Source organism: Pieris brassicae, chromosome 2 (genome assembly GCF_905147105.1).
Source record: "Pieris brassicae chromosome 2, ilPieBrab1.1, whole genome shotgun sequence".
NCBI lineage: Eukaryota > Metazoa > Arthropoda > Insecta > Lepidoptera > Pieridae > Pieris > Pieris brassicae.
This window is the reverse complement of record NC_059666.1, coordinates 18,318,267-18,420,505: the sequence shown is the minus strand read 5'-3', so window position 1 is coordinate 18,420,505 and position 102,239 is coordinate 18,318,267. Positions and strand designations below refer to the sequence as shown.

General features: G+C 33.1%; 8 protein-coding genes across 14 annotated transcripts; 4 read left to right on the top strand and 4 right to left on the bottom strand.

Annotated features, from left to right (window-relative positions):
- The first annotated feature begins 1,182 nt into the window (after nucleotides 1-1,182).
- On the top strand, nucleotides 1,183-26,011 carry LOC123720689 (pyrokinin-1 receptor-like). Its single transcript, XM_045677400.1, has 5 exons — nucleotides 1,183-1,282; nucleotides 17,492-18,340; nucleotides 23,012-23,232; nucleotides 24,614-24,728; nucleotides 24,937-26,011. The coding sequence occupies exons 2-5, from the start codon at nucleotides 17,554-17,556 to the stop codon at nucleotides 25,128-25,130; spliced, it is 1,317 nt and encodes a 438-aa protein (XP_045533356.1). The 5' UTR covers nucleotides 1,183-1,282; nucleotides 17,492-17,553; the 3' UTR covers nucleotides 25,131-26,011.
- Nucleotides 26,012-30,753: 4,742 nt separating this feature from the next.
- Nucleotides 30,754-40,344, top strand: LOC123720702 (acyl-CoA Delta-9 desaturase). Of its 3 annotated transcripts, XM_045677412.1 has the most exons (8): nucleotides 30,754-30,859; nucleotides 31,061-31,093; nucleotides 35,930-36,100; nucleotides 37,106-37,236; nucleotides 38,318-38,523; nucleotides 39,096-39,281; nucleotides 39,567-39,673; nucleotides 40,058-40,344. In XM_045677412.1, exons 3-8 carry the CDS (start codon nucleotides 35,932-35,934, stop codon nucleotides 40,249-40,251), a joined length of 993 nt encoding a protein of 330 aa, XP_045533368.1. In that variant the 5' UTR covers nucleotides 30,754-30,859; nucleotides 31,061-31,093; nucleotides 35,930-35,931; the 3' UTR covers nucleotides 40,252-40,344. The 3 variants fall into 3 exon arrangements, with proteins under 3 accessions (XP_045533368.1, XP_045533369.1, XP_045533370.1); XM_045677413.1 differs by lacking the exon at nucleotides 31,061-31,093; XM_045677414.1 differs by lacking the exons at nucleotides 30,754-30,859; nucleotides 31,061-31,093 and adding an exon at nucleotides 35,213-35,231.
- A 287-nt stretch (nucleotides 40,345-40,631) lies between these two features.
- On the bottom strand, nucleotides 40,632-51,263 carry LOC123720425 (probable glutamate receptor). The gene is made up of 10 exons (XM_045677022.1): nucleotides 51,111-51,263; nucleotides 49,949-50,465; nucleotides 49,421-49,619; nucleotides 48,807-48,977; nucleotides 48,166-48,389; nucleotides 47,559-47,770; nucleotides 47,203-47,354; nucleotides 44,874-44,993; nucleotides 42,802-42,968; nucleotides 40,632-40,816 (listed from the first exon to the last, which is right to left on the bottom strand). Exons 1-10 carry the CDS (start codon nucleotides 51,249-51,251, stop codon nucleotides 40,731-40,733), a joined length of 1,989 nt encoding a protein of 662 aa, XP_045532978.1. The 5' UTR covers nucleotides 51,252-51,263; the 3' UTR covers nucleotides 40,632-40,730.
- Nucleotides 51,264-53,676: 2,413 nt separating this feature from the next.
- On the bottom strand, nucleotides 53,677-55,001 carry LOC123720110. The gene is made up of 3 exons (XM_045676605.1): nucleotides 54,746-55,001; nucleotides 54,549-54,652; nucleotides 53,677-54,461 (listed from the first exon to the last, which is right to left on the bottom strand). Exons 1-3 carry the CDS (start codon nucleotides 54,813-54,815, stop codon nucleotides 53,925-53,927), a joined length of 711 nt encoding a protein of 236 aa, XP_045532561.1. The 5' UTR covers nucleotides 54,816-55,001; the 3' UTR covers nucleotides 53,677-53,924.
- A 374-nt stretch (nucleotides 55,002-55,375) lies between these two features.
- LOC123720460 (E3 ubiquitin-protein ligase TRIM9) lies at nucleotides 55,376-63,100 on the top strand. 2 transcript variants are annotated; one of them, XM_045677069.1, is made up of 10 exons: nucleotides 55,376-56,239; nucleotides 56,354-56,449; nucleotides 56,717-56,950; nucleotides 57,759-57,906; nucleotides 57,986-58,012; nucleotides 58,933-59,075; nucleotides 59,349-59,487; nucleotides 59,693-59,920; nucleotides 60,358-60,530; nucleotides 60,721-63,100. In XM_045677069.1, exons 1-10 carry the CDS (start codon nucleotides 55,556-55,558, stop codon nucleotides 60,853-60,855), a joined length of 2,007 nt encoding a protein of 668 aa, XP_045533025.1. In that variant the 5' UTR covers nucleotides 55,376-55,555; the 3' UTR covers nucleotides 60,856-63,100. The 2 variants fall into 2 exon arrangements, with proteins under 2 accessions (XP_045533025.1, XP_045533026.1); XM_045677070.1 differs by lacking the exon at nucleotides 57,986-58,012.
- Nucleotides 63,101-65,099: 1,999 nt separating this feature from the next.
- On the bottom strand, nucleotides 65,100-69,167 carry LOC123720018 (ATP-dependent RNA helicase me31b). Of its 2 annotated transcripts, none has more exons than XM_045676427.1 (8): nucleotides 69,072-69,167; nucleotides 68,450-68,663; nucleotides 68,287-68,368; nucleotides 67,531-67,737; nucleotides 67,190-67,361; nucleotides 66,520-66,670; nucleotides 66,117-66,318; nucleotides 65,100-66,043 (listed from the first exon to the last, which is right to left on the bottom strand). In XM_045676427.1, exons 2-8 carry the CDS (start codon nucleotides 68,512-68,514, stop codon nucleotides 65,588-65,590), a joined length of 1,335 nt encoding a protein of 444 aa, XP_045532383.1. In that variant the 5' UTR covers nucleotides 68,515-68,663; nucleotides 69,072-69,167; the 3' UTR covers nucleotides 65,100-65,587. The 2 variants fall into 2 exon arrangements, with proteins under 2 accessions (XP_045532383.1, XP_045532384.1); XM_045676428.1 differs by having other exon boundaries at nucleotides 66,123-66,318.
- A 1,217-nt stretch (nucleotides 69,168-70,384) lies between these two features.
- On the top strand, nucleotides 70,385-76,167 carry LOC123720062 (WW domain-binding protein 4). Of its 2 annotated transcripts, none has more exons than XM_045676513.1 (7): nucleotides 70,385-70,425; nucleotides 70,834-70,906; nucleotides 70,983-71,174; nucleotides 71,320-71,458; nucleotides 72,265-72,355; nucleotides 74,119-74,286; nucleotides 75,972-76,167. In XM_045676513.1, the coding sequence occupies exons 1-7, from the start codon at nucleotides 70,406-70,408 to the stop codon at nucleotides 76,159-76,161; spliced, it is 873 nt and encodes a 290-aa protein (XP_045532469.1). In that variant the 5' UTR covers nucleotides 70,385-70,405; the 3' UTR covers nucleotides 76,162-76,167. The 2 variants fall into 2 exon arrangements, with proteins under 2 accessions (XP_045532469.1, XP_045532470.1); XM_045676514.1 differs by lacking the exon at nucleotides 70,385-70,425 and adding an exon at nucleotides 70,449-70,602.
- Nucleotides 76,168-81,374: 5,207 nt separating this feature from the next.
- On the bottom strand, nucleotides 81,375-97,925 carry LOC123720469 (homeobox protein goosecoid-like). 2 transcript variants are annotated; one of them, XM_045677082.1, is made up of 3 exons: nucleotides 97,703-97,925; nucleotides 92,043-92,281; nucleotides 81,375-81,761 (listed from the first exon to the last, which is right to left on the bottom strand). In XM_045677082.1, exons 1-3 carry the CDS (start codon nucleotides 97,923-97,925, stop codon nucleotides 81,552-81,554), a joined length of 672 nt encoding a protein of 223 aa, XP_045533038.1. In that variant the 3' UTR covers nucleotides 81,375-81,551. The 2 variants fall into 2 exon arrangements, with proteins under 2 accessions (XP_045533038.1, XP_045533039.1); XM_045677083.1 differs by having other exon boundaries at nucleotides 97,709-97,925.
- Between the last annotated feature and the right edge of the window lie 4,314 nt (nucleotides 97,926-102,239).

The following is a 102,239-nucleotide window of genomic DNA, read 5'->3' as shown; positions in this document are numbered from 1 at the left end:
TTCTTTTTTTTTTACTGTCCGACTTTCGAAAGATCTATCTGGAGCTCGAGCTCGTGTCTGATAGGCAGTCTCAAATGTAAAAAGAATATATTTCAATTGGCGTTTTGATTTCAAAATTATGTTGTATTGTGTTTAGAAAACTGTAAGGTTTTCTGAGTAAAGGAAAATCAAGCATTGTTAGCCTCGTAATCCGAGCGTGCGTTTCTGAGGTAGCGGATCACGGATCACGGCTGTGTACAAATGAAATTTTCTTTCTTTTTGCACAAACAACAGTTCATAAAAGGAGTAAAACGTGTGTGTTTCAGGTAAAGAAATCCTTGAAGTTGTAGCGCCACTGGGTTTCGTTAGGATGACTTATGCTAGTTTTAAGCCAGGAAAATATTAAACTTGTAAACGGTGTTGACTCATCCCTGTGGTCGTAGCTCCAATCCATGGCGTTGCGGTAATGGACTTTATGTCTATGTGCTCATCTAAGACTTGTTTGTATGCTTAAGAAAACATCGTGAAGAAACGGGCACGTCTTAAACAAATTGACGACATATTTCAGACAGAAGGCTCACTCATAGAGATCAAAGAAACGGATGAAACCACAGGCAAATTGAAAGATGGGCAAATGTGTAAAAAATGTAAACGAACCAATTATAATCTCGTATCAATCAGCAAGCCTCTCTCAAGAGTCTCTGAAAGGTGAAAAAATTCTGTAGTAAAGAGCAAGAAGGCGTACGTAAAGTATCCAAGAGTTCTCTTGTCAAAATCTAAGATATTCATTATACGAGTACTATGTGTGACATAAACTTCCCTAAAATTGTCTACATAAAACTCGTTATGTCGACTTTACCCAATTATTAGTTGCTTATTTAGAGCTCCTATGATATTGATTCAAACTGTAATTGGTTTATTTATCAAAAACAAACCTCGATCAGAGATGCGCATCAAACGCATTGTTTAGTATGAGATTGCGCCTTTTTTAAATCATTATCAGATTCAAAGCATATGTACATTATACGATTTTTGTTATTCTCTACTTCTGTGGGTGAAGCGTAATTCAACTCTTCGTCTAATAACGGTCGATTAATGTGATTTATTCATAAATTGCACGTTTATTTTGATTCGTTTGTTTATTAGTTGATGGCAAAAACAAGGTGCGCAGGTTTAGTCAGTTAACGAATGGTTTCGAGTTGAGTTGCACGTAGTGAGCGCGAATGTAACTTTTCCAAGTGTCACGTAATATTTTATTTGGATTTTCGTGTTAAAGGATTGTATGGAATAATATTTTTTCACTGTAAGTCCCATTTTTTATATGAGATTAAACTAACTTCTGGAACATTATTAATAAATATTAATGTTCATTTAAAGGTATAGTGTAAATATTAAATAAACAGACAATTAGACGATATAAGATTATGTGAAGACTAAAACGATACAATCAATAATTTTATTACAGCGTACCTACTTAGTACATATTAAACGTACGAAGATTTTGTAAATCGTTTTAGTCGGCCAGTTACGAATCCATCTAATACTAGGCGTTAGAAACAGCGACTTAAACTGATAATAAACGTATACAAAATGTTAGAATTTATTTAAACACAACAGACATCACCATTTACAACAATCACTCGACTTTTTCCTATTCGTAATTACAAAAGTAAGCTGGATAATTTATCATTCAAATTAAAATCAATCAAATATTCATGTTTTTTTAATAATTATGATATCCAACCTACCTTCGGTAACCAATCATTACGAACAACAACATATACCAGTAAATAAAAAGTATTTGACGAATTTATTTACTTAACTCGACGTTTCAAGTACTTTTCATCAATCGTGGTTAGCGCGGTCTGCCGAGCTCTTCGTTTAAGTTCTATTTAAAAGTGTTGTAGTCACCATAGACAAATAAATATAACCTTTTTAGTAGCATAACTATTTATTATTATTAAAACAATTCTCATCGCGTGGCAGATACTTTCGCAAATCGTGGCGTAATTAAATAATCATTTAATACATATACATTTAGACATTCTTAAATAACGCAATTTGGTGAAACTAATTATTATTTAATCCTTCTATTTTCTTCACAACTTTCTTGTTTCTATCCCAGGGTTTGAGAAGGTAATTTTTGCCCCCTTGACAATGGTGATTGGAAACGAAATATGCAATAATTTTATCTTTATTAACATTCTCCTGGTTCTGACTACTCCTTGTTGATATAGTGGCTGATAAACTTCCACAAAAAAATGGATAGATTTTAATTAAACTGTCACTTTTCCATAAGCTTCAGAAAAAAAACTTTTGCTTGAAGGCGTTAACGTTAGGATTAATTTTAAGTTGGATAGTCCATCTATCGAGAAACTACCATCGCCCTTGGACTGAGTTCAGATCGGTGGATATCCAGTATAAATATTCCAAAATTAAACAGCCAATATATTAATTTTTTTTACGTAATTTAACAACTTTATTATATATAATAACCACCTAATAACTGCTCTTTGATCATAACATTGCATTAATTGTTTGAAAAAACTGTTTTCAAATACCTTTTTCTTCCATTTACAACTTTGTTTGCTCCCTTATAAGAAACTTAAAAGTATATAAGATGAACTTCAAAACAACCCTAAAGTGAAACTAGTCGGAAACATTTATTCCAAAATTCCTTAATCAAAAGGTTAAGAGCGTTAATTATTTATACTAAAATAGTAAAGCAGTATTAGCATTATGGCTTTGCATATTTTATTTTAAGTAAGATACAAGACTACACAATAATTATTTAAGACTATACCAGTCTTAAATAATCACTGTCAATGCCTGTAATACACAACAAGCCGACGTATTCTACCTATGTTTATGAGTGCTATGGGATTTAATTCCTTTATGGTTTTTATTCAGATATAAAATTGTAACTGTTAGATGTCTGATGGAGAGCAATAACAAAAAACTTTCAGAAAAACACTTTTTGAACGGATTAAAGCTATGTTTTATTATTAAAACTTATAATAAATTACATAATTCTAAATTTTAAATTAATTAAATTTAGATATTAATAAATAATTTTAAGTCACCGTGACCATGCACGCTGAAAAGCACGCGAAACGTCGGTAAAAAATGTAAAATTTAGAATTATGTAAATAATTATAAGTTTTAATAATGATAAATAGCTTTAATCCGTTCTAAAAGTGTTTTTCTTAATGTGCAAAAGCTATTTTAACAAAAGACAATACTAAAAAACTTTCATTTCTTCATAAAAATACTCGAAGATAAAACAATCAGAATGGCACATTTTCGTACGTTTTTAGTTTTAAAGAGAAATTATGTTTCACATAAAATGGTATCAATATAAATAAAAATGTTCTTTTACTTTTTGTATAATACAAATGAAAACCAATAATATAAATAGCTATGCTTAGTCATAAAAACAGTTAAATTTGCATAACAGCTTTATTGGAAATAAAATAGCAAGCTGATTGAAAAATTACACTTCTTTTTCTATTAACAAGTTAATTTGATTGAAATGTGACACTAGCAATTAGGTTATTCTAATACCGCAGCAGGTAAAAATAATAATTTACTAAAAATTTAGAGATTTAAAAAAAAATAAACAATTATATTTTCCTTGATTTAGCCAGCTCTATGAACTATTGACGGCTTAATTTTTTTATGAAATGTTGACAATTGTTAAGCTGCTATGCTCATTCAACTAGTTTTACCTTTAAAGTATAGATAATAAAACTCGGCATGTTGCAGTACAAATGCCTAATGTTAATTTTTTTCTGGAGTAAAATTTAAAACCATATTGTATAATAGTATATACTATTTACCTACTATATACACATATATACTATTAAGTTCTACGAGACATTTCCATTCTCTAGTTAAATAGTACGTAATTGTCGAATCGATAACCTGCGTTTTCGGTATGGCTAAAGCTGAGGAGTCCTGAAACACGAGTCTTTGTTTTATACCGAGCCGTTATTAAAAAGTAATATTTTAAGGCCTTCAGGGCTTTAATATTGAAGGCCTTCTTTTAAAATATTACGTTTTCCTATCACATGATGTACAATTTTATCTCATTATTTGTAAATTATTTAATGCCAAAAAGGATTTTTTATTTTTCCCATATTATATATATCCCATTATTATATGAAATGAATCGCGCGAAAACTAAGAGCATTACGGCGGCAGAGAGATGAGGATGCGACGCGCTGAAAAGCAAGCATTCAAAAGAAAGCATAAATATGTATTTTATTAGAACCTGCTTAGTGCTTGATGACATTAAAAAAAATCCTTAGATTAAGTAAATCCATACATTAGAAGTACTTAATCTATACTTTTTGTATATTATGGACAGGTTTTGAAAATTGTTAATTAAATTCTTTTAGAATAGATTGAAACTATAGATTTATAAAATATTTAATTTTACGTGAAAAAAAGTTCGTAGGCTAACACATAGATGGCGTTTTAAAATTAATTTTTAGTTAGCCCTACCTAGCTTACGTTCAAAAGACACGTGTATAAATTTTACAAGTGTCGTTAATGAGATATAGTATTTTGAGTGAAGGAACTTTTGTTAGTTAAAAAAAATAGATAAAAACAATTTTCCTGTGTTACAAAGCATTGCTTTTAGTCGAAAAAACGACTATGGAAGCCAAGGCTTGGCTTGTTAAACATTTTTCGGACTCAGCACCAGGAAAATTCAACATTGAGAAGTAGTTTGCTAAGTTTAAAGAAGGCAAAATGAGCACCGAGGACAATATAGTAAGCGCGGAATGGCTGTTACCGACGAAAACATCAAAAGGTAGAAGTGAAGTTAAGATAGCTCAAACCCTAAGGAAGGAACGTGTTAGACATATTCTAAATGAATATTGGGTATGCGAAAAAGATATGAACAGATTCAAATCACCGCGTACCTCAATGCCGCGCGAGCTCATAATCGATCGATAATAATAACGAAGTGATGATACTGAGCAGTGTTTATAGCTATTCAATAGTAATAAAGAGTTGGCCCCTAGCAGCTGGTTCCTGTTCACAGACCTCAAGACAGAAATTTTATAATGAAAAGGTAATCACCGAAATTAGAAATTATTTTATTGTACATCTTTAAAAGTAAAAAACATAAAATTAACACATTGGATATATCTACAAAAAGTTACACTGATAAAAAAACAAAACAAAACATGACAGCAGAATGTTATTTAAGTAGACAATATAATACAAAATTTATAAATCAGGTGAACGACAAACATACTAGTAGCGATAATAAAGAAGAAAGATACAAGGTTTAGGGCTTCAATAGTTGTTTTAACCTATTCTTAAATGAAGCAGTAGAGGAGTGCAAAAAAAGATCTATATTAGTAGCAGAGTCCAAAGTAGAACACATCCTGTGAAGAGGAGGAACCGGAACCCAATGTTGGTTCTGAGAGTCGGAAGGTTAAAGGTTCTATGCGAGCGTAGAGTTCTGGCAGGAACATTGAATGTTATGAGTTCGAGAAATTTTTTTTCTTTTGTACAGCCTCTAGTTGTGTGACATATATAGTAGTATGGATTCCAGATTGGACAAGCGTATTCCAACTGAGACTGCACAAGCGTCTTATAGAGGTGAATGTATGTTTTACTTTTATTTAAGAACTCGAGCCCAGTACTTTACTTAGAAGACTTAGAATATACCAATCTTTTAAATCGATAGCTTAGACAATAATTACGGAATTCTTACAGGTATTCATGTAGGATTAAATAACTGTGCCCGAATAAGCGTTCCATAAAAGCGAAAAATATTGGAATTAAATCTTAAATATCAAACGTTTAAAAAATTGTAGAGAACGTAATAATTCGTTTAATGATTTATAGTTTTGTTTTATAGTTTTTTTTTATCGCATTAAACTATATTCTCTTAGGATATTCTATATTTCTATAGGTTTGGAAATCACAAAAAAAATTCGCCTATAAGTAAAAATTAAAAAAAAAAACAAATAGAGGCAGCTGTGTGACGTTTAAACTATGGAACGTTTATAGTGTACAACTTTAAATGAGCATGAATGAATTAACGACTATGTTTTTAATATTACAATGCCTAGATAGTCTTAAAGCAAAGCGAAATATTATTTTAAATTATACAATTCATTTAAGGCCTCATTACTCCACCTTCGAAAACTCGTTATCATCTTGTTTGCTAGAATACTAAATGTTTACCTTAAAAACAATTTAAATCTTATATTTACAGTCCGAAATTGAGCAATAGAATGTAAAGTATTAATGGAATTGTATATTATTATCTTTGTTCGGTGGATTGTGTACTTATTATGTTATGTTGAATCAAAACACACAGGACGCAGAAGGTCGTGGAAGGACACGTGAGGTTATATTACAGATTATAAATATAGACCTATGTGATACAGATAACAACACTGTGTTTTTTTGTAAATACACAGAAATAACATATTTTCGTTATTAATTTTACTGCATTTTTGAAATTGAAATTCCATATTATATGTAATTGAAAAATATTATTGATCGTCTCATTAACATTATTAGTATATGGCTCACTTTTACGACCATTAGACTCATATAACATTCGTTTTTTTATAGCATTGAAAGAAAAAGCATAGACTACAGAACAGGATTTTTATTTAAATAGAGAAAATAGAATGTTAACAACAGAACTAAAAAATCATAAAGCTAGGTTTTTTCCCAAATCTACACAGCAATAAGGCCGATAGGAGGAAAATAATTATAATACTCATTGCGTATAATAATTATAATAATACTTTGCTATTTCAATAACACAGGTATTTTAATAATTCCTGACTTGTTAGCTTTAGATTATAAATTCAAATTTTGTTTTTTTATGTAGTTTTTGATGATATTGAATGTTTTTGAATATCAATTATGTTCTCCGGTTTAATTTGAGCAGCTTAAATACGAGGACGCCTTAATTATTACCTACATTTGTTCCACCACTACCATAGTAGTACTACTACTATATAGTAGTATTTTCTCTGCGTTAAATTTCTGTATGATATTTTTTTTTTAATTTCGGTAATTTTTGGGTAATTCTAACACCATCAAGGGGGTTAGCAATTAACGAAGTTTGTTTCCGTACAATCCATGCATTTTGCCTAAAATATAAAAAAGTCTTTACGACGACGATTATAGTATTGTTATAAGGAACGTCACCCGTGAATAGTATAAAAGTTTATAAAAGGTATTTACACAGCCGCATTACCAAGAAAATTTCTCTACTAGTTGACTCTCTTACTAATATGTATATTTTATACTCTAGATATCCATCGTCCAAATAATCATCCAATTTTAGGCACGGAAACATAATTAATGTGAATATTCATATATAAATAATAATATCTAAGAATATATAAATGTATCATTAGCTTTATTTATTTACCTTTGAAATAGGACCGAGTCAACTGCCAACTCCATAAAGTTTTCCAGCTAATGATTGTGATCTTATTAATATACCTTTAAATTTGTTTTGACATTTAATTCGTTTAAACTCTCGTCAAACACAAGTATTTAAAAAGTTTGAATAAATCATTAAAATAAAGGAAATGGTGTGACAAGAATATGTGTACCTAGGGAATGTTGTAGCAGTAATAAACACGATATAAATGGTGGTATATAGGAGAATTAATAACAGATGGAAAAGGTTTTCTTCTCTTGGTGAGGTAATGAGAGACATATCATTAGAGCCCATGAAACTTAGAATAATGGTTTACATATCGTGTATCCATCGTGTCTACCATGCCTAACCTGCCAACCAAACTAAATACAGTGAAACTCCATGCAACTCGATTTAACGAGGGCCTCCCTAAAGCGTCGAAATCAATTGGCTTTGGTTGGTTTAGGTTGTCTTCCATACAATGAAACTATCTACGTACCATTATACCCACCCTCAATAACGACAACAATATACTAGTACTATATGTAGTACTTTTTGAGTTGCTAAAATTAGTAAAGACTGCGCAGCTATGTACGTTCTTTTGCCGTTTTTTTATCGTAGCCCGCAATAAACTCGACTGTCAGCATCATGCATACGAAATTTCTAAGAAATTCGTATGTATGATATTTTGTTTACAAATTGCTTGCAGGTGTAGACTGTTGGTAACCATGATTAATAAGACTTGGATTATCTACACGTATTTCTTCTCGCCATTTAACGACAACTCTGTAACGCTATTAAATCCACAGTCTCTTCAGTGTCGTTATATAGAGTTTACACTGTACTTACAAAATAAAATAAATGTATGCAATGTATAGCTTAAAAAGAAGCATTGTAGAAATAAAAAAATATACGGTTAAGTTAAATACCATAAAAAGTAAAACTTTGTAATGTAAAAGTTGAAAATACAAGTTTGCGATAGCAATTATATAATATACGTATACGTTACTATATAATATAATCTCTTCTACATGAGCTTATGAACATAAAATTCTTTATTATTAACACGATATTTGTTCATCATTTTGCGTCAAGTATTTATAAGTCACTGTTGTCAATTTAAGTGTAATTAGGAGTTAAAGATCAAATTTGATTGCAAATTATGGTGTAAATTACAATTCCGCTTATTGCCATTATTTGTTTTTACATCATCTTAATCTTAAAACATTCGTTGATTCTTCAGGGAAATCTTCTATCTTTTTTTTTTTTTGAAGAAGGAATCTCGCTGTTGGCCTTAAGGGCCTTTACAGCTCAGCTCGGGCTGTTTTGGCGAGCGTAGCTCGGCCAGAATGGCGTTTTATCCCGCGGCTAGCGCAAGGGCGTCTCCTGTGAGACTCGAACCTCGGCTTGGGCCGTCGCGGGGCGGTCAATCGCCTGAAGGGCAGGACGGAAGCTCACTGTAGTGAGCGAAGTGCGAAGTAAAGGTCCTCGCCTTCCCCGGTGAAGGCGGTTTTTTACCCTAATCTTTGATTGGCTATTTTTATTATTGGCCGCGCGGGCGGCATTTAATTTATTGTTTGCTACAGTAATTGGATCGTCCGGATCCGTTAGTATGTGTCGGGGCCTCCTACGAGCCTTTTTTGTCGGGAAGGGGTAATAGTTGATGCTATTACGCACCAGCGGATTGGGATGGTGTTTAGCCTTGTCAAAGTGGCGTGTGGACGCCAACTTCATCCATTGGGCTATGGTAGGGAGCTCCAGGTCGTGGTGGAGATCGACGTTTCTCACATAGAAGGGCGCACCGGTCGCGATTCTCATGAATCGCGACTGAAGCACCTGTAGCCGGTGTATATAGGAGGGGGCACAATGCGCAAAGACTACGCTAGCGTATGTCATGCACGGTCGGATGCAGGCCTTGTACAGGGTGACCTTGTGTCTGAGAGACATTTGACTCCTTTTATTTAGGAGGAAATGAAGGCGAGAGAGGACAAAATGGGCCTTCTTGCGAACGGCGGCTATGTGCTTTCGGAAAGACATGCCGCTATCGAGCGTGACTCCTAGATATTTAACGGACTTTTGCCATGGAATGGCTTGCCCGTATAGGGTTACCTCTGTCTTGAGGTGAAATTTATCCCTAGCGATAGCACCGGGGTTGCCCCTGGCAAAGAGAACTGCTACGCTTTTCTCGGGATTTATTTGGAAGCCCCATTTCCGAAACCATTCGCCTAACGACGTGGTAGCGGTCTGGAGTCTGTCCACAATGACACCTCTATCTTTATGGGTGGTATAGAGAGCGGTGTCATCGGCATAGAGGGCTAGCTCCACATTGGGAGCCCTAGGGATGTCGCCGGTATACAGCGTGAACAGAAGGGGCGAGAGGACCGAGCCCTGAGGGACTCCGGCCATGATGGGGCGAGGAGACGATAACGTTCCTTCTACGCGATAGCGCATTGAGCGGTCGGACAAGAAGTCGTGTACGATACGCACGAGTCTTAGTGGCACATTAAGGTGGTAGAGCTTGTAAACCAAGCCGTTGTGCCAGACCTTGTCGAAAGCTTTCGCTATATCGAAGAAGAGCGCACCCGTGGCTCTCGGTTTCAGGGAGCTATTCATCCCGGAGAGGATGTGCTCCGTGATTCGATGGACTTGATGAACGCACGAGTGGGCCGGCCTGAAGCCAAACTGCTCATCGGGAATGAGCCCCTTATCTAGGGCAAAGTCTAGGAGGCGCTTTTTAAGTACCTTCTCGTAAAGCTTGCTAAGCATATTGAGAAGGCTGATAGGGCGGTAACTGGTGGGGTTGTTACGGGGTTTGCCTGGTTTGTGAATACCAATGACAATGGCCTCTTTCCACTGCGCCGGGAAGGTGCAGTTTTCAAGGAGGCAATTGAAAATGGACACTAGTAGGCATATCAGATGGGGAATCTTCTATCATGAGTTGATAATGTTTTTATGTAAATAAAATGCTGTTCAAAGCTTATTTACTAATTTATTACTACTTAAATAGCCTCAATTAATAATTATATAATTACTTTCTTTAATGCAAGAACAATCATATTTTGCACTTACGTTCTAAAGGTTGTAAACATATAGGGCAATTGGCAACGAATACTTGAGATACTATATTCATTTTGGTTAACCTTATCATAATATAATTCTATGGTTACTAGCGTAAAAACTAGGCCTAGCCTGGCTCTTAAACGTCATTCCTTCCAATGTCATCAACAAATTGGTTATTGTTTGTCATTAGATGTTTATTAAGTTTAATGAAAGTAAACCTATATAAGTTGTTGGAATTGATTAGTCCCTAGTAAATGTGAACTTCGACATAGATTTTTAAGTTTACTGGATGAGAAACTTGAATACGAGATATGAATTTAGTGCATTTATTTATGTAATTATGGAAACTAATATTTAGTGTTAAGATTTTATATTTAAACTAAATAATGAACAATCTTAGGGACTGAAGTTAGAAGTTAACTTAAACTAGTTTTTTTTAAATTTCTCAACCAGTTTTATTTGACATTGGTAGATATTAAGGGGGAAAATTCAGGATTTTATTCAGCTTATATAGCTTACAACATGGGGCCTGTATAAAATTGGAATATTTGTATATAACTTATTTTAGTTTGAATAGTGGGACAGATCAGAGATATGCGTTCGTCTATTTGCGATGCCATCATCATAAATTAATTTTTGGTGTTGATAGATAATTTATATTTATACATAATTATATTTTTTTATGTATCTGACTTAAGATGTCGCATTCTGAATAAAGATCGACAGTAACTTTGAGTAATTAGACCTTGTCTTTGTTGGACTTTGAATAAAGTCGTCTAAAAATGGCGTGTGTTTGTGTGTGAACAATTATATTGAATATAAATAATGAAATAGTTTATATAAATCCGTCGGATAAATATTTGCTTTTCATATTTTTATCATAGATAAACGTAGTGTAATGAGTAGAATTGCTATTACACTTTGCAGAAGTGAGATACTGTTAAATTATAGTTAATTAACGTGAGACCTATTGATGACAAAGTATTAACTGGTTTTCCCTAGTAGAAGTGACATGCTGTATTTTCCGGTTTCAGCCAAATGGGCAGGCACGACCTCACAGAAAAAGGGCGTGAAGTGATGCAATAGGTTTATATTATTGTTATATAACCTGACAACAATGGTTCCCACAATTACCCAAATACCAGATATCGATGGCCACAGACCATCTTTGTTGGGCCTTCTGTTGACCTTACATCCAGAGAACTACCAACTCGCCGTCGACCCTCCTGGGTTCGTCGGATAATTGCGTGGTACAGAGTACTAGCACGCGTCCTCCACAGATCCGCTTTGTGGGCTGTCGCCCTAATCAGCACGAGATTAGGATGTGGTCTTTCCTGTCGCTGAAGTGGTTCTGCAGGTCATGAAACCTTTTATTCCATTTTCTGCAGTGCCAATCGGTTGCAAGTCACAGCGCTGGTTTAAACGTTCTTACAAGGTAGCCATGCGTTGAAAGCGAGAATGCTTTACAGCGTGGGCAGAAGCGGCGACATCCCGTGATACCAGCGAACTTAAAAATACATAGAACTGTGCCTCCAGGTCCTTCAAACAGGAGAATACTAGGGCAAAACAGAAGACATTGCCATATTTCGAGAGAGATTGGCCTGCCTAAAAATAGAAGACTTGAATCTTCTGGTCTCTCACCAAGGGAATTTCTGGCAGTCCTCCATTCCACCTCCATGATGACTCACTGGCCCACACCGCGAAAACGAAGGCCTCTTGTGACTTGGTCACCACGGAAAATTTCGCGGTGTGATACTTCGATGAGATGTTGGGTCACTTTGCAGCTTCTACCGCATTTACCACAGTGAGTGTTCAGAGCGTTTGTTTGGATCATTACCTGCAACTGAGTTTTATCATCGGACGTCGAGGTAGACGTACGTACGTTCCACGCGTATCACCTGGACGTCCATCATTGCGCAACTGAGGTTTTTGCCACGCACCACCACTATGTGGAACCTGCCCACTGAAGTATTTCCGAAGCAATTCGACTAAAGGTCCTTCCAGACAGGAGCATAACAATTCTTAAAAGGGCAACGCACTCGCGAGCGCTCTAGCATTGGGAATGTCCATGGGCGGCGGTATCACTTAACATCAGGTCACCCTCCTCCGTTTGCCTCTGTTCTATAAAAAAATATGTATGTATTAATACAAATATACGCACTTTGTTTTAATTAATTTAATTTTATGAAACCGTGAATGTTACAAAAAATATATAACAAAATTTTTGCATATCTGAATATTTTGAAGTGTCAGTTAACGAAATCAGCCAACATTAAAACAATAGTTAAATTAAACAAAAAATCTATTTAGAATAGCACAACCTAGCAACTTCATTGGTCATATAATAATTAATCTGCTTCGGGTGACCTGCATTAACAATTGTGCAATATTACTGTAATAATTTGTAAAACAATTGAATGCTGATTATAATGCACATAGTCCGTGTCTATGCCTAAACAGTTTAAAATTATCGCATATTTAGTCATTTGCCGCGTGTATGGTAATAATAATTTCGAATTAACATTTCAACAACCCCGGTTCGCACATATTGATCTACAAATGTAATTTATATAGTTATCCGTTATGATTGTTAGGTCCCGGAGGTACGTATGTATGCACATAATTATCTTACTAGATTGACATCTTATTAGAGACATGAAAAATTATCTTATTAGATACTCTTATCTAAAAGATTTTTACTGTTACGAGTCCTCGACCCTTTTTTCGGTAATTCATTAAGTTTAAACGATAACTTGAGCTATTCGATTATTTCACTATTCTCCATTAGGAATCTAAAAAGGATATATATGTATGTATGTGTGGATTCAGTTTCCGCACTTAGACGCTCAATAGGTCCATTGTGCGTAAAAATCTAAAAAGGATTATCGTTGTCGTTTTGTAGCTATATTCCGCCGTATGTAGATATATATTTTTTAAGTTAATCTACAATTAATTTAAGAATTATTTATTTATACTTTGTTACGTACGATGTTAAGTGATACTGCCGCCCATAGACACGGAATTTTTTGTTACATGAAAACAATCGCTTCCAAAACACCAGATATACGTTTATTGATTTAACACCCTAATTCATTAGCGATATTTAGAAACCACTTTACCGAAGTGTTCCACTGTTTGTACTAGGTACATGCGCCATAGAATATACCTATTAAATATTTAATTAGATAAATTACAAACTAGAGCAGTGTTGGCCTAGTAGCCTCAGTGTGCGACTCTCATCCCTGAGGTCGTAGGTTCGATCCCCGGCTGTGCACCAATGGATTTTCTTTCTATATGCGCATTTAACATTAGTCCGAACGGTGAAGGAAAACATCGTGAGGGAACCGGTTTGCCTTAGACCCAAAAAGTCGACGGCGTGCGTCAGGCACAGATCACCTACTTCGATTAAGAAATTGTCTTGGAACAGTTACAGAAATCTGAGACCCAGACCTAAAAAGGTTTTAGCGCCATTTATTTTAAATTGCAATTTTTTTTTTAATAATACGATATTTACAGTGCTCCGTTCACTTCCATTGAGATCCAGATATAGCCATTTCTTGTTTTACTGACAAAGATGGTAGCTAGTCTGTTACGTTTAAAGTGTTGTTTGTGCTAGACTGCAAAAGTTTCTATACCTGTGGTTGGTCCTATGTTCAAGTTAGTATTACTCAAGATAAGTGGTCTGTTCCGCATATTAATGCTATGGAATTATCTCCATAGAAGTCACTAGGTGTCTTCTACTAGATATTGATTGAAAGATTCAACAAAAACATAACATTGATATTGTTGTTTGTAATTAATAATAAGTAATAAAGGACAAAATTTAACACAAAGTTTATTAACCGTGTTTTTTGCTAATCGTACATTGTATCTTTATTTCTTAGAATATAACTTGTAAGTAATGTTGTGTCGTACTTAAGAAAATTATTGAAAAAAGGGCCACCTTTGAACTTGTTTTAAAGTTGGTCGTGACACTACTTAATTTAAATACAATACACGCTGACTCGTAATTTATCGGTTAAACCCACATTTTGTTAAGGATTGTACTCAAAGATGTGGAATCTTAGATCGTTATACTGGAGATTGTTATTATAAATGCAAAATTATCAAAGCAGTAATAATCGCGGTTGACAAACAAGTTTCTTGATTGTGGTCATTCCATACCTCGTCTACGAGTTGTCGCTACGATTGTAACTTTATAAGTTTACAACACTTTGTCCTAAGTGTTGGATAGTTTGATGCTTGAGGGAATCCAATTATACAGAAATAATTTTTCCATGCCAAGTGTTGCGTTGTTACTCAATTTATTTGGTTTTGTAGAAGAATTTGGAGTGTAGCGAAAGCATAGAGTTATTTGGAGAAAATTTACTGTATATAGAAAAAAATAAACTGCGAAATTTGATTTCCATATAACAAACAATTTAAAGTCTAAATTGTGTCAGGAAGCAGCAAAAATTTCATTCATTAATAATGAATTTCCAGAAACTCAGAAGGGATATGAAAATTACATTTGGTGTATCATGGAAATGTTTCATAATGTTGTAAATATCTATATGTAATATAAATCAAACCGAACTAATAATGAAATGTTGAAATTCACCGCGCATTTTCGCCTAGGTCCCATTGTGTTGGATGACCTTATTATGCGTGTAATCCATTAAAAAAAATCGTTTGTATTCCATTACTTTCTTAATTTTGGGTAAAACGTACGAAAAAATCTGTTCGTCCATATTCCAATAGGGTTTGTTTTTAATAAACATCCCTAACTTGTAATTTCCTCAGATAAAATGTCCCAAATTTGGACCACAAAGTTTTTAAAGACGTGTCTATGTAACCGTTGCCGTTGCTAGGCAACTATCCTAATCATGACTATTCACATTCGTGACAATGTGACCAACGGCTATGAATGTGTCGTGATATGTGATAACAAGTATTTAACATCGCCGATTATTATTATATATTATAATAGTAACTGAATTATTAACCCAAAATTACTTTTCGTATTTTTAACACTCATAATAATGTGATATTAATATTAAAAATGGATACATAAACTGCGAACCTATATAAAAAGGCTTAGATTACATGACTATTGTAAATTGACCACTTCGAGGCCATGTGCAGGAAATAGTTAATGATTTAATAAGGTTTGTACATATCTATCGCTTATTGCTTACTATAATTATGCCAGGTTTCTAAGCTGACTATCAGTCGCTATTGTCACGAGATTTTTTATAGACAGTAAAATACTCTACCATATATGTATAATCGTCTATTAGACAGTGATTTCTATTTAATTTCCGTTGGTTTTAATGGTAACTGTCATATATTCTTATAATGATAACCATTCTATGTTCCATACGTCACCAAAATATTAAGTACTTATTGTTAAATAAATTTTACACTAAACCATCCGAACCTTAACTTAAGTGTGGGCCTAGTATAGGTATATAATTAATTTTCTTATATACAAATGAAGTAGTAGTACATATTTATTTCTTGTATATCCATCACATGTATTTACGCATTATTTATTATCAAATATTTGAATACCTGTTTGCTTACAAATCCTTTTCCATTACCTCATTTTGCGCGCGTTTTTTTATTAATTGTGGTTATTGGCGAAACATTTTCTAATAATTATGATAAATACGTATGTTATTACGCGCCTTGTAAATATATTAGACTAATGACATCTCTAAAATATATAATCGGAATATTTAAAAAAAAGTATTGAGTAAATAGGATCCTTTAGACATCTGTTATTATTAAATCTAATTGAGTCTCAAGAGATCTGCGTTTGATACGATATCCTATGAAATGAATATTTTCTTTATTAATTTTATCTGTAATTCATTACGTATTTTATAGCCGTTTTAAAAGTTTTCAGTGTTCCGTTAAAAATATATTGAAGGTTGTATGGCGGCGTATATTATAATTGTCGGCAATTCAGATTATCACATGAGTAAATACGTAGTATCATCTAACTCTAGGCCTGATGAAGATTGAAACGATGGTTGATATGCTTAAATCGAAATATAATAATTATGTTATTTTAATTTGTCTATAATTGTAAATATTCACGCTAACTCTGTAGCTATGTATCTCTATTATATTTATACCTTATCCTACGCATAGTCTCGGGTACAAGCTTCCGAATAAAAACAAATGTTATGTAAACGTTGATATAAACCTCGGCTTGGTCAATCGCCTGAAGGGCAGGACGGAAAGTAAAGTTAATGGACGGTAAAGTTTCTAAGGTAGGGAGTTGTCTACAGATCTACTTAACCGATTTTAAACATACTTTTACCAATAGAAAGCCACGTTATGTGTAAGTGTCGTAAGCCGAATTTTACGTAGTAAATTTTCAAAGTATGAAGAGAAAAAGGTCGAAACGGTCAAAACGGTTCTACGAACACTGCTGTAACGATGAGAGATATACGAGTCAGTTCTAGAGAAGAGTCAGCGACTGTCCTCAGCCGCGTCTATATGTGTGTTTGCGCTAACTGTGGACTGGGCACGGAAATGATTGCCGCGTTGCCCAATATCTAGAATGATTTGTGGAGAACGTTTAGGTAAAATTTTCGATAGGTTATATTATACGCATCATCGTGTAGAGTTGTTATTAAGAAGCCGTCTATGAGCATCTCCAATTCTAATGTAATTTATATAATGGATAGAAAACGTGATAGTCGTTTCTATGAAAACTATCTCATACATTTTCATCGCTTGTTATTCCATGGTTAGAAGTATATCGTATTTAACTGACACTATTGCAATAAAATACCTTAGCAATCCATTTGTTTACAACTACTCTATTTAGCGTATTATATTTTTTTATTACGAATAAATTTAAAATTTAAAGTACGTTAAAAAAAATAACGTGTCGAGTTCCTGGAATTATATGAAAGATAATGTAATACTTGAATCGAGTTGTAATAATTCAAAACATAAATGTATTATTTACAAGAACTAACCTAAAACCAAAAAAATTATCAGTGTGGTTTAAATATAATATATAATCTATTTCCTTTGTTTCAGATTTACGTCAAATATTTATGATGACAATTTTTTTTCGGAACAAAAGATAAATTGAAAATACAATGAGTTTCATCAACAATGAAACGAACGTCACTCTTAATATATCGGAAACTTTAGACCCCACGCACATTTTTGGACCGCAACGAGATTCCTTACTCATAGTTATTCCGATAACAATAATATACACTGCTACTTTTGTCACAGGGTTGTTTGGAAATATATGTACATGTATAGTCATAACGCGTAACAAAAATATGCACACAGCAACAAACTATTATTTATTTAGTTTAGCAATATCAGACTTGCTTTATTTAGTTAGTGGCATGCCCCAAGAAATGTATTCAATATGGTACAAATGGCCCTACGTGTTTGGGGAAACCTTCTGCCTGGTCAGAGGTTTAGCTGCCGAAACATCAACGAATGCTAGTATTTTAACAATAACTCTCTTTACAATCGAAAGATATTTAGCGATATGCCACCCATTCGTTTCTCACAAAATGTCGAAACTCTCACGAGCAATAAAGCATGTTATCTTGTTGTGGATTATATCGCTTGCACTGGCGTTACCCCAGGCGCTTCAATTTGGCATAAAAATTCATAAAGGCGTTACGATGTGCCTACAAACAAGGGTGATTATTAGACATTCCTTCGAATTGTCTACGATATTTTTATTTATTGCACCAATGCTTGTTATAACAGTCCTTTACTCGCTAATTGGACTTCGATTGAATAAATCAAATTTTTCAAAAGGAGTAACGGAGAAGAAAATACAAAAAAGCAAACGAGTGATTCAGAAAATCCACAGGAAAAATAGTACTCAGTCGACTAGGCGAGTTGTAAAGATGTTGGGTAAGTTTAAAGAGGACGAATGTTTTTTACGTATTTCTCTTTACAAACAAATAACTGTATAAATATGTCTGTATTGTCTTTTGTTAACATGGCTTTTACACAATAAGAAAACACTTTTTAAATAATTATAAGTTTATAATAATAATACATAGCTTCAATCCGTTTAAAAAGTGTTTTCTTAATTGTATAAATAATAAAAAATTAAAATAATCCCGTTATTTAATCATGAATAAAAAATTATAATATACAGCTTACCTATTTTAAATTATTTTTATCTTGTAATCCTATATCCTTTAGTTCCGTAGATCGGAACCCCTTCACGGGTAAAGGCCTCCTCCAGCCTTTTCCAACTGACTCTGTTTATGGTTTTCTCCATTCGCTTCCTGGTCCTATCCATGTAGTTGTCTTTAAAGTCCACCTTTTATCTGTGTTTCTTCCTATATTGAGCCCCGCCCATTGCTTCTACTTCTACTTCTGTTTAAGGGCATAATGTAAGGCATCTATCACTTTTGTTTTTCGCCTTATTATTTCGCTTTTTATTTTAAGATCTTTTCTTATTTTTAGTACGTTCCGGCATTTTACTCGTTTGGTTTTTTTTTTTGGTTGTATGTCCACGTTTGGCAGCCGTATGTGAGAGTAAGTTAGATACAAGCCTACTCAATCCCTAGACAATTTTCTTAAGGCGAAGGGGAATTTGCCCTTTTAAGATTTTAACATATTCAAGAGGCTTTCCGTTTTCCTGCAATGTTTGTAGCAACCGCGCAGTTGTCATTATTTTAGTTTTGTTCTCGTTCATTTTAAGGCCTACTTCTTCACTTTCTTCGTTTAAGGTAACTATCACCTTTTCAAGTTCCTTACTTGTTACAGCTAACACGACAATATCTCCGTGAATATGAGTTGTGTAAGTCGATCCTGGTTAACTCTTATCCCTCCTGCCTGTTGAGGTTTTCGAAAATTTGTTATAGTATCACTATGAACAGCTTGGGTGAGAGGGCGGTATTCTTGTCTCACCCCTCTACCAATCGGTATATCTGGACCGCGTGTCTTTTGTTCGACTTTGCTTACGCTGTGATGATTTCCATTACTCCTACTTAGTTCTTGTTTATGTGGCATTTATTAAAGGGTAGTATTTAAACAAGCTTCTTTTTAATAGCATTATTTGCGTCTGAAAATTTAAGTTGCCTTCTAAATTACTAAGTCAGCCACAATATACGCGCGTCTAAATAATATTATGTTAGCCAATATTATATTCTATGTAAGCTACTCTAAATATAACGGCAACATGGTGGTTATTTTTTAGCATCTAAATTTGTGACATGCAATCAAGTAAAAAACTTCTAAAATATTAATATATGGCACCTTAAAACTTATTCCATTAGCTTCAAATTTTATAACTCAGTAAGTTTAAAATGTAACTTATGCTACATTCATGGATCCTCAAGTTTACCTAAAATTATCATGAAATTGTATATTAAAGCCACTATTTACCTAAGAACTATTGAGGGAATATAAAAAAAAATATTTTGTTTTTCTTATAATAATCGGTGTATTAAAATATAATATAATAAATAAAGGTGAGATACGCGTATAGTAACGTAATCAAAAGTGAAAAAAAAACATTATTGAAATATGAGTGCGGCTCGCGCCTTAGTTGGCTTTCCACGCTTTCTTTTCATTCCAAGCGGTTGTGCCTTTGCCTCTAATGGCGCTGTTGCGAATTTCAGTCTTATTGCAAGGCCCACCACATGCTTGCAGATGTACTTGCGATAGAAGTCTGGACAATCACAGCAACCAGTAATCCAGTCAGTCTGATTGTTTGGTAGAGTTACTTTCCAAAATGAAAAAAAAACTTTTTTATATTAGTCAAAATGCTCAAATTTTTTCTCAGCTTGATTATTCTTCAACGAGGCTTTGCATGGAATTAAGTATGTGTTGCTGGCTGGTGTTGATTGTACAATTCTTATTTTGGTATCAGTTTTGGCCCATTGATAACCTGTTGTCCAATCAAGTAACTGCAGTTCAGGTTGACTCGCGAAGGTTTCTTCTGTTGCTTGTTGTGACCAGCTATTAACCATTTCCTCTGCCACGATTAAGAAACGGGCTAACGGTATACGCTCGCGGAGGGTGTTGTGGTCTTTTATAACTCTGTTAAAAGACTGCGTTGTTCGTGGCCGGTGATACTGGTGCAGCGCCCAAATACCAGTTTGGGTTTCTTACGAGCCATTCTTTTTTAAAATATGTGAAGAATGCTTTTTGGTCTTTCCATTTCTTTAAAAACAACTCTGATGCAGCAGAAAACAGCTCAAAAGATGTAGCTGGTTGCAGTGCATCAATATCTTCCAATATGTGTTTCCGAAAATTCTTTCCCGTGGTTTGGTCCAACTTAGTGCAAATTTTCTTCTTGGCGTGAGCCCAGCAAATTTTCACTATCGTTTCAGCTCCAAACACTTCACGAAACGCGTTCTGAATACTTTTTGCAGCGTCGCAAATAAGGATTTTTGGTTCATAAGTATGAGAAAAAATTGACAAAAGATTGCTCTTTAATCCTTGAAACATTGTCTTGAAATCAGCCTTAGATTCATTTGTAGATATGGTCAAGCAAATTGTATGAAATTTTTTGTTTTTATCGGTGGTTCCCACTATCAATACCGGATACCCCTGCCAAATTAACTTATATGTTGCATATGCATGCAAAATGTCAGCGGCAATACATTGTTTTAACAAGTTCTTTGTTGATAATACGATGCGAAAACTAGGTGAATCACTTTCCAAAATATAATAGACTATCACAAAAACTTCGTTCTCGTTTTCTGGCACGTTAGTGTGTTCAGTTACCTATTTTTCCAATTCTCCTAAGGAAATAGTGGAAGGTCCATATTTGATGCGCCGGCAATCTGCTAAATAATTATAAAGCTGCCGTTTTGTAGGTACTTTAAGTTCAGAACTTTTTTCAAACGCACCAAGATTGATTTCGGCTTTAGGTGGAGCTCATACAGTTTGTTGATTTCAGATTTGGTTTCGTAACAAATACCGTAATCGTAGTTGCTCTTAATAGAATCATGGTCATGCTGGCAATCTGTACGATAAAGACTAATAACACTGCCTCTGTATCCGCCTCAAATAGCAAATATATTTCTGCAGCACACTGTACCCCTTTACGTGGTACTTTGTTGCATCTATAAAACCGTTTCTTCCCGTCCATGGTATTGTGTGTAGTGCGTATTGCCCACGTATTGTCTGCACTCACAGCTGCTTTAGCGGAGCTAAATCTTGAAAATTTTATTTGAAATATCCAGCTCTTAGATTCACTTCGCTTATTTTTCGACAGCTGACCTTCTTCTTGCGATTCTTCGTCAGAACAGTACAAAGGTACTTCGTTATTGTTTTGAGACGTCATATCTAATTAAAACTTAGAGAAAACTTTAATTTAATTATAGATCAAACATATGCAATACAAACTCATAAACGCACGAACGGTAATAATCAAAACAAACACGGGTAAGGTGTAGTCTGTGCATGAATCGAATGTCGCGCTCTGATTGGTGCAAATGGCCAGTCGCTGTCATCTGTTGCACTCGCGCCAAATCGTAGGTACAGAGGCTTTTTCACGAAAAAAGAATATGAATTATTATTTTACGAGCTAAGTTATAATATATGATGTTGTCTATTGAAGCCCGAACGATTACAAATTGAGGAGCTTGTATTGAAGCTGTAAAGCGAAAAATGTTGATGAGTTGTAAAATCCGTGGCTGAGTTAGTAAATTTCATGGCAAGGTATAAATCAGAAGGACAAATAAAAATAACCGTTGATATTTATTTGATGTTGATTTTAAAATATTTAGTTGGCATTGTAAAATAGACAAATTAGTTTATTATAGGCTAATTTATTTTGCCGTTGCTTAGTTATAAAATTTAAAGTTAGACCACGTGGCCAAATAATAATTCTGCGGCTGGACTTATAATTTCTCTTTATTAAAAGCCTCCCAAAAAACCTCGTGTCTCCCTTCCTAAAAAATATTGTGTCAAACGCTTTCGCATAATCGATAAAAGCGATGTAAAGTGGCTTGTTAAATTCCCTATATTTCTCCATTATTTGTTGCAGTACCTGTATATTGTCCGTTGTAGAATATCCCGAGAGGAACCCGGCTTGTTCTACTGGCTGATGGATATCGATCGTCGGACCCAGTCGGCTTTGTAATATTGACATGAATATTTTATACACACTTGAAAGAAGACTAATCGGGCGGTAGTTCGAAATGTCTTCAGGGTGTCCTTTCTTACATAGAAGTACTATGTCAGATTTCCTCCATTACTTCGTCAAATAACATAGGATGATTAGAAATAAGACTTTCTTCCTTCCATTATATATAATAGATTATTTATTTTCACTTCTATGTGCATTACGCATACCCTTTTAAATAATTGGTTTAAAATATAACACAAAATATTAGAAATGTCCTTTTTTATGACTATGGAATAGATTTATATTAATTTAAAATATTAAAGCACTTGTTATTGCGTGTCGACAAGTAATATTTCCCTTTTTTATACAACACGGAAGTATTTATAACACTTCAATATACAAGTACCTACTCTTATAACTATTTATCTCATGACTTCGATACTTATAGCCAAACAATTCTATTCTAATGATTTAATTTTCTTTTCTAGTGGCCGTAGTTATAGGATTCTTTATCTGTTGGGCGCCGTTCCACGCACAAAGGCTCGTCGCAATCTACGGAACAGCTGAGAATCACTTAGCAAAATCGTCTCTGCTGCTGTCAGCTTATCACTTCTTAACATACACTTCTGGAGTCTTTTACTACGTGTCGACCTGCATTAATCCCATATTTTACCACATAATGAGCAACAAATTCAGGGAAGCATTTAAGGTTAGTTTTTTCTTCGTAAAATTTAAAAATTTAATAAAATAAATGAATCATATATTTATATAAATAAAGTTTTGCTATTGAAGATATTTCTCCTTAACTATTTATCGGTGCGTGATCAAGTAATTATTTGAATGTTGAGTATCTTAACGTTATAACTAATTTTCTTATTGTTCGGTCTTCATTACTATTCAGTAATTAAATGAAGTGCCTGTTTTTAAAAGCCCTAACCGATACGTCAACTTGCTACCTTCAAACTGCTCTATCCTCCACTTGTCTCAGGGCATTAGGGATGTTGAGACCTATAATTGTCTTAGTTTGGTCAAATCATGGAGTAGGCCAAGTCAAATCATTGACCCCGACTTCGCCTGCCGTTACTCCTCCCTACTAGTTTGTCGAGACTATCTGGTACTCTCCGGGCAATGTGGCCAAAGTAGGTAACCCGTTTAAAAATGACAGTTAAGAGTCTTATGGTGAACTTTTGTTTATTTTGAATGGACTTATCAGTTCTTTTTGCAATCCATGGTATTCGGAACCTTCTCCTCCAACACCACATCTCGGATACCTCTATCTTATTGCAGTCCGCTGCACGAATTAATCAGGGATCTGATCCACACAAAATATGAAAAATACCAAAGTACTACTCTGGGTAGTATTTGATACGTTTCTGTTTTGCCATATTTCGGTAAATTTGATCCTTGATTCTGTAACCATTTGTGCATCATGTTTCAGGGACATCCGTTATTACTAACGGATTCCGCGTCACATTCTCCGCGTTTGCTTAAGATTTAAATAATACATTCTACCCAAATACATACATTCTAGGCCCGCCAGTTTTCCAGACCAAGTGAGGAGTCCAGCCCGATCAACTAACATGACTTTTGTATTTACCCTATAAGACCGACCAATTCGCATCCCTGTTGTATGGCAACCTCTTTGCGGTTTGAAAGGCACCGACTCTACGTCGTCGCCTACCCTAACCATTGACTTTTCATTCTCATATAGGCTGGCAATCAATTCTACTTAGTGTTCTGAAACTCCCATCTCTAAGGATTTTCCAAAAGTAATAAGGGCAAACACATATATATATATGAGATAAACAAACATAATACATATTTTCTTTTATTAACATGACTTTTACACATTAAAAAAAACACTTTTTTAAGGGATTGAAGCTATGTATAATATAAACTTATAATATTTTACATTTCGTTTCGTGAAACATCGGGAAATATTTAAAATTATGTAAAATAATTATACGTTTATATTATACATAGCTTCAATCCGTTAAAAAAGTGTTTTCTTTAAACATAATACATATAGGCTACTCTCATATTGTTGGCTTGGAAACTGATTCCCAAAGTAATCCGTTAACACATTTCAGGTTACAATAGCCCAGTGTTGCTGTCGGGAGACAACGAGATCAGTTACGAAGCGGTGTTCATATACAGCTGTACCATTCTCCCGACAACCTACATCAAACGGATCGATGAACTCTGGTATCATATTTGTGGTTACACCTTAATAATTTGTTGAAAATACTTAACTTTTAATTTAAATTCGTGATTCTATTATAACCTGGACTTAGTGGCTTCCTCACAATGTTTTAAATGTATGGAATGTATGTAATAATTTTGTATCGATAAATCCATTGGTGCCCTATGCGCGGAGTTGAGGAACACTACCTTAATATAATATGCATTTCAGGTTCCTTCAAACAGCAGCTGAGTATAAAAGAACTGCAACCAGAATATACCTGTACCAAAGAAAACATTCCAACCTCCCGAGTTTTTAAAGTTTGTGAGAAATGTAAACGTACATTTTCTGTTCCCTCTCTGCTGGAGCTTAAAAGTTGTAGCCATAAAGGCCATACTGATACACAAATTGCTAATAGTGCTTAATCAGTATAAAATAATATAGGACTTTATTGAAATAATTAGTGTACTCGAGATTAATTAGTTCGATTTGCAGGTTTGTTATGTGATTGTAATGCATAGAAAATGGAACACAAGTAGAAATGTTAAAGAACCGACTGTTTCGAGACTAGTTTGTTTAAAAAACTTATATCTGCTTCGAGTGCTTTTACCGTCGGCGTTTTAGTTCATAAGAGACTACTAATTTTTAATGGCATCTACTATTGGATTGTTGAGTTGAATAATATTAAATTTAATTTTTTTTCTCTATAAGCCTTTAGCTATATTATGATCTGCCATAAAAAAATAATTCAGTTTTCGTTACTGATTTTATAATTCGTGCATTATTACTTTTAAAGTTTTAAGCAATGCATTATTCTGTAGGGGTCCCATTACTTAACATAATGAACGTTATCGCCTACATAGTACATTTAAGAAATTAATTTTTCTTTTCACTAATTTATTATTTATCCTTAAAATACATTTTGAATACAAGGACTCCAATAATTCAATGTATTATTATTATTAACCTTTAATTTCAGTTTAAACTTAATTTTTATATTTGAATATCGCACACAAAATAAATATCAAAGAAACTCAACGATTATAAGCCATAGAAAAAACATAACTATTTAAGTTTAACTATGACTCTGTATGACATCTTTATTATATACATTGAGATAATTATTATTTTTTCGAACCTTAGGTAGTTGCAGGGTGTATAGGTACATATATTTTAGCGAATAATTAGAACTGTTTTAATTTATATCGACATTTTACATTTGAAATTTTATATGACACGACGTTGTTTCATTTACGGGTCTCACTTACTTATCGTTACATTAAACCAAATATATTATTGTAAGGTATTTTTATTTGAATTAAAATGAATGACTGTCTATAAAATAATTTTAAATTAATAAAGTTATAACCCATTTAAGAAGCGCAAACGTCCGTTTATCTGATATTAAGTATATCATAAAATAACTGGTTTTTATTCCAAATTGCCACGGGTTGTTAGAAATTTAAAAAAATATATAATTAACGAATTACTATCGAATTCCTAATAAATTTATTACACACAATTATGTTATTAACAGCTGTTTTAGTCATATATGTACGTGTAATTTAATTAAGAGTCTCACTAAAATAGGATTAAATTAGAATAATAGGTTGGGGAAAAAGTTTCTTCGCATTTTTTAAGAAAATTCACAACATTTTTTAATATAGTTTATTTGACTAAAGTATGTAGGTACCATTTCTCCATCTTGTTTTGATATAGAAATTTTGGGGCTTCTGATGATTGCAATGTCTTCTCGTGATGTTAACCTGACCCTGCCTAAAGAATTCTGAAGAGACCGAAACAGGTGGAAATCTGAAGGTACAAGGTCAGGACTATACGGCGGATGCATTAACACATCCCAGCCAAGCTCTCTTAATTTTTGATGAGTGGCTAAAGATGTGTGAGATCTAGCGTTATCATGATGAAAAACCACACCCCTTCTGTTGATTAATTCCGGTCACTTTCTTTCAACTTCTTGCGTTAATCTCATCAGTTGTTCGCAGTAGAGTTCAGAATCGATGGATGGATGGATGGCCTGGCGGTAACAGCTCAATGAATAATGCCCTTCCAATCCCACCACACACACAGCATCACCTTGTTGCGAGTTAACCCGGGTTTCACCACAGTCTGTGAAGCCTGACCGTCCTTTGACCACACTCTTTTTCGCACGTTCTTGTCGTACGTGATCCACTTTTCATCACCAGTTATCAGCTTCTTCAAATATGGTTCGGTTTCATTACGTCGTAATAAAGAATCATAAATGAGTACACGGTTCATTAGGTTTCTTTTGTAAAAACAGTTTTGTGGTCAATTCCCAGTTCTTCAGCTACGTCGTAACTACTGACATGCCGATCTTGCTCCCCTTTTTAAAAATGGCACCCATTTCTTCCGTTATAGGGGGACCAGAGCGACGTGTGTATTTGACATCAAAATTTCCGGATTGAAAACGCTTAAACCAACTTTAACCAGGTTTAACTCTCACAGACACTGGACTAGGTCCATAAACATCGCAAATTGTTTACCTTTTCTTGTAGATTCATTAGATTCACTCATCTTGAGAGTACGAAAAATAAATAAAAATCACGCACTTTCCTAATTTGAACTTGGAATCTTCTTTAAAATTTAAACTTTTAGTCATACCAAAACCAGCCAGATAGACAAAGAGATTTTATAACAAGTTCATACATACTATAATGCGAAAAGACTTTTTCCCCAACCTAATATGAAGTTTTGTTTTTATGTATTAAATAGACAAACTTTAAATGTAAACTATTATACATTGAACTATATCTGCAAATATACTATATTGAAATTTTTGAAATCAATCGTAAAAGAGACTAAATGAGGTATTTGATAATATTTATTTTATATAAGGTTACTAACTACGCTTATGTAATTGTGCATAAAATATAAACGTTTTATACAATCTGAATGAAATTTAGTTTTTTTTTTTGTGGGGAAATTATATAATTACGCATACCCTCCCGCGGCTCTATGCCTTGTGGTATAGAGCTATATGGGACTCGCTACTGTGCTTACCCTTAAATACCCCCGAGGCAGGACACGGTAACACCGAGCCTTGACCGCATCCCGCCACGCGATAAGCTGTTGAAATCATGATGTGGAAAGGACCTTGGCACAGGTCAAGGGTCAATGGCCAATATGGCCTGATTTGTAGAGCTGGGGGAGGTCGGGTACAATGCTTGCAAGGATGCAGCAGTATCCCTTCTTTTAAACGCACGAACCCCTGTTCCCCCACTGAGCCGCCTGCTTGCCCAGAATTACGGAACACGTTGCACGGTTAAATGGCGACGCTGTGTTCTCCTACGGTGACGCGCATAGTCTGCGGGATCCACCTCCCTGGCCTTCTCCACCTCTTCTTTATGGCACGTGATGGACTCGCCGAATCTCTGGAGAATTTTCCTCGTGCTGTAGCACGCCCAGTAGACGCCTCCTTTCTGTCGCTAGTGCAATCCATTGAGAGTGTGTAGCGCGTCATTAACACCGCCGGCGTCAGAATGGTTTAAGTATTTATTAAAAAAAAGAAAATTATGTAATGGAAAAAAAATTGACAGCTCCCAATCAGCCGCAACGTTAGGGTTGTCAAAAGGTGTAAACAGCTTTATTATTGCTAATTATTTACAGTCATAATTTTTCTCATTTTCATACAAAATTAAATATATTATATTTCGTGTTTTTGATAATCCACAGTTGCCAGTTAAATAACGGTTCCAAGGAGAGGTTTTAATACTTTCAATAAACGATTCCCGCTAGAGGTAAGTTTGAGCGCCAGAGAAAAGATGGTCCATTCGTTTCGTACGATAAATAAAGACAACCAATGGGAATTTTTGACATATTATATATGCTTTTCCCATAGCGACATTTCACGTACAGTATACATATCTTCTCGTTGACGAAAGGTGAAGAGTCCATCTCATATTAAGTGCAGATTCATTGTTCTTACTTGTGATTTCACAAATTACGAAATACTTGTTTTAAAATAAGTACAATAAGTATAGTCCTGTACTTGTTACAAACACAATAAACATAATATAATCAACCTAATCAAATAATATGCTTAGCTCGCTATAAAGCACGCAATGCTTGATGCGATAGTCTTGATAGATAGTAAGTTTGTCTTTCTCGTAACCTCAGCCTTAACCAATAATTCTTCTCGTTCCGTTTACCTAGCAGGAGCAGAGTTCTGAACTAAATTGCTGCAGTCTAAGGAATACATCCTCGACTTCTAAAAATATACGTCAACGGTGGGTTATCCATACGTAATGTAAAATGTCTTTGTTTAAAAACACCAAAAACCACTTCTTTGTTGGCTGTAACTACGCTCCGCATCTCTTAACGTGCGGGAGCATCAAACAACAACTAAAGCAAGCTATTTTAACACAGTTGCTCATACAGATTCTATGATTCATGCAAATATTTCTAAGAAGAAGCTACTAATTTATTTTAATATCAGATTTAATAACTTGATTCAATGAGTTAGGTTAGGTTTCATTTCATTTAATATCATATCTATAAAAAAATCTACTGAAGACTTTGCTGTATGGGCATAGTTCCCTTTGCCTACCCAAAATGGGTGAAGAAAACAAAAAAAATCTCTGCTTATATTCTTTTACGGTTGGCGCCATTTTCCAAAAATGTTCTTGCTAGTTTAGTTGTTTGTTGCACTGTACAAACACACGTTGAGTAATTTCGACGACAATTTATTTAATTTATCACCACCCGAAATCAGTAAAATTTCACAATATGCTTCGGAAAACATTTTACCGGAAAAGTTTAAAAGTCGCTACATATCTACATACGACGAATTTATTACGTGGCGAGAAGAGAAAAAAGCAAATAGTTTTATTAAATTGATTAATTTTTTCACAACTGTATTAAAAATAGTTGTTCAGTACACGTGCGGAACCATCGTTGCAACTTGCTCCGACTGTCAACCCTCACCTTTACAATGACAGGCTTTCCGCACTTGTAATGAAATAACCGGCGATAAAGACAATGTCAATATTTAACGATAAATTGCAATTCTTACTGCCATCTCTAAGGTATACTACTCAATATTAGATTACTAAACTACCTAAATACATATAATATACTTTCTATTAATTCCGGTAAGGAAAATCGGGAAAGCCTAATTGCTTTACGTTAGCTGTATGTGCTAAATATAATTTTAAAAGCACATAGAACTCTCTCCTTTGATCGTAAGAACCTTTCAAAGAGAAATAGAAATGTTGTCGTTGGTCAAACAGTAAGCACCGACTTCACCAGACGCAAGATACAGGCAGAGAGGCTACCCGCTTACTGTTTACAACTCAATCATTTGGTATACATTTAAAACCATAAGGAATACGACGGTTAAAACTGTTATATTATAGTGTCCAGATTAAAATTTGTGAAGTCATGGACGACAAGTTGTTTAGTGTTAACCCACTTACAACTATGAAGGTCATGCTGTTAACCTGCAACTGTGCAGCGAGAGATTTTTTTACGATGCAATTCTTGTAAGTCGTACGGTACAGGAAAACCTGGCGCGATACGGTTCGAAAGCCTTGTACACTTGTAAATGCCATACAAAATATTTGCAACCAACGACGTGTGTTCGGCACAAACTAATCGAATAATACAACGTCAAAATCTTCAATAAAGAACAGCATTGTCAGCAAAATATTAAAAAAATACATGAAATGCACGCAGATTAAATACCAAAGTAGTAGTTTAGTCTACGCTAGAACAAAATATCACTAATTAAATTTCGTCATAGTCACTCACTACCACGTTATTTTATTTTTTAAAGACTGTACATACATTTCCTAAGTGTACCGAGGCGGAGTATTTATTCCACTGAACTTGGCCTTCTTAAAATAAATCTTATATTACAATTAACATTCACTTAAAAACAACATCGTATTACGTAAATTTTATTCATGAACACCTGACGTGTTGAATTTGTGTTATTACTTAAATACTGCTTGCTTTAAATGCTATGCTTTTAAATAATATTTTTATTTATCCTAAAGTTAAATTGTTCATGCAATATACAATTTCTATATGAAGTTTGAATATATGTGCGTTTAAATTTTGTCTGAAGCTTTGTCATTGTGGATTAAATCATACACATTCTCATTGTGCTATCCAGGTAAGTAGTATTTATTTATCTCAAACTTAAATATCTCTAACATATACAAATTAGGTTAAGGGACCGCTTTATTGCACACTAAACTAATATTAAAAATCGTAATTATAATTCTTAAAAACTTGTGTTATTGAACCCTAAATGGTATCATGAATATGTAAAATGAATAGTTTCAAATTGCCAGTCATCGAATTGCTTTTACAGCAGACGGTGATCGCTTCAACACACGGCGACATTGTGAGTATAATATACATCTATTTCGTATTATTATGTTTCATATATAGAATATGAGGCGCTGTCTTAAACGAAATGCTTTGAGTTTTGCGCTGTGACTCAGTGATTCTTAAGAAAATATTAAGACGAGGCATTACTTCGGACTATCTTAGCTATATCTTATAAAGCTCACAGTCTTATTTTTTACGAGTTAGAGCAAAATTGTACGATATTCGTTCTTAGGTTCTTGTCTTTTACATAGAAAAGTACTATGCTTGCTGAAATGTAATAACTTATCCTCGAACATTAGAAGACAGTTGTTTCAAATTGTTATCATTTGTTCTACCATTTAATTTAATATATATTTTTAAAATGTTACCATGGATATTAACGATTAGAGACCTTAGCATCCCTCAATATTTTTTTTTAAATATAATTTCCGGTAGTACTAAATAGTGTAAATTGTTTGTTATAATATTCATGTTTTTGCAGCAATAAATTTGCTACTGTAAGCATACGTATTTTCTAAAAAATTATAACATTAATAACGTTTTTTTATTAAGCGTATAAACATAGATACAACTCCCTTATTGTTCAAAATTTTAGTTGTTCAATTCAATAGAAATGTAAATAAAATAAACAAATGTTTCATAAAACCTTACATATTACGTTACAGTATTACAAAAACCCACCAAATCGCTGATCTTAATGAAATTTGACTCCCATATGCTCATGGAAATGCACAGCACAACATTTAACCAACTTATCAAATACATTAGTTTAATTGTTGTAGATGTTCAGATGTATTATTACACATATTAATCGTGTCTTCTTGTTTCTTTAACGTATAAAATATAGCATTTTTAAAGTCATCCTTCCAATAATACAGGAGATAATATTACGAAACAATTTGAGATACCTTAAGGTATTACAGCGTGATATAATAAACTGTGGGCCATTTTCTGACACCGATCGGTATTCTTTAGGGAAACATACAACAAGGAATACTTTCCGTTTCAAAAATAACAAGTTGATTTGTAACTGATGGAGTAATTTGGCAAATATCCTCCAACAGCGATTTAGCGAAATACTCGTCGACAAACCTGCCTGAAAATGTTACACGTTTCTCATGTATTTCCCAAACTATACTCATTATACCAAGTTCGTACTAACGATTAATTTGGTTTTACTTATATAAGCATGCCATGTTGCCAAGAAAATATAAGCCTTTACTACGTCTTTTTTTTATTTGTATTGATTAGTATTGTTTAGATTTTCAGTTTAGATCGGTTTAGTAGTCCAAGGGAACCATTCTTCTTCACCTCTCACATCTATATATGTATATATATATATATATATATATATATATATTTATAGTATACTTTTGCAAGCATACAGTACTGCTACTACTATAACTACTTTTCTAAATACAGTCAAAACTATTTACAAAACCGATGACATCTTTTTGAACAACATACTGGTTATATTGACCAAAATCTTAGGTCCCGATGGGTAAAAGTATAATAACACTTATATATTATACAATATACTTAATAACAACGGCATGGCCCTACTCTCGGTTTTTACGACCAAATTGAATATTCCCTTTGATGACGTTATAATAGATTTTGACTGTAGTTGTGTAAAAACGAACAATATTATGCATTCGTTGAATACAATTCTGGACTATGGATTATCAAAGAGCAGTTATTCTTCAGCAATTAACATACAATACTTTACATTGACCTTTGAATTATCATAATTTTAAAAACGCTCTTATCGGCATCCTTTAGAATACTATTATATATATTACTACTTACTTATAAGCAATAATTTTTCGTCTAAGCTTGGTTACCCACAACACATGAATGACGTAGTGTGGGTACCAGCGTATGTATAATATTAAACAATAGAATAAGGATTAATTATTGAAGCTATATTTAGCTTGTATTTTAACGTAGGGTTCATATGTATTGCTTAACCATAACGTTATTTTTCCCCGGCAAGCAATTTTTTATTTATTTATTCCTGTTCAAAGTTTGTCGTAATCATTCGTACATTAGTACAAAAAATAGTTTATACCAATGACTATTACTTATTAAACTTTTTGCCTGTGGATAATCTAAATCTGATTTCTGATCACTTTTGTTTACAAATACAAATCTTTATATTTATTTAGACGATAATCTCATTCTGTAATCCATCTTGATTCCAAGCTGACAAAATCAGGGAACCAACTAGTCATACATCTCACACGTATTTCTTTCCTCGAGATGGTTAAGATTCAGAGTCATCATTTATAATGTAAAAATCGTATTGAATTGAATGATACTTAGAATTACGTATTAGGGAGCGTTCAAGTATTACGTCACACAAATTTTGGAGTTTCTTGACACCAAATGAAACGCGCCGTTACGTTTCTGTATCAAATAGTAAAACGTTTCGCGACCACCCGCAGTGACTCTTTATGCCTAAAACTTACCATTATGTGGTATAAAGTACTGACAAGTAGAAAATAATATTAACAATAACGCGAAATATATCCCCGCTCCGCATCGTAACGTTTTACAAGAGGACAACCCCCCCCCCCCCCAAAATTTGTTACGTAATACTTGAAAGCTCCCTTACGTGTAGACATGTGTACCAGGTTTGGTAATAGTATAAATATCGACACCTAATATAATTATTATCCTCAGAGAGGAATTAACTTATTGCCGTCGTATAGTTCTTAAAATAAAAAATATGAAAGTATCCTTCTGCCTAATTTATTACTCTATCCTAGTGTCAGGCTATCATAATATTCGTGCTAAATAAATGAATCTTATTAAAATAATTATACCGATAATTGTATTAAATCACCTTGGAATCAATGAAGATGTGTAAATTGAGATCAATGTTAGCGCAGCAATGTTTTCTATATCGATCACTTTAACTCGACTGTAATTATTTCACGAGACCGATCGAAACACCAGATTGCATTATGCTAACCGATTGCTTTATAAATATATAAGAACTAGTGAAATACATTGCTTTTAATAGATTTGAGTACGATTAGTTAATGAGTACTACAATATCCAATATCGAGGCTTCAACCCTTGCCAATGTTACAATCCGTTCGTTCAAATTACATGTACATAAGTGCAAAACATGTATTACTACTATATAATTATAATAATTTGTTTACAAATGGTCGATATATATACTTATTTAAATGTCATATATTATTGACTTTATAACACTCGCACTCGTCGTAGTCAACGAGAGTTTATTGTTAGTTCGGTAAAATGTTCTAAATTTCCGTTAAATAGTTTTAATCAAATGTATAGTAGGTACTGATGTAGAATACTTAACAGGCACTATTGCAGTTTATCGTTATAATAAAGTGCCCAAGTAAAAAACTAACAATTTGCAATTTTGGTTTGCTTATTTTTAATCGTATCATTTACCTCGTCGTTTTTTAGTAACTTGGATATGATGGATATGAACTTATATTTAGTAAAGTAACCATAATTAATTAGCACAGCATGGCATTAATTACCACTAATGCAGGGTTTGAAGGTAAATGACATTTACGCAAGTCTTAAAGATATGTGTATACTACATAAAAATACTTCGATATAAGATAAATTTGGCCTGAAGGCTTATTGTGGCGAAGAGACATATGAACTCGTTTTACAATATTTTTGGTTATGAAATCCTTGAGAAGAAATCGTGTCCTATTTAAATTAAATTATTTCTAATAATATAAAGCACGCACGCAGCTAGACCTAAAATAAACCTGGGGTAGGTCTGATTAAGAGTATAAAAAAATACTGATTTTGTAGATTATAAATATAGTTTAATTGACATCTCGCTTTTAGTAGATAGCCCTCGAGATGTGGAAACTGTGGGTTTAAGGTGATGTTTCAACGCACATTGGACGTCCGTTCTTATAACGTCGTGACAGTTTCACTTATTAACTAAGTGTAGTTGCTTTTGAATCGATATAAGTAGATTCGGAATGGCCTTATTACTCTGAGAATACCAGTGCAATATCATTGTTCAGTTGGAACGTAATCTAGAATAAATGTAGACGTATGATGTCGTGAGTACTATTGAGTGAATTAAGTGATTCTTGTTACTTGAATGATAATATTGACACTTTCAGATGATTGTTAACTTAGTAAGTACTTAATAGATATTTTGTCATTGTCCAGCGCTAAAAAATATTTGAACCCTTGAAACACTTAAATACAGTAAGTCTAAAATAACATATTTTTCAACTACGTGTATTAACAAAAAGTTAGTGGCTGCTTTACCTTCGTAAATGTTTGTATGTTTTCGTATATACTAAAATACCTAAAATTATCGAATGCATCTTAATATTATTTTTCGTTTAATAATTGTGGGGAGATTTGTGTAGAAGTTTTCAACTAGCTTAGTTATCTCAAGGTTTATGTCAACAGACCACCGTTATACGATTAACATAGTACTCGTAATAGATTTATTGTATTGTCTTTTGTTAACATAGCTTTTACACATTGAAAGAAAACACTTTTTTACCGTTTGAAGCTATGTATGATTATAAACTTATGATTATTTTACATATTTAAAAAAAACGACTTTTCGCGTGCTTTACAGCGTGCGGCAGTCCTTACAGTCACCGTGACCACGTATTATCTAAAATAATTATAAGTTTATAACAATACATAGCTTCAATCCGGTAAAAAAGTGTTTTCCTTCAATAGATTTATTGTTATAACATACCTAGTTAATTAAGTTTCATAGATACAATTAATAATATTTTTCATATATTACGGTTAAATACATAGAATTATAACATTCTTATTCATTCAATAATTTCTAACATTCTTTTGACAGCTATGGCGGCAACCATGACGACAACGAAGCAACACACAGATTTTAGCAAGTTGAGTAAAACTCGGGAGTCTGACTGGCCTGCCGTACTTTTCTTCATACATATCCACTTGCTGTCTATATACGCCGTATGGCTCGTTTTCACAGAAGCCAAATTACTGACTATATTATTCCGTGAGTACAAGTACAATATTTAAGGAAAGATGCAGAGTCAACACTTAGCGAACCATGACTCCATAACGTTTTAGTCTTACAGAAGTGAATCGCGCTAAGTCTAGACTTAGGCATCCGAATCTTACACTTAGGTTATACATAAAATTCGAGGTATTCGCTTTACGAGCCCTAACGGCGATGCGGTGAAAGCGTACGAAAATGACATAAGGAAGAATGAGCCCACTGATTTTGACAGTGGTTCCATCGCATGCGACGATATGTAGAGAGGAACGGAGGTTACTTCAATAAACAATAAAAGTATTGGCAACTTTCTACATTAAGCCGTTTTTTATTTTCTAAAAAATTTCAGTCTATTCTAGGTATTATCGTTTGCTATAGGTGTCTAAAGAAAACATGTTGTTTCATGCTTTAGAATAAAACACTACTACTTACTAACATTCGAAGCCCACTTTCGTTCGCTTCTTTACCAGAAAAATCTTATTAATAGACAATTAAATTAAATTCCTCCTATGAATATTCTGGTCGCCATTAAAAATTCTAAGTTATGAATGAATCAAATATTCAGTAAGACCGACGAATAATTATGTCGTACCTTGAAAACATACATACATATTTTCTATTAATTCTTAAATTCTACCCATATTTTAATTATGTAACCACAAAGTTTCAATTAATCAGGAAACGTAGCATAGCATTCGTTCTTTTTATGTTTGCCTATAAGTGCTTGTCAGTGGGCAGAGCGTTCGCGAGCAAAAGCTCACAAAGCTTTACAAAAGTAAATAAATCCTAATTATTTCTGATACCTTCCCACTCTGATGGCAAATACTGATAACTTCCACACGCAGTTTTCTCTGTAAGTGGATCACGCCTAAACAAAGAGTTAGAAGGTAAACTAAAGAGATAAAATCATTCATATACCAATCATTTAAGATGGACTATATTTCAATAAGAATTATTTTTTCCTTTGTTTGCTTCGATAATTTCAGTTATTAAAATTTCTTACAGTTCTCGTCCTTACATTATTTGCCACACTAGGAGCCACTATTGGAGCACATAGACTATGGGCGCACAACACATATAAAGCAAGCTCTGAACTCAGAATATTCCTCATGCTGTGTCAAACTTTAGTTGGACAGGTAATTGTGCAGTGCATGTATTTTCAACCTCCAAATGAAGGTCAAATGATGTTTTAAAATATGCAGTTTCGTAATGAACAATAACAGAAGGTCGAGCAATAACCTTAGGCTAAGATCTAGATTAGCAATCCTGGTTAAACATAAACCAAACTTTTAACAAATATTTTAGATTAAATTAAAAGTCTCATGAATTATCGTTAATTCATCCTTATACAACGAATGAAAAATATTATTAAATGTTAAATACGCCATTAAATAATTGTACACTGTGTGTATCCTTTGGGTGCTTTAGTTTAAATTTTGATATTAGACAGGAACATTTCTATCATCAAATATTTTAATACCAAAATAATTATGTTTAATAAACTAATTGCTTTACGTGCAATAGTATAATTTTTACGTGACTGAAAACTAGAAAAAGAATCACCTAATCCTAAGAATCTAATTCAAATGGAAACCTAAACCTTCGAAAGATTGTAGTCAAATTGGTATATTTTATTTTGATCATAAAAACTATAAGTAAAACGAATAAGATTCTACTTTTCATGCCGTTATTATGCCAATTTCAATTTTAATTGTATATTGTTTAAATTCGCGCTCAAAAGAACTTATGAAATATCACGGTGAAACGGATTTAAGGTCAAAATGTCGAATAAAGTTGTTTACCTTAAACGCCTTCCGCACTTGTTATGAGGATGTTGTTATTAAAATTTATAAAAGATTTTTAGCTTATTTATTTATAATTTGTATTGTAAATTGTTACATACAAACGATTCTTTAATTGTTGTTTAAAAAGGTTGAAAACTTTCATCATATTTCAGAATTTCAAGAATCCATAGATTTATATTAAATATTGTGTGGATGGGGGCAAAAATTTCCGTACTTATTTAATTTTAAATGTCAGATGTTCATGACCTTTTTGTATCCCAAGTCCGTTATTGAAAATATACTCAGTTTATAAAACCTTCGTCTATGTTATAAAAGACCTCAAAGACTAAATTAAACAAAAATAATTTAAAATTAGTAAGCAGTAAAATCCTACCAAACAAGGGCATAATTTAAATCTTTCTTTTCTATCTAGGGTTCAATATACAACTGGGTCCAGCAACACAGGTTACATCACGCTCAATTCAAAACTGATGGAGATCCCTACAACCCAAGACATGGAATTCTTTACGCACATTTTCTTACAAGGCTGCGTAAACTAAGCGACTATCAACTAGCTCTCAAGGATACTATAGATATGTCGGACTTGGAAAAGGACTCGATTGTCATGTTTCAAAAAAGGTATTTCATCAATCTTTATGTTGTTTTCATTGTTCTGTTTAAATGTTTATTCGGATACTAATACAAGCCGTTTATAGGATTTGTTAACATCCTGTGAGTGTATTATTTCAAAAATTAGAAATATAATTTAATCTACTTTTGAAATATACCAAAATTTGGGATTTGACACAAATAACATTATGACCTTAACGTTATAACATCACCAATTATTTTTAATTGTATAATACTTTTATATAGTTGCTAATTGAAAATACACCTCCACCACCTAATAAACAACGTATTCTCGTGATTATAGTTATTACAACCTTTAAAGGCAATAAAAGTGCACTGTTTATAAGACTCAAAATACTTTACTGTGATTTAAAGGTACTGTCTTATATACCTGTAGATCCTGCTTCAAAATATTTTAAACAATAACAATATATATGGGTAGTGTAAGAATCGTAGAAATGTTAGGAAATTTCCGGCCGCTTTTCGTGTATCAATTTCCTAAATAGTTTACAATTTGGCCAACAAACGTACAAATTTACTCTATACCTTTAATTATTACTAGACATAACATTTTTTTCTAGGTTCTACTGGATACTATACGCTTTATTGTTTATTCTCCTTCCATTAAACGCCCCTCTCGAATATTGGAATGACAGTGTATTAAGCGCGATATTTCTCATTGGTTTTTTGCGGTACTGCCTCGTGTTACATGCCTCTTGGCTCATTGAGAGTGGAGTAGAACTATGGGGATTGAAAGAAGGCGAAAAGTAAGTAAAAAATACACACGTAAGCATGCACTTAGTATAATTTTAGCTACGGTAATAGGCCAGCAAAGTATATTGTATTTTAGGTAATGTAATAACATTAATTCCCATTACTCAACAATGGAAGGCAGCATCGATGTTTCTTTATTAACGTTTATAGACCGTAATCAGAGTCATATAAGCAGTATTTTATTTACTGATATTAAATTCGTGTTTATATAAAATAATTAGAATAAAATATCCTATATCGCCTGCCATTTAATATAAATTTATAATTTTCATTTTTAGATTCCCCCCAGACAGCAATCTTGTGTTTGTCTTAAATAGAACATTTTGGCCACACTACCACTACATCTACTCAAACGACTATAAGTCTGGAGAATATGGCACATACGGTGAGAAATATTTTATTCATTTTCATTAGACATTCTGTTTACGCATAATACCTAATGATAAACTTTTGACAGCTGCCAAATCGTGATCGCTGATGCACAAACCACAGAAAGAATTTTTGTCAGAAACTGTTTATTTAAAATAGATACAGCGTATTTTTTATAGTTATAAACATAGTTATGACACAATTATAGGATACAGAAGACAGAACTGATGTCTACAAATAAAAATTCATCAAAAAAAAAAACTATTTTATAAAACTTAATTTTCCATGTTAACGCTACATTAAATCTAAGACATTTTCCTGTAGAAAAAGTCATAAAAATGAGTAAATATGTTATAAGAAATTCTACGTCTCCAACAAAGTAACTCATTTTACATTACAGATTCGGGGTGCTCCACTACGTTTATAAAAGTATTCACGGCACTTGGCCTAGCAACAAAGTTATCAACACTCGAACCTCGTACTTTGCAAATCGCTATGGCGGAGAGCGCCAAAACCAACAAACCTATTTCCGACTGCATTGAGGAAGCTTTAAAAAACCAAACACTAAGAGATGAACACTTTTTAAAACAGTAACTACATTAAAAGTTCAGCACAACACGTTCTCATAATACATATGTATTAACTATACTAGTTTTATTACTTTGAAATTAAATATAGTTATTTTAATGTTGTTTTTATTTGAATTCGATATTTAAAGCACTTTCAGAAGCAGCTTTCCTTGTAGCTGCCAAAAGTTTTTAAATATAGATATAAAGATAGAATTGCCAAGAAACTAGCTGATAGTTGAGTTATTACTGTAACAATTATTTAAAAGCAGGAAAAGCACTTGAGAGCCTTCTCTTATTAAAAGTGTCTATGGGCAGCGATATCGCTTAACATTAGTTGAGCCAGCCCCTTTGTCACCTGTTTTATATACATATAAAGAGAACTTATGATTCGACAGTGGTATTTTTCCTTATTCTGTGCAGTCTAATAACTAAAACCAAATTTTCACAATAAAACACTTATTTTAATATAGTCTTAACCAACATGATAGAAGTATTTAATAAACTCTAACGTGAATATGTAATTCTATGGCAGTATTTTTTTAACGCGATCCCGTTCTCTTTACGATTCTTCCAACAATACTCACCAACCCCTGTAAAAATATATGACAATGTTAAACAAACCCCATTCGGAAATTTTCTTATTTACTCTCTTATCAGATGAAGTACATATACGTATCAAATACTTTTAAAGAGTATAAATAACTCTGGTATAATATTACATAACTATTTCCTGCGACTCGGACGGCATATAAAATATACACGAGCAATACGTAAATTCCAATTAGGAACTTAATACAATAGTACCGAAACATGTATGGTAACATAGGCAGCGCTTCGTAGGTATACATTGGTTAAACATTATTCGTGCAGTAAACTGTTAAGAGCGGGCCTAAAGCTAGCAAAATTTATGATTTCACGCGTGCAAGCTCATCTATAGTACAAACTCGAGGGCATTTTGAACGGTACGTAGTATATGCAATACAATTAGATAAAATATTTATATGTGGATTACTTAACGAGTGCCAGATTAACGTCCCGGAAACAATAGCTTCATATCAAAGGATGCAAACCTACTCGCTCACCTGGGTCTAAGTATGTAATTGTTAGAACCGAACATTATCTATACTAATAAATATTATAAAAAGTTAAATAAAAATATTTTTTTGGTTTGTTTGTACGAGTAACCTCTATAAAAAATAAACCGATTCTAAAAATTATTTCGATATTGATGACACTGTCTATATGTTATTTAATATATTATATATATGTAAAAATTATAACACGGGTTTTTTTCTTCTATTATTTTGAACCATTATCAGTATTAGTGGATTTGTTTTATATATTTATTGACACCTAACAGCGGCAAAAAAAATCATATAGGTCAATCATATAGGCAAAATCATAAAGTAAACAGATGTTTGAATTTTCATGGAATCTTTGTTTTTAAATTTAATTGTTAAAATGTTAAGTTTGGTTTTTGGGAATGGTTTTTATGTTACTCGTGCTAATATTATATCGAGCGCTGGCGCTAAGCGTAGTATTCTCGTCTCAATGGAGTGAGTGAGTGAGTGAGTGAGGCCAACTGACTAATGAAATAAACGTTTACACGAAGTTCGCTTCAGATGAGACGGACGATACAGTGTTTCGCAAAACAAAAATTAAGTATGAACGCCAAATGCTTTTTAATTAAATAACTCGTCCAAACTATTGTTCTGTAATTCAATTATTTTTTTGCTCCATAAATGATGCCATGATTAAAGAAAAACTAAATTAGGCAAAAGTTAGAGATGACTTTGTGTTTTTTTTTTGTATCGAGGAATTTATTATTTGCTTGAATTAGAGTCAACGATTGAAATTATAGAATAGGATATATACGTATTTATTGTTTGTAATTCAAACATCACTTACTTAGATCAAATCAAATCTACGAGGAGGGATTTTGGTTATAGCCCGCTCTTAATGTATGAAAAATCTGTTAATTATCATCGATTTATATAGATGTCGACGAAACGTTCTTCTACGACGCCTTCTTAGACTTATATTAACGTAAGCAATTAAAATATTTCCAATGATTTAAATATGAAAGCTTACCTATCATATTATATCTCTATTGAGTATATACCATAGTAATATCTCACAGTTTAGATGTTAACTTATAATACTATAATATTTTTGCTATTTATGCTGTGCGATAAAAATCGGGCACCAAATGTGTTTTTTTTTTTTTTGCTGTGTACTTTTATATCGGAAAACATAACAAAAATAAATAATTTTGCTTTTATATATATATAGACATACCCATAAATCCACTTTGCACACGTAATAATCTTTATTACGATTCTACGTATTCCATTCGTGACTCCTCCCATACAGAGATTAATATTCACAGTATCATATTTTTATATATCATATGTAATAAATATTTCGAATAAAAAGGCACATGTCTATATTTGCTTACTTATAAGAAAAGGCGAAAAACATTCTAAGTCAAATTGAGTGTTGTAAGCGTTTTATTATACATGTTGTTCTAGTTCTTTTCTAACTCGCGTGTCTGTTAACACAGAAATCTACTAACCAATTAAAAGTGATGCGATTAAACCAGTGACAATGACAAGAAAGGCTGTCTGCACATCATGAGCTCTTGCTGAGGCGAAACCTGTGGGTGAGGCACACTCGGGCATAGCTGGTACCAAACTTGTAGTTAATCGTGATAAAGTACCGCCACTTCGAAGCCGGAGCAAACTATGGATTGTAAACTTACTTATTAACACAGATTAAATATTACATCTGCATTATAGAGGCAATAACTTCAAGTACATCTAAACAGTAAAATGTAAACTGTAATGTTCTGTGATATTTGTTTCTTTATTTTCAACGATACTACATCTTTTAAATAAAAACGAAAATGAATGTACGTATATAAATAGCTATTTTATTATCATATATACAACAGAAACATTAACGTGAGTTGCGAAGGGTAATTAACCTACCTAATATACTTTTAAGATTTTCGTTCATTAAATACATTATACCATGCTATAATTATACGTCTCTCCATAAAAGCTTCGGGTTACGGTGTTATTATCGGCAACAATATATTGAACAACAAATAGAGGTGACTTTCTCAGACCCATTGTGTTCACAAGTTCAAGTCACACGTTCTATAAACTTTGCAAACTATAACTTATGTATAATAACTGTAAAGTTCGTAGGCTAGCATAGAACAAAGATTTTTTTGATAGAATTCGACTTGATTTGTCTTCTCCTGCCTTCGAGAGCAATACAACGATTATAGCGGTTATACAAGTTTTCGCATCCCATAATATTGATACCATAACCTTGCCAGCCAACTTTCGTATCTTTCCATGCTTTGGAGTCGGTTCACCGCGTGCAGTCCACTCGGTTAACTGTCGATTGGACTCCGGTGTGAAATGCCATGTTTTATCCATTGTCACATATCAACTTGGATTTGTTACGATTGAACAGCTTCAAACAGAATAATCAGTTCGTTTTAAGTCGTTTGTGAGCTCGCACGGCAACCACTTAGAACACGGCTTTCACATTTCCAAATATTTATCTGGGATATGTCCAATACGTTCCTATCATTCTTAGGGTCTCCAGCTATAGTGGACTCTTTTGCCGGTAACAGCTATTGGGGCATCCACTCTGTGCTCATGTCGCCTTATTTAAACTTAGCAAACCACTCCTCAACTGTTGACTTTCCTGGTGCAGAGGTTTCGAATAATATTTATAAGGATTTTGGATTTTGCATTGGCTTCAATAGTATTTTTTTTCTCAAAAATGCAGTGTTTTATGAACACACGAAATTCCTTTTTAAACAAACAATGTTCCTTCACTCAAAATACTATATCTCACAAACTAATAGTACGACAACGGTAAAATTTATACACTTCTCTTTTTAAGGATAGGGATAACTAAAAATGATATTAATTTAATACTAGTAGCGTCATCTATGTGTCAGCCGACGAACTCTTCTGTCCATCTAATGTTTATATAAGTCACCGGAATATAACAAGTTATATATCGAATATATACGAATATCGCAAGTTTATAAATTTCCTGGGAAATTCGTAGGATTCTAAACGTTTACACGAGCTCTATCGTGCGGAAATTTAAAAATCAAATTTAAAAATACCGAAAACTGTGTTTAAGTTAAAGTTACGTATTATGATTATTAGGGCGATTCGAGGAAAATTATGTTGTTTACCTATGGTTGTTTGAAGATAATAAATATCTTAAAGCGACATTATTATTGTCTATTACGTAGTACGTGTCCACCCACTGAGGAATACACTATACATTACGTTGAATTTATGACGTGTCAAAGACTTAATATTTTCTGATTTCAAGTACTCTAAAAGGAACAAACATTTTTTTTAAATTGCTAATATAAGTGTACTTTTGTACTTGCGCGATTAGCAAAGACGAAAAATATTAAATATTTCACTGATTTAATCAAAAAACTATTATTTCTTAGAGCCTTTATTATTTAGTTACTATTGTAATTATTGAATCAATGTGAAATCAGGGTCTTATTTCCATTAAAAAAGATCTTATAACAAAGTTTTTATAAATTTAAGCTATGTAGGATATTAAATATTTTTAAAAAAACTTAATCAAAGTCACCTTATAAGAATTACCCTCGAATAGGGCGATCGTCGCGGCAGTGGAAACGAAAGTTGAGAGCGAGTTGAGTGGACAGGCAACTCGCGTAGGACGCAGCGTCCTCGTGCTTGGCTCATAGATCTGCTTAAAAAAAATTATAGCGGGTAAATTTTATTTTTTTAACTTGTGAGCATAAAATATATCGGAATTAGTTTCGTTTTATTTGATTTTATAAAAAAAATCCGTCAGATTCTCATAAGACAAAGGTTTTAGGAATAAACAATTATAAGGTGTGCATGATAAAATAAAATAAAAATGTGTTTCTTAATTATAAGTATATATTGCATTGTACGATTTGGGAACCCTTTTAAGTAAAAAAAATACCTGTCTCATGGCCCCCAGTTTTTCTATAACCAACTTAATTATAAATTCCTTACAATATATTTTTAAAAAATCAATGGCGCTACAACCTTTTTAGGTCTGGGCCTTAGATTTCTGTATCTATTTCATGATCGTTTTTTTGTGAATTGAATAGGCAAGTAGGTGATCACCCTTCTGTGCCTGACACACGAACTAATGTTAAATGCGCACATAGAAAGAAAATCCATAGGTGCACAGCCGGGGATCGAACCTACGATCTCAGGGATGAGAGTCGCACGCTAAAGCCACTAGGCCAACACTGCTCTTACACATATATCTTTTTTTGTTTTTTTTTTATATTTTTCGACTGTTTTAAACCCGACTGAGTACATAAGTGAGTGTGTGGGTTAGTGAGTGAACGAATGAAGTGTGTAACTACATGTTAGGTCTCAGAAGCACTGCGTAAAGTCTGTTCATAAGCCAGTCCTTTAATCGTATTTCTTTTATTATCTTTAGATTGTAGACGTTGAGCGGTTACATATTAGGTCCTTACATATGAAATTGGCGTTTTGTCATATTGGCTACTTTGACCTCAAATACCTCCTCTTTGGTTAGAAATTTCAAATTTGTACAGCTATTTACTCAGGTATTTTTGCTTCGATGACCGTCATTCATTTGTTTTTTTCTGTTTGCGTCACTCATTTTACAAAATGGAAAACTTAAAGTGTCGCATTATTTACGAGTACGAGTTCCGCCGTGGCACTAGTGCTGCGGAAACGACTCGAAGGGTGAATGATGTGTATGGCGGTCATGTTGCAAAAGAAAACGCAGTTCGTTTTTGGTTCCAACATTTTCGTTCTGAAAATTTCGACCTGCAGAATAAGCGCCGTGGACGGCGTGAGACTCAAGTTGATAATGAAGTATTGAAGGCTATTGTGGAAGCGGATCCATCACAAACCACGTCCGAGTTAGCTACAGGCTGCGTGTGTTAGTGATAAAACTGTTTTAATTCACTAGAAGCAAATTGGGAAGATTAAAAAGCTTGAAAGGTGGGTACCTCACGAATTGACTGAAGCAAACCGGCAAACGCGCGTCGACTGCTGCGTTTACATTACCGAACGGGCACAATAATGAAGGTATTTTAAACCGAATCATTACCTGTGATGAAAAATGGATTCTTTACGATAATCGGAAGCGCTCAGCGCAATGATTGGATCCTGGCCAGCCAGCCAAATCTTGCCCCAAGCGAAAAATAACCCCAAAAAGTTACTTGTAAGATTTTGGTGGACTAGTGCCGGTATTGTTCATTGCAGTTTTCTCAAATCTGGCCAGACTATTACGGCTGATGTCTATTGTCAGCAATTGCAAACCATGATGGAAAAGCTAGCGGCTAAACAGCCTAGGCTGGTCAATCACTCCACGCCACTGCTACTTCACGACAACGCTAGACCACACACTGCACAATAGACGGCTACCAAATTAGAAGAGCTTCAATTGGAATGTCTAATTCACCCTCCGTACTCCCCGGACCTTGCTCCAACAGATTACCATTTTTTTCGAAATTTGGACAACTTCTTGCAAGGGAAAAAATTTTACTCTGATGGGGTAGTCCAAATCGCCTTCACAGATTCCCGACCGACTGGTTTTTTTAGTAAAGGGATCAATGAACTACCTATGAGATAGCAAAAGTGCATAGATAACAATGGTTCATACTTTGGTTATGGTTCATATTAATTAAATATATTTATTTATAATTAAATTTATTTATTTAAAAATATTCGACTTTTTGTTACAAAACGTCAATTTCATATGTAAGGACCTAATATTAAGCAGCCTTTTCAATTTAATATCATTTAATTTGTTAATGATACAAGTTATATAACTATTTTTACTGATCTATCTACAATTTCGATTCAATTCAAACTCGTTATTTAGTCGGGAAACTATAATTACCTCTACATAACTCACTTCCTTTATTTACCATACGTACTTAAGTGTTGAACGAGCAGCCCGTTGTCCGGCAAAAAAAGCATAGTCTTGACTAGCAGCGCGAGCAAGGCCTTCTTCTGGCGATGAAACGAGGTTTTCAGCCTCTGAATAGCCACGAATATAGAACGCATTCAGCTGTATATCTTTTGTCGACTGTCAAATAAAAAACAAAATCAAATCTGTCGTAAATTCGATTTCCTCTTAAGAATTCTACACAATATATTTTTATTTTTATTCCTATTCATTCTTTTAAAGCTAAAGAAGACATATTCATTCAATAACTTTGATCCCAATAACGTTTTCTTTATATTGATGAAACATAAATCTGTGCTTATACTATATTTTTATTATCCTCACCATTAGGTATATCTGATCGGCTCCATTTTTTATGTACCCAATCTTCATATTCGGAGATTGTAACACGTCAGATACAGATCCAACGTTCGCAACACGAACAGATAGCACAGATGTAATAAAGGCCGCATATGCATTATACGTTACCAGTCCAAAAAATAGGCATACTATGACCAAAATGCTAACCGCAGGGTTTGATGGAGTGCAGGTACCACCTGAAGATAAAATTTTTAGTCAGTCCTAACAATGAATAATAATGGTTCTAAACGTACTCTGTAAATTAAGATGCACGTCCCTATTTCGCTGTTGCGTTTAAACATAAAGCCTTATAGGCAAGTAACATATTGCAAGAGTCGCAAATAAAAGGGTATATATATATATAGTTCCATACATAGTTGTTATGTAATCAAATTAAACTTTAGTCGATAAAATATTTTACAAAAAAGATATGTTTTTTTCTTATTTCATACATATACAATAATAGAATTCAAAGGGGAATCATTTTTTTATATTTCTGGTGCAAAACTGTACAATTGATGTAGTAAATTGAAAATATCATTTTAAATTTGTTTCACTTTAATTATACATCATGAAATCGCGTCAAAAATACCTTGTTGGCATAATATTCCCGTCGACCATATTAATGCCTCACTACAACCTATTTGTCGAGATTTATTTTTTAAAAATGTCCTCGATATGTTAGTAATTATAACAATCGTGATCGCAGACACAACCAACACCATTGCTACGCATATAAGGAGTCGAGTACTGAATGGAGCCAGAAATATGTCCCGCACCGATGATGTCTCTTGGTTACGTATGTAGATGTTGTACCTAAAAAAAATATTAACCTCGTTTAAACGCTTCTTGGCGGCAAAAAGACGGCAATAACTATCAGTGACCTCCAAAATACATTATTTATGTAACGGTGAAATCTCTCGGTACTCGCCACGTATGTGGATTCACAACCCAACCGAGACGAAGAAACATTACTAATCTAAACCTTACAACTTTATAAAATATATACAAATTATTTATTTTAGTTAAGAAAATGCCTGTAAAGATCAGTTATTCAGGTACGATTAACGTTTAGCCTGTGGTACGATTCTGGGAAATAGAAACATGATTCAGTTACAGTATAAATAGACAAATACATCTTAGCCTTATTTAAACGTCCCTGTTAAATTTAAGGAAGAAGTTAATATTAAAATTTCCTCTTGTATTAAGAAATTTTAATACAATATTACTTACATTGTCTCTGCGATCGGAAAAATAAAGTCCATTTCTTGCTGACCTGACACTTGCTCAGTCACTGGTTCGAGGGCAATATCTACTGTATGGTCTAAAAGTGCCCCGAGCAAACCTGACCACGCTCCTTCGTATGTACGAAATCCCAATTTACTGTAATATCGAGTCAATGACCTGTTTGTAATAAATATGTTTAAAACACAAATAATATTAGGAGTGGCGCCAACTGAGTAAAAACAGATATATGTTATAAACTTAAGATATTTTGAATACTATTTTATTATTTTTGTAACTTTGCCATAATGTCAAGGAAAACTTTATTCTATGAAATGTTTATAAAGATAATATAATATATTTAATAAGATGAAAATACAAAACTATCCGTTACTTTACGGTCCAAAGAATTACATCTAAAATATGTTGCAAGTCCTTTTAAGTATTTAACGCGGCTATAAATAAATAATAATGCCAATTTTTTTTTATTTAACCGAGAGAATGTTAGGTAAAAAAGCGGGTAGCCCGTAATTTTGACGTAAAAGTTAAACATAAAACTTCGCGGTATCGTAATCAGTTTCTGTAAGATTAACATTAATTGTAATTTTATAAAAGATACTTACGTTCCATTCATTCTCACAATAAGAAAGTGCAGCAAATCATCCAAAAGCCCTGGTGCTGAAGGACCATCCTGGTCAGGGACAGGTTTCTCGTCAGTGTAATTACATCGACCTACGATTAATTTCTCGCCCAAGAAATTGCGTGCTTCTACTGGATACGGTATTTTAATCATTGCCATTGATTGTTCTAGAGTCCAGTATCCTTCAATTATAATTTCAAATAAATTAAAAAATGCGTCGTATAAATCTAGGCATTATATCAAGAGGTATAAATAATATTCTGGCCAAAATATTTTAACGCTGTTTCAGAATCAAACTGGCCTTCAATACTGTTTAATTCACGAAAGAAGATTCACACATAAATTATAACAAAATCTATATCTTAATAATTCATAATAAGTAAGTGAACTGATTCTGATATGTGATTGCGTTAAGTCATTAATCAATTAAAAGGTTTTGTTAATTTGCATATTTATTTCATTCGGCATACATAGTTCTAAATTAACCTCATTAGTAAAATGTAATAAATACCTAAGTGTGATGCGTACAATGTAGAATTCACTCGAACTTTAAAGTACTGTACAACATGTATCGTTTCGTTTTTCGTGTGTAAATTATGTTTTAACATGAGCTCACTTGCATTTGTCATATGAAATCTTCCAGTATAATAATTATATATTGTTCCACTTCCATGAAGCGGCACTAGATGGTCATTTCGAAAAATATTTTTATTCCTCGCCAAATTCATAAATCTGTTTGAGCTTTGATAATATCTCAATGCCTTTTGAGGTTGAATACAATTCCGGGAATGAAAATGTTGTTGAGAGCAATTCCCAGTGTTTCTATGGTATTTCAAACCAATATCAAAGTTGTTTGCGCAAAGTATATTATTGCCTTTATACAGATTATGAGGTAAAGTGACTACTATATTCTGGTCGTAACGGAGTTCAGATGTATTTAATACCTTGTATATGTATTTTCTATCATATATAGATTTCAAAGCTATTATCCATTCAGACGAAGCCGAATTCAATTCCCATGCGTTGAGCTATAATTTATATTTTAATTATCATAAATCATAATTCAATGAAAAGTTGTAGAACCACAAAAGACAAAAGAAGAAAAATTTGTGTCGTGACTTTTTCTTCTATTATCTACAAACAATGTTGTATGGTCTAAACATGTCTGAGATCCAAATTGGCGAAGTAAGCTAAAATAGTTGTTTGCTTGCCTCATGTTTCAGGTTATTCTTGGAACCAATTGCATATACATATATATGCTTTGGTATTGTCATTGTCACAATTTAATATATCATCTAGTGACAGATGCATTCTCCAACGTTTTAACAAGTAGTTACTTGTTCAAAGTTTCTTTAGAAATACACCTAATAGTGTACAAAGTTTATGTGCCCATTACCGAGCTGCTCATAAAGCATTAAGTAACAATACTGTGTTTGACAGTTAAGACATATTTTTAAAAATCTGTTGAATTGTCGTCAAATATAACAAACTATATGCTAATTTACTTGTGCAATGTACACAGCAAATCGTAATTCCTTGGGCACAACGCTTACTTGAAATTATAAAAAGATGACAGTTACATTTGAATAGTCCAGTGAAGTCCAGGAAATTATTTTAAAGGTATCGGTCATTATATACCGACTCCACTACCTTGTATTATATAAATATTATACCTGTTTGATATGTTTAGCCAACACTGATGTGTTCCGAGCTAAATTCGTCGATAAAGTTACAACTCCAATTTTTATAATAAAACGAGGTTTTTTATCCACATTGAGGGCGACTGCAACGCCATTGACTACCAGACATTTCATAAAACGTAAAATCATCCAACTGCAATCTTTTTAAAAAAACATGATCCTAATTATACCTAATAAAAATATCCAAGCAAAAAACTAATTTTGCATATAAATTTCAATAAACATTTAAAATTTGTCGTATTAATTTTATATAAATTCAAAGTCAGAAAAAAGTACGAAATCATATAGTTTAAATACATTTTGCAATAAGATAACAATGCTCATTATTCTGACAAGTGAATCGTTCAACTTATTAGGTCATCTAAATAAAATATTTATTTTAGAATTTTATGAATGGCGTGACTGGGATTTCCCGATGGAAACACAACATAATCACGGCATTACCCTAAAATGTAGAAAAAACTATAAATGTAATAGAATAAAATCACAAAGCCAAGGTAAGCCATCATTATGCAAATCTATAACAAACTGTAAAACCTCTGGTTTAACCAATATCATAGACAATTAGGTATAGAAAAAAGAATGTCATTTCTTGTCTAAATAAAACTTATCTGTAAAACTTTAAATCCAGAAGAAACTCATCAAGTAATTCCTTTTAAACGTCTACCTCCTAATCTCTGCAGAAGTCTCTACAGTTAATGTAGATAAATTTGCAGGCATGTTTTATATCTTCGTTTATGAAATTAAAAGTTGAAAGCTTAATCAATATTATCAAATTCTTACCCGTTTGAAGGTCTTTGGTAAATATTAATGCTTGATTCCAGTTGCGCCAAACAGCATGTTCAACTATGTACGTAAGAGTCGAGGAAATTTCGGAAGGACATCTTTGCTCTAAGCTAAACGTGAGATTAACAAAGGCCATACACAGGAGCACTTTCAGATTCAACATAGCCTCCTATTTAAAATTTAATATTTTTAAATCTATTCTATCAGGTGTGAGAAGCCCAGTGACAGTGCCTAGCTCTACAATTACTTAAAAATGAAACTTACTGTCTGTCAATAGGAACAGTAGAATATTGTGTCGCTTCGAGGACAACATTTTCTACTGGGTTAATCAATCAAAGTGTCATAAATCAAGTTTTACTATTGAATAGAATGTACATTTGCATTAATTGAATCTTCATTTCACTGAAATGTATTTATGGTTTATGATTGATTACTCCTAATCATTAAATATGTAATGTTTGGGGTGGGTGACTTGATTTAAATAGCCTTTTAATATTATATTAAAAGTTTATTATTGAGTGCTGTGTGTACCAAACACACAGCACAGTATGTGTTGACAATTACATACATCAATATTAATTAATAACAAAAGACATTCGTGGTCGTTTACTGCTAGTATTACGACCGTGAGTTAGGAATGCATTGACTTTCTTACAATCGCGGGGGAGGTCATTTATAATACTTGATAATTACTTTGTGTAAACAAATAATACTCAAGGACTTGGACTTTAAACATCTATCAAACTACACAACAACCATCCTTAATGAGTTATCTGCAAATGGACATGTTATATGTATTATATTTCTTTATTTTAACATTCTAAGAACATTACAAATACTTGGTTTCGTCTTACGTTCTCTCAACTAGTCTTTTAATAAATAATAATAAATACAAAAAAATATCCTTTTGTGTAAGTTTTTAAATAACTTATATATTTCAAGATTATGATAATCCATCAACGTGTCGTTAACTGCCTGGTGCCTTTACCTCTTTTGTTTTCGTTTTATTAAAGTCCCGGAGAAACATCAATAAGGTCGTGATAGAAGTATTCAGGTATTATTATTTATTATAACCACATTTTTTGTACAAGACTCCTTACCTACCAATAGAAAAATATTTATTTATTCATACTTCGTTCATTTCGTTCATCATATAAAAAAGCAGGTTACACAAGTCATTAACTACGGGCGGCCTTTTCGCTAACAAGCTGTCATAGTATAGGAATACACATATAAGCTTCGAACATAATTCTTCATTCCAGTTAAGTTGAAGAAAGAGATTTTGAAGCTGCAGTTCTGTGTAGTAACCACAGTAAGATTTGAGTAAGGCGATTATAATTATGTGCATTGTAGGCTACTCACTTGTTATATACCTAAGTATACAGGTGTTTATTTTAGTATACCATTAGTATACAAAGTACTATAGTACTTGCCCAATAATCCAACAAAAGAACTTTACAATCTTTGTTAAATGTAGGATTAAGGTTCATATTTTGTTAAGGTATATATTTTAATTATGTCAAATGGATGCAGGATACCCTAGGAGTTTAGTTAGTTCATAGGATGCTTCACGAAAATAGTTTCAAAATAAATTAGATCATTAAGAAATTGAAAACAACATAATTAAAAACAGTTTTAATTTATTTCTAAAAGCACACAATCACTTGTGGTATAGTTACATATAATTAATAAATATATATAGCTATTATGACTAGTAAAATTCTTGAAAAATCTTTTTCAAGTATTCATATTTTTAAACTATCTGACAATTTATATTTTGTATGGGATTCAACATTGAATTTGAGACATTAGGTAACTATGGATATAAAAAATAAAGAAAATGTTATAGTGCTGAATGGTTACATTAAAAAAAATGAGATATATAGAATTATATGCAAGGCCTTTTTTAACTAGTGAAACTATTACATAACAATTACTGTTTATAAAATGTTATTATTTGTATGCATATTAAACAAAAAACTATGCTACATATTAAAAAAATTATGCATATGTATTACAATCTTCAATAATAATACACTCCTTTGCTCTCTGATTTTCAGAATCATTTTTATTATTTGTAACTATTTTTGCTTCTTTTGTGGTTTTTGAATTGTCATCCTTGCCAGACTTTCTCTTTAAACCAAGTCCTTTATTTGTATTAATATCACTATGATCACTACTTGATACCTTCCTCTTTTTTGACTTGGTTATAACGAAATCTACATCAGAGGAATCATCATCAAACCCTGCATAGACTGGAACAGATCGGCCACTTCGTGTTGACCTTTGTGGTTGTATTCTGGTAGTTTCTTCAAGAATTTGTAGTGGAGGGGGCCATGCTGCAAGATTTACTGACTGTCTAGCTTGTCTATATTTATTTAAGGACATAATTTTAAAATATACAACCAGAAGCCGGGCTCGTTCAGCTGCAGATGTTGAATTTGGAAAAAGACTCCAAGGTAAACGCCTATCTCTGACATTTAAATAACGCCTTCTCATTTTTACTTTTGGTGATGCATTGCAAACAATATCTTCCTTCTGTAATCACAAGGATAGAAGAAAAGTTTAATATAATAAATTTAATTTTAGGCAACTGAAACTCGAGTTTATAGATTTATATTTTACCTTCTGCCGGTCTTCATCTTGAGCAGCAGATTTAGAAAATTTTAAAACTTTAAGTAAATCGGTCATCTCTTCTTTACTCAAGTTATCTTCATTTAAACCATATTCTAAAACATGAAGTATAAATACCTTGCATGAAATTTGTGATTAACGAGAGTTAATAAGTATAGTATAAACACTTTACTATAAATTATAGTTACCGGTCAATTGTGTTCGCAAACTCTTGATATCAGTATCGGAACTTTCTTCGGAAGACAGAACATACTCCATTTTTTTTGTTATTAAAACTTTTCCAATTCTTCTTGCGCTGGAACATAGGCCATAAGTAAATCGATCTTTACGACTACAATTGTGCAATTATTTTCATATAAATTCATATGTATTAATACATATTTAAAAAGAACGGAACTTATATTTTGCAGATAGTTTGTTTGTAAATTATTTAATCTTTTCCACAGATAAGCACTACTAGTTCTTTCATATTTGACATGTAAGATACAGACTATGCTATGCGACTTTTTTACCGCTGTCTCATTTCTTTTTTCTTTTTGAAAATTTTATGACTTCTCTTTTTTTAAATCTTACCCATAGTCTGTGCGGAAAGGAAACCAGCGTAGTGGTTGTACTTGACTTGAAATAGCATTTAGGTAAATATTTTTGTTCAGCGAATTTGTAGAATTTGCTTTGAAAACTATATGCAATACAAGACGCTAAATAATAAAAAAATCTATGCCGATTGTCATCACAAATTGTTAAATGTCAGTCAATGAAATCAAATGTCAATAAGATATGTTTTGATTTTTCACATGTATTAGCTATTTATTAAAATAATCTCTGTTGTGTATTTTCCATTCTAACCGAAATAGGTCAAGTTGAATCAAACCTTTTGTAGCTTATTTCATTATTATCATCGATAAATATAAATTAAAACATTATATAATGCTATTTAAAGGTAACGTAATGTAGACAAACAAAATTGACTTTTCCATAATACTTTCGTAAACTACAAAATGGAAGAAGAATTGAGATGTTACGTGTGTAAAGAGTTCTACAGAGAGCCTGTTTTGTTACCTTGCGGCCATGCACTATGTCGGCTTTGTGCAGTTAATTTACAAACTCATGTTCCTGAGGCAGATAATGCATCGGCGTCAGCATCTGACTATCAAGAAGCAGACAAAGCCTCAGTCTCTAGCGAAACTGATAGTGGTGTAGTTTGTGGTTCTAGGCCCAACAGCTATGCTGGGACACCAGCTGCACCGATTTACCCATCCACAGCATTTAGCCTATCATGCCCCATATGTAACAAGCAAGTTTACATGGATGATAATGGTGCTGAAGGTTTGCCACCATTCCGTGTTATGCGAACTATTGTTGAAAGATTTGGTGGGGTTAACATTGCACCACCTGCTGAAGAAGCATGTCAGATGTGTGAAGGAGAAAAACGGGCTGCTGTAGTGCGATGTGAGCAATGTTCTGTGAGGTACTGTGCTAATTGTAGAGATGCTTGGCATCCTATTCGAGGACCACTCGCCCAACATGAGTTACGAGCATTGGGAACAACTTGTGGAGATCATGGAGCTTCTCCTGTACTATATTGTAATACATGTCTTATACCAATTTGCCAACGGTGCCTTGCTGAAAAACATTCTCAACATGAAACACAGCCTCTATCGAATGCAGCTAGAGCTCACAAGGTAATTACTCTAAATTTATATATAATGTAATTCCCCAAAACTGTAAGTATGTCCATAGATTGTCTAATAAATTTTTGCGTTTCACATTAATTAAAAGTATATAATTTTTTACAGACTGATCTTTCCCAATCTTTGACACAATTGTCTGAAGAAGCCAAGGCTGTTACAGAGTATATTCAGTTAGTTAAGGGATCTGGGGACAAAGTTAATGTAAGTTTTATTAAATAAAAATTTACCATAGAGAATATTTTTTAACACATTTCTGAAGGAAGTAATGATTTACTGATAATTCTGGAATTAATTATTTTTCCAGTATAATGAACAATATATAGATTAGCTCTGGATCTAATAAATCATAGTTTTCATGATATGTATATTTTTAGTCATAAAGATAAATCTGTCATACTGAACAGCAGAATGACCAATCGGAAATTATTTCACTTATTAAAAGTAATCTAAATTTTTAATAACTACTAGGAATCCTGTGACGAATTAGAAAGGCAAATTGATCAAGCATGTGCAGAAATAACTCGTGCTGTTGAAAGACGGCGAGATGAATTAGTACGGGCAGCAAGAAATACAAGATCACAGGCGGCCACAAACATGCGTACCCTGACAGCTCATGCTGCACAAAAACTGAGAGAAGCAACTGCTCTGTTACACTTCTCAATTGAAGCACTTAAGGAAACTGATCATGCTGCCTTTCTTCAGGTATAGTTTTTCTTATAATTTATTTTTATTTACCCTTCAGACAGACAAATGTTTAAGTTGTTGGAAACTGTTAATTATAAACATACTGTATACTTAATACATTCCGTATGCATAAAGTATTAACTTTTGTGAGGCAATATTTCAAATGAAAATTGCCAGACATCATAATACTAGATAAGATTAGAATAATATTATTGTTTTTGTAATCTTATCTATGACAATGGTTGAATGGTTGATAAAAGTGCTCTGCTTATGCCCATTAAGACAAAATTTATTTGTTTTGTTTAATTTCATAGGTCAATAAATTTCGAATGTTGTTTTGTAGCTCCTTAGTAAAATGAAAAGACTAAAATAAAGAATATTAATTTGATTTTCATTGATAAAAAACACTTGCTGCTTACCTCTTGTTGTAATTGATTAAATCAATTACATATATATTATCATCAAAATAACTAAAACTGTTATTTACGATTTACGCAATATGAGCAATACCAATCATCACTTTTATAAATTTATTTTCCAAACAACCAGATACTATACCTAATTTACCAACAAATATTTTTTTTTTAGTACTTATGTTACCTACACACCTATATACCTACCTACCTACCTACCTTACCTAACTTACCTACCAATAAGCTCATGAAAGTGTCTTACTTTTTTATGAATTTTCAAAATTATACCACAAGTCACACAAAATAGTGCCGATGCGATTGCTACTTAAAAATTAATTAAATTAAGATGACTTCATATTATAACATATTTATAACGTAATTACTATTTTAATGTAACAAAAATATTATTTCAGGTTGGTAACATCTTAGCCGCACGTGCACAGGATACAGCGAGTGGCCTCCGTGAGTCTCTCGAGACACCTCCCTCACCTCCTGCCCTTACACTCGACATTGAGCCTGTATTACGTACAGTCAAGACTATGAACTTTATCGAATGTATACGTGAGTTTATTTTGTTTATTTGTTTTGCTGTATATATATGAAGTAATATATTAATGTTTACCTCTCATTGGATATGCAGCACCGGAAAAGGAAATGAAGTCTTCAGGTATTTTAAGATACATATATATACTACTTTTTACTGTCTTTTATTTTGCAAGATTTATAAATCAATAAGAAAGTACATTATTCAATTTCTAATCCTTCATAACCGGTATGAACGCGAATTTATGACACTATACATAACTCGACATTTTAATTATTCTCCGGCAAGAGTCTTCTGACCAAACCGCTAAAGGTTAAATGTTAAAGTTAAAAGTATTTAAATGTATTGCTCGCGTAAACAAAAGACAGTAATACACATAAGGCGTGTTGAACTCTTAGAACCATCCTTTGCTTATAAGTTAAAGTGTTAAGTGATAGCCATATCTTAATATATATAAATCTTCTGTCACGATGTTTGTCCGCGATGGACTCCTAAACTACTTAACCGACTTTAAATTAAATTGGCACACCGTGAGCAGTCTGGTCCAACTTAAGAGATAGGATAGCTTAGATCTTTAATTATAGTCGCAATTTTATTTTATTGCAAATTATTTGTCTATAATTAATTGACAGTCACAATTATCTGTTAACTCCAAAAGATTTTAACAGATGTCGATACTTTTCGACTGGATTGAGTAAGTAATCAATAGATGGCACTGCTATGGTAAACCGACAAACGTGTCATATAAACTACAATTCAATATCATGATAACCACGTGTTATTGAGGCTAAAGTATAAATTAAATTTATTTTATAGTACACGAATTACCGTGAAATTCAATTATTTCTACTTTTTTACATTTTTGGTGTTAGCATAGCCAACCACGTGTTACTTAGACCGAAGTGTAAATCAAATTCAAATTATAGTGACGATGATACAGTGAAATTATTCTTTCGTGTCACGGTATTAAGGCTAACTAAAACCACATTAAGGAGAAAAAAGTTCGCGGGGGCAGCTAGTAGTAATATAAGTATTTTGTTTAGCGCCAGGCCCCCCTGAAATGACCGTTGAAGCGTGCGCGGCGCGCGGTTGCTCTTGCACGTTAGCGTGGCGCCCGCCCGTCGCACCGCACGCCGTACGCGGATATATATTGGAACTGGACGATGGCTTGGGAGGACTCTTTCGAGTTAGTATATAATAAAACCTAAAATACCTTATTTGTTTCTAACATTTTGGATATTCGTTACTTTTATAATAAACAAATTAAACGTTTGATTTAAATATTCAATTTTATTGATATATAATTTAAAAATAATAATAATGTAATTTCTTTCAATTATCGTAAATATCACTTATCGTCATTGAAGTCTTGACGAGATATAATTTATATATAAATACGACGATATAATGTTGGTCGTATATCAAAATGAAAGTTACAGGATATGATTGAAAATTACAGGAAGTGTACTGTGGCCGTGAAACAGTGTGTACAATAGATGGTCTCCATTATGCGTCATTATATAGTGCCAGAGTAAAAGCATTTAACGGGGCTGGTGAAGGGCCGTATAGCGAAGTTATCGGACTACAAACGTCACCAGGTAAGTTCTTCTAAGAATAATCCACTTTTCGCTGTTTAAATATATGCTTTAAATTTAGATTTCTTAATTTTCAATATAAATGTTATTTGCCTATAATCTAACTTGATGTTTCCAGTCATTATCAGCATCCATTTGACGAGAGTTATACAATGAAACATTACGCTTTATGTTTATGTTTAATTTTAAAAAAAAAACAATTGTTTAGTGGCGTGGTTCTCATGGGACGCTCGGTGCGCCAGTGGTGAAGGGGTGTCTGTCTGCGCCGAAGGCCTCAGCGCAAGGGCAGCTGGCTGGCAGCCCCGAGTCGTGTTGGCCGATCAGCCGTTAGCTCGCGGCGTGCATTACTGGCGCCTGCGCATTGACCACTACGATGGGGACGCTGACCCCGCCTTCGGGATCGCGAGAGCTGATGTTGCTAAAGATAAAATGCTGGGTATGAAAAAAGTTGAAATTGATAAGAAATTAAATTTATAATTGGTTATTTGTGAGGACCGACGTATGTCGGAGTCCAAAGTTGTTTGAATTGCGTTTCAGCTCACACCTTACCCACTTAACCAGAATCGTAAACGTTTATATATTATAAATACCACGTTGTCACTAACTCCAAGTTTTGTAGAGAAAATACAACATTTGGTTTGTAATTCTTGTGAATTTTTATTCAAGGATCTAGATCTCATATTATGTTATACATACAACTATATTATACGTTCAAACTAAATTCTAATTCAAGACATACAAACTTCGTTCAAAATTTCTATGACAACTGTCTTCGACTTTTTATTTGCGAGTCCACAGGAAAAGTCTTAACATTACTACTAAACAAAAGACAGTTCGAGGGCGGCCTTCATATTATATCTAATGCACATTCAGGAAGCGACGCTCTGGGCTGGGCTATGTACATTGACGGTTCTCGGTCTTGGTTCGTGCACGGCGGGGCTCACGGCGGCCGAGCGCCTGGGGGCATCACCCCTGGATCCACTGTGGGCATTTTACTAGACCTCACGAGGGGCACCTTACGATTCACTGTCGATGACCAGCCACAGGTAATATTCACACTGTATTGCTTTTTTAAAGTTTTTTTACCATATTTGGACTTAATAATGTTAAATTTAAAACGTTATGACATCGTTACTTAAAGGAAAGTTGTAACGCCGAGGAGTTTCCATGTTTGTTTTTTTTAATCTAACCTCTTAAACGCGTTTCAATTCAGTAAAATTGATGTAACATTTACAGGGTGACATAGCATTTACAGGCCTTCGTGGTGCGTTTTACCCAGCTGTGTCACTAAATCGTGGCGTAGCTGTCACATTACAACCAGGTCTGCCACCACCGCCTGATCTACTTATCTCCACTCTTGCCATAGAATAGATTAATACATAATTTAATTTAGCTGTACAAATGACTGAGAATATGTAGGATTATTAAAAAATAAAGCAAAATATTGGTATAAACAACCACTAAGTAATCGCCGTTTGTGCTTAGATAGTTTTGGTTGTTGTTTTTATATTGCGAAGTATGCTTCCTTATGTCGAGTACGTTTTACATATGGGAATCGTAAGTATGATAAGTATTACCATATGTAAAACGCTATACCTGAATCTTAACCTAAGCGGGAACTAACGCTCTCAGCTGTCAAAACTCTATGACACATGGGTGTCTCTGAATTTTAGTCTTAAAGTTGTGAGTGAAATCGTTGGTAAATACTAATCGAAAATCGATTGTCAGTTGTTACAATTTCCTATATCGTTGACCAAGTGGTTAAAATAGCTCCAGAGACTTTATAAACAATCATACTAAAGCTTTGGTTTATGTGCGACTACCTAATTGCTTTACTTTATAATAAATCTACCCAAATTTTGAATTGGTTAAGATATGACAATTTGAAGTTATAGTTCTAAAAAAAATTCAACGAATAACTGCTTGGATATAAATGTGTTTAACTACGCATATTTATTAACAGCCATTGAATATCTTAAATGTAATGAATATTTTTTTCACATTTTAAATATTGCCAAATAACTGGAACTTTCCTGAAATCCCTTGATGCAGAAGGAGGAAGTTAACAAGTCGAGGTGTGATTTTTTTAACTTCGGCTCATGAAAAGTATAAATCTTTAAACAAATAATATCAGTACTTAATATTTACTAAGAACTTTGTATTTTATTATATTGTTATCATAGAGACTTCCGTCTATAGTTAAATATATCATGTAGTCTTAGAAAACATATCGTAATAGGTAACTCTATAAAAATAAATTTTTTTCGCCATAGAGCAATTCCAGACAATAAGCTAATCGAATTTATTGTATCCATCTTAATGTCTGATGAAAATATTTTTAATTTATTATTTTATTATTCTGCTAATAAGAATTTTACAGGGACCTGATATGAAACAAAATATTCCGAAACCCACCTGCGATGATAAAAACTTTTGTATACAAAACTAATAATGGCCTTTATATGAAGTATAAGTAACAAAAAAAACTGTTTTGACTATCACTAAACAGTTTCTGTGTTATGCTTGGGTGGTTTGTGTGTTTTTTCTACTGCCATTTATTTTAAATTTTAGTATAATTATTATTATTTATTAATATATAAGACGTTTATATAATAAACTATATTTCTAAAAAGACTAATAAATATTGTTCATTTAAAATCAGGGAGTTCAAAATTCTAGTCATCTGTGAAATTTTTCTTAAGAACAAGAACTTGGTTTATTATTGTCCTTTAAATCATTCATTTTTGATAAGCCTACGTTCGGTTATAATTAATATATGAAGGTGTTCGTAATTACAAAGTAGCGAAGCAAAACACAAAAATCGCTATATTTTCCTTAAAAATATACCCGGCCTTGTTTATGTAATAGTAGAGATTTTTTTAAACAATTAAATATAATAATTAAGTATCGTGTACCCAATTTTTGAATAAATATTGAGCGTTTATCTTTACTTTTACTGTGTTACAAATGACTGAGAAAATGCTATGTAACAATGAGTGCTAATAAGGTGCAAGAAAGTCTGCCATTTTCGCCGGTAAATACCGTAGAAATCTAATTTTTCTATAGCACCAAAATTTATTTACAATTGATGAAAACTGACACTATTTCAACGACTCGGTAGGCATACGTTTTCACTTCGATGCTTTAATAAATCTGTTTTCAGTCCTGTACCAAGTTAGAATATTATAAATACACTTAACATTTAATCATAAGTTTTATTATGCAATGATTTACTATTTTTGTTTACATCAATGTGAAATACCCATATGTAAAAGTAATGTACTTAACGAAAATAAAGGCTATCTTTGTTACTTAGAACAGGCACATTTTAAAATGTATTAAAAATACGAAAGACTTATATTTATACTATTTTGATTTAAAAGATGATTTTTTATTTAGAATCTTATTTTAGTAAAGTTTGTCAATCATAATAAGAATGCCTAATTATTGTATAAATTGCTATGTATAATTGTATTACTATATAACAGAAAATTCTGCAGTCGTGGTTGAAATCTATAATTTCACATCAAAAGGCATATTTATATTGGCGCATATAAGGACTAATTGTAGAAACTAAATCTAGCATTTTTTAAATTAATAAATAATATTCATTTTGGTTTTTTATTTCATTTCAGAAAACACTGCATAATTTAACTGATAATTCAAATCGTTTTTGTTTTCGAGAAGTTTCGGAGAAAAATTGACTATGGCTTTATTGAATTGAAGTTTACCCAAGCAAAGATAATTCAATTAAATATCCTACAAAGATTGACCAGATAATCAAAAACATGGATATCATTTAAGATTACTTACAACTACTGAAATAACATTATAATGAGGGCAATATTTTTAACGAATCAAACATAAAAAATATAAAATAACTTAAAAGCAGTAAGTACCAATTGCAATTACATAATTATTTGGGTTTCCTCGCCTTTAAATAATTTTATAAATACAAAATACGTTATACCATTAGTCAAGTTGCCGCGCTAGCATTTAGCCCGCGCCACTAGTCAGATTGGCAATCCTTACACGGAGACGTAGTAAGGATTTTTAAAACGATATCTCCTAGCGTTTTTTTATATTTTGAATTATTAGGTATTATTGATTGTTTACGGCTTGAGATAACGTCAAAATCTGTGATTACCATGAACGTTTAGCTTTTTCATAGCAATGGGATTTGCCTTTTTACTTCGTCTTTGCTAAAAACTCCAAAGCTGATGTTTTTATGCTATCTAAGATTTCAATATAAAATTTACAAAATCTCATTTATGTTAAATTAGTTTTAGCAATATGTTTGAATGCTTTTAGTAAATTAAATGATATGGATTTCTCTGCGTAGCAGCGACATCATATCCCGCTATAGCCAGAATTATTTTAGTCCAGTAAAACACTGCTTCAGAAATTGACAAAAAAATAATACACAGTTTTTAATGTGAAGAGTTTATTTTTTGGCCCACTCTCAATAACAATATATTTTCTTTAAACTAGTAAATGAACATAAATAATGAGAACAATATAATAATCACAAGTATTTCGTCACTAGGTACCTTACAGGCTCATCGAATTAAGACAATTTTTCACGAAAATAAATACTATACAATTTGATGTTTACATTGCTAGGAATATCCAATTTAAGCGAATTAATACGATGAAACACTGAGGCACATCTCCGATTAAGTCGAATTTGTTGTAAATTTTTATCAGAGCATGATTTAACTGTAACCTATAGAAAAATATCTTTGATATGCTAAGTCCGTCAGTGCCTGGTTCACAAATGAGTGTAAATAACACAATTTAATTTTGTATCTTACTTTGTACCTCATTTAAAGTATCACCAAATCTAGATCCTACATGTTTAAGTTAATCAGACCTGTCGGAAGACGAAATATCGAAATTACATCCCAATAGCTCACCAGGCTTACTTTCACACACTGAAATGTATCACAGATTAAGATTGTAATTTTGACAATGTTTTAAATACTTCAAAAAAACAAGATTTTTACATTTAACTACTTATAGATTTGAAATATTTTGTCTATGTAGTTAACAATGAATTGATAGACAAAATATTGAAATAATCCCAACAATACTGACGAGGCAGTCTCTATTTTGGTATAAATAAATGACATTTAATAAGAGTTGAAAAAACAATATGCTGACCAAATAGCACAACTCTTCACGTGAAATCCACCAATTTTTAGAACCCCAGAGAGCATTTTCACAAGATGAACACAAATGCTCCCATCTTATATCCCTCAGACAGAGCAATGAGCAAATTGCAAGCCGTCACAAAATGTAACCATTCCTCTGCCTTGTTATAGTCACAGATTTTAATTCTTCATAAGCTGAATTAGAAGCCCAATGATAACCTTGAAATTCAAGTAACAAAGGGCATTTTTTTATTTTAATATTGTGACTTTACCGCTTCCATAATTAATGACATAAAGGAAGCACACAAGTGAAACCAGGTTATATCTATAAATGTAGTCAAATTTTCACAAAATCTCAATTTGTTAGAGTTACATTTACTCTATAAGGTAGATGTTTAACCTGGCTTAGTAATAACAACGGCTTGACATACAATGCATTGTTTCAAGCGGAGGAAACAACACTTTAAACACTGACAGCAATGATCTGTTTAATTTTTTTTACCTTTGCATATTTGAGCTAGTCTTATAACCTACCCATACACAGAAATTTTGAAGTGGTATTAATTTGAATTTTATTACAACATGAAATGAAACTGGTGCTAGCTCAAATCATAACAATATGGATAGGACTTAAATTTAAAGCTGAGAGTCTACCACAATTTATTTTAAATCCACATACAAATCTAGATAGACTCACACAATAGGTGTTCTGATAAATATTTTTACTTTTTAACAATCATAGGAAACCACGCACAGAATCCAATATGGACAAAGAGCGTCCGGGGTTCCTTTCACGAGACCCGATGTTTGTTTATATACACTTTAAAAAAGTAACCTTCTCATAGGTCAGTGTCTTATATCACGATAAACTATATACACTCACATTTTGTTATAATAAATTCATTACACTTTTTACAAATTGTTTTTGTAGTTAGCGAGAGGCGGCGGCGTTACTTGTCCGCGCCGTCATCTTCTTCGGAGACGCGCGCGACATACAGGGCGGGGTCGATTACCTTCGGGATCGGCTTGATCTCCGTGCCAAGTTCCCGCTCGATACGGTGGAGAGCAAACCTATCCTCATACGTGATGAGATTGATGGCGATACCGAGATGGCCGAAGCGGCCCGACCGCCCGATGCGGTGCAGATACGTCTCGGCCATGCGCGGGAAGTCGAAGTTGATGACGACGTTCACGGCTTGTACGTCGATACCGCGAGTGAACAGATCTGAGCATACGAGATTGCGGCACAAACCCGCGCGGAAGTCGTGGAACACACGGTTCCTGTGCGCTTGCGCCATCCGCGCATGGATATAGTAACAGCAGTAGCCCAACTCTGTTATCTTCTTGGCCAGCAACTCCACGCGCTGAGTCGAATTGCAAAATATTATTGATTGGTTAATTTGTAACTGTAACAAAGAAATTAACTTTAAAATCATGAAAGCTCACACATATTATACAAAGATATATCAATTGACTGACTTGTACCTTTGAAAAGAGTGTATTTAAACAGTGCACTTTTTGTCTTTCTTGTACAAATGCATAATATTGTGTGACTCCTTTCAGTGTTAGTTCCTCCATCAGGTTAATCTCATATGGTTCCCGGAGATGTTTTTCCATGAACTGTTTTACACTTAATGGGAAAGTGGCTGAGAATAGCAAGATTTGGCGTTCTTTTGGTAATCTAAAATTAAATTTAAATATCTTTACACTGTAAGGTTTAAAATATAGATAGAATAAGCTATTAAGCAAAAACTAATTAAATTTCTGCTATTCAAAAACGAAATTCACACCTTTGTTTAGTAATTCCAATGTAAATATATAGTATTAGTCCTATAATTATGCGAGTAATATCACTATTTAACAGTAAAAAAAACCGACATACCTTGAGATAACCAAGTCGAGCATGCCTTTGAAGTCTTGAGAGAGAAGTTTGTCAGCTTCATCAAGTACCAACATTCTACACTGGTCCATTTTAGCCACTTGCTTGTCCATGAGATCAATAATACGGCCAGGTGTGGCAATTATCACTTGAACTGAAATAATGATTTTTATTTAGCAATAATCAAATATTTCAAAAATTGGATAAAGACTGATTTCTAAGTGTATTTTTCAATTTGTAGACTCAAATTTGATTGACAATTCAACTTAACTTTTGTAGTTAATATTTTTTAGATAGACAAATGAATTCCATAAGAATTGAGTAAACTGTAAACAATAGATAAGAAGCCCCAAACCCAAACATTCCTTTTGGATTTTATCGCTATTATTTAGGGGAATTGCAAGATGTCATTATAATTTACTACTACTACACCTTATTTGAGTTACGAGTATAAGTATGTATTATGAATACTTTGTAGGGAAATAACATTTTGTTTGAGTTACAAAGTCTAAATTATTATTTATTGATTTTATATTTATTAGGCATATTTAGACGTTTAGAGGAAGGGAATGGTATTTTTTTTCAACATACTGAGGAATTCGCCAGCATCAGCATCATAAGTTTATAGTTGATAAAATAACGATAGATATGAATGAATATGAAAATAACGAACCATTTTGGTATATACGCATGATGTCATCTCTGAGGTTTGTGCCTCCCGTTGTGACCATAACACGTATATCAGTGTGTTTTGCCAACTCAATGCAGATTTGTGAAGTTTGTAATGCTAGTTCTCTTGTTGGTACCACAATTAAAGCTTGGATACAATCTTTTTTAGGATCCACCTTAAAAAAAAGAAAAGGTCAGTACTGCTTAACAAAGAAAACAAGTATAACATGATAAAGTAATATCAGCATTGGTGTTATCACTTATAGAAAGTGAAGGGGAATCCAAACAATATCATCATAAGATTATTTTTCTCAAATACCTACACATAACACACACAATATGTACCTGTTCAATTACTGGAATACAATATGCACCCGTTTTTCCAGTTCCATTCTTGGCCCTGGCAAGTACATCTTTACCACTGAGAGCAATGGGTATTGAAGCCTCTTGAATAGGTGATGGCTTTTCCCATCCTTTTTCAAAAATACCCATAAGGATTTCTCTCTTTAGGCAAAATTCTTCAAACTCATTTCCTCTTGTGTCTGTTACATCCTAAAATTTAAATACTAATGAGTAAAAGAACTAAGACAACACAATTATTTTGAATGCATAAATCATAAACACACATAATTATGTTTTTGTTACACATTAAATTTTATAATAAAAATTGATATTAATTCATGAAGGATGTATCTACATCCTTAAATACTTATTGCATAAAAGATAAAAATTATATTTTCAATATTTTTTAGATAAATCAGGTCTTATTAAAAATATTAATTTACATCTCAAATTATCATAATAAATATTTATACTATTATAATGTTTATTATTATTAATATTAATTGTTAATGTTAGTACTAATTATTTATTGTATACATAATCAGAAAGAGAAAAAAAAATTTCAACAGTGGTGGACAAAGTCAATTACCTGTTAAAATTATTTTTTCTTTCTATTATGTATACAATAAATAAATAATTAAATGAGTAGTACTTAAATTAACAATGTTATCCTATCTACCTCTGCAAATGTTACAAATTAATTACAAATTTAGTTAAGATATAAAGTATAAATTACTATAAGTAAATGCCAATACTCACACTGGTTTTCATTCTTCTGTCTTTAGGTGGCAGTTTTAATTTTGATTTCCATCCCATGTCATCAACAGTTTTATCAACATCTCTATAATTTAATAAAAGTCTTTAAGAGTGAAAAATGAGTATGAAGAACAATGCAGGTAGTTACACTACCAAGAAAACTTACCCTTTCTGATTATTTATACTGTTTCCGACGTGATTAATTGCACTAATTCTGTTTTCGGTCATCATTAATACACTTTTCTTAGTAGGATGACTAAAATTAGAAACTTATCTCAAATCTAGTTCAGTCCACAACAAAACAAATTTCACGATAAGTCACTTTTACGACACATATATTTAGTAAGTAAATCACGCAAGCAAGTGGATTCTCTGGATATCTGCAACAGTAGAAAACCAAGATAATAAGTTATTCGCAGCACATAAATAGCAATAAAGAAAAAATAGACGCGTCAACAACAGTAAGATCTACCAATATACAATTTATTTATCAACGCAGTTTCTACATTATAATTGTTTGTAATAACATAGATAGAAGGGAAACCAATAAATGAGAAATATTTACTATGATTATTACCGAATATAAACAGTTGATTATTAAGATACAGAAAGATTAAATTGACCTTTGAGAGAACGATTTTAAATTTTAATATGGCCGCCTCAAAAACAAACTACCATGGATAGTGTTAGTAAAATCCCTAATTTTAATAATTTAAACGTGAGACAATCACGAATAAGTAGAAAATACTTAATTTAGTGCATAACACTTAATATTCATCTAATATTACCTTGATAAAACTTTATAAAAGACGACGACACTTGATTCTCGACGACGACATCACAAAGTAACCAATTGAAACGGCAGACCGGTGTGTTGCAATATGTAAAACCGTAATTTGGACTTTAACTATTTTAATTTGGTGTCTACGATTTACCAACATTATTATTGATTCTGGCAACAAATCAACACCTGTCAAAATATTTAATTTTTTTGGGAGAAATTACAGCTTATTTAAAGTTTTAAAAAATTAAATTCGATTTTGTCAAATATTAACTGTAGCTGTTTGCATTTTACTTTCTAAATATAATCTGGATATTATCTTTTATTTCATCATGTAATTCATTATACACCATTACCCAGAAATAAAGTTATATTATAAGTAGTTAATAAAAAAAAGTATAATCAATCGTCCTTATAGTAAAAAAATAAATATCTGTGAGTGTTGTTTTTAAAGGCTGAACACTACGAATTCTGGAAGCTCGTTTGTAATATAACGTTTTGTTTATACCGTCTGACTGTAATACGAGATTTATTAATATTAACTCTTTGAGTTAATTAGGTATTATACTGTAAATATTTTAGTACGCAAAAATGGCAAGAAACAAAAAGTAAGCTGTAGATTATCTTATTATTTAATACGAACGAAAATTGCTCTGTATACATTTAAATTTAAAAATTGCAGGAAATTTAAGTGACTAACCATTTACTTTAACGGCGATAAAACAAAGAGATGCTTTCGTATGTTCTAACACAGCAGCTGAGATAGACGCCATTGAAGGTGTCAGGGTATAGTTTTAAATAATTATATGAAATATTTATGTAATACTACTGTTTAATTTCATATACTTTTTTTGGGAATGGAACGTCCATGTTGGCGTTAAGGGCCTTTACAGCTCTGCCCGGGCTGTTTTGGCGAGCGTTGCGTCGTCTGAATCAGCGTTTTTTCCACGACAAGCGCAAGGGTGTCCCTCAGCTTGGGCCGTCGCAGGGTGGTCAATCCCTTGAAGGGCAGGACGGAAGCTCACTGGAGAGAGCGAAATACGTAGTAAAGGTCCTTGTCTTCCCCGGTGAAGGCGATTTTTACCCTAATCTGTTTAATTGGCTATTATAATTATTCGCCGTGCGGGCGGCTTTTAATTTATTGTTAGCTTCGGTGTTTGGATCATTCGCCTCTGATAGTATGAGTCGGACCTCCTTTAAGCTTTTTTTTTAGTTAGAAAGGGGTCATTTCAAATACAATAAATTTAGTACTATTTTTAAAAATACATCGAGGTGCCATTTAGCACCCATTCGTCACAGAGCAGTTAGTAAATAGTAATACGTTTGGCAATTGAGCATTGCATGGTCTGTGGTCTCTTTCAGTAAGTTTTAATGCAGAAAAACATTACTTTATAATTATTACATTTAAAGAAATAGAAAATGACTAATTAATATTAGTTAATTCAGAGTGATAATCAATAATTTTTATTTTAATATTTAAGATTAGCCGTAGCATTTTTTTTATATTTATTCAATATTTGCTATCTGAAACTAATCATGTAAGGTTGATTTATTTAGTATTTTGGTAGTTCCTGATAATTAACTTGTCTTACAAATTATAATCGCTTAATGCATTATTTTACGGGCTTATATTTTTGTATCTTATTAGGAACTCTGTACATACAGACAGTTAACTAATGTACAACATAATATATACTATTCTATATATACTACCTACTATTTTTAATCAAATTCTATATAGCTTGTTTAATTTGGCTTGTTATTTCCAGGACAGAATATTGGCAGTCTCAGGCTCGAAAATATTGCGAGTTTTGCAAATGTTGGTTTGCAGATAACAAAGTTGTATGTATTTATATTCAGATGAATACGTAACTGTACGTGGTTTTACATATTACTTAAATTTAGTCCTTTTTTTCAGTCTATATCTTTTCATGAAAATGGCAAAAAACATAAAGAAAGTGTCAAAAAGCATATATCCCAGCTTAGTAAACGTAGTGCAAAGGAATTTAAAGCTAAAGAAAAGCTTGATAATGAGTTACAAAAAATGGAAAAGGCTGCAATGAGTGCCTATATGAAAGATGTCCAAAATAATGCCGATTTAACTTCAAAGGTAATATTGTACACGGTAGAGTATATTTTTTCAATTAATATACTAATTTCCCCATTAAAATGATGATTATCTGCTCAACCATTTTTATATTAGTTTTAAATATAATAGTCAATGTAAGTTATGTAACATTGTAATTTTTTGTCAGAATATTAATGAAATGCTAGAGCAAGATGGTAATAGTAGTGATATTATTGCACCGAGTGTAATTACCAAGAAAGAACCACTCTGGCAAGAAGTAAAGACTGATGATGCCAAGCCATATTTTTGGAATACAGAAACAAATGGTAGGCTGCTTGTTCTTTGCTATTTGATTTATTTGGTGAAAGTTATAAATAGAATTGGTTTGATTTTTGTATATACAGAGGAGGTAACACTTCTTATGAATAAAGATAGTACTTTAACATTAAAGTACTTCATCAAAGTACAGATCTTTATTCATATGTATGTATGTTTGTATGTACAAATGTTCGTAAAAAAATATACACATACAATAATTTATCATCATGCTTAAATATGCATAAAATAAAACATATCTTACTATTAATTACAAAATGAGTCTGTAGTGTTTATTTTCTGTAACTGGCCACTTGAACGCCTAAGTAGAAAAAAAGCACCCAGTGCGCATAATTTTTTAGGAATTGGAGAATAGCACTTCTTTCTTGGCTTCTATTATTTTGGTTGCAATTCGAAATTTAATCTGAAAAATACAAGTTGTGTAATATTGAAAGTAGACATGTGTATTGCGATTTTTATTATTTATCTAATAAATGATGAATCATTGAACATATTGTTATCCTATTTATTGTTTAATTTGAAAATAAAATGATTATGGTGAGGTATCTTACATAATGTCAAGGGCCATTGGTAGTGTTTCTAATTATACGACCACCACTGTATATACTTAAAATACACACTGAAACTGATTTAATACACAAAAACACTAGAAACAAAATATTATTTTCCATAGAAAACAAATAATTCTGAAAAATTTTAACAATTTAGCACCAGATTTGCATATAAAAGTAATAAGTTTATGTAATAGTGTATAAGACATAATTTATATATTGTTATCATTTTTGTTGGTTTGCAGAAACAACATGGGATGAACCAGATAATTATCTCTCTATAGCTCAGCAAGAAGAAAAGAAACTGAGAAATGACAAAAAACAGAAAAAAATATTGTAAGTACTTACTGAAGTCAAATATTGTATTTATGACAATGTTCATAGATTAATGATTGGAGCTACACTTTCGACACTTGATTGTTTGACGGTCCATCATTACTTAACACTGTTCCCACATTACTTCACACTGTACAAGGTATCCACGAGCCCTTCTTCCATTTTAAAACAGACAATTTTTACACACAGCAACCTAAAGTTTTACGCCGCCTTTTTCTCTCGGTTAACACCCTCTGTCTTCTTTGCCGATAAGTAGGGATGTCTACCGATACAAATTTAATGACGTGGAATAGGTAATACCTGTATTTTATATTCCATACTAAACATAATTTATTTTTTTAACAAAAATTATTCTTTATAGTACAGGCTTGTCTTGTACTCTCTATGATAGCTTTTCTGTATACATTCCTTTCTATTTGTTTAGATTTATTATTCAAACAACGACAATAATAATTGTTCCACAGGGCCAGTATGGAAACATAAATATAGTCTGAACTATTAACAAGTTTAATTTAGATGCATTAATGTTCAAATACCAACTAACTATTCTGTTACCCGGCTTTTCATTGCCGTGTTTATCCTTTGTCATGTAACCTATCCAGTGTTTAAAATAGTAGGTCTCATACAGTTTATTGAACCTAAAAAAAGGCTAGCAATTCTTCTATGTTCTTGGGTTTTGGTGTTTAATGATAGATTCAATCTTTCTCTCAGCAACAGGGTGAATTCAGATATCAACCCAAAAAAAACTCCACCTTTGTTTTAGCAAATATAAATTTTATCTTGATTAACACATACTTCTGAATTTGACTCAACTCAATTTCAAGCCATTCTACAGGACATGTTTTACAACCAAATGCCAGTCTATGTACAGAATGTAAACCTTTGCAAGTACCTTCCTGTGCTATCTGTAACCTAATGTACATATAACGTCTCCCATAAAAACTAAAAACTTCACTAGCTAAGGGCATGTACTATCTCTATAGATTAGGTTACTGTCAGACTCAGAAGCTGATTTACTGTGCTATAAATGCAAATGGATGGATGGAGATAGATTTGGTTTCAATTTAATATCGACAGAGTCACAAGAAACTACTACTTATATAAATACAGTTGATGAATATCAACAGTATTAATATTTAAAGTGATATCAAACATAAGACAAGTAACGACCAAATTAATTTGTTCCTGAAACCTTACCTATAAATATAATTAAATTACACTTATGTCCTTGTACTGCACTTATGTCTGTCTCATCCCTTGCACTAATGAATTATTGAATGGACCTAATCAATTCGGCAACACTTAATGTATTAATAGAATTTAAATTGTTTTTAAATATTGAAAATGGGCTCCAGAATCCACTAGTTACTATAACATCCAAATTATTAATACTTATACCATACCATTATTTTTTTCGTTGTATAAATGTTCTGAATATGAACATTTTTACAAAAATGACACTTAAGAATAGACATTCCCCTCCATTACGCTGCCTACAACAATAATAAAACCTTAAATTATTCGTAGGATAAAGGGCATGCCTTTTAATTACCGAGCACCATCTCTTGATGTTAGGGCATACATTCAAACGCCTCTTATATCTATTCCAGGTCTTTCGGAAGAAAACATGCAAAAAAATGTTAATATTTTATGCAAATCTCAACATTTTATTTATTATTTCACATTGTTTTGTTTATTTTTATTCTACCTGTAAAACAATAAATTGAAACTACAATTAATTAAGTGCTTTAAATTTATTTTAGAAAAGAAAAGCAAAAAGAAGCTATGATAGAGGTTAAAGCACATTTAGTGAGAGAAAGTATGAAAGAATTAGCTGTAAAGCCCGAGAAAGCTACTCCAACAATATTTTCTTACGGGCCTGAACCACGAAGCAGCAAGCCGTATGGAAAATGGGAAACTGTTGTTCAAGAGTAAGTATACATACCTAGGTAACACTGAACATTTTTATAAAATGAAAAATGGCTTACCGTAGAAAGTTGCCAATACTTTTATTCTTCTTCGAAGTAATGTCCGTTCCTCTACTCATCGTCGCATTCGATGGAACCACTGAGAAAGGCAGTGGGCCCATTCTTCCTTAGCATTCCTCTTCTATGTCATTTTGACCGCATCTTCAGGGCTCGTCGCGAATACCTCGAATATTATCTTTAGTTCTTGGGAATAAATAAAAGACGCAGGGCGCCAGGTCAGGACTGTATGGCGGATGAGTTATTATCTCGACACCTGCCATAGTCATATATTCCACAGTCCGTTTTGCGGAGTGCGCTGAAGCATTGTCGTGGTGCAGGAGGATCCTGCTTCGAGGGCGCTGCTGCGGCTGTTTTTCCAAGACAACAGGCAAACAGCGATTGACATACCAGTCTGCAGTCACTGTCCTTCTATCTTCTAGCACAACTGTCGCGAAATGACCTTTCCAACCAAAGAATGAGGCAATCATCTTTTTTCCTTGAATTGAAATGAATAAGTCATTTCTTAGCCGATCCTTGAAAGGAAACACGCACTGAGCTGATTGTTTTTTGGTTTCGGGTTCGTTGCAATATATCCAGCTTTCTTCAGCTGTGACGATGTCAAATAAAGCATTTGAGTCACCGCCGTTGAACTTATCTGACATTTGGCGACATCAGTCCATGCGAAGGTGTTTCTGGTCGTCGGTTAAAATATGGGGAATTCATCTAGGTACTAAGCTTCCTGACGCCTAAATGTTCGTGTAATATTTTTTAATTGTAATTACTAACTTCACTCATACCAATACCCTAGGTATTGGCATGAGTGAAGTTGCCGGTATCTGATGATAGGTCACTCTCTTATCTTCCTCTATCATGCGTCGTAACCAATTGTAAATAGTGTCACGAGATGGGGCTTCATTAAGAAATGCTAATCATAGCCTATCATAGCTTTGTTGTTGAGTAAGCCCACAACGAAAGTCATTATAAATCATTGACCGAAAATCTTCTCGCGTTACGTTCATTTTCACGTGTAACAAGTGAGTTTTAGATTAGCCGCCAATTCACAAAAACAAATGACAAATGAATACAATATACTACATTATGTTACCAAAGAGTTCTAAAATTTATAAAAGTTTTTATTAGCAATGTTTTTAACTGGCCAGTTCTAAACATTTTCAGTGTTACCCACGTATACACGTATACAATAAACTAATTTATCTTATCTTGAGTGCCTTTATTTTGTAAAGTAATGCAGAAATTCACCTTTTGTCAGAGTTAGTGCTATTAAGTCTGCCCGACTCAAGTCGAGAGTGAAAACGAGTTTCCATGGTACACTAGTTTTTTAAAATTAATACCATTAAAACAGACTAAGTATAAAAATAAATTAAAATAAGTACATAATCTATGAATTGATATAGCAAAAGATTTCATCAGTATGATCCGTTTGTAGTTTATTACTGTCCAGCGATTCAATTTACATAATATTTATCAAGTTTGGCAAAATATATTCTAAAGGGGGGATGGTCTGCTAGCTTATATTATGTTTAAGCAATATTTGAATAGTTTATTAAATAGTTCTTATGCATACATAATGCATTGTAGATCTAATATTAAATTCTATTAAATGGCTTTAATTTGGTGTATTTTTTCAGGCCTGTGGAAAAAATTGATTTGCAGTTGCCAAAGAAAGAAGTTCATCTACCACCAGTAGTCGTTGAACCGGAAGTTGTAAAGTTTAAGGAAAAGCGAGTGGACTCACTTGGTGATGGACCTGTAGAATTCAAGAAAAGAAAAATTAATAATGCTAAAAGAAATATACGACAAAAATTGAATGACGAATAAAATAGATTTACTCTTTTTGTGTTTTTAATACTTGACAGCATGACGTCACATGTTTAAGATTTTTTGCGTCCAGATAGTCGTCTTTGACGTGTAATAATTGTTTGAGCCCGCCAACAGTCACGACATTTTAAAAAGTATAATAAGTACGGTTACTATATATAATCTACATCTTTTTTTATTTTGAATAATAGTTTTATTTCTGGTTTATGTATGTTATGACATCGTAACCATAGTAAGAACGACGGTACATGTTTTATTTTAAAGCCGTATTAGTCCTTAAATACTGTATTTTGTTGGTTTCCTCCAGGAATGTATACGCGCCATTGCAGAATAGACAAGATAGATAGATAGACAAGGTATTACACCTTTAGACATTCGTCTATTCCGTACAGGCGCGTTCAAATTACTAGACCAGATATCCTCCGTGAATCACTGATACTTTCATAGTATTTTCACGCATCATTGATATTCACCAAACAAACAAGGTACGGCGGCATGTCGTCGGTGATGTCATAGTAATTACTAGTCCGACTTTAAATTCATAATATTATATGATTTAAAATAAATTTTATTAGTAGATAGATTCCATTTCAACAATAGCATCGTAGGGATAAGTTCATTTCATATCAGTTGAAGTGGTCACTCACTTTGCAATCGAAATCCTTTACCAATTTTGAATGACGAATAAACTATCGCAATTAAGACTTCATAAGTAAGTAAATTTTTGCAGATCAACGCGATTGGCAACCTACCTAATAAAAGGTCTATTATGATTAATAGCAAAACCTGTCTTTAACGTCTTTATTTTCCCATTACATATATTTATTTTGAAATCAAACAAATCAGTTAAATTATTCCACCGTGAAATTTATTTAACTAATTTAATTACATAATTGACTTATACTAAGAGACTCATGGAGACCAAATAAATGCATTTCATACATAACCGAAAAATTTGGTGTTATGTAAATTAATTCATTCTAGTATCAGAAACAATGTTATCGCTACTAAATTACACATTACGCTACCAACGAATAACATCAAATGTTTTAAATAACTCTGTAAGCTTAAATCTCCTTATATAAGCCCCACGGACGCACCAAGGAGCCACTGACACAAAAAGAAACCCCTCATCCCAATTACTTGACCCGTTATTTTCAAACTAGGCGCTTTATTAATTTGAAATCCCACAAGCTCCGAGATGTAACATGGAAGGGTATTTAATTTTACAAAAGAAATTGAATCCACAAATGTGTATGTTCTGTTTAGATTCTGATCCACTTAATAAAAGTGAACATGACTATAGCCCCGTAGCCCTTCAATACAAAGCGTACTTTTGTGCCTGTTGTTTTAGTATTTTCGTCTCGATTTTGGTCGCGCGCTTCCGAAATGGCTGGACAATTTTTTATAGATTGTGCTGTCGACATCAACACATGCGTATGGTGTATGTACTATGATGAGCGAATTAAATTTACGCCCATGAAACCATGGTGCATAGCTAGTTTAATAGTCATAAAAATTTTGGAATAAAAAACAAACTTATTAGGTAAAATTATATTTGCTACAGTGCTTGCATTCACTGACGTTCTCACGAACGTCAGTCAATGCAAGCACATGCAATACATGTTCACACATGTAGGTACCTAATATGCCAAAATAATATACGTAAAAGTTGTGTGTAGCAATTACTATTCAAATAAGTTTTTCCAGAATGTTGTACCAACCCGTTATTACCTCCTCTTAAAATATTTTTAGAAGTCTTATTTCTCTTATCTTATCTTATCTTACCTTTGACATAAAAAAACAATTTGGAATAAAATACAAAGTAATTTGACCTATCATATTAATTTGACCATATTTTTAGCATAATGGTGATTATTTGCCGCATGTTTTATTGATACATTTAACAATCGTAAAAAGTAAGTTACTTTTTTTTGCCTAATAACGCCTTACTACAACTAGGTCCTACCAATGATAAGCACGACATAATTCTGAATACCTTTTCATGACAAAATACATAGTCACATAACCCCGAAAAAAACATCCTTAATACAAATAATGATGGGAACATTAAAGTAATAACTTGCTATTCAACGACCCATTATTCATTGTTACCTTTTGATCTGGTTCTTATATGGAAATGAGTTGGTAGTGATGCGACATGTGTCCGGTATCATTGAACATTTATATTGCCTATGATATTCTGATCACGACGAGCTGTCAGTCTCCAGGTGTATATAAGTTATCGAGAAGTGTTTGAAAAGCAATTCAGTCGCAACAGTCGGCAGCAATCCTGTCTAGTCGATAATCTAGATTGAGCTTTGTTGTCTAAAATCTTTCAACATGTACAAGCAGGTAAGTTTATTATGCATTACTGTATTACGGATTTAACTATAAATATTTTGTGTCTTCACATTGCTTAATATCTTGTGTCACTATTTCATCAACAACAAAAAATTAGGTCTCTAAAAAGATTTGCATAGTATTTATCTTAACGTATATTTTTCATCTTTATTTATAATACAGTTTTATTTTTAAATTAAGAAATGGTTAGCAAATTAAACTAAAAATGGAGCAATAAGACGGAAAAGCTCTTCTAGTATTTCTGTTTAACATTTAACAATTAATTGTACAAGTAATCTCCAAGCAATTACATATTATGTAATAGGCTTTGATGGAATGCAAAGGCCGGCTTTAAACCGCGTTCTTAAGAAATATATAAGTATAATTATTATATGCGCATTTTATATTTGCTACATAGGTAGAATTTAGAATTAATTTAATATCTTTTCTGACGTTTATAAGTGTACTTGTTTACTTATACGAATAAAGTTTACTTTGACTTTGACTTTAAATACACACTATTCCGACGCATGGCGTGCTTAATAATAACCATGATGTCACTATACGTAATTCGTATTCGTCAAATGAATTTCATTTTATGGGAATATTATATTTTGTATATCTTCGGCAGGCTAAACTAAGACATGTTAGGTCCTAATAAAAAAAAACATTGGCGCTGACTTTTGGATGTCTAAGTGTCTAAGGCGTGCCGGTTTCCTCACGATGATTTCCTTACGAGCGAGTGTTCAATGTGTACATAGGATGTTTATGACTAGGGTTCGAATTTACGACCTCAGGGATGAGAGTCGCACTCTAAAGCCAACATAGCTCGCCTAGTACATATTTATTGATTGTAGAAACTACCTGCTCACTATATTTTTACTTGCAGTGCCTGTTCATTATTGCTTTGATGTTGGCATCAGCGGTTGCCAAGCCCCAAGTGTTAGTGGACACATATGGCTACTACGCCGCCGCCGCTCCAGCTTACGTTGCTTCCTACAGTACCCCACTGGCATATTCTTATCCCTATGCATATACTTATTCGTATCCTCTCGCATATTATTAAAAACAAATAGGTATATTGAATGGGGAAAATAATACTGGTTTCCTTTCAACTGTGAATATGATACAAATTAAATAAACTTATGACTTATGACTTGGTTACATGCGAATGTAAAGTAATTTAAATGAACTGTATTTTAAAATATACTGTTTATCCTTGATAGTTTTGGTATTATTTCATTAAAACCTTCATTTCACATATAATCTCTATGCACGCATTAGTCGTAACAGTATTTTTTAATAGGTAATCATCGTTTGTAACTTATAGTTGTGTTACACAACCTAGATACTAAAAGCTTGCATTTTGCTAGAAACTAACATGTATGCAGAGTAATTAACTAAAAGTAGGTTGCATTATTGCACAATTAGTTATCAATAATCTGTATGAATGACTTTATTTTAATAAGTAAGATTACGACACCTAGTATATCCATAATCCAAGGTTATGGTGACCACGATTCCTCTATCATTAGTATGCGCATGATGCGGGGCTATATTGCATTTATCACTTTTGGTGTCTAATCAGCCTTTGTAATAACTAATAAGTAGAGCCTACTATGTACTTAGATTACTTAATATTTAGGTCAGTGATTAGCATTTTTTCAGTTATTAAAAAATACTAATGTTAGCAACTGTTAGAAACCTAAATATGGAATCTTAACCAAGTTGGTTGATTTTAAGCTTCAATGGGGTAAAAACTTATTAATACAAATGAACATGGGTAAGCGACTTTATTCTTTAATTGCTAGTTATATATACTATGGTACACAAGGTAGGTACATGAATATTCTATTATTGCAACTTTACAAAAAGCTACTAAAAGTTAAAGGTTTTAGCTAGAGAATACTGTGAAGTTAATTAAGTTAAATAAGTAGGTTTACTATTTGTTTTGAGCTCTGGCTGGTGTGTATACTAAATTTAATATTTATAGTGTTGAACCTTAATTTTCAGGATAAATTCAAATACATTTCAAGTATTATCCAGATCAGATATTGGCTCTTCTTACACATGTAAAAAATATACCTACTATTTAACTTCATTGCACTATTGCTTATTATTATATGAGTCTATCTTAAACCTGCTATTACTAGAATTTTGAACAATATCATATTCAAATAACTATTATATATCTAGTAGTAATTTAGTTCTTAATCTGTTATATTTAATGACCAAACATTGCGAATCTAAAAATCTCCCCTCGTTTTGATTGATGCGATGAAACATATTGTTAGTAACAACATTAATGTAACGCTGGAAGGAAATACATTTTTGTACCTACGCCATGAATTAAATTTAGATACGTAGTGTAGATCTGTCACAATGAACCCTATTGAAAGTTTTATTGAAACATTTTGAGACCATAAAAATAGTAAACACAGGTTACGACTAAGATACAGAAATGGTATAATTTAGTACCTATACTTACATGTCCTTATATAAATAAAATTAATTATTTTTAGTTTCCTAATAATGTATATCTACTTCTTACGTTAAGTAAATAAAAGTTACAAATTTTCTACAGCAACTTAAATTACAAAAAATATGCACAATATTCGACGAACTGCAACTTTTGGAACATAGTTTAGGAATCACTAAGCACTACACTTGTTATTCATGTCCACTGCGTCTTTTAAAAATTCCTTACCTATCCGTGTATAGGGTAAAGGCAAAAACTGTCCAGTTCCTAAACACAGGCACTATTAATAAATTTTTCAAAACGTTTATACCCACGAAGCAGAAAGACACTTCTTTTTAGCGACCTTACCTCAAAGCAAAATAAATAGATTTTTAATATACAGTTGGCGTATGTGCGTTAAAACTTTGTTCCTATTTAAAATTACTTACTGATATAATAATAGTATCAGTATGGAAATAAGAGCATGACATTGGAAAAACTATTTGTTTTGTTCTGAGTTTCACGGCGTAAAATGTAAGGATTTTATCTAAGACATGGGGTAGATTGTGCTTTATTTTATCACTTCACTTTAGGCGACCTCCAGGTCAGAGTCCTCAGATTCATCGCTATAAGACCTAGGCGTAGGAGGCGCGGGCGGCGGCCGTAGTGGTGACGACATGTGTGCCCTTTGCTGAGCCAATGCACGGCCGCACGCTCGCTCTTCTTGTAACTTACGAAGTCTTTCTTGTTCTTCTCGCTTTTGTTTTCGCCATTTAGCACGACGGTTTTTAAACCATACCTGAAACAATTATATCAGTTGTAGAAATACAATTATATAAATTTACTTTAGATAAATTACTTATGCTCTCGTCTATGCAAAACACATTAACTTAGTTAAGTGTGGTTTATATTAAAAATATTACGCAAAATAAATATATTGCGTACTAGGTAAAACTTGTAAACCCTGAAGATAATGATAATTTTACATTAAAAAAAAAGACAGCAGAAATTTTTAGTTTAAAGAGTATTTTTTAATATAAAGTATAATTTCTTAATATAAAATGTCTTGATAGACAGGCTTCTATCAGCAATCTATACACTAAACATAATTCTATTTGGGCTTTCATTACTCAGGTGTTCCAACATAAATTTGTTCGAGTGTAAAATTGTATGCATATTTCAAAAGATATCGCCTAATATCTGTGTCGAGAAGACTCAATACTATTTTATTGTGCACAACAGTCAATCAATACATTTTATTTATCGTTATCCGCCGACAATGAATGGACCGAATTTTGTAAGTATTTGACAAGCTACTGAACTGGTAATATGCATCGTGAATAGACCCTCCTTTGTGTTATTTATCAATGAGGTTTCCTGGGATGCGTGTTGCTACTTCCACTCGACTTAGCGTGTACAAGTGTAGAAAACTGCGTGTGGTCCGCGTTTACATTTCAATCAGCCATCACAACATTATTGGCATATTTTTATGCAATAAACAAAAGATATAAATACAATTTATTACCTCGCATAACCATCTAGTATTATTCAATGTCTATTAGGAAATAACTAATAAATGTATATACACTTCTTACTACTCTAGTTTAAAATAATATCACTACACAACTAAAAAATGTACTCAGTACTTTGAAATCAGTGTATACAGTAGATTTAAATTATTTAATAGCAAAACTATAGGACTTCCAGTTTCTTTAATTTACATAAAGCTTTCTTTCAGCTTCAATATAGAAAAGTTTTAATACTTTCAATTGTCAAACAACTATATTACTTTATTCATATTTATACAATGGAGATTATAGTCTTCTGCGAGGCGTTGAAAACGCACAATTCATCAACGATGCCTCCATTGTTCAAGTTAATTGCATTACAAGTGTCGGCCGGTAGCTCTACAAAAGCCCTATTAACTTTCGGGTAACGAGTGACGGGCTTTTCGCACATCGAATGCCGCATTGTTGGCCATTCGAGCGGCAAATATGGCCGCTGCCACTGGCAGACCTAAGGGCGTCTACGATCATATCTACATTTCCACTCTGCATTGTCCTCTTCCGCAATAAGATTAGTTTGACGCCTTTGTTTGCTCGCTTTTGTGTACATAACTCTTTTATTGTGTGATTTTATCTTCCAATTGCATTCAATTACGTGAGTGAATTACTTCGAAACGTGTTGATTGATTTATAGTTTTTTAGGTAATGAAAAATTAGATCCAACTATTCCTCAAAGTTAAAATCAATATCGTACAGAAATGCATTAATATGAACGCAAAATTACCAAATTCTATTGTACTCGGTGCACTGCTCTTCATGCATAGCCAGCATGTTACATAATTTCAAAGCTCCCGGGATACGGTATACGAAAGTCAAACAAGCTTTATTGTAAAAGTTCAATAGTGGATTATTAGTTTAGCTACGTTAGCCGTTATCAACTTTGGGATATCATAAATTAATATCGACAATGCCTTAATTACTTGACATAATTTAGTTCTATTGAGTAGGTAAGTTACTAAGTAGTAAGCTCCGAGGAATTCCAATATGTACCTTTTATGATTTTGTATAAATAATATACTAGAAGTTTTTAAAATGTTAGCAAATCGTTACAATAAAGACAAGAAGATACATCTGACAGACAAAGTTAATCGCTAATTGTAAAATATTGTATTTGTTATTTCCAAATTCAATTAAATTAGAAAAAATCTAGTCGGGTTTTGCGCCCTCTCCCTAATATTACAGCAATTATAATGGACTAATAGCGTGAAGAGTGTGTTTTGGGAAGACGAGCAGATGACATGGGCGGAGCGCCTGTGGCTATACGAGCCACGCCTCGACGCCTGCACCACGTCAATATCAAGACTCGAGAAGTAAATTTATCGAAAGATTAGTGACAACGCGGAACAACATATATGTAATTCAGTACCTGTCTGCCTGAAACGAGTAAATAATTCTTGTCTCTATTAATAAGTCATATTTTCTATAAGTCGTAAATCAATTAATAAACAATAATTAATCATTTTTTTCAAGTATTTTATTCTTTTTGAACAGAAAAAATCGTCGACCTTTTACGGCCACAGAAGGCTTATCGCCTAATTGCCTATTGGAAAAAGGAAATTATCACGTAACATAAATATATACATATAAATCTAAGGGCAAGGCCATCGGTTGGAGCGTCACTGTTTATTAATTCGTTTTCAAGTATGTAATTTATGATATTAAAAAAATAAACCGTATCTATATCACGAGTGTCCTTATTTTAAATAAGTATACTTATAGGTAGAGTAAGAGCGTGTGAATTGCACAGGATGTGCACAGAGTGGCGGCGGCGAACCGAGCCCAAACTTATTGTAATAATGTTGTTAGAACAAACAGCTCCCCCTTCGCCTTGTTTGAGATTACAATTACGGTTTTAGCGAACTGATTTATTAATGGACCGCCTGATCCGCCTTTGATACTTTAATGTCGATTTAATTTACATTTACTATTCGCTGCCAGGGCACCTGTTTAGTTAATTAGCGCTACTAAAGTTGTGACAATAAATACATCATATGCCGTAATTACGATGTGTAAAATAATATACAACTTATTTATATACGTGTATGTTGCCAAACTTCATTCAAAATACTGTATATTAATAATTTAAGTGGTATAGTTAGTACATAATATACATATCGTATTCAGAGACAAAATTGGATAAGAAACCAAACTTTGCGTCTATAATATCTACTATACTGTTAAGTTAATATAGATACTATAATTAAAGTTTAACTATGCCTCTAAGCTAATTCTGCACTATTTAGGAATAGGTCACTTATATCCTGGTAATACACTATATACAATAACCAATTAGTATATATAATAATAAATAATTTAAAATAGTTATTCAGAGATATCTCTTTATCAAAGACGTTGCGTATTAAATCGACATTACGAGAATTGCAAATTATCTCACATTTTTATAAGCCGAGAGTCAAAGCTCTCACACCTGTCGTGATGCTACTCCCCATTAGCAGTGAAATGCATTAGTCAATATTAAAGATGCCGTCCGCGAGTATAATTCCACAAAGGGCACTTCAAATCACACCCATCTCTTTTCGCTAATGTCAAAACATCATTCCTCTCCACAGCCGGAGGCAGAAAAAGAATCCCCTAGTGTCTGTCACTTCGTATCAATTACCACACGCAAACACCCATGACCGCCCCTGTGTATTGCCATAAAGTCCTATCTACGCACAATGCGGCAGGCGAATCGAAATTCAATTGTCAAAAGATTGCTTTTATAGAGCCCCGAACACGGCTTAAATCGAAAAAGTATTTTATCAAGAAAGTTCTTTTGCAAAATATGACTTAATGTATTAGCGGCAAGAGTGAAATTCGTTAAGCTGTGAATTCGCGTAAGGCTCCCGGGGGTCGCTTTCCAAACATCGCTCTCCCCTAAACGTTATACTTTGAAAACAATAATTTATATTGCGTAGCGAACGCGTCCATAAATAATAAAGTGATACTTTAGCCAGCGGCTTCACCACGTTTCCAATATAGTCGTATTTTGAATTTGCGAGCTAAGAGGATTGTTAATTTATTAATTACTCTACTATAATATAAGGACCTGAATAACCTTAACATTTATACGATGATTAATACGTATCTAATAACAGAGAAAAGTAGAGCTTGTGTAGCATGGTAAGTTTGTAACGTAGGCGAGTATTTGGACCATAGGTTGGGCACCAATTGTAAATAACTTAACTTTGACATTATGTTAATGTTCTTATTATAAGTCATTGTACAAATTGATGTGACATTTAAATGCCTATTTATATATTTGTAGTTGATCGATCTAATTGTACCACTATCTTGGCAAATAAACAATTTATTATTATTATTATTAATTGCTAATAAATAAAACAATGTATAAGGGACGTATCTCACTAACATACAAAAGTATGATAAGAAATACTACTACTACGCTGTAATATATTTGTGTAATTTAGAATGAAACAATGCTTAAAAATAATTGAAATATTTGCTATAGGTCGTTTGACGTAACAATGTGGAGTAACAAGCGGAAAACGAAGCAGGGTAGAACTCTTTGATCACTTCATCCCGGATCGCTGCTCAGTTATAAAAGCGTTATTGCTTTATTGCGGAAGTGAAAGACAAAATGGCGCCGCTTTATTACTTAGTAACACATTGCGAGTATCTCTTTTATAGGTAGCTATTACGAGATAAGTCCTGGGGGCCTGGGGGAGGCTGTGCAGCGTGATGAGGAAGCTCCCGACGCTGGGCGGAGCGACACGCCTACTTTTTCATGTCTGCTGGATATCTAGTTTGTCATTCTGTGCATTGCGTGCATTTCGATCGCAATACGGTGTAAATAGCTAATTGTTTTCGCTAAATATATATATATAGTATAGTTAACTTTTTAACAACTATTAAGAAGTTTCTTCTCTAGCTAAAAGCTTAGCCTAGCTCTTAATTCCAAGTACAAGTTCTACAAGCATACCAACGCTTTGTTATGATTTAATTAAGAGTGTCAAATGAAAACACTGAATGAAATGAATAAGCTCCAGAGATTTAATCAGACAGAGCTTGGAATAAAGATCAACATTGACATGGAGCATAGATCCCCGCGGGCTCAGTGCGAACCGCGAGACAAGTCGAGATTACATGTCTCTTTAATTATTAATTAGACAAAGAGTTGAAATGTCTACCACATAACAATGATAACTGTCTCTTACCGTTTACATTATTCAAGACTTAATATTGACGTTGTAAAATTGTCTTTACCGAATCTTAGAAAATGCAGTATTTAAAATTTATAGCTTGTCGAGAAATAATATTGTGCTTTAATATTGCTGCTAATAAATTAAAAATGGATTTTATGTTCTATTGCATTAGGGTGATAAGAATCATAATTATAGTAAAAATGCAATAATTTTAAGGATGCTAAATATAAAATATGTTGATGAAAGTTTCGGTTTTTTAATTAAATTTATAATTCTAAGATTAATTATAAATTTAATTAAAAAACCGAAGTAACCGCAAACAATGATGATAGACTTCTTTATTTAAAAAAAGCAACAGTGTGCTTACGACCATTGGTGTTCGTCTTAGATGTCTGTATTTGTTTGCTTGATCCTTGCTTTTAATCATGTAGGTGATCAGCTTTTTATGCCTATTAAGAGCGTGCCTTAAGTGCCAAAAGCAATCACCGCGGCACAACGGTCGCGCATGTGCAATACTATTAGATAAAATATATATACATATGTGGTTTACTTAACGAGTGCCAAATTAACCACGTGGAAAGTATAGCCTCATACCAAAGGGAGTACCGCGTATTCAAACCTGGGCCTAAGTGTATTTGTAGCCGAACATTATCTGTACTATTAAATATTATAAAAACTTAAAACTAATATTTTTTTTAGTTTGTATGAAAGTATTTCTATAACTGCTAATGATGTGTTATTTTATATATTCCAGTAAAAATTATAAGCCCGAGATTTTTAGTCTATTATTTTTAACCATTGTTAGTATTAGTTGATTTGTTTTATCTATTTAGTAACACCTTACAGCGGCAAATAAAATTATATAGCTATCACGCAAAATAATTTATTTTCAATAAAATCATAAAGTAGCCTCTGTTTGGTTTACATACACTACGCGGTTCGATTTGAAATTTCCTGGAATCTTTTTTATAAATTGAATATTGAATACGTATTACATATTCATACTAATAATATAAATGCGAAAGTACAAAATTTAGGATTAGGAAATGCTTTTTATTTTACTCATGGTAATTATAATATTATATGGAGCGCTGGCGCGTCGTGTTCTGGTCTCAATAGAGCGAGTAAGCGAGAATAGGGCGACTGAATTAGTGACTACTAACTAGTGAATGTGAAATAAAACAAACGTGTGCTCGAAGTTCGAGTTAGATGAAACGGACGATACAGTGTTTCGCGGAACAAAAATGCTGGAACTTCTTTATCGGGGTTGGAAAAAAATTACAGTCACATTTTTCGGTTACGCGCCATCTTTTTCTTGTCCCTACCACGGTTGATTCGAAGAGATTCGAAGCCATTGATAACAAAATTATATAATAACGATAATGATAGTAATAATTCTATTACAATTAATGAAATTCTGTAATAATCTTAGTAGGAATAAGGTAAAATTAAATAATTGTATAATTTGTATTCATGTCTATGTCTATTTTATTATCATTTTTATTAGCCTTTTGTTAAACTTTATCTAATTTAACTTTATTTAAGCAATTTCTGTACAGTAGATCATTTAAAAAAATAAGGTCATAAGGAAGTTTCGCTTCTTACGTGTGTACACTAGTGTGTGTGTACACTAGGTACACGCACACATTTTTATATTTAAATAACTAGTAACATTAACAATATTTTACAAAGTAGCTAATAACAGGTCTCGGCCATCTAATGTGTGTTAAGGCTTCATAACGCTACGATTGAATGAAATGAAATTAGACAAATGTTTGAAGTAACTATGTGAATTTTTTGGATCTAGGAATTCATATTGTGTAGTGTTTTTAATTAAAGTTAACCATTGAATATAATAGTGTAGGATACATATTTATTGTTTTCAATTCAAAAATATACTTAGATCAAATCAAATCTGTGAAGAGAGATTTTGCTTTATTGCTATTTTTGAAAGAAGAATATACCAACTATGATGAAGTAAAATAACCGGCAATTTAAATGATTTTTTGTACTTTTTTCATGATGTATTCCTATCGAGCAAACTTGTAGAATCCTAACAGTTCAATTAATTCCTTTGTGTCTTATCCGTCGTATTTTTATATTTATTTAGACTCATCTATATTTTTAAAAGGATTTATTTAATATTGTTAATATAAAAATTTTTTTTTTAAGAAAACAGGAATCAATGTGTGTCTACAGTCACAATTCCGGCGCTTTAGAATACAATTCACAATTATTGAGCCACACAGCCAAGTAGGCTAATAAAATAAAATAAAAAAATGTCGAGCTTGAAGGGATCCTATGTGTCTATCTATCTACAAACCATTATTCATGTTAATACGCTGACAAAATATGCAAAGATTCCTCACCTAGCATCGGCATTTGTCTGCATTCTCTAGATGGTTTTGTATTTGGTGAATTATTATAATATATTTAAATTTACGGAGATTCCTAAATAATTCTTAAAATCAATAATTTGACGAAACTTTGTTGATAATAAAAATTCTGCTTTCAAACTGTAATAAAAGAAACCTGCAATAATACGTGTAATGTTTTATATAACTGTTTTAAATAAATAAAACTATAAAAGATTAATCTAAACCTCTTGATAAGTTTAATGTCTAAACAAACTATGTAGAACAGTACAGTTCCTAACTATGTAGAAAGATCTAATGAATTTAATAACAATGCCTAGAAAATTAAAAGTCAAGCCATATGCCAATTCATTTCTGGTTTCAACACAGCTACACTATCAGTAGATTCTTCCCTATCCCCGAAGAATAATCTACTAGAACCTCGATACGATGTTAATTAGAAACACTCATTGTCTTCTATTGACGACCATTAAAGCCTTACAGTTATTTAGACTATAAAGCTAAGAAGACCTGTAGCTATGTCAAATTATTTTACCAACAGACAACATAGGTAAAGAGATTTAGATAATAATTAAACCTTTATAGGTTTAATTAACATGCAATAGAAAGAAGCGTGGAAACCAGGATCTTAGACACTATACAAGAGTAAGGGACATTGGAACGACTATTAAGAAGCTGAAGTGGTAAGGATACAAACCTATGTACAAATAAATAGACCATTAATATATTACTTGACTTAGCTGTCACTACAAGGGGTAGGGTATATATAAAAGTACCGATCTTCCTGAGATTGTATCTAGTCTTGTACATCTGTGCCAGATATTGACGCAGTAAGATTAAACAAGTAAGTGTTACGAAACGTAAGTGTAACGTGCGTGTTTTTTTCAGTTTAATAAGTATATTTTTCTATATTTTATTTATATAAATAAATATGTTGTGTAATAAAGAAAACAGTTAAACGAACGAAAACTCGATTTAGAACAAGTGTTTTGATGCCTAAACAAAAGCGATTTAATAATGCAGTTTCCAATTGCCGCTGCGTAAATAACAGGGGAACAACGAAACCGGCAATTTACTTTAACAACACATTTTTCGCTATATTCGTATGTTTTTTATGAAATTACAATAATTGTATTTTTTCATTTATCAATAAAGGTTAGGTTAGGAATTATTATTGTTATAGAACACTACTTAAGTGAAACATACTGGAATATATGTATGTATTATTCAACTACTTTTAAAAATATAAAAAAGGTAACGATGTGTTCTCTATTGTTTTCTATTTCCAAGAGAAACCAGCTGGTTTTAATATATTTTATACAAAGTCGTAGGAAGGTAGGATTTATTAATTAAACCTACATAAGAAACAAATTTAGAAACAAGGAACTTTCTTAAAAAGTAAATCAATGTTGCAAGTTGCGTAAGTCGGGAAAAATCCGTTATCCGAGAAAAAGCCCTATAAGTGACCCTCATTAGCCGCATTGTTGTGCTTTTAACGTTTTAGCAGCCGTCGGCTCAGGCTAGCATAAATAAATCAAATTTAATTAACTCAGATTAATTTTCGCGGCGCCGTCTCACCCGCCTCTTATAGAGGGCCCCTTTTTATTTTGCCGGAGGTAAAATTCTCCATTCTAAACTGTATTGCTCGGTTTTATATGGATTCTTTAATAAAAAGTTTACACTTAGAACGTGTCGTCCGCTCCCTACTCCTGCGAAGCCATAGTGAAAATGTAGTCAATTAAATTAATCATTCTAACTTTATCTTGGAAATTAAAATGAGTACAAATTAACTGAACTTTGTTACTTTTATGGTGAACTCTGTTATAACATGAACGTTTTACTTATACAAGCATTTGGTAATTTTACCTGGAAAGATTCCCGGGAGTATAAAATATTGGTAATTTTAATAAATCTTCTCTTACTACTCATGCTGTCATACTCGGAAGCAGTTTAGCAGATTTTAAGTAATACAAAGTTGAGGTAAATGACTGTATTCGCACTGATGTGCCTTTTCATATGAACCAATTTTTAATGATTTGTTCTAAGATAGTTATTATTCTATGATTCCGAATTCTTGCAGTAATCTTACCTTCAAGGAAAACAAAATGAAGTCCACTCCTTCAAAATAATTCAAGGTGAAGTTATATGTAGCAAGACTTCATTTCGAAAGCCCCGAATGAGTACCTTAACCAATTTGCACAAGGTGTAAAAGAAATGCGGGCAGTCAAATAAAACATCGGTCTGGGTGGCTGACTGGAGAGTGCTGGAGTGGTCAGCACACACTTAACGGAACACCGGTAGCCCGCAAACATCCCTAACTCACGTCTTAGCCACAGAATAAAGAAAAAAAAGCTTAGCTTTCAAATAACGACAATAAAACTGACAAATCTACCATAGATTATATACGTGTAAATTATATTAATACGTGTTTAATTTTTACGTCGTAAACTATATATGATTTATATAGCTTATAGAATACCTTTGGTTTTCTAATCTCAAGGTACACCAAATAATATATATCCGTTACATTTTTGTGCAACTAACAATGTTATTGTGACATTTTATTCGTATATATATTTTTGACGACAGCTAATAGATAATATAATTTTATTTGTATTGTTATTTAAATATTTGAAGACTACGACACGACAAAATCATGAAATTGGAGATTTTAAAGTTAGGATAAAAATAATAGAAAGCTATTAGTAGATTATGCTATTGAACGAGATACTTCAACATAATACAGTTTTTTGGTAAGGCCACCCACATTTTGTTGGCGTGTAGAAATGTCACGTCATTTGTGTTTACTTATTTACTTTTACTGTTTATTAACCTTTCTGTACTGAGGTTTTGATTTCTAAACTAATTCGATAAATACAGATTTCTTCAGTAATGAATAGTAGACAACAACAACAACTTATTATTATTACTATTTTTTCTTAGTTTTCTGAATTTGTATAATCATTGTACGTACCTCAACTCTTTCTTCTTTCAAGTCCACCCTCAGCGCTAGTTGTTCTCTTAGCACGACGTCAGGATAATGAGTCTTGTCAAAAGTACTCTCAAGTTGTTCTAGTTGCTCCTCGGTAAAGATGGTTCTATGTCTACGTTTACGTTTTGGAGGTGGACCCGACAAACCTGCCAGCGCTGCCGCCGCGTAGCCACCATATAGATTTGCATAGTTGTTTGCATTCGTGACTGCGTTACTGACACCTGCAAATAAGCATGAAAAATAAATCTGTAAATCTTCAAAACATGAAACCTCACGATATAATTTGAAGTCACAATTTTATTAGACATTTTTTTTTCAATTTGATTATATTAACGTTATGGAGCTAATTGTGTTAGTTTGCCGTCGGAGGTCTCAAAAATACCAAGTTCTATAAACTAATTTAATTCAAATATATATTATAATTTGATTACAAAGTTTGGAAGCTCGACGCTGCGCACGTTTGGTTTCTTACAAGTCTAGATTATATCTAAATTCTACGTCAAGTATGCACAATTTGACACCATAAACCACTGGTAAACTCAAACTTAAAATAACTTTAAAACTATAATAAAAAATAACTAAGGTAAAAAAGTATAATTATGAACGTCAGAAAAGAAGTTAAATTAATTATGAATTTACATTTACTACCTGTTCTCAAGTCAAGGGCGTAGAGCGGGCAAGAAGAACTGGCCAGAATATTTCCGCCTCTCTTTATTACTTTATGACTATTACCGGTACTTAGTATCACTAGCTAGGGCAACACATAACAAGCTAATCTGTTTAAGATTATCGTGTTGTATTATAATTTTGATAGTAAATTTTGACAACTGTATCATATTAAGTGTGGAAAGTCTAAAACGCACATTTCAAATTTGACAATATTTTACAGACGAGGTTCCCGCATCGCTCACTGTAAAATCTTAAAAAATGAGGTGAGACGTACGTCAGACTGTATTAGAATTAGCATGCGGGAAGGCGAGTGGAGCGTGAATATCCCGGCTTAATGCCCTCCTGGAGCCATGAGCCCCGGCGGACCTCGCCAAGCGTTCAAAATACCGCTGTAAATAAGAATTGAATATTTTTGCATATTTCCTTTAATATTGGTATTACGTTGTATTATTTCGAATGGAAATATGAAAGCTTTTAACGCCGGCGGCACTAAGCGATATCGATGTGTACTGTATGTTTACGTTTTTTTTTGGAAGTAATTCAGAATAAATGACAATATAGGTTTATCTTCTCCTTTCAATTATTTAACCCAAAACCTACCTATGGCAGTAATATTTGCTGACCGTAATCGCAGAGTACCTCATTTACTGAGTGCCTTTGGCTCATGAACTGACTACTTTCTAAGCTACAATCTACATCTTGTGAGAACTGGAGGATAATCATAAACTTTAGAGATAGAAAAATTCTGTTGAATAGCACATGTAAGATCTATTAGTAAGACATATTCAAAAAATGGTTCCAAGCAATCAAATTTGTCAAAATGTAAGAATTTGGAAGCCATACACATCAAAGATGATGTCTATAGATAGATGGCTTCTCAATTCCTTTTATTCTGCAAGAATAAAATGTTTCTCTTACTTCCCCGCTACGAACATTCAAAGCCCTGGAGATGTTTTGAAGTTTAAAAGTGTTTTTCTTGAAGAAAAATACTTTAATTGAGATAAACCCTGTCTCCCCTAACGTTACGCGAGGGTCCGCCCGGGGCTCAGTATTTCTTGTTCGTGTTTAACCAAAGTGAGTGGACGAATCATGACTTTTAATAGTAATATAAACTGAAAAATATATACAAAGACATTTCAAACATGATTAGATATTGTTTCCCGGTCGCAAAATACGTTGTCGATCAAGTAAGGTGACTTCAAAAGTATGCTTAATTGAGTAAGTAGACATATATTAGGTCCTTATATATGAAATTGGCGTTTTGTATGTGAAGAACAAGAAGTAGATTTTTTAAAATAGAATATATTTAATTAATCAAAGTATGTTCCATTGCTATGCACTTTTGCTATCTTATAGGTAGTTCATTCCTTTTACTAAAAATTATTCGGGACGGGAATCAATAAAATCTTTGAAAGCGGTTTCGACTGACCCATCAAAGTTGAATATTTTACCTTGCGCTGGATGACTTAGACATTCCAATTGAAGTTCGTCTAATTTGGTAGCAGTCTGTTGTGCACTGTATGTGTGTTTAGCATTGTCGTGGCAGCAGCAGTAGTATAGCAGCAGTGGCCTATAGCGATTGGTCAGCCTCGGTTGTTTAGCAAATTAGTAGCTAGCTTTTCCATCATGGTTGCTGACAATAGACATTTGCCGTAATCGTCTGGCCAGATTAAAGTTAATGACCCTGGCATAGTCCACCAAACGCTGTGAGAGTAACTTTTTCGGAGTCAATTTTCGCTTGGGGCACGATTTGTTCGGCTGGGTTCAGCCAATGCGATGAGCGCTTTCGATTATCGTACAGGATCAACTTTTCATCACAAGTAATGATTCGATTTAAAATACCTTCATCTTTATGCCGATTGAGTAATGTAACGCAGGACTCGATGCGCGTTGGTCGATTTGCTTCACTTAATTCGTGAGGTACCGTTTTTCGTTATCAACTTTGGTCTCCGGCCGTCCACGGGGCTTGTTCTGCAGGTCGAAATTTCCAGAACGAAAACGTTGCAACCAAAAGGCTCTATGTTTTCTTTTGTGACACGCCGCCATACACATCCGAGCCGTTTCTGCGGAACTGGTGCCATGATGAAACTCGTACTCGTAAATAACGCGATATTTAAGTTTTCCATTTTATAAAGAGTGACGCAGTAGTATAATAATATAACCGAATATATAATGGTTTAACCGATTTAACCAAATCCGTTATACCGTTTCTATCAAAATAAATCTATTAGCGGATTGTAAAAAGACATCATTTTAAGATCATCATCTTAAATGGTCTTTGTAAAATATTAGGTAGCAGTCGAACAAAAGCGTTATAGTAATAGCAGACTTTACGCTTTTAAACTGTACATTGACGGGTTCAAGTTAGTTGCTTTTTCAATTAGCTAAGACAGTATATAGATCAATATTATAAGTAAAATCTATTTTTAAGTACCTTTGTTCCAATCGACATCAAACAACACGCATTTAAATAATAAGCAAACTGCCTACGAAGCTTTAAGGTACACTGTTTTGAAACAGTTCAATATTTCTCACCCTGACGAAATGTTATTATTCTATGCTTATCTACGTGGGTAACACTGAAAATGTTTAGGATTGGCCAGTTAGAAACATTGCTAATGAAAACTCTTTTGAATTTCAATTTAAGAACTCTTTCGTAACCTAATGTAGTATATTGCATTCATTTATCATTTGTTTTTGTGAATTGGCGGCAAAACTAAAACTCTTGTTACACGTGAAAATGAACCTAACGCGAGAACATTTTCGGTCAATGATTTACTTTCGTTGTGGGCTTTCTCAACAGCAAAGCTATGATAAGCTGCGATGACCATTTCTTAATGGAGCCCCATCTCGTGCCACTATTTACAATTGCTTGCACGAGTTTAAGCGTGGACGATCATCATTGAGCAATCTCATCTGCGTGAGGGACGTCCTTTAACAGTAACTACTGAAGATAACATCAGTGCTATGTGACGCGTGATAGAGGAAGATAAGAGAGTGACTTATCGATAGATACGGGCAAGCCTCGGCATTGGTATGAGTCAAGTTCAAAAAATATTACACGAACATTTCGGCGTCTGGAAGCTTTGTATCGAACGGAATTCCCATTCTATAACCAACGACCAGGAACACCTTCGCATGGACTGGTGAATATTTCACTATGGCAGCTGTCGAAATAATGAGTCATCCGCCATACAGTCCAGACCTGGCGCCCTGCGACTTTCATTTAATCCCAAGAACTAAAGATAACATTCGAAATATTTGCTTTAGCCCTGAAGATCCGGTAAATGGGTACGAAAATGAGAGAACCCTAAAGAAGAATGGGCTGAAAGAATATGCTTAACACTGCTTTTTTCAGTGGTTCCATCGAATGCAACGATGTGTAGAGAGGAACGGAGATTACTTCGAAAAACAATCATTCAAACAAACAGAACTACATTAAGCCGTTTTTCATTTTCTAAACATTTTCAGTGTTACCTAGGTATTTTAATATCTTAATAACAGTTGAGGTTTCTGGGGAGAAATGGATGGAGGAAGCTAAGTACAGATTCAAATGGAAAGTCCAGTAGGAGGCATTCAGCAAAAAGGGGTTCTTACTGCAGAACACAATAAAGGGGGGACATATAAACTAGAAATAACATGTAATTTTTTATAATGTGGAACTAAACTGGCTTCATTCTTACTATATAATAGAGTAGTTAGAAAGTGTCGCATACAAATTTTACATCAAATTTTTACAACCACAGGAAAAGGGGATTTTCACTTATTTCGATTTACCTAACAAATTTCCGTCTTAAAAAAGAATTAATTTAATTATTATAATTTTGCAATAAGTACCTGATTATATTTATATACATTGACGTGGCAGCTCGAATGAAAAAAACTACATATTATACAATTATTATTATTATTTATTGGAAATAAATGATATTTAATTTATATATAATCATATAATTTGTCTTCATATGTATCTTAATCTGTCATCTTTTCATTCGAGCTTACTATAATTATCTATTTTTTACGTGTTAATGTCATTACAAAGTATTTTATTTATTTAAGGGACGGCCTCTTATGGATGTTTAGGACGGTCAAATTGGTTCTTTGTTTGTATTGTTTTCTAATATATTTAGTTTTAAATGTCATTTATTAACTGTCAATTTTAATTATCAGGAGTAGTATTTTTTTCTGTACTGACTAAATTTGATAGCAGGTTTTATTCTCACGACTTACCTACCTCGTACCTACTTACATTTGTAATTGAGACTTTAACAAAAACTATTGACTATGAGGTAAGTAAAATAGGTAACTCAAAAGTAAGCAATTTATAGTTAAGTATGTATATTTAAATTATTTACCAATGGGTACATGTATCTATTAATATTAACCAGTATCATGTGCGTGCTATTTACTTTGCCTGACGTATGCGACACAAACAAAACAAAACGAGACCTAAAACTGCATCATACCAGCGTGGCACAGAGAGAAGTATTCATATAGACAATGAGCAACTTACACTTTAATGCAAATGGATTTGGGCATGACACGTAGCCCGTTCCACAGATAAAAAAGTAACCGAATAGGCTGCATAAAGCAAAGGAATAATGGCAGACCATGGGAGCGATGAGTAGTCGAGAGGGGTAGCTGGCAAAAATTGGATGCTGACGGCAAAGGATAAATTAGGGTGGAAAACAATTGTATATATGTACTTATATCTCTTTCTTTTTCTATGCTGCTATGTATACGAGATGTGGAGAAACCATGGTTATATATTATTAAATTTCGTAGCTATCGTTAAAAATACAGTTCAATCAAAGTTACCTAGTGTTCAGTTGTACTTATCAAGATTAATAACAGTAGACTGTGAGATAGATATGCTATGTTAAGATGTTTGTAGGTAATACGAATGCAATGTGCAGAATATAAGGGAAAAAAACATGTCATTTAATATAATAAGAAAATGAAATCATACTTACACGTACCGAAAAGCTCATGTGCTCTGTGGAAGGGTGTGTGAGCAAGGTGATGAAGCTGCAGCGGCGGTATTTGCGGCGGCGGTCGCGGCGCTAGGATACTGTCGATGGTGAAGAGCGGCGGTGGAGGGCGGTCAGACAGAGAACCTGCGCCCGCGCCTCCCAGCAGCAGCGCCGTGCTCAGTAGCGCGGGCGCATCGCGGCCCCAGGCGCCCGCCCCGCCCATCTCACGCTCCGCCACGCTGCACGCCACTCTCACCGCTCCCACGATCTGCCTTCCTCACACTGCATTATACACTCATACTACACTTAGCACAATGCACTTTAAATCCTTTACGTATCTAAATATCTAATCGTAATTTTTTTGTAATTCAGTTATGCACAAGTTGATTGAAATAGTGATATCGATAAGCGATTAATATAATTATTGGATAATAAGATGTGATGCGATTGCGAGTAAATCGTGTAAGTGAATCGCGGAGCAGCGGCCCGGTGTCGCGGCCGAGGACGTGTGGGGAGCTGTGACTCAGGGCGGGCGGTGGGCGTGTACCGCGGTGCTCCGCCCCTCGCGGAGCTTAATGGAAGTGACAATACGACGCTCCCAAACATTTACAACCGGTAACCCCTCCTCGTAATTCGTAATACTCGAGTATTAAATACATTTAGGAAATATCACACATACCACTCTGATAACTTTCCAGATCGAGTTATATAATATAGTAATGGAAAAATATTTGATATCTAGGTATATTTAGTATGTTCAGTAATCGCACATGTATAACATTTAACTAATTTTATATAAAGTATCATTTCTTTAAAAAGCTGTAATTTACTTTGATTTTATAATTATAAACTTAAAGTTTTATTAGCAATATTGGCTAACATGCTACGTTAATAATTTGTGTAGAAATTATTAGGTACGTACCTATAGGCACAGATTTTTTACATTATAGAATCACTATAGTTTACGAAATATATTTCTATCTACATTAAAATCCACTAATACAAATAACTTCACGGGATTTTATAACTTACATTAAGTATCTATCAATTAGATATGCTTTGTCAGTCCTAAATTTAATAAACCTTAGTGTATATCCCATCTCTAGATTATAAGTATGTTTAGGTGAAATAACATATTAAAGCTGGGGATTTCACTCGTCAACGTATAAAAGCCATACAAGGTTATTTATTTCAAATGGCTGGTGGTGCACATAAACAGACAAAATAGTTGTTACCCTTGGATAAAGCTACAATACGACCTTTACGTGACAATTGTGAACGGATTAGTTTGATATCTAACGAATTGAGTCGCGTTTGTGGAAACTTGCGCCTGAGGCTTGTGTGACGTGTTCGCCTTTTTGCAGCTTACCACGCTAACAATATAATTCTGATCCACCCACTATAGGCTCAACGTTTTAAAACGACGCTAAAGAACCAAGAAAAAAGAACAGTCTGTAATCACAAAAAAAACATATCCTACAAAGGTTTTGGGTAAGGATTGTTAAATTAAACGTTTAAGATGCCACGCGATAGGAAATAATAATCTTCCTCTTACATTTTCATGGAAAGACATTTATTAAATATAGGATCTTTAGACAATTTACTGAGTGATAAATATAATTATAAGTATTATCTACTAGTTCTTTTTTTATTTGTGTTCTAACAATTTTAAAATAATTAGGAAGTAATTGTTTTCTTTAATTTCAGCTATTATATAGTCTGTTTGTTTCAGGTACTAAATACATTATTTACCTACTACGTATATCTAGTTACCTCTTTAGCCTCAATAAACTGTGATTATGCAACCATAAAAACAAATAAACAATTGTACAATAAATAGATCCTACTTTAGTATGAAAACCATGCATTGAGCGTAGCATAGCCCCCAGTAGGCCGTAGAGTCACGCAAATATTGACAAAGGTGGGAACTAGAAACCCGACCGCTCGTCTGTTTGCCTGTAATTGATGTAATTAGTCGTGTCGACCATCTGCCAACGATAAAACTTGGAATCCAATGTTTAAATAGTTAATACGATACTTTCATGGACCGGAAACGTCTCTACGGTGTCCTGTTCAAGCAAATATTAGCACACTCCATGATGCGTGACAATGACGCCATCAGCGTATGGTTTACCTTATTATTATTATATTATATTATCTAATTTGACCAAACACATAATTGGTTTGAATTATATTTAATATGAAATTTAGTGTTGGTACCTATCCAAAGAGTAAATGGATTTCTTTTCATATGTGATACATAATTATAAAGATGTTGGTATAGTTCGGTAAGTTTATCGCTTTTCGGTTCAGTTGCCTAAGTTTTCAATTATTTATACAAGTGCAAGAAGCTTCATCCATAAACAAATGATCTTTTATGTCAAAACATATTTATATAGGCCTAGTGTAAATTAAATCCTAACCCGTATTCCTTCGCATACTCAATAAAAGCATTTCAAGAAATACTCCAAGTTAATGATATACACGTAAAGTATGTCATCAATTTGTATGTAAACAGGCAGCTGGCATCCCTACCCCATACTGGCAATGGAAAATTAACTCCCTATAATACGGCGATTATCCGCGTATGACTTAATACGTACGGTCACATAAAGGGCATAAGCATTAAAATATCTAACAATAGAAGGGATTATCCCGGGATAACCTCCGGAGCGACAACAATATGTTCTTTAACCGCGTTCTCTATAAGTAACGAGCTAAATAGGTACTGATACCCATACCATCTGATATTATTTTTATGAAATTACCTTGAAAAGCCTATCTTAATTGCGAGGTACGATTTAGTTTAAACAGAAGATCGCTGGTGCGTATGTAAGTTATAAACGTTACAATAATACATACTCATAGGTCCTACCTACCTCTACATACTAAATATATTTCCTCAGTTACATGATATTGCTTTCTTAATTTCGTTTAAATCGGCCACCATAAGGTACAGGTTTCAGGTTTAATTTTTATATTTAGTATATAAGTATTGCTTTTGCTAATACAAGTTTTCACTACATAGAAATATTTGAAAATTAACTATGTATGTGATTAGTATTTTTGCAAATATTAGAACCTATAGGTGGTATCAGTGTACGAGTCTCAGCCCCGAGGTCGTTGATTTGATGGCTGTGCACCTATAAACTTTATATCACTGCATTTAACAGTGGTTGATACGGTGAAGAAACTTCGTAAAAAACGGGCGTACTTTAAATCTAAAACGTTGACGGCGTTAAAACTATCAAGACATAGAAATATAAATCTGTCGATCAGAACTAAAGGCTTGTAGCGCCACTGGTTTTTTTAGATTCATACATTCTCTTTGGTATATTTCACATGGACTGTGTAGATAAGAGATCAACAGATAGACCTTCAGCAAAAAAGTAGTTCTTCTATCGTCTTATTCTATACATTCGAGATGGCGTCAGCTTGAATATTATCTATAATTTTCTCTGTATCTATCTCAAATCTATTATTATATTACAGGAAACAGTCTTAAAATATTTTGCAATATAACTACAAAGACCTATAAATTATCATGCCAACGTTAAGCCATTGAGTCCATATTATTTACTTGCCGTAAATATACACAAACCTATTTAAATATGCCGTATGAGTAAAGAAAAGGTAATATTACAGAGGTAATAGCATTAGTAGTCTTCGGTACGGCCTAACAAGATTTTCGTGTTGTAGTTAGCTAGGCTCCTTAGCAAATAATTCTTATAAGTATGACGCCCTGGTTGCCGTAAGAGCATTAGTAACTGGATAATGTTTTTAACTAGGTCTTTGTAACATTTCTAAGTGCATATTATATCTAGGTAATGGGTTTAGAGCAGCTAAATACGTTTCTGATATATCGATCGGTCTTGCGTCGTTATGAAGTGAATTCCAATGAAAAGTACCTACAGTTAAATACTTTCAGACTGACCAGACAGTCATCATGACAGGACCATGGTAGCAACACACTGTGTATTGATTGTCTATTAAATATAAATATAATAATTTTAAATGTTTTTACAACTTTGATCATCACTATTACTTAAATCGATTAAAATTATTAGGTCTGCAGAGTTGAACACACTATTAATTCGCATGTTGGCATGTTCGCATGTTCGCACCTTTATTCACCAAAGATCTGCAGAACTCCAACATCAACGATGGTCGCAAGGTGCGGACTGCAGACAGTCCAAAATGGCTGAGCCAGCAGTTAGCCAGCAAATGACAAAGCGACTTCTAAGCCTTAACAGAACTACTCTCAAAACAATGATAGGGACAATTACGGGCATTGTCTCCTTAATAAACATCTTTTTGTCCTGAGAGGCTGTTTCAGCGCAGAGAAATCACTCACCCACGTATTCCTAGAAAGGCTGTGGCTAAACAATGTGCAAAAACCCTCGGAGCGGTGAGGTCACTCCGTGAAGCATGCGAAGGACCCAGGAGACTTCTGTGGTTTTGGAAGGATATTTCCTTGGCCGGCTTAGTTAGCAAGGACTTAACGCACAACGGACCTAGTGAGAGTCTAAGTGCGGAA

Excerpts from the sequence above, each read along its gene's own strand:
- LOC123720689 (XM_045677400.1), top strand. The coding sequence starts at position 17,554 with ATGAGTTTCATCAACAATGAAACGAACGTCACTCTTAATATATCGGAA. Across the intron at positions 18,341-23,011 it reads GCGAGTTGTAAAGATGTTGG|TGGCCGTAGTTATAGGATTC; the intron begins GTAAGTTTAAAG and ends TTTCTTTTCTAG. Across the intron at positions 24,729-24,936 it reads AAACGGATCGATGAACTCTG|GTTCCTTCAAACAGCAGCTG; the intron begins GTATCATATTTG and ends TATGCATTTCAG.
- LOC123720702 (XM_045677413.1), top strand. The coding sequence starts at position 35,932 with ATGGCGGCAACCATGACGACAACGAAGCAACACACAGATTTTAGCAAG. Across the intron at positions 36,101-37,105 it reads ATTACTGACTATATTATTCC|TTCTCGTCCTTACATTATTT; the intron begins GTGAGTACAAGT and ends AATTTCTTACAG. Across the intron at positions 39,282-39,566 it reads GGATTGAAAGAAGGCGAAAA|ATTCCCCCCAGACAGCAATC; the intron begins GTAAGTAAAAAA and ends TTTCATTTTTAG.
- LOC123720425 (XM_045677022.1), bottom strand. The coding sequence starts at position 51,251 with ATGAAATGTCTGGTAGTCAATGGCGTTGCAGTCGCCCTCAATGTGGAT. Across the intron at positions 50,466-51,110 it reads TGGCTAAACATATCAAACAG|CTCAACGCATGGGAATTGAA; the intron begins GTATAATATTTA and ends TATAAATTATAG. Across the intron at positions 48,390-48,806 it reads TTTCCGATCGCAGAGACAAT|GTACAACATCTACATACGTA; the intron begins GTAAGTAATATT and ends TATTTTTTTTAG.
- LOC123720110 (XM_045676605.1), bottom strand. The coding sequence starts at position 54,815 with ATGGAGTATGTTCTGTCTTCCGAAGAAAGTTCCGATACTGATATCAAG. Across the intron at positions 54,653-54,745 it reads TTTGCGAACACAATTGACCG|AATATGGTTTAAATGAAGAT; the intron begins GTAACTATAATT and ends TTCATGTTTTAG. Across the intron at positions 54,462-54,548 it reads AAGATGAAGACCGGCAGAAG|AAGGAAGATATTGTTTGCAA; the intron begins GTAAAATATAAA and ends TTGTGATTACAG.
- LOC123720460 (XM_045677069.1), top strand. The coding sequence starts at position 55,556 with ATGGAAGAAGAATTGAGATGTTACGTGTGTAAAGAGTTCTACAGAGAG. Across the intron at positions 56,951-57,758 it reads ATCATGCTGCCTTTCTTCAG|GTTGGTAACATCTTAGCCGC; the intron begins GTATAGTTTTTC and ends ATATTATTTCAG. Across the intron at positions 59,921-60,357 it reads TGCTAAAGATAAAATGCTGG|GAAGCGACGCTCTGGGCTGG; the intron begins GTATGAAAAAAG and ends ATGCACATTCAG.
- LOC123720018 (XM_045676427.1), bottom strand. The coding sequence starts at position 68,514 with ATGATGACCGAAAACAGAATTAGTGCAATTAATCACGTCGGAAACAGT. Across the intron at positions 68,369-68,449 it reads AGTATAAATAATCAGAAAGG|AGATGTTGATAAAACTGTTG; the intron begins GTAAGTTTTCTT and ends ATTAAATTATAG. Across the intron at positions 67,362-67,530 it reads GTATTCCAGTAATTGAACAG|GTGGATCCTAAAAAAGATTG; the intron begins GTACATATTGTG and ends CTTTTTTTTAAG.
- LOC123720062 (XM_045676513.1), top strand. The coding sequence starts at position 70,406 with ATGGTCTGTGGTCTCTTTCA. Across the intron at positions 70,426-70,833 it reads ATGGTCTGTGGTCTCTTTCA|GACAGAATATTGGCAGTCTC; the intron begins GTAAGTTTTAAT and ends TGTTATTTCCAG. Across the intron at positions 72,356-74,118 it reads AAAAAACAGAAAAAAATATT|AAAAGAAAAGCAAAAAGAAG; the intron begins GTAAGTACTTAC and ends AATTTATTTTAG.
- LOC123720469 (XM_045677082.1), bottom strand. The coding sequence starts at position 97,925 with ATGGGCGGGGCGGGCGCCTGGGGCCGCGATGCGCCCGCGCTACTGAGC. Across the intron at positions 92,282-97,702 it reads ACATGAGCTTTTCGGTACGT|GTGTCAGTAACGCAGTCACG; the intron begins GTAAGTATGATT and ends GCTTATTTGCAG. Across the intron at positions 81,762-92,042 it reads TGAAAGAAGAAAGAGTTGAG|GTATGGTTTAAAAACCGTCG; the intron begins GTACGTACAATG and ends TAATTGTTTCAG.